Here is a 141,285-nt window from a genome sequence, read left to right as displayed (position 1 = left end):
TAGCAGCTTCCCTGCGGGAGATACTCTCTTTGCCAAAATCGCATTATTAGGCGAAAGTAAGTTACAATTCAGTACCCTTTCCTAAAGATTGCTGTTAGGAGGGAATCTGCAGCTTGCAGTGAAAGCGCTTCCAGAGGGGAGTCTAATGAGGGCAAACATTTGATGGTAGCAGCTTCCCTGCGGGAGATACTCTCTTTGCCAAATCGCATTATTAGGCGAAAGGAAGTTACAATTCAGTACCCTATCCTAAAGCTTGCTGTTAGGAGGGAATCTGCAGCTTGCAGTGAAAGCGCTTCCAGAGGGGAGTCTAATGAGGGCAAACATTTGATGGTAGCAGCTTCCCTGCGGGAGATACTCTCTTTGCCAAAATCGCATTATTAGGCGAAAGTAAGTTACAATTCAGTACCCTATCCTAAAGCTTGCTGTTAGGAGGGAATCTGCAGCTTGCAGTGAAAGCGCTTCCAGAGGGGAGTCTAATGAGGGCAAACATTTGATGGTAGCAGCTTCCCTGCGGGAGAAAGTCTCTTTGCTAAAATCGCATTATTAGGCGAAAGTACGTTACAATTCAGTACCCTTTCCTAAAGATTGCTGTTAGGAGGGAATCTGCAGCTTGCAGTGAAAGCGCTTCCAGAGGGGAGTCTAATGAGGGCAAGCATTTGATGGTAGCAGCTTCCCTGCGGGAGATACTCTTTTTGCAAAATCGCATTATTAGGCGAAAGTAAGTTACAATTCAGTACCCTATCCTAAAGCTTGCTGTTAGGAGGGAATCTGCAGCTTGCAGTGAAAGCGCTTCCAGACGAGAGTCTAATGAGGGCAAATATTTGATGGTAGCAGCTTCCCTGCGGGAGATAGTCTCTTTTCCAAAATCGCATTATTAGGCGAAATAAGTTACAATTCAGTACCCTATCCTAAAGCTTGCTGTTAGGAGGGAATCTGCAGCTTGCAGTGAAAGTGCTTCCAGAGGGGCTTCTAATGAGGGCAAACATTTGATGGTAGCATCTTCCCTGCGGGAGATATTCTCTTTGCCAAATTCTCCTTATTAGCCGCAGTTAAGTTACAATTCAGTACCCTATCCTAAAGCTTGCTGTTAGGATGGAATCTGCAGCTTGCAGTGAAAGCGCTTCCAGAGGGGAGTCTAATGAGGGCAAGCATTTGATGGTAGCAGCTTCCCTGCGGGAGATACTCTTTTTGCAAAATCGCATTATTAGGCGAAAGTAAGTTACAATTCAGTACCCTATCCTAAAGCTTGCTGTTAGGAGGGAATCTGCAGCTTGCAGTGAAAGCGCTTCCAGAGGGGAGTCTAATGAGGGCAAAGATTTGATGGTAGCAGCTTCCCTGCGGGAGATATTCTCTTTGCCAAAATCGCCTTATTAGCCGCAGTTAAGTTACAATTCAGTACCCTATCCTAAAGCTTGCTGTTAGGAGGGAATCTGCAGCTTGCAGTGAAAGTGCTTCCAGAGGGGAGTCTAATGAGGGCAAACATTTGATGGTAGCATCTTCCCTGCGGGAGATATTCTCTTTGCCAAATTCTCCTTATTAGCCGCAGTTAAGTTACAATTCAGTACCCTATCCTAAAGCTTGCTGTTAGGAGGGAATCTGCAACTTGCAGTGAAAGCGCTTCCAGAGGGGAGTCTAATGAGGGCAAACATTTGATGTTAGCATCTTCCCTGCGGGTGATACTCTCTTTGCCAAAATCGCATTATTAGGCGAAAGTAAGTTACAATTCAGTACACTGTCCTACAGCTTGCTGTTAGGAGGGAATCTGCAGCTTGCAGTGAAAGCGCTTCCAGAGGGGAGTCTAATGAGGGCAAACATTTGATGGTAGCAGCTTCCGTGCGGGAGATACTCTCTTTGCCAAAATCGCGTTATTAGGCGAAAGTAAGTTACAATTCAGTACCCTATCCTAAAGCTTGCTGTTAGGAGGGAATCTGCAGCTTGCAGTGAAAGCACTTCCAGAGGGGAGTCTAATGAGGGCAAATATTTGATGGTAGCAGCTTCCCTGCGGGTGATACTCTCTTTGCCAAAATCGCATTATTAGGCGAATGTAAGATACAATTCAGTACCCTATCCTAAAGCTTGCTGTTAGGAGGGAATCTGCAGCTTGCAGTGAAAGCGCTTCCAGAGGGGAGTCTAATGAGGGCAAATATTTGATGGTAGCAGCTTCCCTGCGGGAGATATTCTCTTTGCCATAATCGCCTTATTAGTCGCAGTTAAGTTACAGTTCAGTACCCTATCCTAAAGCTTGCTGTTAGGAGGGAATCTGCAGCTTGCAGTGAAAGCGCTTCCAGAGGGGAGTCTAATGAGGGCAAACATTTGATGGTAGCAGCTTCCCTGCGGGAGATAGTCTCTTTTCCAAAATCGCATTATTAGGCGAAAGTAAGTTACAATTCAGTACCCTATCCTAAAGCTTGCTGTTAGGAGGGAATCTGCAGCTTGCAGTGAAAGCGCTTCCAGAGGGGAGTCTAATGAGGGCAAACATTTGATGGTAGCAGCTTCCCTGCGGGAGATAGTCTCTTTTCCAAAATCGCATTATTAGGCGAAAGTAAGTTACAATTCAGTACCCTATCCTAAAGCTTGCTGTTAGGAGGGAATCTGCAGCTTGCAGTGAAAGCGCTTCCAGAGGGGAGTCTAATGAGGGCAAACATTTGATGGTAGCAGCTTCCCTGCGGGAGAAAGTCTCTTTGCTAAAATCGCATTATTAGGCGAAAGTAAGTTACAATTCAGTACCCTATCCTAAAGCTTGCTGTTAGGAGGGAATCTGCAGCTTGCAGTGAAAGCACTTCCAGAGGGGAGTCTAATGAGGGCAAATATTTGATGGTAGCAGCTTCCCTGCGGTAGATATTCTCTTTGCCAAAATCGCCTTATTAGCCGCAGTTAAGTTACAATTCAGTACACTGTCCTACAGCTTGCTGTTAGGAGGGAATCTGCAGCTTGCAGTGAAAGCGCTTCCAGAGGGGAGTCTAATGAGGGCAAACATTTGATGGTAGCAGCTTCCCTGCGGGAGATACTCTCTTTGCCAAAATCGCATTATTATGCGAAAGTAAGTTACAATTCAGTACCCTATCCTAAAGCTTGCTGTTAGGAGGGAATCTGCAGCTTGCAGTGAAAGCGCTTCCAGAGGGGAGTCTAATGAGGGCAAACATTTGATGGTAGCAGCTTCCCTGCGGGAGATACTCTCTTTGCCAAAATCGCATTATTAGGCGAAAGTAAGTTACAATTCAGTACCCTATCCTAAAGCTTGCTGTTAGGAGGGAATCTGCAGCTTGCAGTGAAAGCGCTTCCAGAGGGGAGTCTAATGAGGGCAAACATTTGATGGTAGCAGCTTCCCTGCGGGAGAAAGTCTCTTTGCTAAAATCGCATTATTAGGCGAAAGTACGTTACAATTCAGTACCCTTTCCTAAAGATTGCTGTTAGGAGGGAATCTGCAGCTTGCAGTGAAAGCGCTTCCAGAGGGGAGTCTAATGAGGGCAAGCATTTTATGGTAGCAGCTTCCCTGCGGGAGATACTCTTTTTGCAAAATCGCATTATTAGGCGAAAGTAAGTTACAATTCAGTACCCTATCCTAAAGCTTGCTGTTAGGAGGGAATCTGCAGCTTGCAGTGAAAGCGCTTCCAGACGAGAGTCTAATGAGGGCAAATATTTGATGGTAGCAGCTTCCCTGCGGGAGATAGTCTCTTTTCCAAAATCGCATTATTAGGCGAAATAAGTTACAATTCAGTACCCTATCCTAAAGCTTGCTGTTAGGAGGGAATCTGCAGCTTGCAGTGAAAGTGCTTCCAGAGGGGATTCTAATGAGGGCAAACATTTGATGGTAGCATCTTCCCTGCGGGAGATATTCTCTTTGCCAAATTCTCCTTATTAGCCGCAGTTAAGTTACAATTCAGTACCCTATCCTAAAGCTTGCTGTTAGGATGGAATCTGCAGCTTGCAGTGAAAGCGCTTCCAGAGGGGAGTCTAATGAGGGCAAGCATTTGATGGTAGCAGCTTCCCTGCGGGAGATACTCTTTTTGCAAAATCGCATTATTAGGCGAAAGTAAGTTACAATTCAGTACCCTATCCTAAAGCTTGCTGTTAGGAGGGAATCTGCAGCTTGCAGTGAAAGCGCTTCCAGAGGGGAGTCTAATGAGGGCAAAGATTTGATGGTAGCAGCTTCCCTGCGGGAGATATTCTCTTTGCCAAAATCGCCTTATTAGCCGCAGTTAAGTTACAATTCAGTACCCTATCCTAAAGCTTGCTGTTAGGAGGGAATCTGCAGCTTGCAGTGAAAGTGCTTCCAGAGGGGAGTCTAATGAGGGCAAACATTTGATGGTAGCATCTTCCCTGCGGGAGATATTCTCTTTGCCAAATTCTCCTTATTAGCCGCAGTTAAGTTACAATTCAGTACCCTATCCTAAAGCTTGCTGTTAGGAGGGAATCTGCAACTTGCAGTGAAAGCGCTTCCAGAGGGGAGTCTAATGAGGGCAAACATTTGATGTTAGCATCTTCCCTGCGGGTGATACTCTCTTTGCCAAAATCGCATTATTAGGCGAAAGTAAGTTACAATTCAGTACACTGTCCTACAGCTTGCTGTTAGGAGGGAATCTGCAGCTTGCAGTGAAAGCGCTTCCAGAGGGGAGTCTAATGAGGGCAAACATTTGATGGTAGCAGCTTCCGTGCGGGAGATACTCTCTTTGCCAAAATCGCGTTATTAGGCGAAAGTAAGTTACAATTCAGTACCCTATCCTAAAGCTTGCTGTTAGGAGGGAATCTGCAGCTTGCAGTGAAAGCACTTCCAGAGGGGAGTCTAATGAGGGCAAATATTTGATGGTAGCAGCTTCCCTGCGGGTGATACTCTCTTTGCCAAAATCGCATTATTAGGCGAATGTAAGATACAATTCAGTACCCTATCCTAAAGCTTGCTGTTAGGAGGGAATCTGCAGCTTGCAGTGAAAGCGCTTCCAGAGGGGAGTCTAATGAGGGCAAATATTTGATGGTAGCAGCTTCCCTGCGGGAGATATTCTCTTTGCCATAATCGCCTTATTAGTCGCAGTTAAGTTACAGTTCAGTACCCTATCCTAAAGCTTGCTGTTAGGAGGGAATCTGCAGCTTGCAGTGAAAGCGCTTCCAGAGGGGAGTCTAATGAGGGCAAACATTTGATGGTAGCAGCTTCCCTGCGGGAGATAGTCTCTTTTCCAAAATCGCATTATTAGGCGAAAGTAAGTTACAATTCAGTACCCTATCCTAAAGCTTGCTGTTAGGAGGGAATCTGCAGCTTGCAGTGAAAGCGCTTCCAGAGGGGAGTCTAATGAGGGCAAACATTTGATGGTAGCAGCTTCCCTGCGGGAGAAAGTCTCTTTGCTAAAATCGCATTATTAGGCGAAAGTACGTTACAATTCAGTACCCTTTCCTAAAGATTGCTGTTAGGAGGGAATCTGCAGCTTGCAGTGAAAGCGCTTCCAGAGGGGAGTATAATGAGGGCAAACATTTGATGGTAGCAGCTTCCCTGTGGGAGATACTCTCTTTGCCAAATCGCATTATTAGGCGAAAGTAAGTTACAATTCAGTACCCTATCCTAAAGCTTGCTGTTAGGAGGGAATCTGCAGCTTGCAGTGAAAGCGCTTCCAGAGGGGAGTCTAATGAGGGCAAACATTTGATGGTAGCAGCTTCCCTGCGGGAGATACTCTCTTTTCCAAAATCGCATTATTAGGCGAAAGTAAGTTACAATTCAGTACCCTATCCTAAAGCTTGCAGTTAGGAGGGAATCTGCAGCTTGCAGTGAAAGCGCTTCCAGAGGGGAGTCTAATGAGGGCAAACATTTGATGGTAGCAGCTTCCCTGCGGGAGATACTCTCTTTGCCAAAATCGCATTATTAGGCGAAAGTAAGATACAATTCAGTACCCTATCCTAAAGCTTGCTGTTAGGAGGGAATCTGCAGCTTGAAGTGAAAGCGCTTCCAGAGGGGAGTCTAATGAGGGCAAATATTTGATGGTAGCAGCTTCCCTGCGGGAGATACTCTCTTTTCCAAAATCGCCTTATTAGCCGCAGTTAAGTTACAATTCAGTACCCTATCCTAAAGCTTGCTGTTAGGAGGGAATCTGCAGCTTTCAGTGAAATCGCTTCCAGAGGGGAGTCTAATGAGGGCAAACATTTGATGGTAGCAGCTTCCCTGCGGGAGATATTCTGTTTGCCATAATCGCCTTATTAGCCGCAGTTAAGTTACAATTCAGTACCCTATCCTAAAGCTTGCTGTTAGGAGGGAATCTGCAGCTTGCAGTGAAAGCGCTTCCAGAGGGGAGTCTAATGAGGGCAAACATTTGATGGTAGCAGCTTCCCTGCGGGTGATACTCTCTTTGCCAAAATCGCATTATTATGCGAAAGTAAGTTACAATTCAGTACCCTAACCTAAAGTTGCTGTTAGGAGGGAATCTGCAGCTTGCAGTGAAAGCGCTTCCAGAGGGGAGTCTAACGAGGGCAAAAATTTGATTGTAGCAGCTTCCCTGCGGGAGATACTCTCTTTGCCAAAATCGCCTTATTAGCCGCAGTTAAGTTACAATTCAGTACCCTTTCCTAAAGATTGCTGTTAGGAGGGAATCTGCAGCTTGCAGTGAAAGCGCTTCCAGAGGGGAGTCTAATGAGGGCAAACATTTGATGGTAGCAGCTTCCCTGCGGGAGATACTCTCTTTGCCAAAATCGCATTATTAGGCGAAAGTAAGTTACAATTCAGTACCCTATCCTAAAGCTTGCTGTTAGGAGGGAATCTGCAGCTTGCAGTGAAAGCACTTCCAGAGGGGAGTCTAATGAGGGCAAATATTTGATGGTAGCAGCTTCCCTGCGGTAGATATTCTCTTTGCCAAAATCGCCTTATTAGCCGCAGTTAAGTTACAATTCAGTACACTGTCCTACAGCTTGCTGTTAGGAGGGAATCTGCAGCTTGCAGTGAAAGCGCTTCCAGAGGGGAGTCTAATGAGGGCAAACATTTGATGGTAGCAGCTTCCCTGCGGGAGATACTCTCTTTGCCAAAATCGCGTTATTAGGCGAAAGTAAGTTACAATTCAGTACCCTATCCTAAAGCTTGCTGTTAGGAGGGAATCTGCAGCTTGCAGTGAAAGCACTTCCAGAGGGGAGTCTAATGAGGGCAAATATTTGATGGTAGCAGCTTCCCTGCGGGTGATACTCTCTTTGCCAAAATCGCATTATTAGGCGAATGTAAGATACAATTCAGTACCCTATCCTAAAGCTTGCTGTTAGGAGGGAATCTGCAGCTTGCAGTGAAAGCGCTTCCAGAGGGGAGTCTAATGAGGGCAAATATTTGATGGTAGCAGCTTCCCTGCGGGAGATATTCTCTTTGCCATAATCGCCTTATTAGTCGCAGTTAAGTTACAGTTCAGTACCCTATCCTAAAGCTTGCTGTTAGGAGGGAATCTGCAGCTTGCAGTGAAAGCGCTTCCAGAGGGGAGTCTAATGAGGGCAAACATTTGATGGTAGCAGCTTCCCTGCGGGAGATAGTCTCTATGCCAAAATCGCATTATTAGGCGAAAGTAAGTTACAATTCAGTACCCTATCCTAAAGCTTGCTGTTAGGAGGGAATCTGCAGCTTGCAGTGAAAGCACTTCCAGAGGGGAGTCTAATGAGGGCAAACATTTGATGGTAGCAGCTTCCCTGCGGGAGAAAGTCTCTTTGCTAAAAACGCATTATTAGGCGAAAGTACGTTACAATTCAGTACCCTTTCCTAAAGATTGCTGTTAGGAGGGAATCTGCAGCTTGCAGTGAAAGCGCTTCCAGAGGGGAGTATAATGAGGGCAAACATTTGATGGTAGCAGCTTCCCTGCGGGAGATACTCTCTTTGCCAAATCGCATTATTAGGCGAAAGTAAGTTACAATTCAGTACCCTATCCTAAAGCTTGCTGTTAGGAGGGAATCTGCAGCTTGCAGTGAAAGCGCTTCCAGAGGGGAGTCTAATGAGGGCAAACATTTGATGGTAGCAGCTTCCCTGCGGGAGATACTCTCTTTGCCAATATCGCATTATTAGGCGAAAGTAAGTTACAATTCAGTACCCTATCCTAAAGCTTGCAGTTAGGAGGGAATCTGCAGCTTGCAGTGAAAGCGCTTCCAGAGGGGAGTCTAATGAGGGCAAACATTTGATGGTAGCAGCTTCCCTGCGGGAGATACTCTCTTTGCCAAAATCGCATTATTAGGCGAAAGTAAGATACAATTCAGTACCCTATCCTAAAGCTTGCTGTTAGGAGGGAATCTGCAGCTTGAAGTGAAAGCGCTTCCAGAGGGGAGTCTAATGAGGGCAAATATTTGATGGTAGCAGCTTCCCTGCGGGAGATACTCTCTTTTCCAAAATCGCCTTATTAGCCGCAGTTAAGTTACAATTCAGTACCCTATCCTAAAGCTTGCTGTTACGAGGGAATCTGCAGCTTGCAGTGAAATCGCTTCCAGAGGGGAGTCTAATGAGGGCAAACATTTGATGGTAGCAGCTTCCCTGCGGGAGATATTCTGTTTGCCATAATCGCCTTATTAGCCGCAGTTAAGTTACAATTCAGTACCCTATCCTAAAGCTTGCTGTTAGGAGGGAATCTGCAGCTTGCAGTCAAAGCGATTCCACAGGGGAGTCTAAGGAGGGCAAACATTTGATGGTAGCAGCTTCCCTGCGGGAGATAATCTCTTTGCCAAAATCGCATTATTAGGCGAAAGTAAGTTACAATTCAGTACCCTATCCTAAAGCTTGCTGTTAGGAGGGAATCTGCAGCTTGAAGTGAATGCACTTCCAGAGGGGAGTCTAACGAGGGCAAACATTTGATGGTAACAGCTTCCCTGCGGGAGATACTCTCTTTCCAAAATCGCATTATTAGGCGAAAGTAAGTTACAATTCAGTACCTTATCCTAAAGCTTGCTGTTAGGAGGGAATCTGAAGCTTGCAGTGAAAGCGCTTCCAGAGGGGAGTGTAATGAGGGAAAACATTTGATGGTAGCAGCTTCCCTGCGGGAGATACTCTCTTTGCCAAAATCGCATTATTAGGCGAAAGTAAGATACAATTCAGTACCCTATCCTAAAGCTTGCTGTTAGGAGGGAATCTGCAGCTTGCAGTGAAAGCGCTTCCAGAGGGGAGTATAATGAGGGCAAACATTTGATGGTAGCAGCTTCCCTGCGGGAGATAGTCTCTTTTCCAAAATAGCATTATTAGGCGAAAGTAAGTTACAATTCAGTACCCTATCCTAAAGCTTGCTGTTAGGAGGGAATCTGCAGCTTGCAGTGAAAGCGCTTCCAGAGGGGAGTCTAATGAGGGCAAACGTTTGATGGTAACAGCTTCCCTGCGGGAGGTAGTCTCTTTGCCATAATCGCATTATTAGGCGAAAGTAAGTTACAATTCAGTACCCTATCCTAAAGCTTGCTGTTAGGAGGGAATATGCTGCTTGCAGTAAAAGCGCTTCCAGAGGGGAGTCTAATGAGGGCAAACATTTGATGGTAGCAGCTTCCCTGCGGGAGATAGTCTCTTTGCCAAAATCGCATTATTAGGCGAAAGTAAGTTACAATTAAGTACCCTATCCTAAAGCTTGCTGTTAGGAGGGAATCTGCAGCTTGCAGTGAAAGCACTTCCAGAGGGGACTCTAATGAGGGTAAACATTTGGTGGCAGCAGCTTCCCTGCGAGTTATAGTCTCTTTGCCAAAATCGCATTATTAGGCGAAAGTAAGTTACAATTCAGTACCCTATCCTAAAGCTTGCTGTTAGGAGGGAATCTGCAGCTTGCAGTGAAAGCGCTTCCAGAGGGGAGTCTAACGAGGGCAAACATTTGATGGTAGCAGCTTCCCTGCGGGAGATACTCTCTTTGCCAAAATCGCATTATTAGGCGAAATTAAGTTACAATTCAGTACCCTATCCTAAAGCTTGCTGTTAGGAGGGAATCTGCAGCTTGCAGTGAAAGCGCTTCCAGAGGGGAGTCTAATGAGGGCAAACATTTGATGGTAACAGCTTCCCTGCGGGAGATAGTCTCTTTGCCAAAATCGCATTATTAGGCGAAAGTAAGTTACAATTCAGGACCCTATCCTAAAGCTTGCTGTTAGGAGGGAATCTGCAGCTTGCAGTGAAAGCGCTTCCAGAGGGGAGTCTAATGAGGGCAATCATTTGATGGTAACAGCTTCCCTGCGGGAGATATTCTCTTTGCCAAAATCGCATTATTAGGCGAAAGTAAGTTACAATTCAGTACCCTATCCTAAAGCTTGCTGTTAGGAGCGAATCTGCAGCTTGCAGTGAAAGCGCTTCCAGAGGGGAGTCTAATGAGGGCAAACATTTGATGGTAGCAGCTTCCCTGCGGGAGATACTCTCTTTGCCAAAATCGCATTATTAGGCGAAAGTAAGTTACAATTCAGTACCCTATCCTAAAGCTTGCTGTTAGGAGGGAATCTGCAGCTTGAAGTGAAAGCGCTTCCAGAGGGGAGTCTAACGAGGGCAAACATTTGATGGTAGCAGCTTCCCTGCGGGAGATACTCTCTTTGCCAAAATCGCATTATTAGGCGAAAGTAAGTTACAATTCAGTATCCTATCCTAAAGCTTGCTGTTAGGAGGGAATCTGCAGCTTGCAGTGAAAGCGCTTCCAGAGGGGAGTCTAACGAGGGCAAACATTTGATGGTAGCAGCTTCCCTGCGGGAGATACTCTCTTTTCCAAAATCGCATTATTAGGCGAAAGTAAGTTACAATTCAGTACCCTATCCTAAAGCTTGCTGTTAGGAGGGAATCTGCAGCTTGCAGTGAAAGCGCTTCCAGAGGGGAGTCTAATGAGGGCAAACATTTGATGGTAGCAGCTTCCCTGCGGGAGATACTCTCTTTGCCATAATCGCCTTATTAGCCGCAGTTAAGTTACAATTCAGTACCCTATCCTAAAGCTTGCTGTTAGGAGGGAATCTGCAGCTTGCAGTGAAAGCGCTTCCAGAGGGGAGTCTAATGAGGGCAAACATTTGATGGTAGCAGCTTCCCTGCGGGAGATACTCTCTTTGCCAAAATCGCATTATTAGGCGAAAGTAAGTTACAATTCAGTACCCTATCCTAAAGATTGCTGTTAGGAGGGAATCTGCAGCTTGCAGTGAAAGCGCTTCCAGAGGGGAGTCTAACGAGGGCAAACATTTGATGGTAGCAGCTTCCCTGCGGGAGATACTCTCTTTGCCAAAATCGCATCATTAGGCGAAAGTAAGTTACAATTCAGTACCCCATCCTAAAGCTTGCTGTTAGGAGGGAATCTCCAGCTTGCAGAGAAAGCGCTTCCAGAGGGGAGTCTAACGAGGGCAAACATTTGATGGTAGAGCCTTCCCTGCGGGAGATACTCTCTTTGCCAAAATCGCATTATTAGGCGAAAGTACGTTACAATTCAGTACCCTATCCTAAAGCTTGCTGTTAGGAGGGAATCTGCAGCTTGCAGTGAAAGCGCTTCCAGAGGGGAGTCTAATGAGGGCAAACATTTGATGGTAGCAGATTCCCTGCGGGAGATACTCTCTTTGCCAAAATCGCATTATTAGGCGAAAGTAAGTTACAATTCAGTACCCTATCCTAAAGCTTGCTGTTAGGAGGGAATCTGCAGCTTGCAGTGAAAGCGCTTCCAGAGGGGAGTCTAATGAGGGCACACATATGATGGTAGCATCTTCCCTGCGGGAGATACTCTCTTTGCCAAAATCGCCCTATTAGCCGCAGTTAAGTTACAATTCAGTACCCTATCCTAAAGCTTGCTGTTAGGAGGGAATCTGCAGCTTGCAGTGAAAGCGCTTCCAGAGGGGAGTCTAATGAGGGCAAACATTTGATGGTAGCAGCTTCCCTGCGGGAGATACTCTCTTTGCCAAAATCGCATTATTAGGCGAAAGTAAGTTACAATTCAGCACCCTATCCTAAAGCTAGCAGTTATGAGGGAATCTGCAGCTTGCAGTGAAAGCGCTTCCAGAGGGGAGTCTAATGAGGGCAAACATTTGATGGTAGCAGCTTCCCTGCGGGAGACACTCTCTTTGCCAAAATCGCATTATTAGGAGAAAGTAAGTTACAATTCAGTACCCTATCCTAAAGCTTGCTGTTAGGAGGGAATCTGCAGCTTGCAGTGAAAGCGCTTCCAGAGGGGAGTCTAATGAGGGCAAACATTTGATGGTAGCAGCTTCCCTGCGGGAGACAATCTCTTTTCCAATTTTGCCTTATTAGCCGCAGTTAAGTTACAATTCAGTACCCTATCCTAAAGCTTGCTGTTAGGAGGGAATCTGCAGCTTGCAGTGAAAGCGCTTCCAGAGGGGAGTCTAATGAGGGCAAACATTTGATGGTAACAGCTTCCCTGCGGGAGATATTCTCTTTGCCAAAATCGCATTATTAGGCGAAAGTAAGTTACAATTCAGGACCCTATCCTAAAGCTTGCTGTTAGGAGGGAATCTGCAGCTTGCAGTGAAAGCGCTTCCAGAGGGGAGTCTAATGAGGGCAATCATTTGATGGTAACAGCTTCCCTGCGGGAGATATTCTCTTTGCCAAAATCGCATTATTAGGCGAAAGTAAGTTACAATTCAGTACCCTATCCTAAAGCTTGCTGTTAGGAGGGAATCTGCAGCTTGCAGTCAAAGCGCTTCCAGAGGGGAGTCTAATGAGGGCAAACATTTGATGGTAGCAGCTTCCCTGCGGGAGATACTCTCTTTGCCAAAATCGCATTATTAGGCGAAATTAAGTTACAATTCAGTACCCTATCCTAAAGCTTGCTGTTAGGAGGGAATCTGCAGCTTGCAGTGAAATCGCTTCCAGAGGGGAGTCTAATGAGGGCAAACATTTGATGGTAGCAGCTTCCCTGCGGGAGATATTCTGTTTGCCATAAACGCCTTATTAGCCGCAGTTAAGTTACAATTCAGTACCCTATCCTAAAGCTTGCTGTTAGGAGGGAATCTGCAGCTTGCAGTGAAAGCGCTTCCAGAGGGGAGTCTAATGAGGGCAAACATTTGATGGTAGCAGCTTCCCTGCGGGAGATACTCTCTTTTCCAAAATCGCATTATTAGGCGAAAGTAAGTTACAATTCAGTACCCTATCCTAAAGCTTGCTGTTAGGAGGGAATCTGCAGCTTGCAGTGAAAGCGCTTCCAGAGGGGAGTCTAATGAGGGCAAACATTTGATGGTAGCAGCTTCCCTGCGGGAGATACTCTCTTTGCCATAATCGCCTTATTAGCCGCAGTTAAGTTACAATTCAGTACCCTATCCTAAAGCTTGCTGTTAGGAGGGAATCTGCAGCTTGCAGTGAAAGCGCTTCCAGAGGGGAGTCTAATGAGGGCAAACATTTGATGGTAGCAGCTTCCCTGCGGGAGATACTCTCTTTTCCAAAATCGCATTATTAGGCGAAAGTAAGTTACAATTCAGTACCCTATCCTAAAGCTTGCTGTTAGGAGGGAATCTGCAGCTTGCAGTGAAAGCGCTTCCAGAGGGGAGTCTAACGAGGGCAAACATTTGATGGTAGCAGCTTCCCTGCGGGAGATACTCTCTTTGCCAAAATAGCATCATTAGGCGAAAGTAAGTTACAATTCAGTACCCCATCCTAAAGCTTGCTGTTAGGAGGGAATCTCCAGCTTGCAGAGAAAGCGCTTCCAGAGGGGAGTCTAACGAGGGCAAACATTTGATGGTAGAGCCTTCCCTGCGGGAGATACTCTCTTTGCCAAAATCGCATTATTAGGCGAAAGTACGTTACAATTCAGTACCTTATCCTAAAGCTTGCTGTTAGGAGGGAATCTGCAGCTTGCAGTCAAAGCGCTTCCAGAGGGGAGTCTAATGAGGGCAAACATTTGATGGTAGCAGATTCCCTGCGGGAGATACTCTCTTTGCCAAAATCGCATTATTAGGCGAAAGTAAGTTACAATTCAGTACAGTGTCCTACAGCTTGCTGTTAGGAGGGAATCTGCAGCTTGCAGTGAAAGCGCTTCCAGAGGGGAGTCTAATGAGGGCAAATATTTGATGGTAGCAGCTTCCCTGCGGGAGATACTCTCTTTGCCAAAATCGCATTATTAGGCGAAAGTAAGTTACAATTCAGTACCCTATCCTAAAGCTTGCTGTTAGGAGGGAATCTGCAGCTTGCAGTGAAAGCGCTTCCAGAGGGGAGTCTAATGAGGGCAAACATTTGATGGTAGCAGCTTCCCTGCGGGAGATACTCTCTTTGACAAAATCGCATTATTAGGCGAAAGTAAGATACAATTCAGTACCCTATCCTAAAGCTTGCTGTTAGGAGGGAATCTGCAGCTTGCAGTGAAAGCGCTTCCAGAGGGGAGTCTAAGGAGGGCAAACATTTGATGGTAGCAGCTTCCCTGCGGGAGATACTCTCTTTGCCAAAATCGCATTATTTGCCGCAGTTAAGATACAATTCAGTACCCTATCCTAAAGCTTGCTGTTAGGAGGGAATCTGCAGCTTGCAGTGAAAGCGCTTCCAGAGGGGAGTCTAATGAGGGCAAACATTTGATGGTAGCAGCTTCCCTGCGGGAGATACTCTCTTTGCCAAAATCGCATTATTAGGCGAAAGTAAGTTACAATTCAGGAACCTAACCTAAAGCTTGCTGTTAGGAGGGAATCTGCAGCTTGCAGTGAAAGCGCTTCCACAGGGTAGTCTAATGAGGGCAAACATTTGATGGTAGCAGCTTCCCTGCGGGAGATACTCTCTTTGCCAAAATCGCATTATTTGCCGCAGTTAAGTTACAATTCAGTACCCTATCCTAAAAATTGCTGTTAGGAGGGAATCTGCAGCTTGCGGTGAAAGCGCTTCCAGAGGAGAGTCTAATGAGGGCAAACATTTGATGGTAGCAGCTTCCCTGCGGGAGATACTCTCTTTGCTAAAATCGCATTATTAGGCGAAAGTAAGTTACAATTCAGTACCCTATCCTAAAGCTTGCTGTTAGGAGGGAATCTGCAGCTTGCAGTCAAAGCGATTCCACAGGGGAGTCTAATGAGGGCAAACATTTGATGGTAGCAGCTTCCCTGCGGGAGATAATCTCTTTGCCAAAATCGCATTATTAGGCGAAAGTAAGTTACAATTCAGTACCCTATCCTAAAGCTTGCTGTTAGGAGGGAATCTGCAGCTTGAAGTGAATGCGCTTCCAGAGGGGAGTCTAACGAGGGCAAACATTTGATGGTAACAGCTTCCCTGCGGGAGATACTCTCTTTCCAAAATCGCATTATTAGGCGAAAGTAAGTTACAATTCAGTACCTTATCCTAAAGCTTGCTGTTAGGAGGGAATCTGAAGCTTGCAGTGAAAGCGCTTCCAGAGGGGAGTGTAATGAGGGAAAACATTTGATGGTAGCAGCTTCCCTGCGGGAGATACTCTCTTTGCCAAAATCGCATTATTAGGCGAAAGTAAGTTACAATTCAGTACCCTATCCTAAAGCTTGCTGTTAGGAGGGAATCTGCAGCTTGCATTGAAAGCGCTTCCAGAGGGGAGTCTAATGAGGGCAAACATTTGATGGTAGCAGCTTCCCTGCGGGAGATACTCTCTTTGCCAAAATCGCATTATTAGGCGAAAGTAAGTTACAATTCAGTACCCTATCCTAAAGCTTGCTGTTAGGAGGGAATCTGCAGCTTGAAGTGAATGCGCTTCCAGAGGGTAGTCTAACGAGGGCAAACATTTGATGGTAACAGCTTCCCTGCGGGAGATACTCTCTTTGCCAAAATCGCATTATTAGGCGAAAGTAAGTTACAATTCAGTACCTTATCCTAAAGCTTGCTGTTAGGAGGGAATCTGCAGCTTGCAGTGAAAGCGCTTCCAGAGGGGAGTGTAATGAGGGCAAACATTTGATGGTAGCAGCTTCCCTGCGGGAGATACTCTCTTTGCCAAAATCGCATTATTAGGCGAAAGTAAGATACAATTCAGTACCCTATCCTAAAGCTTGCTGTTAGGAGGGAATCTGCAGCTTGCAGTGAAAGCGCTTCCAGAGGGGAGTCTAATGAGGGCAAACATTTGATGGTAGCATCTTCCCTGCGGGAGATAGTCTCTTTGCCAAAATCGCCTTATTAGCCGCAGTTAAGATACAATTCAGTACCCTATCCTAAAGCTTGCTGTTAGGAGGGAATCTGCAGCTTGCAGTGAAAGCGCTTCCAGAGGGGAGTCTAATGAGGGCAAACGTTTGATGGTAACAGCTTCCCTGCGGGAGATAGTCTCTTTGCCAAAATCGCATTATTAGGCGAAAGTAAGTTACAATTAAGTACCCTATCCTAAAGCTTGCTGTTAGGAGGGAATCTGCAGCTTGCAGTGAAAGCACTTCCAGAGGGGACTCTAATGAGGGTAAACATTTGGTGGCAGCAGCTTCCCTGTGAGTTATAGTCTCTTTGCCAAAATCGCATTATTAGGCGAAAGTAAGTTACAATTCAGTACCCTATCCTAAAGCTTGCTGTTAGGAGGGAATCTGCAGCTTGCAGTGAAAGCGCTTCCAGAGGGGAGTCTAACGAGGGCAAACATTTGATGGTAGCAGCTTCCCTGCGGGAGATACTCTCTTTGCCAAAATCGCATTATTAGGCGAAATTAAGTTACAATTCAGTACCCTATCCTAAAGCTTGCTGTTAGGAGGGAATCTGCAGCTTGCAGTGAAAGCGCTTCCAGAGGGGAGTCTAATGAGGGCAAACATTTGATGGTAGCAGCTTCCCTGCGGGAGATATTCTCTTTTCCAATTTTGCCTTATTAGCCGCAGTTAAGTTACAATTCAGTACCCTATCCTAAATCTTGCTGTTAGGAGGGAATCTGAAGCTTGCAGTGAAAGCGCTTCCAGAGGGGAGTCTAATGAGGGCAAACATTTGATGGTAACAGCTTCCCTTCGGGAGATATTCTCTTTGCCAAAATCGCATTATTAGGCGAAAGTAAGTTACAATTCAGGACCCTATCCTAAAGCTTGCTGTTAGGAGGGAATCTGCAGCTTGCAGTGAAAGCGCTTCCAGAGGGGAGTCTAATGAGGGCAATCATTTGATGGTAACAGCTTCCCTGCGGGAGATATTCTCTTTGCCAAAATCGCATTATTAGGCGAAAGTAAGTTACAATTCAGTACCCTATCCTAAAGCTTGCTGTTAGGAGGGAATCTGCAGCTTGCAGTGAAAGCGCTTCCAGAGGGGAGTCTAATGAGGGCAAACATTTGATGGTAGCAGCTTCCCTGCGGGAGATACTCTCTTTGCCAAAATCGCATTATTAGGCGAAAGTAAGTTACAATTCAGTACCCTATCCTAAAGCTTGCTGTTAGGAGGGAATCTGCAGCTTGCAGTGAAAGCGCTTCCAGAGGGGAGTCTAACGAGGGCAAACATTTGATGGTAGCAGCTTCCCTGCAGGAGATACTCTCTTTGCCAAAATCGCATTATTAGGCGAAAGTAAGTTACAATTCAGTACCCTATCCTAAAGCTTGCTGTTAGGAGGGAATCTGCAGCTTGCAGTGAAAGCGCTTCCAGAGGGGAGTCTAACGAGGGCAAACATTTGATGGTAGCAGCTTCCCTGCGGGAGATACTCTCTTTTCCAAAATCGCATTATTAGGCGAAAGTAAGTTACAATTCAGTACCCTATCCTAAAGCTTGCTGTTAGGAGGGAATCTGCAGCTTGCAGTGAAAGCGCTTCCAGAGGGGAGTCTAATGAGGGCAAACATTTGATGGTAGCAGCTTCCCTGCGGGAGATACTCTCTTTGACATAATCGCCTTATTAGCCGCAGTTAAGTTACAATTCAGTACCCTATCCTAAAGCTTGCTGTTAGGAGGGAATCTGCAGCTTGCAGTGAAAGCGCTTCCAGAGGGGAGTCTAACGAGGGCAAACATTTGATGGTAGCAGCTTCCCTGCGGGAGATACTCTCTTTGCCAAAATCGCATCATTAGGCGAAAGTAAGTTACAATTCAGTACCCCATCCTAAAGCTTGCTGTTAGGAGGGAATCTCCAGCTTGCAGAGAAAGCGCTTCCAGAGGGGAGTCTAACGAGGGCAAACATTTGATGGTAGCAGCTTCCCTGCGGGAGATACTCTCTTTGCCAAAATCGCATTATTAGGCGAAAGTAAGTTACAATTCAGTACCTTATCCTAAAGCTTGCTGTTAGGAGGGAATCTGCAGCTTGCAGTGAAAGCGCTTCCAGAGGGGAGTCTAATGAGGGCACACATATGATGGTAGCATCTTCCCTGCGGGAGATACTCTCTTTGCCAAAATCGCCCTATTAGCCGCAGTTAAGTTACAATTCAGTACCCTATCCTAAAGCTTGCTGTTAGGAGGGAATCTGCAGCTTGCATTGAAAGCGCTTCCAGAGGGGAGTCTAAGGAGGGCAAACATTTGATGGTAGCAGCTTCCCTGCGGGAGACAATCTCTTTTCCAATTTTGCCTTATTAGCCGCAGTTAAGTTACAATTCAGTACCCTATCCTAAAGCTTGCTGTTAGGAGGGAATCTGAAGCTTGCAGTGAAAGCGCTTCCAGAGGGGAGTCTAATGAGGGCAAACATTTGATGGTAACAGCTTCCCTGCGGGAGATATTCTCTTTGCCAAAATCGCATTATTAGGCGAAAGTAAGTTACAATTCAGTACCCTATCCTAAAGCTTGCTGTTAGGAAGGAATCTGCAGCTTGCAGTCAAAGCGCTTCCAGAGGGGAGTCTAATGAGGGCAAACATTTGATGGTAGCAGCTTCCCTGCGGGAGATACTCTCTTTGCAAAAATCGCATTATTAGGCGAAATTAAGTTACAATTCAGTACCCTATCCTAAAGCTTGCTGTTAGGAGGGAATCTGCAGCTTGCAGTGAAAGCGCTTCCAGAGGGGAGTCTAATGAGGGCAAACATTTGATGGTAGCAGCTTCCCTGCGGGATATAATCTCTTTTCCAATTTTGCCTTATTAGCCGCAGTTAAGTTACAATTCAGTACCCTATCCTAAAGCTTGCTGTTAGGAGGGAATCTGAAGCTTGCAGTGAAAGCGCTTCCAGAGGGGAGTCTAATGAGGGCAAACATTTGATGGTAACAGCTTCCCTGCGGGAGATATTCTCTTTGCCAAAATCGCATTATTAGGCGAAAGTAAGTTACAATTCAGGACCCTACCCTAAAGCTTGCTGTTAGGAGGGAATCTGCAGCTTGCAGTGAAAGCGCTTCCAGAGGGGAGTCTAATGAGGGCAATCATTTGATGGTAACAGCTTCCCTGCGGGAGATATTCTCTTTTCCAAAATCGCATTATTAGGCGAAAGTAAGTTACAATTCAGTACCCTATCCTAAAGCTTGCTGTTAGGAGGGAATCTGCACCTTGCAGTGAAAGTGCTTCCAGAGGGGATTGTAATGAGGGCAAACATTTGATGGTAGCAGCTTCCCTGCGGGAGATACTCTCTTTGCCACAATCGCATTATTAGGCGAAAGTAAGTTACAATTCAGTACCCTATCCTAAAGCTTGCTGTTAGGAGGGAATCTGCAGCTTGCAGTGAAAGCGCTTCCAGAGGGGAGTCTAATGAGGGCAAACATTTGATGGTAGCATCTTCCCTGCGGGATATAATCTCTTTTCCAATTTTGCCTTATTAGCCGCAGTTAAGTTACAATTCAGTACCCTATCCTAAAGCTTGCTGTTAGGAGGGAATCTGCAGCTTGCAGTGAAAGCGCTTCCAGAGGGTAGTCTAATGAGGGCAAACATTTGATGGTAACAGCTTCCCTGCGGGAGATATTCTCTTTGACAAAATCGCATTATTAGGCGCAAGTAAGTTACAATTCAGTACCCTATCATAAACTTGCTGTTAGGAGGGAATCTGCAGCTTGCAGTCAAAGCGGTTCCAGAGGGGAGTCTAATGAGGGCAAACATTTGATGGTAGCAGCTTCCCTGCGGGAGATACTCTCTTTGCAAAAATCGCATTATTAGGCGAAAGTAAGTTACAATTCAGTACCCTATCCTAAAGCTTGCTGTTAGGAGGGAATCTGCAGCTTGCAGTGAAAGCGCTTCCAGAGGGGAGTCTAACGAGGGCAAACATTTGATGGTAGCAGCTTCCCTGCGGGAGATACTCTCTTTGCCAAAATCGCATTATTAGGCGAAAGTAAGATACAATTCAGCACCCTATCCTAAAGCTTGCTGTTAGGAGGGAATCTGCAGCTTGCAGTGAAAGCGCTTCCAGGGGGAGTCTAACGAGGGCAAACATTTGATGGTAGCAGCTTCCCTGCGGGAGATACTCTCTTTGCCAAAATCGCATTATTAGGCGAAAGTAAGTTACAATTCAGTACCCTATCCTAAAGCTTGCTGTTAGGAGGGAATCTGCAGCTTGCATTGAAAGCGCTTCCAGAGGGGAGTCTAACGAGGGCAAACATTTGATGGTAGCAGCTTCCCTGCGGGAGATATTCTCTTTGCCAAAATCGCCTTATTAGCCGCAGTTAAGTTACAATTCAGTACCCTATCCTAAAGCTTGCTGTTAGGAGGGAATCTGCAGCTTGCAGTGAAAGCGCTTCCAGAGGGGAGTCTAATGAGGGCAAACATTTGATGGTAACAGCTTCCCTGCGGGAGATATTCTCTTTGCCAAAATCGCCTTATTAGCCGCAGTTAAGTTACAATTCAGTACTCTATCCTAAATCTTGCTGTTAGGAGGGAATCTGCAGCTTGCAGTGAAAGTGCTTCCAGAGGGGAGTCTAATGAGGGCAAACGTTTCATGGTAGCAGCTTCCCTGCGGGAGATACTCTCTTTTCCAAAATCGCATTATTAGGCGAAAGTAAGTTACAATTCAGTACCCTATCCTAAAGCTTGCTGTTAGGAGGGAATCTGCAGCTTGCAGTGAAAGCGCTTCCAGAGGGGAGTCTAATGAGGGCAAACATTTGATGGTAGCAGCTTCCCTGCGGGAGATACTCTCTTTGCCATAATCGCCTTATTAGCCGCAGTTAAGATACAATTCAGTACCCTATCCTAAAGCTTGCTGTTAGGAGGGAATCTGCAGCTTGCAGTGAAAGCGCTTCCAGAGGGGAGTCTAATGAGGGCAAACATTTGATGGTAGCAGCTTCCCTGCGGGAGATACTGTCTTTGCCAATATCGCCTTATTAGCCGCAGTTAAGTTACAATTCAGTACCCTATCCTAAAGCTTGCTGTTAGGAGGGAATCTGCAGCTTGCAGTGAAAGCGCTTCCAGAGGGGAGTCTAATGAGGGCAAACATTTGATGTTAGCAGCTTCCCTGCGGGAGATACTCTCTTTTCCAAAATCGCATTATTAGGCGAAAGTAAGTTACAATTCAGTACCCTATCCTAAAGCTTGCTGTTAGGAGGGAATCTGCAGCTTGCAGTGAAAGCGCTTCCAGAGGGGAGTCTAACGAGGGCAAACATTTGATGGTAGCAGCTTCCCTGCGGGAGATACTCTCTTTGCCAAAATCGCATCATTAGGCGAAAGTAAGTTACAATTCAGTACCCCATCCTAAAGCTTGCTGTTAGGAGGGAATCTGCAGCTTGCAGAGAAAGCGCTTCCAGAGAGGAGTCTAATGAGGGCACACATTTGATGGTAGCAGCTTCCCTGCGGGAGATACTCTCTTTGCCAAAATCGCATTATTAGGCGAAAGTAAGTTACAATTCAGCACCCTATCCTAAAGCTAGCAGTTATGAGGGAATCTGCAGCTTGCAGTGAAAGCGCTTCCAGAGGGGAGTCTAATGAGGGCAAACATTTGATGGTAGCAGCTTCCCTGCGGGAGATACTCTCTTTGCCAAAATCGCATTATTAGGCGAAAGTAAGTTACAATTCAGTACCCTATCCTAAAGCTTGCTGTTAGGAGGGAATCTGCAGCTTGCAGTGAAAGCGCTTCCAGAGGGGAGTCTAATGAGGGCAAACATTTGATGGTAGCAGCTTCCCTGCGGGAGATAATCTCTTTTCCAATTTTGCCTTATTAGCCGCAGTTAAGTTACAATTCAGTACCCTATCCTAAAGCTTGCTGTTAGGAGGGAATCTGAAGCTTGCAGTGAAAGCGCTTCCAGAGGGGAGTCTAATGAGGGCAAACATTTGATGGTAACAGCTTCCCTGCGGGAGATATTCTCTTTGCCAAAATCGCATTATTAGGCGAAAGTAAGTTACAATTCAGGACCCTATCCTAAAGCTTGCTGTTAGGAGGGAATCTGCAGCTTGCAGTGAAAGCGCTTCCAGAGGGGAGTCTAACGAGGGCAAACACTTGATGGTAGCAGCTTCCCTGCGGGAGATAATCTCTTTTCCAATTTTGCCTTATTAGCCGCAGTTAAGTTACAATTCAGTACCCTATCCTAAAGCTTGCTGTTAGGAGGGAATCTGCAGCTTGCAGTGAAAGCGCTTCCAGAGGGGAGTCTAATGAGGGCAAACGTTTGATGGTAGCAGCTTCCCTGCGGTAGATACTCTCTTTGCCAAAATCGCATTATTAGGCGAAAGTAAGTTACAATTCAGTACCCTATCCTAAAGCTTGCTGTTAGGAGGGAATCTGCAGCTTGCAGTGAAAGCGCTTCCAGAGGGGAGTCTAATGAGGGCAAACATTTGATGGTAGCATCTTCCCTGCGGGAGATACTCTCTTTGCCAAAATCGCATTATTAGGCGAAAGTAAGTTACAATTCATTACCCTATCCTAAAGCTTGCTGTTAGGAGGGAATCTGCAGCTTGCAGTGAAAGCGCTTCCAGAGGGGAGTCTAAGGAGGGCAAACATTTGATGGTAGCAGCTTCCCAGCGGGAGATACTCTCTTTGCCAAAATCGCATTATTAGGCGAAAGTACGTTACAATTCAGTACCCTATCCTAAAGCTTGCTGTTAGGAGGGAATCTGCAGCTTGCATTGAAAGCGCTTCCAGAGGGGAGTCTAATGAGGGCAAACATTTGATGGTAGCAGCTTCCCTGCGGGAGATACTCTCTTTTCCAAAATCGCATTATTAGGCGAAAGTAAGTTACAATTCAGTACCCTATCCTAAAGCTTGCTGTTAGGAGGGAATCTGCAGCTTGCAGTGAAAGCGCTTCCAGAGGGGAGTCTAATGAGGGCAAACATTTGATGGTAGCAGCTTCCCTGCGGGAGATACTCTCTTTGCCAAAATCGCATTATTAGGCGAAAGTAAGTTACAATTCAGTACCCTATCCTAAAGCTTGCTGTTAGGAGGGAATCTGCAGCTTGCAGTGAAAGCGCTTCCAGAGGGGAGTCTAACGAGGGCAAACACTTGATGGTAGCAGCTTCCCTGCGGGAGATACTCACTTTTCCAAAATCGCATTATTAGCCGCAGTTAAGTTACAATTCAGTACCCTATCATAAACTTGCTGTTAGGAGGGAATCTGCAGCTTGCAGTGAAAGTGCTTCAAGAGAGGAATCTAACGAGAGCCAGCATTTGATGGTAGCATCTTCCCTGCGGCGATAATCTGTTTTCCAATTTTGCATAATTAGCCGCAGTTAAGATACAATTCAGTACCCTATCCTAAAGCTTGCTGTTAGGAGGGAATCTGCAGCTTGCAGTGAAAGCGCTTCCAGAGGGGAGTCTAACGAGGGCAAACATTTGATGGTAGCAGCTTCCCTGCGGGACATACTCTCTTTGCCAAAATCGCATTATTAGGCGAAAGTAAGATACAATTCAGGACCCTATCCTAAAGCTTGCTGTTAGGAGGGAATCTGCAGCTTGCAGTGAAAGCGCTTCCAGAGGGGAGTCTAATGAGGGCAAACATTTGATGGTAGCAGCTTCCCTGCGGGAGAAAGTCTCTTTGCTAAAATCGCATTATTAGGCAAAAGTAAGTTACAATTCAGTACCCTTTCCTAAAGCTTGCTGTTAGGAGGGAATCTGCAGCTTGCAGTGAAAGCGCTTCCAGAGGGGAGTCTAATGAGGGCAAACATTTGATGGTAGCAGCTTCCCTGCGGGAGATACTCTCTTTGCCAAAATCGCATTATTAGGCGAAAGTAAGTTACAATTCAGTACCCTATCCTAAAGCTTGCTGTTAGGAGGGAATCTGCAGCTTGCAGTGAAAGCGCTTCCAGAGGGGAGTCTAATGAGGGCAAACATTTGATGGTAGCAGCTTCCCTGCGGGAGAAAGTCTCTTTGCTAATATCGCATTATTAGGCGAAAGTACGTTACAATTCAGTACCCTTTCCTAAAGATTGCTGTTAGGAGGGAATCTGCAGCTTGCAGTGAAAGCGCTTCCTAAGGGGAGTCTAATGAGGGCAAACATTTGATGGTAGCAGCTTCCCTGCTGGAGATATTCTCTTTCCCAAAATCGACTTATTAGCCGCAGATAAGTTGTAATTCAGTACCCTATCCTAAAGCTTGCTGTTAGGAGGGAATCTGCAGCTTGCAGTGAAAGCGCTTCCAGAGGGGAGTCTAATGAGGGCAAAGATTTGATGGTAGCAGCTTCCCTGCGGGAGATACTCTCTTTGCCAAAATCGCATTATTAGGCGAAAGTAAGTTACAATTCAGTACCCTATCCTAAAGCTTGCTGTTAGGAGGGAATCTGCAGCTTGCAGTGAAAGCGCTTCCAGAGGGGAGTCTAATGAGGGCAAACATTTGATGGTAGCAGCTTCCCTGCGGGAGATACTCTCTTTGCCAAAATCGCATTATTAGCCGCAGTTAAGATACAATTCAGTACCCTATCCTAAAGCTTGCTGTTAGGAGGGAATCTGCAGCTTGCAGTGAAAGCGCTTCCAGAGGGGAGTCTAACGAGGGCAAACATTTGATGGTAGCAGCTTCCCTGCGGGAGATAATCTCTTTTCCAATTTTGCCTTATTATCCGCAGTTAAGATACAATTCAGTACCCTATCCTAAAGCTTGCTGTTAGGAGGGAATCTGCAGTTTGCAGTGAAAGCGCTTCCAGAGGGGAGTCTAACGAGGGCAAACATTTGATGGTAGCAGCTTCCCTGCGGGAGATACTCTCTTTGCTAAAATCGCATTATTAGGCGAAAGTAAGTTACAATTCAGGACCCTATCCTAAAGCTTGCTGTTAGGAGGGAATCTGCAGCTTGCAGTGAAAGCGCTTCCAGAGGGGAGTCTAATGAGGGCAAACATTTGATGGTAGCAGCTTCCCTGCGGGAGATAGTCTCTTTGCCAAAATCGCATTATTAGCCGCAGTTAAGTTACAATTCAGTACCCTATCCTAAAGCTTGCTGTTAGGAGGGAATCTGCAGCTTGCAGTGAAAGCGCTTCCAGAGGGGAGTCTAATGAGGGCAAACATTTGATGGTAGCAGCTTCCCTGCGGGAGATATTCTCTTTCCCAAAATCGCCTTATTAGCCGCAGATAAGTTACAATTCAGTACCCTATCCTAAAGCTTGCTGTTAGGAGGGAATCTGCAGCTTGCAGTGAAAGCGCTTCCAGAGGGGAGTCTAATGAGGGCAAACATTTGATGGTAGCAGCTTCCCTGCGGGAGATAATCTCTTTGCCATAATCGCATTATTAGCCGCAGTTAAGATACAATTCAGTACCCTATCCTAAAGCTTGCTGTTAGGAGGGAATCTGCAGCTTGCAGTGAAAGCGCTTCCAGAGGGGAGTCTAACGAGGGCAAACATTTGATGGTAGCAGCTTCCCTGCGGGAGATAATCTCTTTTCGAATTTTGCCTTATTATCCGCAGTTAAGATACAATTCAGTACCCTATCCTAAAGCTTGCTGTTAGGAGGGAATCTGCAGCTTGCAGTGAAAGCGCTTCCAGAGGGGAGTCTAATGAGGGCAAACATTTGATGGTAGCAGCTTCCCTGCGGGAGATATTCTCTTTCCCAAAATCGGCTTATTAGCCGCAGATAAGTTACAATTCAGTACCCTATCCTAAAGCTTGCTGTTAGGAGGGAATCTGCAGCTTGCAGAGAAAGCGCTTCCAGAGGGGAGTCTAATGAGGGGAAACATTTGATGGTAGCAGCTTCCCTGCGGGAGATACTCTCTTTGCTAAAAACGCATTATTAGGCGAAAGTAAGATACAATTCAGTACCCTATCCTAAAGCTTGCTGTTAGGAGGGAATCTGCAGCTTGCAGTGAAAGCGCTTCCAGAGGGGAGTCTAATGAGGGGAAGCATTTGATGGTAGCAGCATTCCTGCGGGAGATACTCTCTTTGCCAAAATCGCATTATTAGGCGAAAGTAAGTTACAATTCAGCACCCTATCCTAAAGCTAGCAGTTATGAGGGAATCTGCAGCTTGCAGTGAAAGCGCTTCCAGAGGGGAGTCTAACGAGGGCAAACACTTGATGGTAGCAGCTTCCCTGCGGGAGATACTCTCTTTTCCAAAATCGCCTTATTAGCCGCAGTTAAGTTACAATTCAGTACCCTATCATAAACTTGCTGTTAGGAGGGAATCTGCAGCTTGCAGTGAAAGCGCTTCCAGAGGGGAGTCTAATGAGGGCAAACATTTGATGGTAGCAGCTTCCCTGTGGGAGATACTCTCTTTGCCAAAATCGCATTATTAGCCGCAGTTAAGTTACAATTCAGTACCCTATCCTAAAGCTTGCTGTTAGGAGGGAATCTGCAGCTTGCAGTGAAAGCGCTTCCAGAGGGGAGTCTAACGAGGGCAAACATTTGATGGTAGCAGCTTCCCTGCGGGAGATAATCACTTTACCAATTTTGCCTTATTATCCGCAGTTAAGATACAATTCAGTACCCTATCCTAAAGCTTGCTGTTAGGAGGGAATCTGCAGCTTGCAGTGAAAGCGCTTCCAGAGGGGAGTCTAACGAGGGCAAACATTTGATGGTAGCAGCTTCCCTGCGGGAGATACTCTCTTTGCTAAAATCGCATTATTAGGCGAAAGTAACATACAATTCAGGACCCTATCCTAAAGCTTGCTGTTAGGAGGGAATCTGCAGCTTGCAGTGAAAGCGCTTCCAGAGGGGAGTCTAATGAGGGCAAACATTTGATGGTAGCAGCTTCCCTGCTGGAGATATTCTCTTTCCCAAAATCGCCTTATTAGCCGCAGATAAGTTACAATTCAGTACCCTATCCTAAAGCTTGCTGTTAGGAGGGAATCTGCAGCTTGCAGTCAAAGCGCTTCCAGAGGGGAGTCTAATGAGGGCAAACATTTGATGGTAGCAGCTTCCCTGCGGGAGATATTCTCTTTCCCAAAATCGGCTTATTAGCCGCAGATAAGTTACAATTCAGTACCCTATCCTAAAGCTTGCTGTTAGGAGGGAATCTGCAGCTTGCAGTGAAAGCGCTTCCAGAGGGGAGTCTAATGAGGGCAAACATTTGATGGTAGCAGCTTCCCTGCGGGAGATACTCTCTTTGCCAAAATCGCATTATTAGGCGAAAGTAAGTTACAATTCAGTACCCTATCCTAAAGCTTGCTGTTAGGAGGGAATCTGCAGCTTGCAGTGAAAGCGCTTCCAGAGGGGAGTCTAATGAGGGGAAGCATTTGATGGTAGCAGCATTCCTGCGGGAGATAGTCTCTTTGCCAAAAACGCATTATTAGGCGAAAGTAAGTTACAATTCAGCACACTATCCTAAAGCTAGCAGTTATGAGGGAATCTGCAGCTTGCAGTGAAAGCGCTTCCAGAGGGGAGTCTAATGAGGGCAAACATTTGATGGTAGCAGCTTCCCTGCGGGAGATAGTCTCTTTGCCAAAATCGCATTATTAGGCGAAAGTAAGATACAATTCAGTACCCTATCCTAAAGCTTGCTGTTAGGAGGGAATCTGCAGCTTGCAGTGAAAGCGCTTCCAGAGGGGAGTCTAATGAGGGCAAACATTTGATGGTAGCAGCTTCCCTGCGGGAGATACTCTCTTTTCCAATATCGCCTTATTAGCCGCAGTTAAGATACAATTCAGTACCCTATCCTAAAGCTTGCTGTTAGGAGGGAATCTGCAGCTTGCAGTGAAAGCACTTCCAGAGGGGAGTCTAATGAGGGGAAGCATTTGATGGTAGCAGCATTCCTGCGGGAGATACTCTCTTTGCCAAAATCGCATTATTAGGCGAAAGTAAGTTACAATTCAGTACCTTATCCTAAAGCTAGCAGTTATGAGGGAATCTGCAGCTTGCAGTGAAAGCGCTTCCAGAGGGGAGTCTAATGAGGGCAAACATTTGATGGTAGCAGCTTCCCTGCGGGAGACACTCTCTTTGCCAAAATCGCATTATTAGGCGAAAGTAAGTTACAATTCAGTACCCTATCCTAAAGCTTGCTGTTAGGAGGGAATCTGCAGCTTGCAGTGAAAGCGCTTCCAGAGGGGAGTCTAATGAGGGCAAACATTTGATGGTAGCAGCTTCCCTGCGGGAGATACTCTCTTTTCCAATATCGCCTTATTAGCCGCAGTTAAGTTACAATTCAGTACCCTATCCTAAAGCTTGCTGTTAGGAGGGAATCTGCAGCTTGCAGTGAAAGCACTTCCAGAGGGGAGTCTAATGAGGGGAAGCATTTGATGGTAGCAGCATTCCTGCGGGAGATACTCTCTTTGCCAAAATCGCATTATTAGGCGAAAGTAAGTTACAATTCAGTACCTTATCCTAAAGCTAGCAGTTATGAGGGAATCTGCAGCTTGCAGTGAAAGCGCTTCCAGAGGGGAGTCTAATGAGGGCAAACATTTGATGGTAGCAGCTTCCCTGCGGGAGACACTCTCTTTGCCAAAATCGCAGTATTAGGCGAAAGTAAGTTACAATTCAGTACCCTATCCTAAAGCTTGCTGTTAGGAGGGAATCTGCAGCTTGCAGTGAAAGCGCTTCCAGAGGGGAGTCTAACGAGGGCAAACATTTGATGGTAGCAGCTTCCCTGCGGGAGATACTCTCTTTGCCAATATCGCATTATTAGCCGCAGTTAAGTTACAATTCAGTACCCTATCATAAACTTGCTGATAGGAGGGAATCTGCAGCTTGCAGTGAAAGCGCTTCCAGAGGGGAGTCTAATGAGGGAAAACATTTGATGTTAGCAGCTTCCCTGCGGGAGATACTCTCTTTGCCAAAATCGCCTTATTAGCCGCAGTTAAGATACAATTCAGTACCCTATGCTAAAGCTTGCTGTTAGGAGGGAATCTGGAGCTTGCAGTGAAAGCGCTTCCAGAGGGGAGTCTAACGACGGCAAACATTTGATGGTAGCAGCTTCCCTGTGGGAGATACTCTCTTTGCCAAAATCGCATTATTAGGCGAAAGTGAGTTACAATTCAGTACCCTATCCTAAAGCTTGCTGTTAGGAGGGAATCTGCAGCTTGCAGTGAAAGCGCTTCCAGAGGGGAGTCTAATGAGGGGAAGCATTTGATGGTAGCAGCTTCCCTGCGGGAGATACTCTCTTTGCCAAAATCGCATTATTAGGCGAAAGTAAGTTACAATTCAGTACACGATCCTAAAGCTTGCTGTTAGGAGGGAATCTGCAGCTTGCAGTGAAAGCGCTTCCAGAGGGGAGTCTAATGAGGGCAAACATTTGATGGTAGCAGCTTCCCTGCGGGAGATACTCTCTTTTCCAATATCGCCTTATTAGCCGCAGTTAGGTTACAATTCAGTACCCTATCCTAAAGATTGCTGTTAGGAGGGAATCTGCAGCTTGCAGAGAAAGCGCTTCCAGAGGGGAGTCTAATGAGGGCAAACATTTGATGGTAGCAGCTTCCCTGCGGGAGATACTCTATTTGCCAAAATCGCATTATTAGGCGAAAGTAAGTTACAATTCAGTACCCTATCCTAAAGCTTGCTGTTAGGAGGGAATCTGCAGCTTGCAGTGAAAGTGCTTCAAGAGAGGAATCGAACGAGAGCCAGCATTTGATGGTAGCAGCTTCCCTGTGGGAGATAGTCTCTTTTACAAAATCGCATTATTAGGCGAAAGTAAGATACAATTCAGTACATTATCCTAAAGCTTGCTGTTAGGAGGGAATCTGCAGCTTGCAGTGAAAGCGCTTCCAGAGGGGAGTCTAACGAGGTGAAACATTTGATGGTAGCAGCTTCCCTGCGGGAGATACTCTCTTTGCCAAAATCGCATTATTAGGCGAAAGTAAGTTACAATTCAGTACCCTATCCTAAAGCTTGCTGTTAGGAGGGAATCTGCAGCTTGCAGTGAAAGCGCTTCCAGAGGGGAGTCTAATGAGGGCAAACATTTGATGGTAGCAGCTTCCCTGTGGGAGATACTCTCTTTGTTAAAAACGCATTTTTAGGCGAAAGTAAGTTACAATTCAGTACCCTATCCTAAAGCTTGCTGTTAGGAGGGAATCTGCAGCTTGCAGTGAAAGCGCTTCCAGAGGGGAGTCTAATGAGGGCAAACATTTGATGGTAGCAGCTTCCCTGCGGGAGATACTCTCTTTGCCAAAATCGCATTATTAGCTGCAGTCATGATACAATTCAGTACCATATCCTAAAGCTTGCTGTTAGGAGGGAATCTGCAGCTTGCAGTGAAAGCGCTTCCAGAGGGGAGTCTAATGAGGGCAAACACTTGATGGTAGCAGCTTCCTTGCGGGAGATACTCTCTTTGCCAAAATCGCATTATTAGGCGAAAGTAAGTTACAATTCAGTACCCTATCCTAAAGCTTGCTGTTAGGAGGGAATCTGCAGCTTGCAGTGAAAGCGCTTCCAGAGAGGAATCTAACGAGAGCCAGCATTTGATGGTAGCAGCTTCCCTGTGGGAGATATTCTCTTTGCCAAAATCGCATTATTAGGCGAAAGTAAGTTACAATTCAGTACCCTATCCTAAAGCTTGCTGTTAGGAGGGAATCTGCAGCTTGCAGTGAAAGCGCTTCCAGAGGGTAGTCTAACGAGGGCAAACATTTGATGGTAGCAGCTTCCCTGCGGGAGATACTCTCTTTGCCAAAATCGCATTATTAGGCGAAAGTAAGTTACAATTCAGTACCCTATCCTAAAGCTTGCTGTTAGGAGGGAATCTGCAGCTTGCAGTGAAAGCGCTTCCAGAGGGGAGTCTAATGAGGGCAAACATTTGATGGTAGCAGCTTCCCTACGGGAGATACTCTCTTTGTTAAAAACGCATTTTTAGGCGAAAGTAAGTTACAATTCAGTACCCTATCCTAAAGCTTGCTGTTAGGAGGGAGTCTGCAGCTTGCAGTGAAAGCGCTTCCAGAGGGGAGTCTAATGAGGGCAAACATTTGATGGTAGCACCTTCCCTGCGGGAGATATTATCTTTGGAAATATCGCATTATTAGGCGAAAGTAAGTTACAATTCAGTACCCTATCCTAAAGCTTGCTGTTAGGAGGGAATCTGCAGCTTGCAGTGAAAGCGCTTCCAGAGGGGAGTCTAACGAGGGCAAACATTTGATGGTAGCAGCTTCCCTGTGGGAGATACTCTCTTTGCTAAAAACGCCTTATTAGGCGAAAGTAAGTTACAATTCAGTACCCTATCCTAAAGCTTGCTGTTAGGAGGGAATCTGCAGCTTGCAGTGAAAGCGCTTCCAGAGGGGAGTCTAATGAGGGAAAACATTTGATGGTAGCAGCTTCCCTGCGGGAGATATTCTCTTTCCCAAAATCGGCTTATTAGCCGCAGATAAGTTACAATTCAGTACCCTATCCTAAAGCTTGCTGTTAGGAGGGAATCTGCAGCTTGCAGTGAAAGCGCTTCCAGAGGGGAGTCTAATGAGGGCAAACATTTGATGGTAGCAGCTTCCCTGCGGGAGATACTCTCTTTGCCAAAATCGCATTATTAGGCGAAAGTAAGTTACAATTCAGTACCCTATCCTAAAGCTTGCTGTTAGGAGGGAATCTGCAGCTTGCAGTGAAAGCGCTTCCAGAGGGGAGTCTAATGAGGGCAAACATTTGATGGTAGCAGCTTCCCTGCGGGAGATAATCTCTTTGCCAAAATCGCATTATTAGCCGCAGTTAAGATACAATTCAGTACCCTATCCTAAAGCTTGCTGTTAGGAGGGAATCTGCAGCTTGCAGTGAAAGCGCTTCCAGAGGGGAGTCTAACGAGGGCAAACATTTGATGGTAGCAGCTTCCCTGCGGGAGATAATCTCTTTTCCAATTTTGCCTTATTATCCTCAGTTAAGATACAATTCAGTACCCTATCCTAAAGCTTGCTGTTAGGAGGGAATCTGCAGCTTGCAGTGAAAGCGCTTCCAGAGGGGAGTCTAATGAGGGCAAACATTTGATGGTAGCAGCTTCCCTGCGGGAGATACTCTCTTTGCCAAAATCGCCTTTTTAGCCGCAGTTAAGTTACAATTCAGTACCCTATCCTAAAGCTTGCTGTTAGGAGGGAATCTGCAGCTTGCAGTGAAAGCGCTTCCAGAGGGGAGTCTAATGAGGGCAAACATTTGATGGTAGCAGCTTCCCTGCGGGAGATACTCTCTTTTCCAATATCGCCTTATTAGCCGCAGTTAAGTTACAATTCAGTACCCTATCCTAAAGCTTGCTGTTAGGAGGGAATCTGCAGCTTGCAGTGAAAGCGCTTCCAGAGGGGAGTCTAATGAGGGCAAACATTTGATGGTAGCAGCTTCCCTGCGGGAGATACTCTCTTTGCTAAAAACGCATTATTAGGCAAAAGTAAGTTACAATTCAGTACCCTATCCTAAAGCTTGCTGTTAGGAGGGAATCTGCAGCTTGCAGAGAAAGCGCTTCCAGAGGGGAGTCTAATGAGGGGAAACATTTGATGGTAGCAGCTTCCCTGCGGGAGATACTCTCTTTGCTAAAAACGCATTATTAGGCGAAAGTAAGATACAATTCAGTACCCTATCCTAAAGCTTGCTGTTAGGAGGGAATCTGCAGCTTGCAGTGAAAGCGCTTCCAGAGGGGAGTCTAATGAGGGGAAGCATTTGATGGTAGCAGCATTCCTGCGGGAGATACTCTCTTTGCCAAAATCGCATTATTAGGCGAAAGTAAGTTACAATTCAGCACCCTATCCTAAAGCTAGCAGTTATGAGGGAATCTGCAGCTTGCAGTGAAAGCGCTTCCAGAGGGGAGTCTAACGAGGGCAAACACTTGATGGTAGCAGCTTCCCTGCGGGAGATACTCTCTTTTCCAAAATCGCCTTCTTAGCCGCAGTTAAGTTACAATTCAGTACCCTATCATAAACTTGCTGTTAGGAGGGAATCTGCAGCTTGCAGTGAAAGCGCTTCCAGAGGGGAGTCTAATGAGGGCAAACATTTGATGGTAGCAGCTTCCCTGTGGGAGATACTCTCTTTGCCAAAATCGCATTATTAGCCGCAGTTAAGTTACAATTCAGTACCCTATCCTAAAGCTTGCTGTTAGGAGGGAATCTGCAGCTTGCAGTGAAAGCGCTTCCAGAGGGGAGTCTAACGAGGGCAAACATTTGATGGTAGCAGCTTCCCTGCGGGAGATAATCACTTTACCAATTTTGCCTTATTATCCGCAGTTAAGATACAATTCAGTACCCTATCCTAAAGCTTGCTGTTAGGAGGGAATCTGCAGCTTGCAGTGAAAGCGCTTCCAGAGGGGAGTCTAACGAGGGCAAACATTTGATGGTAGCAGCTTCCCTGCGGGAGATACTCTCTTTGCTAAAATCGCATTATTAGGCGAAAGTAACATACAATTCAGGACCCTATCCTAAAGCTTGCTGTTAGGAGGGAATCTGCAGCTTGCAGTGAAAGCGCTTCCAGAGGGGAGTCTAATGAGGGCAAACATTTGATGGTAGCAGCTTCCCTGCTGGAGATATTCTCTTTCCCAAAATCGCCTTATTAGCCGCAGATAAGTTACAATTCAGTACCCTATCCTAAAGCTTGCTGTTAGGAGGGAATCTGCAGCTTGCAGTCAAAGCGCTTCCAGAGGGGAGTCTAATGAGGGCAAACATTTGATGGTAGCAGCTTCCCTGCGGGAGATATTCTCTTTCCCAAAATCGGCTTATTAGCCGCAGATAAGTTACAATTCAGTACCCTATCCTAAAGCTTGCTGTTAGGAGGGAATCTGCAGCTTGCAGTGAAAGCGCTTCCAGAGGGGAGTCTAATGAGGGCAAACATTTGATGGTAGCAGCTTCCCTGCGGGAGATACTCTCTTTGCCAAAATCGCATTATTAGGCGAAAGTAAGTTACAATTCAGTACCCTATCCTAAAGCTTGCTGTTAGGAGGGAATCTGCAGCTTGCAGTGAAAGCGCTTCCAGAGGGGAGTCTAATGAGGGCAAACATTTGATGGTAGCAGCTTCCCTGCGGGAGATAATCTCTTTGCCAAAATCGCATTATTAGCCGCAGTTAAGATACAATTCAGTACCCTATCCTAAAGCTTGCTGTTAGGAGGGAATCTGCAGCTTGCAGTGAAAGCGCTTCCAGAGGGGAGTCTAACGAGGGCAAACATTTGATGGTAGCAGCTTCCCTGCGGGAGATAATCTCTTTTCCAATTTTGCCTTATTATCCTCAGTTAAGATACAATTCAGTACCCTATCCTAAAGCTTGCTGTTAGGAGGGAATCTGCGGCTTGCAGTGAAAGCGCTTCCAGAGGGGAGTCTAATGAGGGCAAACATTTGATGGTAGCAGCTTCCCTGCGGGAGATACTCTCTTTGCCAAAATCGCCTTTTTAGCCGCAGTTAAGTTACAATTCAGTACCCTATCCTAAAGCTTGCTGTTAGGAGGGAATCTGCAGCTTGCAGTGAAAGCGCTTCCAGAGGGGAGTCTAATGAGGGCAAACATTTGATGGTAGCAGCTTCCCTGCGGGAGATACTCTCTTTTCCAATATCGCCTTATTAGCCGCAGTTAAGTTACAATTCAGTACCCTATCCTAAAGCTTGCTGTTAGGAGGGAATCTGCAGCTTGCAGTGAAAGCGCTTCCAGAGGGGAGTCTAATGAGGGCAAACATTTGATGGTAGCAGCTTCCCTGCGGGAGATACTCTCTTTGCTAAAAACGCATTATTAGGCAAAAGTAAGTTACAATTCAGTACCCTATCCTAAAGCTTGCTGTTAGGAGGGAATCTGCAGCTTGCAGAGAAAGCGCTTCCAGAGGGGAGTCTAATGAGGGGAAACATTTGATGGTAGCAGCTTCCCTGCGGGAGATACTCTCTTTGCTAAAAACGCATTATTAGGCGAAAGTAAGATACAATTCAGTACCCTATCCTAAAGCTTGCTGTTAGGAGGGAATCTGCAGCTTGCAGTGAAAGCGCTTCCAGAGGGGAGTCTAATGAGGGGAAGCATTTGATGGTAGCAGCATTCCTGCGGGAGATACTCTCTTTGCCAAAATCGCATTATTATGCGAAAGTAAGTTACAATTCAGCACCCTATCCTAAAGCTAGCAGTTATGAGGGAATCTGCAGCTTGCAGTGAAAGCGCTTCCAGAGGGGAGTCTAACGAGGGCAAACACTTGATGGTTAGCAGCTTCCCTGCGGGAGATACTCTCTTTTCCAAAATCGCCTTCTTAGCCGCAGTTAAGTTACAATTCAGTACCCTATCATAAACTTGCTGTTAGGAGGGAATCTGCAGCTTGCAGTGAAAGCGCTTCCAGAGGGGAGTCTAATGAGGGCAAACATTTGATGGTAGCAGCTTCCCTGTGGGAGATACTCTCTTTGCCAAAATCGCATTATTAGCCGCAGTTAAGTTACAATTCAGTACCCTATCCTAAAGCTTGCTGTTAGGAGGGAATCTGCAGCTTGCAGTGAAAGCGCTTCCAGAGGGGAGTCTAACGAGGGCAAACATTTGATGGTAGCAGCTTCCCTGCGGGAGATAATCACTTTACCAATTTTGCCTTATTATCCGCAGTTAAGATACAATTCAGTACCCTATCCTAAAGCTTGCTGTTAGGAGGGAATCTGCAGCTTGCAGTGAAAGCGCTTCCAGAGGGGAGTCTAACGAGGGCAAACATTTGATGGTAGCAGCTTCCCTGCGGGAGATACTCTCTTTGCTAAAATCGCATTATTAGGCGAAAGTAACATACAATTCAGGACCCTATCCTAAAGCTTGCTGTTAGGAGGGAATCTGCAGCTTGCAGTGAAAGCGCTTCCAGAGGGGAGTCTAATGAGGGCAAACATTTGATGGTAGCAGCTTCCCTGCTGGAGATATTCTCTTTCCCAAAATCGCCTTATTAGCCGCAGATAAGTTACAATTCAGTACCCTATCCTAAAGCTTGCTGTTAGGAGGGAATCTGCAGCTTGCAGTCAAAGCGCTTCCAGAGGGGAGTCTAATGAGGGCAAACATTTGATGGTAGCAGCTTCCCTGCGGGAGATATTCTCTTTCCCAAAATCGGCTTATTAGCCGCAGATAAGTTACAATTCAGTACCCTATCCTAAAGCTTGCTGTTAGGAGGGAATCTGCAGCTTGCAGTGAAAGCGCTTCCAGAGGGGAGTCTAATGAGGGCAAACATTTGATGGTAGCAGCTTCCCTGCGGGAGATACTCTCTTTGCCAAAATCGCATTATTAGGCGAAAGTAAGTTACAATTCAGTACCCTATCCTAAAGCTTGCTGTTAGGAGGGAATCTGCAGCTTGCAGTGAAAGCGCTTCCAGAGGGGAGTCTAATGAGGGGAAGCATTTGATGGTAGCAGCATTCCTGCGGGAGATAGTCTCTTTGCCAAAAACGCATTATTAGGCGAAAGTAAGTTACAATTCAGCACACTATCCTAAAGCTAGCAGTTATGAGGGAATCTGCAGCTTGCAGTGAAAGCGCTTCCAGAGGGGAGTCTAATGAGGGCAAACATTTGATGGTAGCAGCTTCCCTGCGGGAGATAGTCTCTTTGCCAAAATCGCATTATTAGGCGAAAGTAAGATACAATTCAGTACCCTATCCTAAAGCTTGCTGTTAGGAGGGAATCTGCAGCTTGCAGTGAAAGCGCTTCCAGAGGGGAGTCTAATGAGGGCAAACATTTGATGGTAGCAGCTTCCCTGCGGGAGATACTCTCTTTTCCAATATCGCCTTATTAGCCGCAGTTAAGTTACAATTCAGTACCCTATCCTAAAGCTTGCTGTTAGGAGGGAATCTGCAGCTTGCAGTGAAAGCACTTCCAGAGGGGAGTCTAATGAGGGGAAGCATTTGATGGTAGCAGCATTCCTGCGGGAGATACTCTCTTTGCCAAAATCGCATTATTAGGCGAAAGTAAGTTACAATTCAGTACCTTATCCTAAAGCTAGCAGTTATGAGGGAATCTGCAGCTTGCAGTGAAAGCGCTTCCAGAGGGGAGTCTAATGAGGGCAAACATTTGATGGTAGCAGCTTCCCTGCGGGAGACACTCTCTTTGCCAAAATCGCATTATTAGGCGAAAGTAAGTTACAATTCAGTACCCTATCCTAAAGCTTGCTGTTAGGAGGGAATCTGCAGCTTGCAGTGAAAGCGCTTCCAGAGGGGAGTCTAATGAGGGCAAACATTTGATGGTAGCAGCTTCCCTGCGGGATATACTCTCTTTGCCAAAATCGCATTATTAGGCGAAAGTAAGATACAATTCAGTACTCTATCCTAAAGCTTGCTGTTAGGAGGGAATCTGCAGCTTGCAGTGAAAGCGCTTCCAGAGGGGAGTCTAATGACGGCAAACATTTGATGGTAGCAGCTTCCCTACGGGAGATACTCTCTTTTCCAATATCGCCTTATTAGCCGCAGTTAAGTTACAATTCAGTACCCTATCCTAAAGCTTGCTGTTAGGAGGGAATCTGCAGCTTGCAGTGAAAGCACTTCCAGAGGGGAGTCTAATGAGGGGAAGCATTTGATGGTAGCAGCATTCCTGCGGGAGATACTCTCTTTGCCAAAATCGCATTATTAGGCGAAAGTAAGTTACAATTCAGTACCTTATCCTAAAGCTAGCAGTTATGAGGGAATCTGCAGCTTGCAGTGAAAGCGCTTCCAGAGGGGAGTCTAATGAGGGCAAACATTTGATGGTAGCAGCTTCCCTGCGGGAGACACTCTCTTTGCCAAAATCGCAGTATTAGGCGAAAGTAAGTTACAATTCAGTACCCTATCCTAAAGCTTGCTGTTAGGAGGGAATCTGCAGCTTGCAGTGAAAGCGCTTCCAGAGGGGAGTCTAACGAGGGCAAACATTTGATGGTAGCAGCTTCCCTGCGGGAGATACTCTCTTTGCCAATATCGCATTATTAGCCGCAGTTAAGTTACAATTCAGTACCCTATCATAAACTTGCTGATAGGAGGGAATCTGCAGCTTGCAGTGAAAGCGCTTCCAGAGGGGAGTCTAATGAGGCAAACATTTGATGTTAGCAGCTTCCCTGCGGGAGATACTCTCTTTGCCAAAATCGCCTTATTAGCCGCAGTTAAGATACAATTCAGTACCCTATGCTAAAGCTTGCTGTTAGGAGGGAATCTGGAGCTTGCAGTGAAAGCGCTTCCAGAGGGGAGTCTAACGACGGCAAACATTTGATGGTAGCAGCTTCCCTGTGGGAGATACTCTCTTTGCCATAATCGCATTATTAGGCGAAAGTGAGTTACAATTCAGTACCCTATCCTAAAGCTTGCTGTTAGGAGGGAATCTGCAGCTTGCAGTGAAAGCGCTTCCAGAGGGGAGTCTAATGAGGGCAAACATTTGATGGTAGCAGCTTCCCTGCGGGAGATACTCTCTTTGCCAAAATCGCATTATTAGGCGAAAGTAAGTTACAATTCAGTACCCTATCCTAAAGCTTGCTGTTAGGAGGGAATCTGCAGCTTGCAGTGAAAGTGCTTCAAGAGAGGAATCGAACGAGAGCCAGCATTTGATGGTAGCAGCTTCCCTGTGGGAGATAGTCTCTTTTACAAAATCGCATTATTAGGCGAAAGTAAGATACAATTCAGTACATTATCCTAAAGCTTGCTGTTAGGAGGGAATCTGCAGCTTGCAGTGAAAGCGCTTCCAGAGGGGAGTCTAACGAGGTGAAACATTTGATGGTAGCAGCTTCCCTGCGGGAGATACTCTCTTTGCCAAAATCGCATTATTAGGCGAAAGTAAGTTACAATTCAGTACCCTATCCTAAAGCTTGCTGTTAGGAGGGAATCTGCAGCTTGCAGTGAAAGCGCTTCCAGAGGGGAGTCTAAGGAGGGCAAACATTTGATGGTAGCAGCTTCCCTGTGGGAGATACTCTCTTTGTTAAAAACGCATTTTTAGGCGAAAGTAAGTTACAATTCAGTACCCTATCCTAAAGCTTGCTGTTAGGAGGGAATCTGCAGCTTGCAGTGAAAGCGCTTCCAGAGGGGAGTCTAATGAGGGCAAACATTTGATGGTAGCAGCTTCCCTGCGGGAGATACTCTCTTTGCCAAAATCGCATTATTAGCTGCAGTCATGATACAATTCAGTACCATATCCTAAAGCTTGCTGTTAGGAGGGAATCTGCAGCTTGCAGTGAAAGCGCTTCCAGAGGGGAGTCTAATGAGGGCAAACACTTGATGGTAGCAGCTTCCCTGTGGGAGATATTCTCTTTGCCAAAATCGCATTATTAGGCGAAAGTAAGTTACAATTCAGTACACTATCCTAAAGCTTGCTGTTAGGAGGGAATCTGCAGCTTGCAGTGAAAGCGCTTCCAGAGGGTAGTCTAACGAGGGCAAACATTTGATGGTAGCAGCTTCCCTGCGGGAGATACTCTCTTTGCCAAAATCGCATTATTAGGCGAAAGTAAGATACAATTCAGTACCCTATCCTAAAGCTTGCTGTTAGGAGGGAATCTGCAGCTTGCAGTGAAAGCGCTTCCAGAGGGGAGTCTAATGAGGGCAAACATTTGATGGTAGCAGCTTCCCTACGGGAGATACTCTCTTTGTTAAAAACGCATTTTTAGGCGAAAGTAAGTTACAATTCAGTACCCTATCCTAAAGCTTGCTGTTAGGAGGGAATCTGCAGCTTGCAGTGAAAGCGCTTCCAGAGGGGAGTCTAATGAGGGCAAACATTTGATGGTAGCAGCTTCCCTGCGGGAGATATTATCTTTGGAAATATCGCATTATTAGGCGAAAGTAAGTTACAATTCAGTACCCTATCCTAAAGCTTGCTGTTAGGAGGGAATCTGCAGCTTGCAGTGAAAGCGCTTCCAGAGGGGAGTCTAACGAGGGCAAACATTTGATGGTAGCAGCTTCCCTGTGGGAGATACTCTCTTTGCTAAAAACGCCTTATTAGGCGAAAGTAAGTTACAATTCAGTACCCTATCCTAAAGCTTGCTGTTAGGAGGGAATCTGCAGCTTGCAGTGAAAGCGCTTCCAGAGGGGAGTCTAATGAGGGAAAACATTTGATGGTAGCAGCTTCCCTGCGGGAGATATTCTCTTTCCCAAAATCGGCTTATTAGCCGCAGATAAGTTACAATTCAGTACCCTATCCTAAAGCTTGCTGTTAGGAGGGAATCTGCAGCTTGCAGTGAAAGCGCTTCCAGAGGGGAGTCTAATGAGGGCAAACATTTGATGGTAGCAGCTTCCCTGCGGGAGATACTCTCTTTGCCAAAATCGCATTATTAGGCGAAAGTAAGTTACAATTCAGTACCCTATCCTAAAGCTTGCTGTTAGGAGGGAATCTGCAGCTTGCAGTGAAAGCGCTTCCAGAGGGGAGTCTAATGAGGGGAAGCATTTGATGGTAGCAGCATTCCTGCGGGAGATAGTCTCTTTGCCAAAAACGCATTATTAGGCGAAAGTAAGTTACAATTCAGCACACTATCCTAAAGCTAGCAGTTATGAGGGAATCTGCAGCTTGCAGTGAAAGCGCTTCCAGAGGGGAGTCTAATGAGGGCAAACATTTGATGGTAGCAGCTTCCCTGCGGGAGACACTCTCTTTGCCAAAATCGCATTATTAGGCGAAAGTAAGATACAATTCAGTACCCTATCCTAAAGCTTGCTGTTAGGAGGGAATCTGCAGCTTGCAGTGAAAGCGCTTCCAGAGGGGAGTCTAATGAGGGCAAACATTTGATGGTAGCAGCTTCCCTGCGGGAGATACTCTCTTTTCCAATATCGCCTTATTAGCCGCAGTTAAGTTACAATTCAGTACCCTATCCTAAAGCTTGCTGTTAGGAGGGAATCTGCAGCTTGCAGTGAAAGCACTTCCAGAGGGGAGTCTAATGAGGGGAAGCATTTGATGGTAGCAGCATTCCTGCGGGAGATACTCTCTTTGCCAAAATCGCATTATTAGGCGAAAGTAAGTTACAATTCAGTACCTTATCCTAAAGCTAGCAGTTATGAGGGAATCTGCAGCTTGCAGTGAAAGCGCTTCCAGAGGGGAGTCTAATGAGGGCAAACATTTGATGGTAGCAGCTACCTTGCGGGAGATACTCTCTTTGCCAAAATCGCATTATTATGCGAAAGTAAGTTACAATTCAGTACCCTATCCTAAAGCTTGCTGTTAGGAGGGAATCTGCAGTTTGCAGTGAAAGTGCTTCAAGAGAGGAATCTAACGAGAGCCAACATTTGATGGTAGCAACTTCCCTGTGGGAGATAGTCTCTTTTACAAAATCACATTATTAGGCGAAAGTAAGTTACAATTCAGTACACTATCCTAAAGCTTGCTGTTAGGAGGGAATCTGCAGCTTGCAGTGAAAGCGCTTCCAGAGGGGAGTCTAACGACGGCAAACATTTGATGGTAGCAGCTTCCCTGTGGGAGATACTCTCTTTGCCATAATCGCATTATTAGGCGAAAGTGAGTTACAATTCAGGACCCTATGCTAAAGCTTGCTGTTAGGAGGGAATCTGCAGCTTGCAGTGAAAGCGCTTCCAGAGGGGAGTCTAATGAGGGCAAGCATTTGATGGTAGCAGCTTCCCTGCGGGAGATACTCTCTTTGCCAAAATCGCATTATTAGGCGAAAGTAAGTTACAATTCAGTACCCTATCCTAAAGCTTGCTGTTAGGAGGGAATCTGCAGCTTGCAGTCAAAGCGCTTCCAGAGGGGAGTCTAATGAGGGCAAACATTTGATGGTAGCAGCTTCCCTGCGGGAGATACTCTCTTTTCCAATATCGCCTTATTAGCCGCAGTTAGGTTACAATTCAGTACCCTATCCTAAAGATTGCTGTTAGGAGGGAATCTGCAGCTTGCAGAGAAAGAGCTTCCAGAGGGGAGTCTAATGAGGGCAAACATTTGATGGTAGCAGCTTCCCTGCGGGAGATACTCTATTTGCCAAAATCGCATTATTAGGCGAAAGTAAGTTACAATTCAGTACCCTATCCTAAAGCTTGCTGTTAGGAGGGAATCTGCAGCTTGCAGTGAAAGTGCTTCAAGAGAGGAATCGAACGAGAGCCAGCATTTGATGGTAGCAGCTTCCCTGTGGGAGATAGTCTCTTTTACATAATCGCATTATTAGGCGAAAGTAAGATACAATTCAGTACATTATCCTAAAGCTTGCTGTTAGGAGGGAATCTGCAGCTTGCAGTGAAAGCGCTTCCAGAGGGGAGTCTAACGAGGTGAAACATTTGATGGTAGCAGCTTCCCTGTGGGAGATACTCTCTTTGTTAAAAACGCATTTTTAGGCGAAAGTAAGTTACAATTCAGTACCCTATCCTAAAGCTTGCTGTTAGGAGGGAATCTGCAGCTTGCAGTGAAAGCGCTTCCAGAGGGGAGTCTAATGAGGGCAAACATTTGATGGTAGCAGCTTCCCTGCGGGAGATACTCTCTTTGCCAAAATCGCATTATTATCTGCAGTCATGATACAATTCAGTACCATATCCTAAAGCTTGCTGTTAGGAGGGAATCTGCAGCTTGCAGTGAAAGCGCTTCCAGAGGGGAGTCTAATGAGGGCAAACACTTGATGGTAGCAGCTTCCTTGCGGGAGATACTCTCTTTGACAAAATCGCATTATTAGGCGAAAGTAAGTTACAATTCAGTACCCTATCCTAAAGCTTGCTGTTAGGAGGGAATCTGCAGCTTGCAGTGAAAGTGCTTCAAGAGAGGAATCTAACGAGAGCCAGCATTTGATGGTAGCAGCTTCCCTGTGGGAGATATTCTCTTTGCCAAAATCGCATTATTAGGCGAAAGTAAGTTACAATTCAGTACCCTATCCTAAAGCTTGCTGTTAGGAGGGAATCTGCAGCTTGCAGTGAAAGCGCTTCCAGAGGGGAGTCTAACGAGGGCAAACATTTGATGGTAGCAGCTTCCCTGTGGGAGATACTCTCTTTGCTAAAAACGCCTTATTAGGCGAAAGTAAGTTACAATTCAGTACCCTATCCTAAAGCTTGCTGTTAGGAGGGAATCTGCAGCTTGCAGTGAAAGCGCTTCCAGAGGGGAGTCTAATGAGGGAAAACATTTGATGGTAGCAGCTTCCCTGCGGGAGATACTCTCTTTGCCAAAATCGCCTTATTAGCCGCAGTTAAGATACAATTCAGTACCCTATGCTAAAGCTTGCTGTTAGGAGGGAATCTGGAGCTTGCAGTGAAAGCGCTTCCAGAGGGGAGTCTAATGAGGGCAAACATTTGATGGTAGCAGCTTCCTTGCGGGAGATACTCTCTTTGCCATAATCGCACTATTAGGCGAAAGTAAGTTACAATTAAGTGCCCTATCCTAAAGCTTGCTGTTAGGAGGGAATTTGCAGCTTGCAGTGAAAGCGCTTCCAGAGGGGAGTCTAATGAGGGGAAGCATTTGATGGTAGCAGCATTCCTGCGGGAGATAATCTCTTTGCCATAATCGCATTATTAGGCGAAAGTGAGTTACAATTCAGTACCCTATCCTAAAGCTTGCTGTTAGGAGGGAATCTGCAGCTTGCAGTGAAAGCGCTTCCAGAGGGGAGTCTAATGAGGGCAAACATTTGATGGTAGCAGCTTCCCTGCGGGAGATACTCTCTTTTCCAATATCGCCTTATTAGCCGCAGTTAGGTTACAATTCAGTACCCTATCCTAAAGCTTGCTGTTAGGAGGGAATCTGCAGCTTGCAGTGAAAGTGCTTCAAGAGAGGAATCTAACGAGAGCCAGCATTTGATGGTAGCAGCTTCCCTGTGGGAGATAGTCTCTTTTACAAAATCGCATTATTAGGCGAAAGTAAGATACAATTCAGTACACTATCCTAAAGCTTGCTGTTAGGAGGGAATCTGCAGCTTGCAGTGAAAGCGCTTCCAGAGGGGAGTCTAACGAGGGCAAACATTTGATGGTAGCAGCTTCCCTGCGGGAGATACTCTCTTTGCCAAAATCGCATTATTAGGCGAAAATAAGTTACAATTCAGTACACTATCCTAAAGCTTGCTGTTAGGAGGGAATCTGCAGCTTGCAGTGAAAGCGCTTCCAGAGGGGAGTCTAATGAGGGCAAACATTTGATGGTAGCAGCTTCCCTGCGGGAGATACTCTCTTTGCCAAAATCGCATTATTAGCTGCATTTAAGATACAATTCAGTACCCTATCCTAAAGCTTGCTGTTAGGAGGGAATCTGCAGCTTGCAGTGAAAGCGTTTCCAGAGGGGAGTCTAATGAGGGCAAACACTTGATGGTAGCAGCTTCCTTGCGGGAGATACTCTCTTTGCCAAAATCGCATTATTAGGCGAAAGTAAGATACAATTCAGTACCCTATCCTAAAGCTTGCTGTTAGGAGGGAATCTGCAGCTTGCAGTGAAAGTGCTTCAAGAGAGGAATCTAACGAGAGCCAGCATTTGATGGTAGCAGCTTCCCTTTGGGAGATACTCTCTTTGCCAAAATCGCATTATTAGGCGAAAGTAAGTTACAATTCAGTACCCTATCATAAACTTGCTGTTAGGAGGGAATCTGCAGCTTACAGTGAAAGCGCTTCCAGAGGGGAGTCTAATGAGGGCAAACATTTGATGGTAGCAGCTTCCCTGCGGGATATACTCTCTTTGCCAAAATCGCATTATTAGGCGAAAGTAAGTTACAATTCAGTACCCTATCCTAAAGCTTGCTGTTAGGAGGGAATCTGCAGCTTGCAGTGAAAGCGCTTCCAGAGGGGAGTCTAAAGAGGGCAAACATTTTATGGTAGCAGCTTCCCTGCGGGAGATACTCTCTTTTCCAATATCGCCTTATAAGCCGCAGTTAAGTTACAATTCAGTACCCTATCCTAAAGCTTGCTGTTAGGAGGGAATCTGCAGCTTGCAGTGAAAGCGCTTCCAGAGGGGAGTCTAATGAGGGCAAACATTTGATGGTAGCAGCTTCCCTGCGGGATATACTCTCTTTTCGAAAACCGCATTATTAGGCGAAAGTAAGTTACAATTCAGTACACTATCCTAAAGCTTGCTGTTAGGAGGGAATCTGCAGCTTGCAGAGAAAGCGCTTCCAGAGGGGATTCTAATGAGGGCAAACATTTGATGGTAGCAGCTTCCCTGCGGGAGATACTCTCTTTGCCAAAATCGCCTTATTAGCCGCAGTTAAGTTACAATTCAGTACCCTATCCTAAAGCTTGCTGTTAGGAGGGAATCTGCAGCTTGCAGTGAAAGCGCTTCCAGAGGGGAGTCTAATGAGGGCAAACATTTGATGGTAGCAGCTTCCCTACGGGAGATACTCTCTTTGTTAAAAACGCATTTTTAGGCGAAAGTAAGTTACAATTCAGTACCCTATCCTAAAGCTTGCTGTTAGGAGGGAGTCTGCAGCTTGCAGTGAAAGCGCTTCCAGAGGGGAGTCTAATGAGGGCAAACATTTGATGGTAGCAGCTTCCCTGCGGGAGATATTATCTTTGGAAATATCGCATTATTAGGCGAAAGTAAGTTACAATTCAGTACCCTATCCTAAAGCTTGCTGTTAGGAGGGAATCTGCAGCTTGCAGTGAAAGCGCTTCCAGAGGGGAGTCTAACGAGGGCAAACATTTGATGGTAGCAGCTTCCCTGTGGGAGATACTCTCTTTGCTAAAAACGCCTTATTAGGCGAAAGTAAGTTACAATTCAGTACCCTATCCTAAAGCTTGCTGTTAGGAGGGAATCTGCAGCTTGCAGTGAAAGCGCTTCCAGAGGGGAGTCTAATGAGGGAAAACATTTGATGGTAGCAGCTTCCCTGCGGGAGATACTCTCTTTGCCAAAATCGCCTTATTAGCCGCAGTTAAGATACAATTCAGTACCCTATGCTAAAGCTTGCTGTTAGGAGGGAATCTGGAGCTTGCAGTGAAAGCGCTTCCAGAGGGGAGTCTAATGAGGGCAAACATTTGATGGTAGCAGCTTCCTTGCGGGAGATACTCTCTTTGCCATAATCGCACTATTAGGCGAAAGTAAGTTACAATTAAGTGCCCTATCCTAAAGCTTGCTGTTAGGAGGGAATTTGCAGCTTGCAGTGAAAGCGCTTCCAGAGGGGAGTCTAACGAGGGAAAACATTTGATGGTAGCAGCTTCCCTGCGGGAGATACTCTCTTTGTTAAAAACGCATTATTAGGCGAAAGTAAGTTACAATTCAGTACCCTATTCTAAAGCTTGCGGTTAGGAGGGAATCTGCAGCTTGCAGTGAAAGCGCTTCCAGAGGGGAGTCTAATGAGGGGAAGCATTTGATGGTAGCAGCATTCCTGCGGGAGATAATCTCTTTGCCATAATCGCATTATTAGGCGAAAGTGAGTTACAATTCAGTACCCTATCCTAAAGCTTGCTGTTAGGAGGGAATCTGCAGCTTGCAGTGAAAGCGCTTCCAGAGGGGAGTCTAATGAGGGGAAGCTTTTGATGGTAGCAGCATTCCTGCGGGAGATACTCTCTTTGCCAAAATCGCATTATTAGGCGTAAGTAAGTTACAATTCAGTACACTATCCTAAAGCTTGCTGTTAGGAGGGAATCTGCAGCTTGCAGTGAAAGCGCTTCCAGAGGGGAGTCTAATGAGGGCAAACATTTGATGGTAGCAGCTTCCCTGCGGGAGATACTCTCTTTTCCAATATCGCCTTATTAGCCGCAGTTAGGTTACAATTCAGTACCCTATCCTAAAGCTTGCTGTTAGGAGGGAATCTGCAGCTTGCAGTGAAAGTGCTTCAAGAGAGGAATCTAACGAGAGCCAGCATTTGATGGTAGCAGCTTCCCTGTGGGAGATAGTCTCTTTTACAAAATCGCATTATTAGGCGAAAGTAAGATACAATTCAGTACACTATCCTAAAGCTTGCTGTTAGGAGGGAATCTGCAGCTTGCAGTGAAAGCGCTTCCAGAGGGGAGTCTAACGAGGGCAAACATTTGATGGTAGCAGCTTCCCTGCGGGAGATACTCTCTTTGCCAAAATCGCATTATTAGGCGAAAATAAGTTACAATTCAGTACACTATCCTAAAGCTTGATGTTAGGAGGGAATCTGCAGCTTGCAGTGAAAGCGCTTCCAGAGGGGAGTCTAATGAGGGCAAACATTTGATGGTAGCAGCTTCCCTGCGGGAGATACTCTCTTTGCCAAAATCGCATTATTAGCTGCATTTAAGATACAATTCAGTACCCTATCCTAAAGCTTGCTGTTAGGAGGGAATCTGCAGCTTGCAGTGAAAGCGTTTCCAGAGGGGAGTCTAATGAGGGCAAACACTTGATGGTAGCAGCTTCCTTGCGGGAGATACTCTCTTTGCCAAAATCGCATTATTAGGCGAAAGTAAGATACAATTCAGTACCCTATCCTAAAGCTTGCTGTTAGGAGGGAATCTGCAGCTTGCAGTGAAAGTGCTTCAAGAGAGGAATCTAACGAGAGCCAGCATTTGATGGTAGCAGCTTCCCTGTGGGTGATACTCTCTTTGCCAAAATCGCATTATTAGGCGAAAGTAAGTTACAATTCAGTACCCTATCATAAACTTGCTGTTAGGAGGGAATCTGCAGCTTACAGTGAAAGCGCTTCCAGAGGGGAGTCTAATGAGGGCAAACATTTGATGGTAGCAGCTTCCCTGCGGGATATACTCTCTTTGCCAAAATCGCATTATTAGGCGAAAGTAAGTTACAATTCAGTACCCTATCCTAAAGCTTGCTGTTAGGAGGGAATCTGCAGCTTGCAGTGAAAGCGCTTCCAGAGGGGAGTCTAAAGAGGGCAAACATTTTATGGTAGCAGCTTCCCTGCGGGAGATACTCTCTTTTCCAATATCGCCTTATAAGCCGCAGTTAAGTTACAATTCAGTACCCTATCCTAAAGCTTGCTGTTAGGAGGGAATCTGCAGCTTGCAGTGAAAGCGCTTCCAGAGGGGAGTCTAATGAGGGCAAACATTTGATGGTAGCAGCTTCCCTGCGGGATATACTCTCTTTTCGAAAACCGCATTATTAGGCGAAAGTAAGTTACAATTCAGTACACTATCCTAAAGCTTGCTGTTAGGAGGGAATCTGCAGCTTGCAGAGAAAGCGCTTCCAGAGGGGATTCTAATGAGGGCAAACATTTGATGGTAGCAGCTTCCCTGCGGGAGATACTCTCTTTGCCAAAATCGCCTTATTAGCCGCAGTTAAGTTACAATTCAGTACCCTATCCTAAAGCTTGCTGTTAGGAGGGAATCTGCAGCTTGCAGTGAAAGCGCTTCCAGAGGGTAGTCTAATGAGGGCAAACATTTGATGGTAGCAGCTTCCCTGCGGGAGATACTCTCTTTGCCAAAATCGCATTATTAGGCGAAAGTAAGTTACAATTCAGTACCCTATCCTAAAGCTTGCTGTTAGGAGGGAATCTGCAGCTTGCAGTGAAAGCGCTTCCAGAGGGGAGTCTAATGAGGGCAAACATTTGATGGTAGCAGCTTCCCTGCGGGAGATATTCTCTTTCCCAAAAGCGCCTTATTAGCCGCAGTTAAGTTACAATTCAGTACCCTATCCTAAAGCTTGCTGTTAGGAGGGAATCTGCAGCTTGCAGTCAAAGTGCTTCCAGAGGGGAGTCTAATGAGGGCAAACATTTGATGGTAGCAGCTTCCCTGTGGGAGATACTCTCTTTGCCAAAATCGCATTATTAGGCGAAAGTAAGTTACAATTCAGTACCCTATCCTAAAGCTTGCTGTTAGGAGGGAATCTGCAGCTTGCAGTGAAAGCGCTTCCAGAGGGGAGTCTAATGAGGGCAAATATTTGATGGTAGCAGCTTCCCTGCGGGAGATACTCTCTTTGCCAAAATCGCATTATTAGGCCAAAGTATGTTACAATTCAGTACCCTATCCTAAAGCTTGCTGTTAGGAGGGAATCTGCAGCTTGCAGTGAAAGTGCTTCCAGAGGGGAGTCTAACGAGGGCAAACATTTGATAGTATCAGCTTCCCTGCAGGAGATACTCTTTTCGAAAATCGCCTATTAGGCGAAAGTAAGTTACAATTCCGTACCCTATCATAAACTTGCTGTTAGGAGGGAATCTGCAGCTTGCAGTGAAAGCGCTTCCAGAGGGGAGTCTAATGAGGGCAAACATTTGATGGTAGCTGACGGAGACCAGCTCACAGGGACGTCTAAGAGAGACTAGACGGACTACTGCTCTGGTGGCAAGTAGCAATTCTTTATTCCTCAACCAGAGTTTTTATACTCTCCTGGGAGAGCTTGTCAGTTTCTACCAAGCTTGAGTGCGCTGTTTACATTACGGCTATTCTTACCGTGAGAATACAAGTTATGTAAGTTCTACAAGTGAGGGACTACGTGTCTGTTCAAGGATTCACACATTCTTCTGTTTGTGCTGGTCTTATCTTAGACCTGCAGGTGCCCTGGAAATATATTTAACTCGGGCCCTGGAATGATGAGAAACTAAGCATGTTGCCAAGAGCCCTGATAGTCCACAACCTCCCTTTCAGGAGGAGCAGCTTTGTTGTTGGCATGATATTCTGTTCCTGACCCTTTCAGGCCAGACAGAATATTGCTCTCCAGGCTCTTGGCTTTCATTATTCTGTCTTTGACCCTTTCAGGCCCCCAGAATGTCTAATAGTTCTCCTCATTCCACCCTTTCTTATTTGTTAAATTGAAAGTGGTATTGGCTTGTCTCTAATATGTTCCAATTTAATTTTTCTCAAATCTACTATTACTTGTCGGAATTGTTTTATGATAAGTCTTAGTACATATGGACAGACAAGTAGTCCCAACAAGATTACAACAGCAATTATTATCAGGCCATAAATCCCTTGTTTGAAAGATTCAAAAGACGGAAAAGCAGATTTTAAAGCATTGACAAAAGTTTCTGTCTGTTCAGCTACAGATAGATCTATCTTATGAGAATTTAACATATCTTGAATATGTTGCCTCAATTCGTCCAGGTCCAAGGAAGTGTTGGCATTATCCCAAATGCCTTGTAAGTGACTTTGGACTTTCTGCCATGAGAATACAGTGCAATTATATTTCACTGGAGTTACACAAATAGTACGATACTTTGCATGGCACAAAAGGGATTCTCGAGTTGCTAAGATCTGCAATTGTCTCCCCATAATATCAACAGTGTCTTTAAGCGAATTTAAACGTAGTTCAATTTTCTCATCCCAATTGATTTGATTTTGGAATGCCTTTGATATGTTTATTGATAGCTCATTGACATACGTGGCTGTTTGAATACTTGTGGTCAAAGAAATGGAGGCTACTGTTGTTACAGTAATAGCAGTAATTAAGGCTGTAATTCCTGCTATTATTAGTCCAATCATTCTCTTATGCCGGTGCATGAGTTGCTGCGTTGCCTTTTCCAATATTTCTGATCCTCTATCCGCATACCAGTTTTGCGATAGATTGACAGGTAAATATACATAATCAGGCTGTTTTACCAATAAAAAAGAATCACTAGTGCTGTTTATGCAATTGGAAATTTGACAGTTGGTACAATTAACTGTATTATTAATAATGGTCAACATTCCACTTAGGAACGCATAAGGTTCTGGAACACAAGCCCGCATATAAAACTGAATGACATTTTGTGTCTCTCCCATTGCCCATACTGATCCTATTTGAGTCCATGTAATATTTAGTTTTTTTGCCTTAACTTTTCCCATGGCGGCAACAGCCTTCCATAAATTAGAATAGAATGTACGATTATTTTTTGTCCATATTCCAGAAACTAAATTTGTTGGCCGCAATTGTTTATTAATTATATTCCAGTCACATAGAGATGTATTTGAACATGTTGTTTCATTAGCGTGACACACTCTCCAAGATGGTGCAAAATCCATCTGTGGAGGAGATAAATTTCGATATGGGGGAATATGCGGAGGGGGTACTCCAGAACCTTTACTTCCATTCGTAAGATTTGGATAATAAAAATCTAAAGCCCAATGAATCCCTGCCGACACATCAGTATCCCAATCATGCTGAACAATCACTTCTTCACACAATAATTCAGTATGATTAGTTTGAAAACACATTGGATTTCCATCTATTTTTCCAGAAAAGTTAAAGTTTGCTGAAAAGGCCATAATATGTTTATCAGAATATTGTCCCATAAATATAGTCCGATTATTGTATACAAGTATGTCCACTGGCTCTTCCCATGTGACTGGATGGATAACAGGAGGATTGGGGACAAAAGCCCAATAGGTTTCTGCCTTACATCTGTGTTGTATCAGCCATAGGGTGCTCAGCAGCATTGCTACCAACCGGATCCTCGTCTCCCAGTCTCTGCTCAACGACAGTCTTTTCATTCGTCTCCGCAGCTTTCCCATTTTTGTTTTTGGCATGTCGGACGCACCGTTCTGGAATCCACCGGGGTGAGGTTTCATCTGTTGGAAAAACACAAACATACCCTCTGCCCCAGATTAGTACCGGATCAGGACCACGTATTTTTCCATCCATTGGATCTTTCCAATATATCTCAGGCTTATTGTTATTTTTATAATCCCAATGTCTGTCAGCAGCAGACTGACCATCTTCATCCAATGTTAAAAAATTTAGAACAAATAAGGCATGTGATAATAAGGAAAATGGGGTATCCTTTATTCCCCATGTCCCCCTTTTTAGTTTATTAATTTGAGTTTTTAGAAGGTGATTGTATTTCTCAACTATACCTTGTCCTTGCGGGTTATACGGAATGCCTATCTTGTGTTGAATAGAAAATTGTTGACAAAAGGTTTTGAATCCTTGACTGATGTAGGCAGGGCCGTTGTCAGTTTTTATCGTTTTCGGAATCCCCATAACACTAAAGCAATGAAGTAAATGTGTACATACGTGCAATAATTTCTCCCCTGACAGAGCAGATGCAACGGAAAAATGTGAAAAAGTATCTATGGTGACATGAACATACGAAAGTTTCCCAAAAGCTGGAATATGAGTAACGTCTATTTGCCATAAATCATTAGGCAACAAGCCTCTAGGGTTAACGCCGTAGTGAGGGGCAGGCAGTAATGGAGCACAAGAGGAGCAATCTTTAACGATCAATCGTGCTTGTTCTCGTGTAATATTACACATTTTTCTTAAGGTACGGGCAGATAAGTGATGTAATTCGTGGAGTTGTTTAGCCTTACATATATTGTATATTTGCGGTTTTGTCAGATCATCAGCTAATTGATTGCCTTGTGCCATAGGACCAGGCAGATTAGAATGACTACGAATGTGCCCCACAAAAACTGGGCAGTCCCTTTGCAGCAACAGGGACTGTATAAGACTTAAATGCTGTTGAATGAAAGTTACCTTAGAATGTATCATTGGTACTGTTTCAAGCATACACAGAGCCTGCACAATATACAAACTATCAGTAATAATGTTCAAAGGTTGCGCATATTTCAGTAATGCCTGGTAAACAGCATATAGTTCAGCCATTTGTGCAGAAACATCCTGTAAAATCCAAACAAAATGATCAGGTGGTGATAATAGTACAGCACGACCATTTGAAGATCCGTCAGTATATACAGTCAAAGCATCCTGTAAAGGTGCTTGTTTTACAATTTTGGGAAAAACAATAGAGTGATATGTTGCAAAACTGAGTAATTTGTTTAATGGGTACTTGTTAGATATTTCTCCTGGAAAATTTGCAAGGGATAAGGCAAAGTCATCCGTCATATTGAGCAACCATGTAATTTGATCAGGTTTATAAGGCAAGATTATTTTTACTGGCTCTTTTCCAAGATAAGTTATACTTAATTTTCGACCTTGTTGCACACACTCTGCAACTTTGTGGGGGTACGATTTTAAGACAACATTCTGACCATGACGGCCATGAATCCAACAGAGGATTCCATCCTGATACAATACTCCTGTAGGGGATAATTTAGTGGGAAGAATAATTAATTCCCAAGGCTTATTTATGTCAGCGTAATTTAATCTCGTATCTGTCATGGCCTTTTCTACTTTTGTCAAGGCTTGAGAGGCTTCCTCAGTGAAGCCACGAGGGGAATTAGGGTCAGGGTTTCCTTCCAATATCTTAAATAAAGGGCTGAGGTCAGAAGTGGTGAGTTTCAGAAACGGCCGTATCCAATTAATGTCACCTAAAAGTTTTTGGAAATCATTCAAGGTTGTCAATTGTTGTACTGAAAGAGCAATTTTCTGTGGTGCAAAATACTTAGGATACAATTGAAATCCTAGGTATTTAAAAGGAAAAGTTCGCTGTATTTTATCTTGGGCTATCTTCAGCCCATTTCGCTCTAATTGTTGTTCCATATGAGAATAGGCTGCTGTCAGTAATTCCACAGATTCAGCAGCCAACAAAATATCATCCATATAGTGAATGCAAATTAATGTTGGAAAACACAATCTAGTTTGTTCAAGACTTTTGTTTACAAATTTCTGACATAAAGTGGGACTATTAGCCATACCTTGAGGTAAAACTTTCCATTGATATCGGTCCATAGGTTCACTGTAATTGACAGAAGGAACGCTGAAAGCAAATCTCTGGCGATCATCGGGATCTAACAATATTGTATAAAAACAGTCCTTTAAATCAATTATTATTTTCTGATAATTTGGTGGTATTGCCATAGGGCTAGGTAGCCCAGGTTGCAGAGCACCCATAGGATGCATGGTCTTATTTACTGCCCGAAGATCTTGCAATAATCTCCATTTACCTGTTTTCTTTTTCACTACAAATACAGGAGAATTCCATGGAGAAGTAGATGGTTCAATAATGCCATGACTGGGTAAATGGATGTCAATACTTTCTGGATAATCTATTAGATCTACTTATAAATTCAAAATATTTGCTATGCAGCACTTAGCATATTCATTTATCATTGTGATATAAATGATTGTTGAGCCTTGGCCTAATAACTGAACACTTCTTTTTCTTCCTTTAGTGATTATCATTATAATCATTTCAATTTTAGTGAATATAGTTTTTGGGGTTAATGTGGCAAAATATCCACTCAATAATTTGTAATGAAGCTTTTGAATTTTCGTCTATTATTGCCTCAATTATCTCTAAAGGTTGTCTGCACTAGGACCCAGCAATTGCTGACGAGCAACAGTGGAATGCAGAGCGTTCTCACAACATTTTCCTAGAAAGATAACACCGTTAACTCCTTTAGACTGCTGGAAAGCTGAAAGAAAAAAAAACTTAGAAAGGAAAGGGAAGGGTGGGAGGGCGGGGGGTGGGGGGGCACTCACACACATACAGCTGCATGTTTTGCTAGGCATTTTAAAACTTTTTTCTTTTACTAGGTATTTTAAAACTTTTCTTTCTGAAGCCTTTCATTCCAAAGATCTCCAGGTAAATCTACCTGTTTGCCGGCTTAGTGGACATTTGAGATTGAAAGGTCCCAGAGATGTATTTTCAAGGTTAATCAAAAACAATTTTTAAGTCTTACAAACGTTTGAAGCGCTTCAAACACACACACGCACACTCACTCATTTCTCAGATAGCCGAATACAGTCATACAATGTTGGTTATTACTATTGGATCCACAATTTTTCCATGTTACGGATGTTTAAATTACACACGGTACTGGGAACATACAACACTTAAATTACGTAGATGCATTATCTAATAAGGCTTATATCGATTGTCTAACAAATATTTCACTTATGGTAATCTTTTGTAGTTTCTGTATTGATAGAATCACGGACTGGTCAGTTGAACCACAGCCTCTGTCTCTTCATGGGGTGCAACTGCTGAAAAAGAAATCAGTTGAATGATTCTAGTGCCCTTTGATATAAAGTCAGAAGGCGTAGGCATTCAAGCTATTACTTGCATCGCTCTCATAAAGTCGGCATCAGTCAATTCTGGTAAAACAAGCAATCTTTGTTAACAGGTGATCATGCAATTAACAATGCACTAAGTCCATCTTTGCATTCTTTTAGGCTGATCGTTTAAGCAACACTTATCTAGCAGTGATATTGTCTGCTTGCTTATCTAGGGTCTCTTGTAGTTTGTCTAGAAAAGTCATGTAATAAATGCCATTTTCTAGATTTCTTTTTTATTACAAATACAGGTATGTTCCAAGGACTATTAAATGGGACTGTATGCCCGTGATCTATTTGCTCTTCCACTAAATTTTGAAATGTACCCAATTTTTCACTCGTTCATGATTCCAGTGTCTATTCCCATTGCATTTAACACATCTCTCCCCCACAAGATTAGTGGAACGTGCACAACTAAGGGTTACACTACATTTCAACATAAGAGGCTGAGTTTATAGGGACTAAGCCAAATGTATTTCAGGGATTCTAATGGACTCAAATCTTTGTGAGTCATGCTCTACAGAGTCAGCTTGGAACACAATTGCTTTGAATAAAATTAAATACACTATTCGGCTATCTGTTGGTATTAATACTAGTGGAAATGGTGTTCATAACACTAGTGGAGACAGCATCCATACTCTTGCTTAAATCGTTCCAGTACAGCCTGCATTAATGACCCCAGGTAAAACAAAGATTCCCAATCGAATTATTGACAATCATTCTAATTACAAGTTAGTAAAGCCACCCCCCAATGGTCCGTTTACGTTCCGTGGTATTGTGTGAAGTGCAGACGATTGCAGCACCACTTCGTTTCGTGGCGGCAGTGGTGGTGGTGAGCGGCTGGAGAGGAGCTCTGTGACCCCGGGGGGGGGGGGGTGGGGGGGGGGGGGAAAGCATCCAGAGACTTAGAACAGGGAAGCAAAGGATACAGTCGTTTAATGGAGGAGCGCGTTTCTCTTACCCACTTTTCATCACCTGTGTCCCCTCTTAAACATTCTTTAACCAGAGACCACAAGGTGAAGGCATCAATAGGGACCTTTTCAGGCCCATGAATAGTATAATAGCTTTGAATCTTTTTTTTTTTTTTTTTTTTTTCTTTTTTTTTTTTTTTTCTTTTTTTCTTTTTTTTTTTTTTTCTTTCTTTCTATTATTCTTCTCTTTTTTTTCCTTTTCTCTTTCTTTCTATTCTTCTCTCTCTCTCTCTTTTCTTTCGTCTGCCTCAAAATCCCTTGTCCTCGCCCTCGATTTCAACTTACCAACCGCGGCTCGTGAAGGCGAGCGACGTCCTGTCCTTTAGCAACCGAGTATCCCGGGTTTCGGCACCAAATGACGGAGACCAGCTCACAGGGACGTCTAAGAGAGACTAGACGGACTACTGCTCTGGTGGCAAGTAGCAATTCTTTATTCCTCAACCAGAGTTTTTATACTCTCCTGGGAGAGCTTGTCAGTTTCTACCAAGCTTGAGTGCGCTGTTTACATTACGGCTATTCTTACCGTGAGAATACAAGTTATGTAAGTTCTACAAGTGAGGGACTACGTGTCTGTTCAAGGATTCACACATTCTTCTGTTTGTGCTGGTCTTATCTTAGACCTGCAGGTGCCCTGGAAATATATTTAACTCGGGCCCTGGAATGATGAGAAACTAAGCATGTTGCCAAGAGCCCTGATAGTCCACAACCTCCCTTTCAGGAGGAGCAGCTTTGTTGTTGGCATGATATTCTGTTCCTGACCCTTTCAGGCCAGACAGAATATTGCTCTCCAGGCTCTTGGCTTTCATTATTCTGTCTTTGACCCTTTCAGGCCCCCAGAATGTCTAATAGTTCTCCTCAGGTAGCAGCTTCCCTGCGGGAGATACTCTCTTTGCCAAAATCGCATTATTAGGCGAAAGTAAGTTACAATTCAGTACCCTATCCTAAAGCTTGCTGTTAGGAGGGAATCTGCAGCTTGCAGTGAAAGCGCTTCCAGAGGGGAGTCTAATGAGGGCAAACATTTGATGGTAGCAGCTTCCCTGCCGGAGATACTCTCTTTGCCATAATCGCCTTATTAGACGCAGTTAAGTTACAATTCAGGACCCTATCCTAAAGCTTGCTGTTAGGAGGGAATCTGCAGCTTGCAGTGAAAGCGCTTCCAGAGGGGAGTCTAAGGAGGGCAAACATTTGATGGTAGCAGCTTCCCTGCGGGAGATACTCTCTTTGCCAAAATCGCATTATTAGGCGAAAGTAAGTTACAATTCAGTACCTTATCCTAAAGCTTGCTGTTAGGAGGGAATCTGAAGCTTGCAGTGAAAGCGCTTCCAGAGGGGAGTCTAATGAGGGCAAACATTTGATGGTAGCAGCTTCCCTGCGGGAGATACTCTCTTTGCCAAAATCGCATTATTAGGCGAAAGTAAGTTACAATTCAGTACCCTATCCTAAAGCTTGCTGTTAGGAGGGAATCTGCAGCTTGCAGTGAAAGCGCTTCCAGAGGGGAGTCTAATGAGGGCAAACATTTGATGGTAGCAGCTGCCCTGCGGGAGATAGTCTCTTTGCCAAAATCGCATTATTAGGCGAAAGTAAGTTACAATTCAGTACCCTATCCTAAAGCTTGCTGTTAGGAGGGAATCTGCAGCTTGCAGTGAAAGCGCTTCCAGAGGGGAGTCTAATGAGGGCAAACATTTGATGGTAGCAGCTTCCCTGCGGGAGATACTCTCTTTGGCAAAATCGCAGTATTAGACGCAGTTAAGTTACAATTCAGTACCCTATGCTAAAGCTTGCTGTTAGGAGGGAATCTGCAGCTTGCAGTGAAAGCGCTTCCAGAGGGGAGTCTAATGAGGGCAAACATTTGATGGTAGCAGCTTCCCTGCGGGAGATATTCTCTTTCCCAAAATCGCCTTATTAGCTGCAGTTAAGTTACAATTCAGGACACTATCCTAAAGCTTGCTGTTAGGAGGGAATCTGCAGCTTGCAGTGAAAGCGCTTCCAGAGGGGATTCTAACGAGGGCAAACATTTGATGGTAGGAGCTTCCCTGCGGGAGATACTCTCTTTGCCAAAATCGCATTATTAGGCGAAAGTAAGTTACAATTCAGTACCCTATCCTAAAGCTTGCTGTTAGGAGGGAATCTGCAGCTTGCAGTGAAAGTGCTTCCAGAGGGGAGTCTAATGAGGGCAAACATTTGATGGTAGCAGCTTCCCTGCGGGAGATAGTCTCTTTGCCAAAATCGCATTATTAGGCGAAAGTAAGTTACAATTCAGTACCCTATCCTAAAGCTTGCTGTTAGGAGGGAATCTGCAGCTTGCAGTGAAAGCGTTTCCAGAGGGGAGTCTAACGAGGGCAAACATTTGATGGTAGCAGCTTCCCTGCGGGAGATACTCTCTTTGCCAAAATCGCATTATTAGGCGAAAGTAAGTTACAATTCCGTACCCTATCATAAACTTGCTGTTAGGAGGGAATCTGCAGCTTGCAGAGAAAGCGCTTCCAGAGGGGATTCTAATGAGGGCAAAGATTTTATGGTAGCAGCTTCCCTGCGGGAGATACTCTCTTTGCCAAAATCGCATTATTAGGCGAAAGTAAGTTACAATTCAGTACCCTATCCTAAAGCTTGCTGTTAGGAGGGAATCTGCAGCTTGCAGTGAAAGCGCTTCCAGAGGGGAGTCTAACGAGGGCAAACATTTGATGGTAGCAGCTTCCCTGCGGGAGATACTCTCTTTGCCAAAATCGCATTATTAGGCGAAAGCAAGTTACAATTCAGTACCCTATCCTAAAGCTTGCTGTTAGGAGGGAATCTGCAGCTTGCAGTGAAAGCGCTTCCAGAGGGGACTCTAATGAGGGCAAACATTTGGTGGTAGCAGCTTCCCTGCGGGAGATACTCTCTTTGCCAAAATCGCATTATTAGGCGAAAGTAAGTTACAATTCAGTACCCTATCCTAAAGCTTGCTGTTAGGAGGGAATCTACAGCTTGCAGTGAAAGCGCTTCCAGAGGGGAGTCTAATGAGGGCAAACATTTTATGGTAGCAGCTTCCCTGCGGGAGATATTCTCTTTGCCATAATCGCCTTATTAGCCGCAGTTAAGTTACAATTCAGTACCCTATCCTAAAGCTTGCTGTTAGGAGGGAATCTGCAGCTTGCAGTGAAAGCGCTTCCAGAGGGGAGTCTAATGAGGGCAAACATTTGATGGTAGCAGCTTCCCTGCGGGAGATATTCTCTTTGCCAAAATCGCCTTTTTAGCTGCAATTAAGTTACAATTCAGTACCCTATCCTAAAGCTTGCTGTTAGGAGGGAATCTGCAGCTTGCAGTGAAAGCGCTTCCAGAGGGGAGTCTAATGAGGGCAAAGATTTGATGGTAGCAGCTTCCCTGCGGGAGATACTCTCTTTGCCAAAATCGCATTATTAGGCGAAAGTAAGTTACAATTCAGTACCCTATCCTAAAGCTTGCTGTTAGGAGGGAATCTGCAGCTTGCAGTGAAAGCGCTTCCAGAGGGGAGTCTAATGAGGGCAAACATTTGATGGTAGCAGCTTCCCTGCGGGAGATAGTCTCTTTGCCAAAATCGCATTATTAGGCGAAAGTAAGTTACAATTCAGTACCCTATCCTAAAGCTTGCTGTTAGGAGGGAATCTGCAGCTTGCAGTGAAAGCGCTTCCAGAGGGGAGTCTAATGAGGGCAAACATTTGATGGTAGCAGCTTCCCTGCGAGTAATAGTCTCTTTGCCAAAATCGCATTATTAGGCGAAAGTAAGTTACAATTCAGTACCCTATCCGAAAGCTTGCTGTTAGGAAGGAATCTGCAGCTTGCAGTGAAAGCGCTTCCAGAGGGGAGTCTAATGAGGGCAAACATTTGATGGTAGCAGCTTCCCTGCGGAGATAGTCTCTTTGCCAAAATCGCCTTATGAGCCGCAGTTAAGTTACAATTCAGTACCCTATCCTAAAGCTTGCTGTTAGGAGGGAATCTGCAGCTTGCAGTGAAAGCGCTTCCAGAGGGGAGTCTAATGAGGGCAAACATTTGATGGTAGCAGCTTCCCTGCGGGAGATATTCTCTTTCCCAAAATCGCCTTATTAGCTGCAGTTAAGTTACAATTCAGGACACTATCCTAAAGCTTGCTGTTAGGAGGGAATCTGCAGCTTGCAGTGAAAGTGCTTCCAGAGGGGAGTCTAATGAGGGCAAACATTTGATGGTAGCAGCTTCCCTGCGGGAGATAGTCTCTTTGCCAAAATCGCATTATTAGGCGAAAGTAAGTTACAATTCAGTACCCTATCCTAAAGCTTGCTGTTAGGAGGGAATCTGCAGCTTGCAGTGAAAGCGTTTCCAGAGGGGAGTCTAACGAGGGCAAACATTTGATGGTAGCAGCTTCCCTGCGGGAGATACTCTCTTTGCCAAAATCGCATTATTAGGCGAAAGTAAGTTACAATTCCGTACCCTATCATAAACTTGCTGTTAGGAGGGAATCTGCAGCTTGCAGAGAAAGCGCTTCCAGAGGGGATTCTAATGAGGGCAAAGATTTTATGGTAGCAGCTTCCCTGCGGGAGATACTCTCTTTGCCAAAATCGCATTATTAGGCGAAAGTAAGTTACAATTCAGTACCCTATCCTAAAGCTTGCTGTTAGGAGGGATTCTGCAGCTTGCAGTGAAAGCGCTTCCAGAGGGGAGTCTAACGAGGGCAAACATTTGATGGTAGCAGCTTCCCTGCGGGAGATACTCTCTTTGCCAAAATCGCATTATTAGGCGAAAGCAAGTTACAATTCAGTACCCTATCCTAAAGCTTGCTGCTAGGAGGGAATCTGCAGCTTGCAGTGAAAGCGCTTCCAGAGGGGACTCTAATGAGGGCAAACATTTGGTGGCAGCAGCTTCCCTGCGAGTTATAGTCTCTTTGCCAAAATCGCATTATTAGGCGAAAGTAAGTTACAATTCAGTACCCTATCCTAAAGCTTGCTGTTAGGAGGGAATCTGCAGCTTGCAGTGAAAGCGCTTCCAGAGGGGAGTCTAACGAGGGCAAACATTTGATGGTAGCAGCTTCCCTGCGGGAGATACTCTCTTTGCCAAAATCGCATTATTAGGCGAAAGTAAGTTACAATTCAGTACCCTATCCTAAAGCTTGCTGTTAGGAGGGAATCTACAGCTTGCAGTGAAAGCGCTTCCAGAGGGGAGTCTAATGAGGGCAAACATTTTATGGTAGCAGCTTCCCTGCGGGAGATATTCTCTTTGCCATAATCGCCTTATTAGCCGCAGTTAAGTTACAATTCAGTACCCTATCCTAAAGCTTGCTGTTAGGAGGGAATCTGCAGCTTGCAGTGAAAGCGCTTCCAGAGGGGAGTCTAATGAGGGCAAACATTTGATGGTAGCAGCTTCCCTGCGGGAGATATTCTCTTTGCCAAAATCGCCTTTTTAGCTGCAATTAAGTTACAATTCAGTACCCTATCCTAAAGCTTGCTGTTAGGAGGGAATCTGCAGCTTGCAGTGAAAGCGCTTCCAGAGGGGAGTCTAATGAGGGCAAAGATTTGATGGTAGCAGCTTCCCTGCGGGAGATACTCTCTTTGCCAAAATCGCATTATTAGGCGAAAGTAAGTTACAATTCAGTACCCTATCCTAAAGCTTGCTGTTAGGAGGGAATCTGCAGCTTGCAGTGAAAGCGCTTCCAGAGGGGAGTCTAATGAGGGCAAAGATTTGATGGTAGCAGCTTCCCTGCGGGAGATAGTCTCTTTGCCAAAATCGCATTATTAGGCGAAAGTAAGTTACAATTCAGTACCCTATCCTAAAGCTTGCTGTTAGGAGGGAATCTGCAGCTTGCAGTGAAAGCGCTTCCAGAGGGGAGTCTAATGAGGGCAAACATTTGATGGTAGCAGCTTCCCTGCGAGTAATAGTCTCTTTGCCAAAATCGCATTATTAGGCGAAAGTAAGTTACAATTCAGTACCCTATCCGAAAGCTTGCTGTTAGGAAGGAATCTGCAGCTTGCAGTGAAAGCGCTTCCAGAGGGGAGTCTAATGAGGGCAAACATTTGATGGTAGCAGCTTCCCTGCGGAGATAGTCTCTTTGCCAAAATCGCCTTATGAGCCGCAGTTAAGTTACAATTCAGTACCCTATCCTAAAGCTTGCTGTTAGGAGGGAATCTGCAGCTTGCAGTGAAAGCGCTTCCAGAGGGGAGTCTAATGAGGGCAAACGTTTGATGGTAGCAGCTTCCCTGCGGGAGACAGTCTCTTTGCCAAAATCGCATTATTAGGCGACAGTAAGATACAATTCAGTACCCTATCCTAAAGCTTGCTGTTAGGAGGGAATCTGCAGCTTGCAGTGAAAGCGCTTCCAGAGGGGAGTCTAATGAGGGCAAACATTTGGTGGCAGCAGCTTCCCTGCGAGTAATAGTCTCTTTGCCAAAATCGCATTATTAGGCGAAAGTAAGTTACAATTCAGTACCCTATCCGAAAGCTTGCTGTTAGGAAGGAATCTGCAGCTTGCAGTGAAAGCGCTTCCAGAGGGGAGTCTAATGAGGGCAAACATTTGATGGTAGCAGCTTCCCTGCGGAGATAGTCTCTTTGCCAAAATCGCCTTATGAGCCGCAGTTAAGTTACAATTCAGTACCCTATCCTAAAGCTTGCTGTTAGGAGGGAATCTGCAGCTTGCAGTGAAAGCGCTTCCAGAGGGGAGTCTAATGAGGGCAAACGTTTGATGGTAACAGCTTCCCTGCGGGAGACAGTCTCTTTGCCAAAATCGCATTATTAGGCGACAGTAAGTTACAATTCAGTACCCTATCCTAAAGCTTGCTGTTAGGAGGGAATCTGCAGCTTGCAGTGAAAGCGCTTCCAGAGGGGAGTCTAACGAGGGCAAACATTTGATGGTAGCAGCTTCCCTGCGGGAGATACTCTCTTTGCCAAAATCTCATTATTAGGCGAAAGTAAGTTACAATTCAGTACCCTATGCTAAAGCTTGCTGTTAGGAGGGAATCTGCAGCTTGCAGTGAAAGCGCTTCCAGAGGGGAGTCTAATGAGGGCAAATATTTGATGGTAGCAGCTTCCCTGCGGGAGATATTCTCTTTGCCAAATTCGCATTATTAGCTGCAGTTAAGATACAATTCAGTACACTATCCTAAAGCTTGCTGTTAGGAGGGAATCTGCAGCTTGCAGTGAAAGCGCTTCCAGAGGGGAGTCTAATGAGGGCAAACATTTGGTGGCAGCAGTTTCCCTGCGAGTTATAGTCTCTTTGCCAAAATCGCATTATTAGGCGAATGTAAGTTACAATTCAGTACCCTATCCTAAAGCTTGCTGTTAGGAGGGAATCTGCAGCTTGCAGTGAATGCGCTTCCAGAGGGGAGTCTAACGAGGGCAAACATTTGATGGTAGCAGCTTCCCTGCGGGAGATACTCTCTTTGCCAAAATCGCATTATTAGGCGAAAGTAAGTTACAATTCAGTACCCTATCCTAAAGCTTGCTGTTAGGAGGGAATCTACAGCTTGCAGTGAAAGCGCTTCCAGAGGGGAGTCTAATGAGGGCAAACATTTAATTGTAGCAGCTTCCCTGCGGGAGATATTCTCTTTGCCAAAATCGCCTTATTAGCCGCAGTAAAGTTACAATTCAGTACCCTATCCTAAAGCTTGCTGTTAGGAGGGAATCTGCAGCTTGCAGTGAAAGCGCTTCCAGAGGGGACTCTAATGAGGGCAAACATTTGGTGGCAGCAGCTTCCCTGCGAGTTATAGTCTCTTTGCCAAAATCGCATTATTAGGCGAAAGTAAGTTACAATTCAGTACCCTATCCTAAAGCTTGCTGTTAGGAGGGAATCTGCAGCTTGCAGTGAAAGCGCTTCCAGAGGGGAGTCTAACGAGGGCAAACATTTGATGGTAGCAGCTTCCCTGCGGGAGATAATCTCTTTTCCAATTTTGACTTATTAGCCGCAGTTAAGTTACAATTCAGTACCCTATCCTAAAGCTTGCTGTTAGGAGGGAATCTGCAGCTTGCAGTGAAAGCGCTTCCAGAGGGGAGTCTAATGAGGGCAAACGTTTGATGGTAACAGCTTCCCTGCGGGAGACAGTCTCTTTGCAAATATCGCATTATTAGGCGACAGAAAGATACAATTCAGAACCCTATCCTAAAGCTTGCTGTTAGGAGGGAATCTGCAGCTTGCAGTGAAAGCGCTTCCAGAGGGGAGTCTAATGAGGGCAAACATTTTGTGGCAGCAGCTTCCCTGCGAGTTATAGTCTCTTTGCCAAAATCGCATTATTAGGCGAAAGTAAGATACAATTCAGTACCCTATCCTAAAGCTTGCTGTTAGGAGGGAATCTGCAGCTTGCAGTGAAAGCGCTTCCAGAGGGGAGTCTAATGAGGGCAAACATTTGATGGTAGCAGCTTCCCTGCGGGAGATAATCTCTTTGCCAAAATAGCATTATTAGGCGAAATTAAGTTATAATTCAGTACCCTATCCTAAAGCTTGCTGTTAGGAGGGAATCTGCAGCTTGCAGTGAAAGCGCTTCCAGAGGGGAGTCTAACGAGGGCAAATATTTGATGGTAGCAGCTTCCCTGCGGGAGATACTCTCTTTGCCAAAATCGCATTATTAGGCGAAAGTAAGTTACAATTCAGTACCCTATCCTAAAGCTTGCTGTTAGGAGGGAATCTGCAGCTTGCAGTGAAAGCGCTTCCAGAAGGGAGTCTAATGAGGGCAAACATTTGATGGTAACAGCTTCCCTGCGGGAGATATTCTCTTTGCTAAAATCGCCTTATTAGCCGCACTTAAGTTACAATTCAGTACCCTATCCTAAAGCTTGCTGTTAGGAGGGAATCTGCAGCTTGCAGTGAAAGCGCTTCCAGAGGGGAGTCTAATGAGGGCAAACATTTGATGGTAGCAGCTTCCCTGCCGGAGATATTCTCTTTGCCAAAATCGCATTATTAGGCGAAAGTAAGTTACAATTCAGTACCCTATCCTAAAGCTTGCTGTTAGGAAGGAATCTGAAGCTTGCAGTGAAAGCGCTTCCAGAGGGGAGTCTAATGAGGGCAAATATTTGACGGTAGCAGCTTCCCTGCGGGACATAGTCTCTTTGCCAAAATCGCCTTATTAGCCGCAGTTAAGTTACAATTCAGTACCCTATCCTAAAGCTTGCTGTTAGGAGGGAATCTGCAGCTTGCAGTGAAAGCGCTTCCAGAGGGGAGTCTAATGAGGGCAAACATTTAGAGGCAGCAGCTTCCCTGCGAGTTATAGTCTCTTTGCCAAAATCGCATTATTAGGCGAAAGTAAGTTACAATTCAGTACCCTATCCTAAAGCTTGCTGTTAGGAGGGAATCTGCAGCTTGCAGTGAAAGCGCTTCCAGAGGGGAGTCTAATGAGGGCAAACATTTGATGGTAGCAGCTTCCCTGCGGGATATACTCTCTTTGCCAAAATCGCATTATTAGGCGAAAGTAAGATACAATTCAGTACTCTATCCTAAAGCTTGCTGTTAGGAGGGAATCTGCAGCTTGCAGTGAAAGCGCTTCCAGAGGGGAGTCTAATGACGGCAAACATTTGATGGTAGCAGCTTCCCTACGGGAGATACTCTCTTTTCCAATATCGCCTTATTAGCCGCAGTTAAGTTACAATTCAGTACCCTATCCTAAAGCTTGCTGTTAGGAGGGAATCTGCAGCTTGCAGTGAAAGCGCTTCCAGAGGGGAGTCTAATGAGGGCAAACATTTGATGATAGCAGCTTCCCTGCCGGAGATACTCTCTTTGCCAAAATCGAATTATTAGGCGAAAGTAAGTTACAATTCAGTACCCTATCCTAAAGCTTGCTGTTAGGAGGGAATCTGCAGCTTGCAGTGAAAGCGCTTCCAGAGGGGAGTCTAATGAGGGCAAACATTTGATGGTAGCAGCTTCCCTGCGCGAGATTCTCTCTTTTCCAAAATCGCATTATTAGGCGAAAGTAAGTTACAATTCAGTACCCTATCCTAAAGCTTGCTGTTAGGAGGGAATCTGCAGCTTGCAGTGAAAGCGCTTCCAGAGGGGAGTGTAATGAGGGCAAACATTTGATGGTAGCAGCTTCCCTGCGGGAGATAGTCTCTTTGCCAAAATCGCATTATTAGGCGAAAGTAAGTTACAATTCAGTACCCTATCCTAAAGCTTGCTGTTAGGAAGGAATCTGCAGCTTGCAGTGAAAGCGCTTCTAGAGGGGAGTCTAATGAGGGCAAACATTTGATGGTAGCAGCTTCCCTGCGGGAGATAGTGTCTTTGCCAAAATCGCATTATTAGGCGAAAGTAAGTTACAATTCAGTACCCTATCCTAAAGCTTGCTGTTAGGAGGGAATCTGCAGCTTGCAGTGAAAGCGCTTCCAGAGGGGAGTCTAACGAGGGCAAACATTTGATGGTAGCAGCTTCCCTGCGGGAGATACTCTCTTTGCCAATATCGCTTTATTAGGCGAAAGTAAGATACAATTCAGTACACTATCCTAAAGCTTGCTGTTAGGAGGGAATCTGCAGCTTGCAGTGAAAGCGCTTCCAGAAGGGAGTCTAATGAGGGCAAACATTTGTTGGTAGCAGCTTCCCTGCGGGAGATACTGTCTTTGCTAAAAACGCATTATTAGGCAAAAGTAAGTTACAATTCAGTACCCTATCCTAAAGCTTGCTGTTAGGAGGGAATCTGCAGCTTGCAGTGAAAGCGCTTCCAGAAGGGAGTCTAATGAGGGGAAACATTTGATGGTAGCAGCTTCCCTGCGGGAGATACTCTCTTTGCTAAAAACGCATTATTATGCGAAAGTAAGATACAATTCAGTACCCTATCCTAAAGCTTGCTGTTAGGAGGGAATCTGCAGCTTGCAGTGAAAGCGCTTCCAGAGGGGAGTCTAATGAGGGGAAGCATTTGATGGTAGCAGCATTCCTGCGGGAGATACTCTCTTTCCCAAAATCGCATTATTAGGCGAAAGTAAGTTACAATTCAGCACCCTATCCTAAAGCTAGCAGTTATGAGGGAATCTGCAGCTTGCCGTGAAAGCGCTTCCAGAGGGGAGTCTAATGAGGGCAAACATTTGATTGTAGCAGCTTCCCTGCGGGAGACACTCTCTTTGCCAAAATCGCATTATTAGGCGAAAGTAAGTTACAATTCAGTACCCTATCCTAAAGCTTGCTGTTAGGAGGGAATCTGCAGCTTGCAGTGAAAGCGCTTCCAGAGGGGAGTCTAACGAGGGCAAACACTTGATGGTAGCAGCTTCCCTGCGGGAGATACTCTCTTTGATAAAATCGCATTATTAGGCGAAAGTAAGTTACAATTCAGTACCCTATCCTAAAGCTTGCTGTTAGGAGGGAATCTGCAGCTTGCAGTGAAAGTGCTTCAAGAGAGGAATCTAACGAGAGCCAGCATTTGATGGTAGCAGCTTCCCTGCGGGAGATAATCTGTTTTCCAATTTTGCATAATTAGCCGCAGTTAAGATACAATTCAGTACCCTATCCTAAAGCTTGCTGTTAGGAGGGAATCTGCAGCTTGCAGTGAAAGCGCTTCCAGAGGGTAGTCTAACGAGGGCAAACATTTGATGGTAGCAGCTTCCCTGCGGGACATACTCTCTTTGCCAAAATCGCATTATTAGGCGAAAGTAAGATACAATTCAGGACCCTATCCTAAAGCTTGCTGTTAGGAGGGAATCTGCAGCTTGCAGTGAAAGCGCTTCCAGAGGGGAGTCTAATGAGGGCAAACATTTGATGGTAGCAGCTTCCCTGCGGGAGATACTCTCTTTGCCAAAATCGCATTATTAGGCGAAAGTAAGTTACAATTCAGTACCCTATCCTAAAGCTTGCTGTTAGGAGGGAATCTGCAGCTTGCAGTGAAAGCGCTTCCAGAGGGGAGTCTAATGAGGGCAAACATTTGATGGTAGCAGCTTCCCTGCGGGAGATACTCTCTTTTCCAATATCGCCTTATTAGCCGCAGTTAAGTTACAATTCAGTACCCTATCCTAAAGCTTGCTGTTAGGAGGGAATCTGCAGCTTGCAGTGAAAGCGCTTCCAGAGGGGAGTCTAATGAGGGGAAGCATTTGATGGTAGCAGCATTCCTGCGGGAGACACTCTCTTTGCCAAAATCGCATTATTAGGCGAAAGTAAGTTACAATTCAGTACCCTATCCTAAAGCTAGCAGTTATGAGGGAATCTGCAGCTTGCAGTGAAAGCGCTTCCAGAGGGGAGTCTAATGAGGGCAAACATTTGATGGTAGCAGCTTCCCTGCGGGAGACACTCTCTTTGCCAAAATCGAAGTATTAGGCGAAAGTAAGTTACAATTCAGTACCCTATCCTAAAGCTTGCTGTTAGGAGGGAATCTGCAGCTTGCAGTGAAAGCGCTTCCAGAGGGGAGTCTAACGAGGGCAAACATTTGATGGTAGCAGCTTCCCTGCGGGAGATACTCTCTTTTCCAAAATCGCATTATTAGCCGCAGTTAAGTTACAATTCAGTACCCTATCATAAACTTGCTGTTAGGAGGGAATCTGCAGCTTGCAGTGAAAGCGCTTCCAGAGGGGAGTCTAATGAGGGAAAACATTTGATGTTAGCAGCTTCCCAGCGGGAGATACTCTCTTTGCCGAAATCGCCTTATTAGCCGCAGTTAAGATACAATTCAGTACCCTATGCTAAAGCTTGCTGTTAGGAGGGAATCTGGAGCTTGCAGTGAAAGCGCTTCCAGAGGGGAGTCTAATGAGGGCAAACATTTGATGGTAGCAGCTTCCCTGCGGGAGATACTCTCTTTGCCAAAATCGCATTATTAGGCGAAAGTAAGTTACAATTCAGTACCCTATCCTAAAGCTTGCTGTTAGGAGGGAATCTGCAGCTTGCAGTGAAAGCGCTTCCAGAGGGGAGTCTAATGAGGGCCAACACTTGATGGTAGCAGCTTCTTTGCGGGAGATACTCTCTTTGCCAAAATCGCATTATTATGCTAAAGTAAGTTACAATTCAGTACCCTATCCTAAAGCTTGCTGTTAGGAGGGAATCTGCAGCTTGCAGTGAAAGCGCTTCCATAGGGGAGTCTAACGAGGGCAAACGTTTGATGGTAACAGCTTCCCTGTGGGAGATACTCTCTTTGCCATAATCGCATTATTAGGCGAAAGTGAGTTACAATTCAGTACCCTATCCTAAAGCTTGCTGTATAGGAGGGAATCTGCAGCTTGCAGTGAAAGCGCTTCCAGAGGGGAGTCTAATGAGGGGAAGCATTTGATGGTAGCAGCATTCCTGCGGGAGATACTCTCTTTGCCAAAATCGCATTATTAGGCGTAAGTAAGTTTCAATTCAGTACACTATCCTAAAGCTTGCTGTTAAGAGGGAATCTGCAGCTTGCAGTGAAAGCGCTTCCAGAGGGGAGTCTAATGAGGGCAAACATTTGATGGTAGCAGCTTCCCTGCGGGAGATACTGTCTTTTCCAATATCGCCTTATTAGCCGCAGTTAGGTTACAATTCAGTACCCTATCCTAAAGATTGCTGTTAGGAGGGAATCTGCAGCTTGCAGAGAAAGCGCTTCCAGAGGGGAGTCTAATGAGGGCAAACATTTGATGGTAGCAGCTTCCCTGCGGGAGATAATCTATTTGCCAAAATCGCATTATTAGGCGAAAGTAAGTTACAATTCAGTACCCTATTCTAAAGCTTGCTGTTAGGAGGGAATCTGCAGCTTGCAGTGAAAGCGCTTCCAGAGGGGAGTCTAACGAGGGCAAACATTTGATGGTAGCAGCTTCCCTGCGGGAGATACTCTCTTTGTTAAAAACGCATTATTAGGCGAAAGTAAGTTACAATTCAGTACCCTATTCTAAAGCTTGCTGTTAGGAGGGAATCTGCAGCTTGCAGTGAAAGCGCTTCCAGAGGGGTGTCTAATGAGGGGAAGCATTTGATGGTAGCAGCATTCCTGCGGGAGATAATCTCTTTGCCAAAATCGCATTATTAGGCGAAAGTAAGTTACAATTCAGTACCCTATCCTAAAGCTTGCTGTTAGGAGGGAATCTGCAGCTTGCAGTGAAAGCGCTTCCAGAGGGGAGTCTAACGAGGGCAAACATTTGATGGTAGCAGCTTCCCTGCGGGAGATACTCTCTTTTCCAAAATCGCATTATTAGCCGCAGTTAAGTTACAATTCAGTACCCTATCATAAACTTGCTGTTAGGAGGGAATCTGCAGCTTGCAGTGAAAGTGCTTCCAGAGGGGAGTCTAATGAGGGAAAACATTTGATGGTAGCAGCTTCCCTGCGGGAGATACTCTCTTTGCCAAAATCGCCTTATTAGCCGCAGTTAAGATACAATTCAGTACCCTATGCTAAAGCTTGCTGTTAGGAGGGAATCTGCAGCTTGCAGTGAAAGCGCTTCCAGAGGGGAGTCTAATGAGGGCAAACATTTGATGGTAGCAGCTTCCCTGCGGGAGATACTCTCTTTGCCAAAATCGCATTATTAGGCGAAAGTAAGTTACAATTCAGTACACTATCCTAAAGCTTGCTGTTAGGAGGGAATCTGCAGCTTGCAGTCAAAGCGCTTCCAGAGGGGAGTCTAATGAGGGCCAACACTTGATGGTAGCAGCTTCCTTGCGGGAGATAATCTCTTTGCCAAAATCGCATTATTATGCAAAGGTAAGATACAATTCAGTACCCTATCCTAAAGCTTGCTGTTAGGAGGGAATCTGCAGCTTGCAGTGAAAGTGCTTCAAGAGAGGAATCTAACGAGAGCATACATTTGATGGTAGCAGCTTCCCTGTGGGAGATACTCTCTTTGGTATAAACGCGTTATTAGGCGAAAGTAAGTTACAATTCAGTACACTATCCTAAAGCTTGCTGTTAGGAGGGAATCTGCAGCTTGCAGTGAAAGCGCTTCCAGAGGGGAGTCTAATGAGGGGAAGCATTTGATGGTAGCAGCATTCCTGCGGGAGATACTCTCTTTGCCAAAATCGCATTATTAGGCGTAAGTAAGTTACAATTCAGTACCCTATCCTAAAGCTTGCTGTTAGGAGGGAATCTGCAGCTTGCAGTGAAAGCGCTTCCAGAGGGGAGTCTAATGAGGGCAAACATTTGATGGTAGCAGCTTCCCTGCGGGAGATACTCTCCTTTCCAATATCGCCTTATTAGCCGCAGTTAGGTTACAATTCAGTACCCTATCATAAACTTGCTGTTAGGAGGGAATCTGCAGCTTGCAGTGAAAGCGCTTCCAGAGGGGAGTCTAATGAGGGCAAACATTTGATGGTAGCAGCTTCCCTGCGGGAGATACTCTCTTTGCCAAAATCGCATTATTAGGCGAAAGTAAGTTACAATTCAGTACCCTATCCTAAAGCTTGCTGTTAGGAGGGAATCTGCAGCTTGCAGTGAAAGCGCTTCCAGAGGGGAGTCTAACGAGGGCAAACATTTGATGGTAGCAGCTTCCCTGTGGGAGATACTCTCTTTGCTAAAAACGCCTTATTAGGCGAAAGTAAGTTACAATTCAGGACCCTATCCTAAAGCTTGCTGTTAGGAGGGAATCTGCAGCTTGCAGTGAAAGCGCTTCCACAGGGGAGTCTAACGAGGGAAAACATTTGATGGTAGCAGCTTCCCTGCGGGAGATACTCTCTTTGTTAAAAACGCATTATTAGGCGAAAGTAAGATACAATTCAGTACCCTATTCTAAAGCTTGCTGTTAGGAGGGAATCTGCAGCTTGCAGTGAAAGCGCTTCCAGAGGGGAGTCTAATGAGGGGAAGCATTTGATGGTAGCAGCATTCCTGCGCGAGATAATCTCTTTGCCAAAATCGCATTATTAGGCGAAAGTAAGTTACAATTCAGCACCCTATCCTAAAGCTAGCAGTTATGAGGGAATCTGCAGCTTGCAGAGAAAGCGCTTCCAGAGGGGAGTCTAATGAGGGCAAACATTTGATGGTAGCAGCTTCCCTGCGGGAGACACTCTCTTTGCCAAAATCGCATTATTAGGCGAAAGTAAGTTACAATTCAGTACCCTATCCTAAAGCTTGCTGTTAGGAGGGAATCTGCAGCTTGCAGTGAAAGCGCTTCCAGAGGGGAGTCTAACGAGGGCAAACATTTGATGATAGCAGCTTCCCTGCGGGAGATACTCTCTTTTCCAAAATCGCATTATTAGCCGCAGTTAAGTTACAATTCAGTACCCTATCATAAACTTGCTGTTAGGAGGGAATCTGCAGCTTGGAGTGAAAGCGCTTCCAGAGGGAAGTCTAATGAGGGCAAACATTTGATGGTAGCAGCTTCCCTGCGGGAGATACTGTCTTTGTCAAAATCGCATTATTAGTCGAAAGTAAGTTACAATTCAGTACACTATCCTAAAGCTTGCTGTTAGGAGGGAATCTGCAGCTTGCAGTCAAAGCGCTTCCAGAGGGGAGTCTAATGAGGGCAAACACTTGATGGTAGCAGCTTCCTTGCGGGAGATACTCTCTTTGCCAAAATCTCATTATTATGCGAAAGTAAGTTACAATTCAGTACCCTATCCTAAAGCTTGCTGTTAGGAGGGAATCTGCAGCTTGCAGTGAAAGTGCTTCAAGAGAGGAATCTAACGAGAGCCAACATTTGATGGTAGCAGCTTTCCTGTGGGAGATAGTCTCTTTTACAAAATCGCATTATTAGGCGAAAGTAAGTTACAATTCAGTACACTATCCTAAAGCTTGCTGTTAGGAGGGAATCTGCAGCTTGCAGTGAAAGCGCTTCCAGAGGGGAGTCTAACGAGGGCAAACATTTGATGGTAGCAGCTTCCCTGTGGGAGATACTCTCTTTGATATAAACGCCTTATTAGGCGAAAGTAAGATACAATTCAGTACCCTATCCTAAAGCTTGCTGTTAGGAGGGAATCTGCAGCTTGCAGTGAAAGCGCTTCCAGAGGGGAGTCTAATGAGGGGAAGCATTTGATGGTAGCAGCATTCCTGCGGGAGATACTCTCTTTGCCAAAATCGCATTATTAGGCGTAAGTAAGTTACAATTCAGTACACTATCCTAAAGCTTGCTGTTAGGAGGGCATCTGCAGCTTGCAGTGAAAGCGCTTCCAGAGGGGAGTCTAATGAGGGCAAACATTTGATGGTAGCAGCTTCCCTGCGGGAGATACTCTCTTTTCCAATATCGCATTATTAGCCGCAGTTAGGTTACAATTCAGTACCCTATCCTAAAGATTGCTGTTAGGAGGGAATCTGCAGCTTGCAGAGAAAGCGCTTCCAGAGGGGAGTCTAATGAGGGCAAACATTTGATGGTAGCAGCTTCCCTGCGGGAGATACTGTCTTTGCCATAATCGCATTATTAGGCGAAAGTAAGTTACAATTCAGTACCCTATCCTAAAGCTTGCTGTTAGGAGGGAATCTGCAGCTTGCAGTGAAAGTGCTTCAAGAGAGGAATCTAACGAGAGCCAGCATTTGATGGTAGCAGCTTCCCTGTGGGAGATAGTCTCTTTTACATAATCGCAATATTAGGCGAAAGTAAGATACAATTCAGTACCCTATCCTAAAGCTTGCTGTTAGGAGGGAATCTGCAGCTTGCAGTGAAAGCGCTTCCAGAGGGGAGTCTAACGAGGGCAAACATTTGATGGTAGCAGCTTCCCTGCGGGAGATACTCTCTTTGCCAAAATCGCATTATTAGGCGAAAATAAGTTACAATTCAGTACCCTATCCTAAAGCTTGCTGTTAGGAGGGAATCTGCAGCTTGCAGTGAAAGTGCTTCAAGAGAGGAATCTAACGAGAGCCAGCATTTGATGGTAGCAGCTTCCCTGTGGGAGATAGTCTCTTTTACAAAATCGCAATATTAGGCGAAAGTAAGATACAATTCAGTACACTATCATAAAGCTTGCTGTTAGGAGGGAATCTGCAGCTTGCAGTGAAAGCGCTTCCAGAGGGGAGTCTAATGAGGGAGAACATTTGATGGTAGCAGCTTCCCTGCGGGAGATATTCTCTTTGCCAAAATCGCTTTATTAGCCGCAGTTAAGATACAATTCAGTACACTATGCTAAAGCTTGCTGTTAGGAGGGAATCTGCAGCTTGCAGTGAAAGCGCTTCCAGAGGGGAGTCTAACGAGGGCAAACATTTGATGGTAGCAGCTTCCCTGCGGGAGATACTCTCTTTGCCAAAATCTTATTATTAGTCGAAAGTAAGTTACAATTCAGTACCCTATCCTAAAGCTTGCTGTTAGGAGGGAATCTGCAGCTTGCAGTGAAAGCGCTTCCAGAGGGGAGTCTAATGAGGGCAAACATTTGATGGTAGCAGCTTCCCTGCGGGAGATACTCTCTTTGCCAAAATCGCATTATTAGGCGAAAGTAAGTTACAATTCAGTACCCTATCCTAAAGCTTGCTGTTAGGAGGGAATCTGCAGCTTGCAGTGAAAGCACTTCCAGAGGGGAGTCTAATGAGGGCAAACATTTGATGGTAGCAGCTTCCCTGCGGGAGATACTCTCTTTGCCAAAATCGCCTTATTAGCCGCAGTTAAGTTACAATTCAGTACCCTATCCTAAAGCTTGCTGTTAGGAGGGAATCTGCAGCTTGCAGTGAAAGCGCTTCCAGAGGGGAGTCTAACGAGGGCAAACATTTGATGGTAGCAGCTTCCCTGTGGGAGATACTCTCTTTGCTAAAAAAGCCTTATTATGCGAAAGTAAGTTACAATTCAGAACCTTATCCTAAAGCTTGCTGTTAGGAGGGAATCTGCAGCTTGCAGTGAAAGCGCTTCCAGAGGGTAGTCTAACGAGGGCAAACATTTGATGGTAGCAGCTTTCCTGCGGGAGATAGTCTTTTTTCCAAAATCGCATTATTAGGCGAAAGTAAGTTACAATTCAGCACCCTATCCTAAAGCTAGCTGTTATGAGGGAATCTGCAGCTTGCAGTGAAAGCGCTTCCAGAGGGGAGTCTAACGAGGGCAAACATTTGATGGTAGCAGCTTCCCTGCGGGAGATACTCTCTTTTCCAAAATCGCATTATTAGCCGCAGTTAAGTTACAATTCAGTACCCTATCATAAACTTGCTGTTAGGAGGGAATCTGCAGCTTGCAGTGAAAGTGCTTCCAGAGGGGAGTCTAATGAGGGAAAACATTTGATGGTAGCAGCTTCCCTGCGGGAGATACTCTCTTTGCCAAAATCGCCTTATTAGCCGCAGTTAAGATACAATTCAGTACCCTATGCTAAAGCTTGCTGTTAGGAGGGAATCTGCAGCTTGCAGTGAAAGCGCTTCCAGAGGGGAGTCTAATGAGGGCAAACATTTGATGGTAGCAGCTTCCCTGCGGGAGATACTCTCTTTGCCAAAATCGCATTATTAGGCGAAAGTAAGTTACAATTCAGTACACTATCCTAAAGCTTGCTGTTAGGAGGGAATCTGCAGCTTGCAGTCAAAGCGCTTCCAGAGGGGAGTCTAATGAGGGCCAACACTTGATGGTAGCAGCTTCCTTGCGGGAGATAATCTCTTTGCCAAAATCGCATTATTATGCAAAGGTAAGATACAATTCAGTACCCTATCCTAAAGCTTGCTGTTAGGAGGGAATCTGCAGCTTGCAGTGAAAGTGCTTCAAGAGAGGAATCTAACGAGAGCATACATTTGATGGTAGCAGGTTCCCTGTGGGAGATACTCTCTTTGGTATAAACGCGTTATTAGGCGAAAGTAAGTTACAATTCAGTACACTATCCTAAAGCTTGCTGTTAGGAGGGAATCTGCAGCTTGCAGTGAAAGCGCTTCCAGAGGGGAGTCTAATGAGGGGAAGCATTTGATGGTAGCAGCATTCCTGCGGGAGATACTCTCTTTGCCAAAATCGCATTATTAGGCGTAAGTAAGTTACAATTCAGTACCCTATCCTAAAGCTTGCTGTTAGGAGGGAATCTGCAGCTTGCAGTGAAAGCGCTTCCAGAGGGGAGTCTAATGAGGGCAAACATTTGATGGTAGCAGCTTCCCTGCGGGAGATACTCTCCTTTCCAATATCGCCTTATTAGCCGCAGTTAGGTTACAATTCAGTACCCTATCATAAACTTGCTGTTAGGAGGGAATCTGCAGCTTGCAGTGAAAGCGCTTCCAGAGGGGAGTCTAATGAGGGCAAACATTTGATGGTAGCAGCTTCCCTGCGGGAGATACTCTCTTTGCCAAAATCGCATTATTAGGCGAAAGTAAGTTACAATTCAGTACCCTATCCTAAAGCTTGCTGTTAGGAGGGAATCTGCAGCTTGCAGTGAAAGCGCTTCCAGAGGGGAGTCTAACGAGGGCAAACATTTGATGGTAGCAGCTTCCCTGTGGGAGATACTCTCTTTGCTAAAAACGCCTTATTAGGCGAAAGTAAGTTACAATTCAGGACCCTATCCTAAAGCTTGCTGTTAGGAGGGAATCTGCAGCTTGCAGTGAAAGCGCTTCCACAGGGGAGTCTAACGAGGGAAAACATTTGATGGTAGCAGCTTCCCTGCGGGAGATACTCTCTTTGTTAAAAACGCATTATTAGGCGAAAGTAAGATACAATTCAGTACCCTATTCTAAAGCTTGCTGTTAGGAGGGAATCTGCAGCTTGCAGTGAAAGCGCTTCCAGAGGGGAGTCTAATGAGGGGAAGCATTTGATGGTAGCAGCATTCCTGCGCGAGATAATCTCTTTGCCAAAATCGCATTATTAGGCGAAAGTAAGTTACAATTCAGCACCCTATCCTAAAGCTAGCAGTTATGAGGGAATCTGCAGCTTGCAGAGAAAGCGCTTCCAGAGGGGAGTCTAATGAGGGCAAACATTTGATGGTAGCAGCTTCCCTGCGGGAGACACTCTCTTTGCCAAAATCGCATTATTAGGCGAAAGTAAGTTACAATTCAGTACCCTATCCTAAAGCTTGCTGTTAGGAGGGAATCTGCAGCTTGCAGTGAAAGCGCTTCCAGAGGGGAGTCTAACGAGGGCAAACATTTGATGATAGCAGCTTCCCTGCGGGAGATACTCTCTTTTCCAAAATCGCATTATTAGCCGCAGTTAAGTTACAATTCAGTACCCTATCATAAACTTGCTGTTAGGAGGGAATCTGCAGCTTGGAGTGAAAGCGCTTCCAGAGGGAAGTCTAATGAGGGCAAACATTTGATGGTAGCAGCTTCCCTGCGGGAGATACTGTCTTTGTCAAAATCGCATTATTAGTCGAAAGTAAGTTACAATTCAGTACACTATCCTAAAGCTTGCTGTTAGGAGGGAATCTGCAGCTTGCAGTCAAAGCGCTTCCAGAGGGGAGTCTAATGAGGGCAAACACTTGATGGTAGCAGCTTCCTTGCGGGAGATACTCTCTTTGCCAAAATCTCATTATTATGCGAAAGTAAGTTACAATTCAGTACCCTATCCTAAAGCTTGCTGTTAGGAGGGAATCTGCAGCTTGCAGTGAAAGTGCTTCAAGAGAGGAATCTAACGAGAGCCAACATTTGATGGTAGCAGCTTTCCTGTGGGAGATAGTCTCTTTTACAAAATCGCATTATTAGGCGAAAGTAAGTTACAATTCAGTACACTATCCTAAAGCTTGCTGTTAGGAGGGAATCTGCAGCTTGCAGTGAAAGCGCTTCCAGAGGGGAGTCTAACGAGGGCAAACATTTGATGGTAGCAGCTTCCCTGTGGGAGATACTCTCTTTGATATAAACGCCTTATTAGGCGAAAGTAAGATACAATTCAGTACCCTATCCTAAAGCTTGCTGTTAGGAGGGAATCTGCAGCTTGCAGTGAAAGCGCTTCCAGAGGGGAGTCTAATGAGGGGAAGCATTAGATGGTAGCAGCATTCCTGCGGGAGATACTCTCTTTGCCAAAATCGCATTATTAGGCGTAAGTAAGTTACAATTCAGTACACTATCCTAAAGCTTGCTGTTAGGAGGGCATCTGCAGCTTGCAGTGAAAGCGCTTCCAGAGGGGAGTCTAATGAGGGCAAACATTTGATGGTAGCAGCTTCCCTGCGGGAGATACTCTCTTTTCCAATATCGCATTATTAGCCGCAGTTAGGTTACAATTCAGTACCCTATCCTAAAGATTGCTGTTAGGAGGGAATCTGCAGCTTGCAGAGAAAGCGCTTCCAGAGGGGAGTCTAATGAGGGCAAACATTTGATGGTAGCAGCTTCCCTGCGGGAGATACTGTCTTTGCCATAATCGCATTATTAGGCGAAAGTAAGTTACAATTCAGTACCCTATCCTAAAGCTTGCTGTTAGGAGGGAATCTGCAGCTTGCAGTGAAAGTGCTTCAAGAGAGGAATCTAACGAGAGCCAGCATTTGATGGTAGCAGCTTCCCTGTGGGAGATAGTCTCTTTTACATAATCGCAATATTAGGCGAAAGTAAGATACAATTCAGTACCCTATCCTAAAGCTTGCTGTTAGGAGGGAATCTGCAGCTTGCAGTGAAAGCGCTTCCAGAGGGGAGTCTAACGAGGGCAAACATTTGATGGTAGCAGCTTCCCTGCGGGAGATACTCTCTTTGCCAAAATCGCATTATTAGGCGAAAATAAGTTACAATTCAGTACCCTATCCTAAAGCTTGCTGTTAGGAGGGAATCTGCAGCTTGCAGTGAAAGTGCTTCAAGAGAGGAATCTAACGAGAGCCAGCATTTGATGGTAGCAGCTTCCCTGTGGGAGATAGTCTCTTTTACAAAATCGCAATATTAGGCGAAAGTAAGATACAATTCAGTACACTATCATAAAGCTTGCTGTTAGGAGGGAATCTGCAGCTTGCAGTGAAAGCGCTTCCAGAGGGGAGTCTAACGAGGGCAAACATTTGATGGTAGCAGCTTCCCTGCGGGAGATACTCTCTTTGCCAAAATCGCATTATTAGCTGCATTTAAGATACAATTCAGTACCCTATCCTAAAGCTTGCTGTTAGGAGGGAATCTGCAGCTTGCAGTGAAAGCGCTTCCAGAGGGGAGTCTAATGAGGGAGAACATTTGATGGTAGCAGCTTCCCTGCGGGAGATATTCTCTTTGCCAAAATCGCTTTATTAGCCGCAGTTAAGATACAATTCAGTACACTATGCTAAAGCTTGCTGTTAGGAGGGAATCTGCAGCTTGCAGTGAAAGCGCTTCCAGAGGGGAGTCTAACGAGGGCAAACATTTGATGGTAGCAGCTTCCCTGCGGGAGATACTCTCTTTGCCAAAATCTTATTATTAGTCGAAAGTAAGTTACAATTCAGTACCCTATCCTAAAGCTTGCTGTTAGGAGGGAATCTGCAGCTTGCAGTGAAAGCGCTTCCAGAGGGGAGTCTAATGAGGGCAAACATTTGATGGTAGCAGCTTCCCTGCGGGAGATACTCTCTTTGCCAAAATCGCATTATTAGGCGAAAGTAAGTTACAATTCAGTACCCTATCCTAAAGCTTGCTGTTAGGAGGGAATCTGCAGCTTGCAGTGAAAGCACTTCCAGAGGGGAGTCTAATGAGGGCAAACATTTGATGGTAGCAGCTTCCCTGCGGGAGATACTCTCTTTGCCAAAATCGCCTTATTAGCCGCAGTTAAGTTACAATTCAGTACCCTATCCTAAAGCTTGCTGTTAGGAGGGAATCTGCAGCTTGCAGTGAAAGCGCTTCCAGAGGGGAGTCTAACGAGGGCAAACATTTGATGGTAGCAGCTTCCCTGTGGGAGATACTCTCTTTGCTAAAAAAGCCTTATTATGCGAAAGTAAGTTACAATTCAGAACCTTATCCTAAAGCTTGCTGTTAGGAGGGAATCTGCAGCTTGCAGTGAAAGCGCTTCCAGAGGGTAGTCTAACGAGGGCAAACATTTGATGGTAGCAGCTTTCCTGCGGGAGATAGTCTTTTTTCCAAAATCGCATTATTAGGCGAAAGTAAGTTACAATTCAGCACCCTATCCTAAAGCTAGCTGTTATGAGGGAATCTGCAGCTTGCAGTGAAAGCGCTTCCAGAGGGGAGTCTAACGAGGGCAAACATTTGATGGTAGCAGCTTCCCTGTGGGAGATACTCTCTTTGCTAAAAACGCCTTATTAGGCGAAAGTAAGTTACAATTCAGTACCCTATTCTAAAGCTTGCTGTTAGGAGGGAATCTGCAGCTTGCAGTGAAAGCGCTTCCAGAGGGGAGTCTAACGAGGGCAAACATTTGATGGTAGCAGCTTCCCTGCGGGAGATAGTCTCTTTGCCAAAATCGCATTATTAGCCGCAGTTAAGTTACAATTCAGTTCCCTATCCTAAAGCTTGCTGTTAGGAGGGAATCTGCAGCTTGCAGTGAACGCGCTTCCAGAGGGGAGTCTAATGAGGGCAAACATTTGATGGTAGCAGCTTCCCTGCGGGAGATACTCTCTTTGCCAAAATCGCATTATTAGGCGAAAGTAAGTTACAATTCAGTACCCTATCCTAAAGCTTGCTGTTAGGAGGGAATCTGCAGCTTGCAGTGAAAGCGCTTCCAGAGGGGAGTCTAATGAGGGAAAGCATTTGATGGTAGCAGCTTTCCTGCGGGAGATACTCTCTTTGACAAAATCGCCTTATTAGCCGCAGTTAAGATACAATTCAGTACCCTATCCTAAAGCTTGCTGTTAGGAGGGAATCTGCAGCTTGCAGAGAAAGCGCTTCCAGAGGGGAGTCTAACGAGGGCAAAGATTTGATGGTAGCAGCTTCCCTGCGGGAGATAGTCTCTTTGCCAAAATCGCATTATTAGGCGAAAGTAAGTTACAATTCAGTACCCTATCCTAAAGCTTGCTGTTAGGAGGGAATCTGCAGCTTGCAGAGAAAGCGCTTCCAGAGGGGAGTCTAATGAGGGCAAACATTTGATGGTAGCAGCTTCCCTGCGGGAGATACTCTCTTTTCCAATATCGCCTTATTAGCTGCAGTTAGGTTACAATTCAGTACCCTATCCTAAAGCTTGCTGTTAGGAGGGAATCTGCAGCTTGCAGTGAAAGCGCTTCCAGAGGGGAGTCTAACGAGGGCAAACATTTGATGGTAGCAGCTTCCCTGCGGGAGATACTCTCTTTGCCAAAATCGCATTATTAGCCGCAGTTAAGATACAATTCAGTACCCTATGCTAAAGCTTGCTGTTAGGAGGGAATCTGCAGCTTGCAGTGAAAGCGCTTCCAGAGGGGAGTCTAACGAGGGCAAACATTTGATGGTAGCAGCTTCCCTGCGGGAGATACTCTCTTTTCAAAATCTTATTATTAGTCGAAAGTAAGTTACAATTCAGTACCCTATCCTAAAGCTTGCTGTTAGGAGGGAATCTGCAGCTTGCAGTGAAAGCGCTTCCAGAGGGGAGTCTAATGAGGGCAAACATTTGATGGTAGCAGCTTCCCTGCGGGAGATACTCTCTTTTCCAAAATCGCATTATTAGGCGAAAGTAAGTTACAATTCAGTACCCTATCCTAAAGCTTGCTGTTAGGAGGGAATCTGCAGCTTGCAGTGAAAGCACTTCCAGAGGGGAGTCTAATGAGGGGAAGCATTTGATGGTAGCAGCATTCCTGCGGGAGATACTCTCTTTGCCAAAATCGCATTATTAGCCGCAGTTAAGTTACAATTCAGTACCCTATCCTAAAGCTTGCTGTTAGGAGGGAATCTGCAGCTTGCAGTGAAAGCGCTTCCAGAGGGGAGTCTAACGAGGGCAAACATTTGATGGTAGCAGCTTCCCTGCGGGAGATACTCTCTTTTCCATAATCGCATTATTAGCCGCAGTTAAGTTACAATTCAGTACCCTATCATAAACTTGCTGTTAGGAGGGAATCTGAAGCTTGCAGTGAAAGCGCTTCCAGAGGGGAGTCTAATGAGGGCAAACATTTGATGGTAGCAGCTTCCCTGCGGGAGATACTGTCTTTGTCAAAATCGCATTATTAGTCGAAAGTAAGTTACAATTCAGTACACTATCCTAAAGCTTGCTGTTAGGAGGGAATCTGCAGCTTGCAGTCAAAGCGCTTCCAGAGGGGAGTCTAATGAGGGCAAACACTTGATGGTAGCAGGTTCCTTGCGGGAGATACTCTCTTTGCCATAATCTCATTATTATGCGAAAGTAAGTTACAATTCAGTACCCTATCCTAAAGCTTGCTGTTAGGAGGGAATCTGCAGCTTGCAGTGAAAGTGCTTCAAGAGAGGAATCTAACGAGAGCCAACATTTGATGGTAGCAGCTTCCCTGTGGGAGATAGTCTCTTTTACAAAATCGCCTTATTAGGCGAAAGTAAGTTACAATTCAGTACACTATCCTAAAGCTTGCTGTTAGGAGGGAATCTGCAGCTTGCAGTGAAAGCGCTTCCAGAGGGGAGTCTAACGAGGGCAAACATTTGATGGTAGCAGCTTCCCTGTGGGAGATACTCTCTTTGATATAAACGCCATATTAGGCGAAAGTAAGTTACAATTCAGTACCCTATCCTAAAGCTTGCTGTTAGGAGGGAATCTGCAGCTTGCAGTGAAAGCGCTTCCAGAGGGGAGTCTAATGAGGGCAAACATTTGATGGTAGCAGCTTCCCTGCGGGAGATACTCTCTTTGCCAAAATCGCATTATTAGCTGCATTTAAGATACAATTCAGTACCCTATCCTAAAGCTTGCTGTTAGGAGGGAATCTGCAGCTTGCAGTGAAAGCGCTTCCAGAGGGGAGTCTAATGAGGGCAAACATTTGATGGTAGCAGCTTCCCTGCGGGAGATACTCTCTTTTCCAAAATCGCACTATTAGGCGAAAGTAAGTTACAATTCAGTACCCTATCCTAAAGCTTGCTGTTAGGAGGGAATCTGCAGCTTGCAGTGAAAGCGCTTCCAGAGGGGAGTCTAACGAGGGCAAACATTTGATGGTAGCAGCTTCCCTGCGGGAGATACTCTCTTTGCCAAAATCGCATTATTAGGCGAAAGTAAGTTACAATTCAGTACCTTATCCTAAAGCTTGCTGTTAGGAAGGAATCTGCAGCTTGCAGTGAAAGCGCTTCCAGAGGGGAGTCTAATGAGGGCAAACATTTGATGGTAGCAGCTTCCCTGCGGGAGATAGTCTCTTTGCCATAATCGCCTTATTAGCCGCAGTTAAGTTACAATTCAGTACCCTATCCTAAAGCTTGCTGTTAGGAGGGAATCTGCAGCTTGCAGTGAAAGCGCTTCCAGAGGAGAGTCTAATGAGGGCAAATATTTGATGGTAGCAGCTTCCCTGCGGGAGATAGTCTCTTTGCCAAAATCGCATTATTAGGCGAAAGTAAGTTACAATTCAGTACCCTATCCTAAAGCTTGCTGTTAGGAGGGAATCTGCAGCTTCCAGTGAAAGCGCTTCCAGAGGGGAGTCTAATGAGGGCAAACATTTGATGGTAGCAGCTTCCCTGCGGGAGATACTCTCTTTGCAAAAATCGCATTATTATCCGCAGTTAAGTTACAATTCAGTACCCTATCCTAAAGCTTGCTGTTAGGAGGGAATCTGCAGCTTGCAGTGAAAGCGCTTCCAGAGGGGAGTCTAATGAGGGCAAACATTTGATGGTAGCAGCTTCCCTGCGGGAGATATTCTCTTTGCCAAAATCGCTTTATTAGACGAAAGTAAGATACAATTCAGTACCCTATCCTAAAGCTTGCTGTTAGGAGGGAATCTGCAGCTTGCAGTGAAAGCGCTTCCACAGGGTAGTCTAATGAGGGCAAACATTTGATGGTAGCAGCTTCACTGCGGGAGATACTCTCTTTTCCAAAATCGCACTATTAGGCGAAAGTAAGTTACAATTCAGTACCCTATCCTAAAGCTTGCTGTTAGGAGGGAATCTGCAGCTTGCAGTGAAAGCGCTTCCAGAGGGGAGTCTAACGAGGGCAAACATTTGATGGTAGCAGCTTCCCTGCGGGAGATACTCTCTTTGCCAAAATCGCATTATTAGGCGAAAGTAAGTTACAATTCAGTACCCTATCCTAAAGCTTGCTGTTAGGAGGGAATCTGCAGCTTGCAGTGAAAGCGCTTCCAGAGGGGAGTCTAATGAGGGCAAATATTTGATGGTAGCAGCTTCCCTGCGGGAGATATTCTCTTTGCCATAATCGCCTTATTAGCCGCAGTTAAGTTACAATTCAGTACCCTATCCTAAAGCTTGCTGTTAGGAGGGAATCTGCAGCTTGCAGTGAAAGCGCTTCCAGAGGGGAGTCTAATGAGGGCAAACATTTGATGGTAGCAGCTTCCCTGCGGGAGATATTCTCTTTGCCAAAATCGCTTTATTAGACGAAAGTAAGATACAATTCAGTACCCTATCCTAAAGCTTGCTGTTAGGAGGGAATCTGCAGCTTGCAGTGAAAGCGCTTCCAGAGGGGAGTCTAACGAGGGCAAACATTTGATGGTAGCAGCTTCCCTGTGGGAGATACTCTCTTTGATATAAACGCCATATTAGGCGAAAGTAAGTTACAATTCAGTACCCTATCCTAAAGCTTGCTGTTAGGAGGGAATCTGCAGCTTGCAGTGAAAGCGCTTCCATAGGGGAGTCTAACGAGGGCAAACGTTTGATGGTAACAGCTTCCCTGCGGGAGATACTCTCTTTGCCATAATCGCATTATTAGGCGAAAGTGAGTTACAATTCAGTACCCTATCCTAAAGCTTGCTGTTAGGAGGGAATCTGCAGCTTGCAGTGAAAGCGCTTCCAGAGGGGAGTCTAATGAGGGGAAGCATTTGATGGTAGCAGCATTCCTGCGGGAGATACTCTCTTTGCCAAAATCGCATTATTAGGCGTAAGTAAGTTACAATTCAGTACACTATCCTAAAGCTTGCTGTTAGGAGGGCATCTGCAGCTTGCAGTGAAAGCGCTTCCAGAGGGGAGTCTAATGAGGGCAAACATTTGATGGTAGCAGCTTCCCTGCGGGAGATACTCTCTTTTCCAATATCGCCTTATTAGCCGCAGTTAGGTTACAATTCAGTACCCTATCCTAAAGATTGCTGTTAGGAGGGAATCTGCAGCTTGCAGAGAAAGCGCTTCCAGAGGGGAGTCTAATGAGGGCAAACATTTGATGGTAGCAGCTTCCCTGCGGGAGATACTGTCTTTGCCATAATCGCATTATTAGGCGAAAGTAAGTTACAATTCAGTACCCCATCCTAAAGCTTGCTGTTAGGAGGGAATCTGCAGCTTGCAGTGAAAGTGCTTCAAGAGAGGAATCTAACGAGAGCCAGCATTTGATGGTAGCAGCTTCCCTGTGGGAGATAGTCTCTTTTACAAAATCGCATTATTAGGCGAAAGTAAGATACAATTCAGTACACTATCATAAAGCTTGCTGTTAGGAGGGAATCTGCAGCTTGCAGTGAAAGCGCTTCCAGAGGGGAGTCTAACGAGGCCAAACATTTGATGGTAGCAGCTTCCCTGCGGGAGATACTCTCTTTGCCAAAATCGCATTATTAGCTGCATTTAAGATACAATTCAGTACCCTATCCTAAAGCTTGCTGTTAGGAGGGAATCTGCAGCTTGCAGTGAAAGCGCTTCCAGAGGGGAGTCTAATGAGGGCAAACATTTGATGGTAGCAGCTTCCCTGCGGGAGATACTCTCTTTTCCAAAATCGCACTATTAGGCGAAAGTAAGTTACAATTCAGTACCCTATCCTAAAGCTTGCTGTTAGGAGGGAATCTGCAGCTTGCAGTGAAAGCGCTTCCAGAGGGGAGTCTAACGAGGGCAAACATTTGATGGTAGCAGCTTCCCTGCGGGAGATACTCTCTTTGCCAAAATCGCATTATTAGGCGAAAGTAAGTTACAATTCAGTACCTTATCCTAAAGCTTGCTGTTAGGAAGGAATCTGCAGCTTGCAGTGAAAGCGCTTCCAGAGGGGAGTCTAATGAGGGCAAACATTTGATGGTAGCAGCTTCCCTGCGGGAGATAGTCTCTTTGCCATAATCGCCTTATTAGCCGCAGTTAAGTTACAATTCAGTACCCTATCCTAAAGCTTGCTGTTAGGAGGGAATCTGCAGCTTGCAGTGAAAGCGCTTCCAGAGGAGAGTCTAATGAGGGCAAATATTTGATGGTAGCAGCTTCCCTGCGGGAGATAGTCTCTTTGCCAAAATCGCATTATTAGGCGAAAGTAAGTTACAATTCAGTACCCTATCCTAAAGCTTGCTGTTAGGAGGGAATCTGCAGCTTCCAGTGAAAGCGCTTCCAGAGGGGAGTCTAATGAGGGCAAACATTTGATGGTAGCAGCTTCCCTGCGGGAGATACTCTCTTTGCAAAAATCGCATTATTATCCGCAGTTAAGTTACAATTCAGTACCCTATCCTAAAGCTTGCTGTTAGGAGGGAATCTGCAGCTTGCAGTGAAAGCGCTTCCAGAGGGGAGTCTAATGAGGGCAAACATTTGATGGTAGCAGCTTCCCTGCGGGAGATATTCTCTTTGCCAAAATCGCTTTATTAGACGAAAGTAAGATACAATTCAGTACCCTATCCTAAAGCTTGCTGTTAGGAGGGAATCTGCAGCTTGCAGTGAAAGCGCTTCCACAGGGTAGTCTAATGAGGGCAAACATTTGATGGTAGCAGCTTCCCTGCGGGAGATACTCTCTTTTCCAAAATCGCATTATTAGGCGAAAGTAAGTTACAATTCAGTACCCTATCCTAAAGCTTGCTGTTAGGAGGGAATCTGCAGCTTGCAGTGAAAGCGCTTCCAGAGGGGAGTCTAACGAGGGCAAACATTTGATGGTAGCAGCTTCCCTGTGGGAGATACTCTCTTTGCTAAAAAAGCCTTATTAGGCGAAAGTAAGTTACAATTCAGTACCTTATCCTAAAGCTTGCTGTTAGGAGGGAATCTGCAGCTTGCAGTGAAAGCGCTTCCAGAGGGGAGTCTAACGAGGGCAAACATTTGATGGTAGCAGCTTTCCTGTGGGAGATACTCTCTTTGCTAAAAACGCCTTATTAGGCGAAAGTAAGTTACAATTCAGAACCCTATTCTAAAGCTTGCTGTTAGGAGGGAATCTGCAGCTTGCAGTGAAAGCGCTTCCAGAGGGGAGTCTAACGAGGGCAAACATTTGATGGTAGCAGCTTCCCTGCGGGAGATAGTCTCTTTGCCAAAATCGCATTATTAGCCGCAGTTAAGTTACAATTCAGTACCCTATCCTAAAGCTTGCTGTTAGGAGGGAATCTGCAGCTTGCAGTGAACGCGCTTCCAGAGGGGAGTCTAACGAGGGCAAACATTTGATGGTAGCAGCTTCCCTGCGGGAGATACTGTCTTTGCCATAATCGCATTATTAGGCGAAAGTAAGTTACAATTCAGTACCCTATCCTAAAGCTTGCTGTTAGGAGGGAATCTGCAGCTTGCAGTGAAAGTGCTTCAAGAGAGGAATCTAACGAGAGCCAGCATTTGATGGTAGAAGCTTCCCTGTGGGAGATAGTCTCTTTTACAAAATCGCATTATTAGGCGAAAGTAAGATACAATTCAGTACACTATCCTAAAGCTTGCTGTTAGGAGGGAATCTGCAGCTTGCAGTGAAAGCGCTTCCAGAGGGGAGTCTAACGAGGGCAAACATTTGATGGTAGCAGCTTCCCTGCGGGAGATACTCTCTTTGCCAAAATCGCATTATTAGGCGAAAATAAGTTACAATTCAGTACCCTATCCTAAAGCTTGCTGTTAGGAGGGAATCTGCAGATTGCAGTGAAAGCACTTCCAGAGGGGAGTCTAATGAGGGCAAACATTTGATGGTAGCAGCTTCCCTGCGGGAGATACTCTCTTTGCCAAAATCGCATTATTAGCTGCATTTAAGATACAATTCAGTACCCTATCCTAAAGCTTGCTGTTAGGAGGGAATCTGCAGCTTGCAGTGAAAGCGCTTCCAGAGGGGAGTCTAATGAGGGCAAACACTTGATGGTAGCAGCTTCCTTGCGGGAGATACTCTCTTTGCCAAAATCGCATTATTAGGCGAAAGTAAGTTACAATTCAGTACCCTATCCTAAAGCTTGCTGTTAGGAGGGAATCTGCAGCTTGCAGTGAAAGTGCTTCAAGAGAGGAATCTAACGAGAGCCAGCATTTGATGGTAGCAGCTTCCCTGTGGGAGATACTCTCTTTGCCAAAATCGCATTATTAGGCGAAAGTAAGTTACAATTCAGTACCCTATCCTAAAGCTTGCTGTTAGGAGGGAATCTGCAGCTTGCAGTGAAAGCGCTTCCAGAGGGGAGTCTAACGAGGGCAAACATTTGATGGTAGCAGCTTCCCTGTGGGAGATACTCTCTTTGCTAAAAACGCCTTATTAGGCGAAAGTAAGTTACAATTCAGCACCCTATCCTAAAGCTTGCTGTTAGGAGGGAATCTGCAGCTTGCAGTGAAAGCGCTTCCAGAGGGGAGTCTAATGAGGGCAAACATTTGATGGTAGCAGCTTCCCTGTGGGAGATACTCTCTTTGCTAAAAACGCCTTATTAGGCGAAAGTAAGTTACAATTCAGTACCCTATCCTAAAGCTTGCTGTTAGGAGGGAATCTGCAGCTTGCAGTGAAAGCGCTTCCAGAGGGGAGTCTAATGAGGGCAAACATTTGATGGTAGCAGCTTTCCTGCGGGAGACAGTCTCTTTTCCATAATCGCATTATTAGGCGAAAGTAAGTTACAATTCAGTACCCTATCCTAAAGCTTGCTGTTAGGAGGGAATCTGCAGCTTGCAGTGAAAGCGCTTCCAGAGGGGAGTCTAACGAGGGCAAACATTTGATGGTAGCAGCTTCCCTGCGGGAGATACTCTATTTGCCAAAATCGCATTATTAGGCGAAAGTAAGTTACAATTCAGTACCCTATCCTAAAGCTTGCTGTTAGGAGGGAATCTGCAGCTTGCAGTGAAAGCGCTTCCAGAGGGGAGTCTAATGAGGGAAAACATTTGATGGTAGCAGCTTCCCTGCGGGAGATACTCTCTTTGCCAAAATCGCCTTATGAGCCGCAGTTAAGTTACAATTCAGTACCCTATGCTAAAGCTTGCTGTTAGGAGGGAATCTGCAGCTTGCAGTGAAAGCGCTTCCAGAGGGGAGTCTAACGAGGGCAAACATTTGATGGTAGCAGCTTCCCTGCGGGAGATACTCTCTTTTCCAAAATCTTATTATTAGTCGAAAGTAAGTTACAATTCAGTACCCTATCCTAAAGCTTGCTGTTAGGAGGGAATCTGCAGCTTGCAGTGAAAGCGCTTCCAGAGGGGAGTCTAATGAGGGCAAACATTTGATGGTAGCAGCTTCCCTGCGGGAGATACTCTCTTTGCCAAAATCGCATTATTAGGCGAAAGTAAGTTACAATTCAGTACCCTATCCTAAAGCTTGCTGTTAGGAGGGAATCTGCAGCTTGCAGTGAAAGCGCTTCCAGAGGGGAGTCTAATGAGGGCAAACACTTGATGGTAGCAGCTTCCTTGCGGGAGATACTCTCTTTGCCAAAATCGCATTATTAGGCGAAAGTAAGATACAATTCAGTACCCTATCCTAAAGCTTGCTGTTAGGAGGGAATCTGCAGCTTGCAGTGAAAGTGCTTCAAGAGAGGAATCTAACGAGAGCCAGCATTTGATGGTAGCAGCTTCCCTGTGGGAGATACTCTCTTTGCCAAAATCGCATTATTAGGCGAAAGTAAGTTACAATTCAGTACCCTATCCTAAAGCTTGCTGTTAGGAGGGAATCTGCAGCTTGCAGTGAAAGCGCTTCCAGAGGGGAGTCTAACGAGGGCAAACATTTGATGGTAGCAGCTTCCCTGTGGGAGATACTCTCTTTGCTAAAAACGCCTTATTAGGCGAAAGTAAGTTACAATTCAGCACCCTATCCTAAAGCTTGCTGTTAGGAGGGAATCTGCAGCTTGCAGTGAAAGCGCTTCCAGAGGGGAGTCTAACGAGGGCAAACATTTGATGGTAGCAGCTTCCCTGTGGGAGATACTCTCTTTGCTAAAAACGCCTTATTAGGCGAAAGTAAGTTACAATTCAGTACCCTATCCTAAAGCTTGCTGTTAGGAGGGAATCTGCAGCTTGCAGTGAAAGCGCTTCCAGAGGGGAGTCTAACGAGGGCAAACATTTGATGGTAGCAGCTTCCCTGCGGGAGATACTCTCTTTGCAAAAATCGCATTATTATCCGCAGTTAAGTTACAATTCAGTACCCTATCCTAAAGCTTGCTGTTAGGAGGGAATCTGCAGCTTGCAGTGAAAGCGCTTCCAGAGGGGAGTCTAATGAGGGCAAACATTTGATGGTAGCAGCTTCCCTGCGGGAGATATTCTCTTTGCCAAAATCGCTTTATTAGACGAAAGTAAGATACAATTCAGTACCCTATCCTAAAGCTTGCTGTTAGGAGGGAATCTGCAGCTTGCAGTGAAAGCGCTTCCACAGGGTAGTCTAATGAGGGCAAACATTTGATGGTAGCAGCTTCACTGCGGGAGATACTCTCTTTTCCAAAATCGCACTATTAGGCGAAAGTAAGTTACAATTCAGTACCCTATCCTAAAGCTTGCTGTTAGGAGGGAATCTGCAGCTTGCAGTGAAAGCGCTTCCAGAGGGGAGTCTAACGAGGGCAAACATTTGATGGTAGCAGCTTCCCTGCGGGAGATACTCTCTTTGCCAAAATCGCATTATTAGGCGAAAGTAAGTTACAATTCAGTACCCTATCCTAAAGCTTGCTGTTAGGAGGGAATCTGCAGCTTGCAGTGAAAGCGCTTCCAGAGGGGAGTCTAATGAGGGCAAATATTTGATGGTAGCAGCTTCCCTGCGGGAGATATTCTCTTTGCCATAATCGCCTTATTAGCCGCAGTTAAGTTACAATTCAGTACCCTATCCTAAAGCTTGCTGTTAGGAGGGAATCTGCAGCTTGCAGTGAAAGCGCTTCCAGAGGGGAGTCTAATGAGGGCAAACATTTGATGGTAGCAGCTTCCCTGCGGGAGATATTCTCTTTGCCAAAATCGCTTTATTAGACGAAAGTAAGATACAATTCAGTACCCTATCCTAAAGCTTGCTGTTAGGAGGGAATCTGCAGCTTGCAGTGAAAGTGCTTCAAGAGAGGAATCTAACGAGAGCCAACATTTGATGGTAGCAGCTTCCCTGTGGGAGATAGTCTCTTTTACAAAATCGCCTTATTAGGCGAAAGTAAGTTACAATTCAGTACACTATCCTAAAGCTTGCTGTTAGGAGGGAATCTGCAGCTTGCAGTGAAAGCGCTTCCAGAGGGGAGTCTAACGAGGGCAAACATTTGATGGTAGCAGCTTCCCTGTGGGAGATACTCTCTTTGCTAAAAACGCCTTATTAAGCGAAAGTAAGTTACAATTCAGTACCCTATTCTAAAGCTTGCTGTTAGGAGGGAATCTGCAGCTTGCAGTGAAAGCGCTTCCAGAGGGGAGTCTAACGAGGGCAAACATTTGATGGTAGCAGCTTCCCTGCGGGAGATACTCTATTTGCCAAAATCGCATTATTAGGCGAAAGTAAGTTACAATTCAGTACCCTATCCTAAAGCTTGCTGTTAGGAGGGAATCTGCAGCTTGCAGTGAACGCGCTTCCAGAGGGGAGTCTAATGAGGTCAAACATTTGATGGTAGCAGCTTCCCTGCGGGAGATACTCTCTTTGCCAAAATCGCATTATTAGGCGAAAGTAAGTTACAATTCAGGACCCTATCCTAAAGCTTGCTGTTAGGAGGGAATCTGCAGATTGCAGTGAAAGCGCTTCCAGAGGGGAGTCTAATGAGGGCAAACATTTGATGGTAGCAGCTTCCCTGCGGGAGATAGTCTCTTTTCCAAAATCGCATTATTAGGCGAAAGTAAGTTACAATTCAGTACCCTATCCTAAAGCTTGCTGTTAGGAGGGAATCTGCAGCTTGCAGTGAAAGCGCTTCCAGAGGGGAGTCTAATGAGGGAAAGCATTTGATGGTAGCAGCTTCCCTGCGGGAGATACTCTCTTTGACAAAATCGCCTTATTAGCCGCATTTAAGATACAATTCAGTACCCTATCCTAAAGCTTGCTGTTAGGAGGGAATCTGCAGCTTGCAGAGAAATCGCTTCCAGAGGGGAGTCTAACGAGGGCAAAGATTTGATGGTAGCAGCTTCCCTGCGGGAGATAGTCTCTTTGCCAAAATCGCATTGTTAGGCGAAAGGAAGTTACAATTCAGTACCCTATCCTAAAGCTTGCTGTTAGGAGGGAATCTGCAGCTTGCACTGAAAGCGCTTCCAGAGGGGAGTCTAATGAGGGCAAACATTTGATGGTAGCAGCTTCCCTGCGGGAGATACTCTCTTTGCCAAAATCGCATTATTAGGCGAAAGTAAGTTACAATTCAGTACCCTATCCTAAAGCTTGCTGTTAGGAGGGAATCTGCAGCTTGCAGTGAAAGCGCTTCCAGAGGGGAGTCTAATGAGGGCAAACATTTGATGGTAGCAGCTTTCCTGTGGGAGATAGTCTCTTTTCCAAAATCGCTTTATTAGGCGAAAGTAAGTTACAAATCAGTACCCTGTCCTAAAGCTTGCTGTTAGGAGGGAATCTGCAGCTTGCAGTGAAAGCGCTTCCAGAGGGGAGTCTAATGAGGGCAAACATTTGATGGTAGCAGCTTCCCTGCGGGAGATAGTCTCTTTTCCAAAATCGCATTATTAGGCGAAAGTAAGTTACAATTCAGTACCCTATTCTAAAGCTTGCTGTTAGGAGGGAATCTGCAGCTTGCAGAGAAAGCGCTTCAAGAGGGGAGTCTAACGAGGGCAAACATTTGATGGTAGCAGCTTCCCTGCGGGAAGCAAGCTCCAGATTCCCTCCTAACAGCAAGCTGTAGGATAGGGTACTGAATTGTATCTTACTTTCGCCTAAAAATGCGATTTTGGAAAAGAGAGTATCTCCCGCACGGAAGCTTCTACCATGAAGCATTTGCCCTCATTAGACTCCCCTCTGGAAGTGCATTCACTGCAAGCTGCAGATTCTCTCCTAACAGAAAGCTTTAGGATAGTGTACTGAAGTGTAACTTACTTTCGCCTAATAATGCGATTTTGGCAAAGAGAGTATCTCCCGCAGGGAAGCTGCTACCATCAAATGATTGCCCTCGTTAGACTCATCTCTGGAAGCGCTTTCCCTGTAAGGTGCAGATTCCCTCCTAACAGCAAGCTGTAGGACAGTGTACTGAATTGTAACTTTAATGCGGCTAATAATGCGATTATGGAAAAGAGAGTATCTCCCGCAGGGAACTGCTACCATCAAATGTTTGCCCTCGTTAGACTCCCCTCTGGAAGTGTTTTCACTGGAAGCTGCAGATTCCCTCCTAACAGCAAGCTTTACGATAGGGTACTGAATTGTATCTTACTTTCGCCTAATAATGCTATTTTGTAAAGGAGAGTATCTCCCGCAGGGAAGCTGCTACCATCAAGTGTTTGCCCTCATTAGACTCCCCTCTGGAAGCGCTTTCACTGCAAGCTGCAGATTCCCTCCTAACAGCAAGCTTTAGGATAGGGTACTGAATTGTAACTTACTTTCGCCTAATAATGCGATTTTGGCAAAGAGAGTATCTCCCGCAGGGAAGCTGCTACCATCAAGTGTTTGCCCTCATTAGACTCCCCTCTGGAAGCGCTTTCAGTGCAAGCTGCAGATTCCCTCCTAACAGCAAGCTGTAGGATAGGGTACTTAATTGTAACGTACTTTCGCCTAATAATGCGGTTTTGTAAAAGAGAGTATTTCCCGCAGGGAAGCAGGTACCATCAAATGTTTGCCCTCATTAGACTCCCCTCTGGAAGCGCTTTCACTGCAAGCTGCAGATTCCCTCCTAACAGCAAGCTTTAGGATAGTGTACTGAATTGTACCTTAACTGCGGCTTAGAATGCGATTTTGGAAAAGAGAGTATCTCCCGCAGGGAAGCTGCTACCATCAAATGTTTGCCCTCGTTAGACTCATCTCTGGAAGCTCTTTCACTGCAAGGTGCAGATTCCCTCCTAACAGCAAGCTTTAGGATAGGGTACTGAATGGTAACTTACTTTCGCCTAATAATGCGATTTTGGCAAAGAGACTATCTCCCGCAGGGAAGCTGCTACCATCAAATGTTTGCCCTCGTTAGACTCCCCTCTGGAATCGCTTTCACTGCAAGCCACATATTCGCTCTTAACAGCAAGCTTTAGGATAGGGTACTGAATTGTAACTTACTTTCGCCTAATAATGCGATTTTGGCAAAGAGAGTATCTCCCGCAGGGAAGCTGCTACCATCAAATGTTTGCCCTCATTAGACTCCCCTCTGGAAGCGCTTTCACTGCAAGCTGCAGATTCCCTCCTAACAGCAAGCTTTACGATAGGGTACTGAATTGTATCTTAAATGCGGCTAATAATGCGATTTTGGAAAATAGAATGTCTCCCGCAGGGAAGCTGCTACCATCAAGTGTTTGCCCTCTTTAGACTTCCCTCTGGAAGCGCTTTGACTGCAAGCTGCAGATTCCCCTGGTGGAGCTTGAGGCCATTCCCTCTTGTCCTGTCCCCTGTCACTTGGGAGAAATGGCCATCATCCTCCTCTCTACAATCTCCTTTCAGGTAATTGTAGAGAGCAATGATGTCTCCCCTCAGCCTCCTTTTCTCCAGACTAAACAACCCCAGTCCTCTCAGCTGTTTCTCATAAGGCCATGTGTGTACATAAAAAAGCGCTGACTTTTTTGAGAGGAACTAGGAGCACTACAGACAGACAGAGGATTATAAAAAGGGGAGGGACTAGCACAAAGATTCAGAAACAGCAAGAGGAGCAAAGGGGAGTATCAACAGAATGAGGAACGCAAATTGGTAGAAAGATGGAAAAGGAGAAAAAAAGTATGGACAGAGAACTGATACTGAAGACTGGGGGAAAAAAGAGAGAGAAAAGAGCACAGAAAAATTAAAGAGTAGGGGTATAGGGATACCTGGGAACAGTAATTGTAACAGCACGATAAATGAAAGGAACAAAAAAGTCCAGGTCTAAAATGTTCGTTACCTAGTTCCATCACTGTCACAACTAGCAATGTTGCAGTGACAGCACGCATACTGTTATTTCTTGTAAGGATGCTTTCAGACACATAGTAGTGTTGTTCTAGCTGAGAATGTAAGGCAGAGTTAATAAAACACAGCTGCTCCCCAGGCACTCTTTATACCTGTGAGGGCTTCACCACACCCCAGTCACAGGTGGTGGGTGGGAAGGGCCAGGGGGTATATAAGCTACAGGCCTTGCCTCTGGAGGTCATTTAGGTTGTGGTTTATCCTTGAGATTAGAGTTCTGCTGCTGTTTCAATTCATTATATATTTTAGGCTAGTTGGGTAAGTGGTGTTTTTTGGCTTTTTTTTTTGATTTTTTTTTTTTTCTGATCCTCTAAAGAAGCAGAGGCATCTGTTGGAGGAGGTATGAGCTTTGGAAGAGTCCAGGCAAAGCAGCACATACAGCTGTAACTATGGGGCTTTTTTGTCAGTAATTTTTGATTGGGTGTTGGAGGGGGCAAGATGTTTTAATGGTTTGTTTTCCTTCTTTGTTTTTTTTCTGGGTGCTTTGCCTGGAGTTTTTAGTTATGGGATGATTTGTTGTTGTTCCTCATTCTGTGTGGCATGATGTATTGGCCCTAGGGGCTCTGCAGTTTGTAATGGGCATCTTGTGGGTGATAATAACCTGGAATGAGCCTTGTTGGCCTGTGGTAGGAAGTTGAGTCTGTGGGTTGGTGGAAGATAGAAGGGGCCAGGGGAGCCTTGGGAAGGGCTCAGGAGCCCAGCTCCCAAGGAACAGCAACACAGAAGGGTCAGGGGGGTTAAAATATAGGGCAGGTTCTGTTAAGAAGGAGCAGGGTTCCTTCTCTGATACTTCAGGGGTAGAAAAGGGCTTTAATGGTTTGGGGAAAGGGAGATGGGTTCATCAGTCTTTCTTGGGTCAGTTTGGTGGTCAGATGCAAGTGCCATTCAGGTGTCTGTTGTTCTAGTCTCTCTGTAGCCAACGAGGTAACGATGAGGTTGAGACACAAGTTGAAAAGCATTAGTTACCCTAAGAAATGTAATCTCTAGGGCTGTGAGATCTCTGCTCCCTTATACTTTCTACTTATTGTGTTCCTCAACCAACTTCTTTGCATCCATCCTGTCTCCATCCATCTGAATGTCCAGAGAAGAGTACTGTAGCTGGTGAGGGGGCTGGTGAATAAGCCTTATGAGGAGTGGCTGAGAGGGCTGGGGGTGTTTAGCCTGGAGAAGAGGAGGCTGAGGGGAGACCTCATTGCTGAAAGGAGGTTGTGGAGATAAGGAAGCTGGCCACCTCTCCAAAGTGACAGGGGACAGGACAAGAGGGAATAGCCTCAAGCTCTGCCAGGGAAGGTTCAGGCTGTACATCAGGAAAAAATATTTCACTGAAAGGGTTATTAGGGATGGGCAAAGGCTGCCCAAGGAGGTGGTAGAGTCACCTTCCCTGGAGGTGTTTAAAGGACGGGTGGCCGAAGTGCTGAGGGACGTGGTTTAGTGATTGATAGGAATGGTTGGACTCAATGATCCAATGGGTCTTTTCCAACCGGGTGATCCTATGAATATCAGACACCTTACTACTTAAACATATGGACTCACTGCCTATCTACAGTGCAGGATTCTGCCGCTTGTTTCGCTTGCATTTCTCAGGGAAGAGATTGGATATTGTTTTGGCTCGTAACAGTTAGCAGCTGAGCAACTCTTTTTCATCTGGTCTGTGGGCACACAAGCCTCCCTTATTTAGTAGAGTTTTGGATTTTTCCTGAACTTACCAGTGAGGTTTGCTTTGTTATTGCTTACAGCGGTTTTTACCTTGTCCCTGTTATCCATTGTGTTTTTTTACGGTCATTGAGTTTCCAATTTAGGTCTTAGAGCAGTCAAATCCCACTGTTGCGAGTTTTTTATTGGCTGACTGCCTCTGTAATTCCAGTCTCCATTGCTGTGTGGTGAGTGTCCTGTGTTTTTATGTCTTCTGTGTTAATAATCTTTACTGGGTTTTGATAAGAATATTCTTTTTCAAGTTCTTCTTGTTTACTCCTGTGACTAAAGTCTGGTAACTTCCTAGAATTAGGATCTCCATGGCTCATCTTTCTTTTGTCCTGGGTATCACCACTACTGGTCCTACAACTTAAGTGGTGAGGAGGAGAGGAGAAGTAAGCAGACAGCAGAGAATTTTGGGGTGCCGGTGAGGTAGTCAGGCTTTTTCTCATCATTGTGGGGCTGATGGTGAGGAGGAAGTTGAGTATGTCTAGAAGAGCAAAGTATTATTTGGCAACATAGTATTTACTTTTGGTTTGGCAGGCACTGTGTGGGCCACCTTGGGAATGGGAAGAGCATTTGAGATGAGCTGGGTAGTAGGGAGAAGGAGCATGGGGCAGACTTCTCACAGGTGTGAGTAATTCTCTTAATTTAATTACCCTGGGTGATAACAGCTGCAGCATCTGACATAAGAACTGCTGTGGAGCAAGTGAGTGGAAGAACATGGCAGTTAGGCAGAGCAAGTTGTCATGTAAGGTGCTGACATTGATCAGTGCAATGCTGGCTGTTGGCACTATTTTAGTTTTCTCATTGGTTTTCTTACAGATGGCCAAGTGGAACCTGGCAACTGTAGGATCATCCCAGGGAGCTGATGCTCTTGGAGTTTTTTCTGCTGAGGAAGCCTCCTGGTGGTCTGAAAGCTAAGTTGAGGGACGGGGGCAAGGGTGGGGTGTGACAGAGGGGAGAAGGCTGGGGATGGCAGGGTGGAGTTTTAAAAGTAGCCTAGGGGAGAGGGCTGTGCAGGAAATGTCCCCTTTGGGCATGGAGAGCTGGAGGGTGTTACTTCTCAGCCCAAAGCTAGCATGTTCCAGGTAGGGCCGTTCCAGCTTGTGTGTGCTGTGTGCTTTATATTCTGTTTCTCTTTCATGTTTCTTAAGCCTTGATGTCCCCTTTGCTTTAAAGGAATGCAGCATATGACTTGAGCAGCATCTCGAGGGTCTTGAATGCCTGTACTCATGGGTACAATACCAATTAGGCACTGTTCTTCTTGCATCATAACCTAAGTGTGGATTGGCTTCACATTTTCAAAGTTTCTAGTCAGCCATCTTTTCCTGTGACCTTGCAGACTGTGTTGGTGGCCACAATTGCTAGTCTTGTATTTTCAAGGATCCCTGTAGGCCTAAGACTTCTTCCACGCATCTTGTGTCTTTAGACATTTAAAAGGTGATCCTCTCACGTACATCATCCCAGTCTTGGCCACATACCATTGTAATGAGGGATCCTTTACAGCATGCCGGACATGCCTCGAGCACCATATCTAGGGTCCTGAATGCTTGTACCCATCAATGCACTGTCGATTGGGCACTGCTTTTCTTGCATCGTGCTCCTAAAGCCGGGATCGTTCTCGTGTTTTGGCACTGTGTTTTTCTCCTTGTTTTCCTTGCAGATGCTGAAGAGGAACCCAGTGACTGCAGGATTATTTCTGTTAGCTGATGTGATTTGAGCTGCTTTGGCCAAGGACAGCTTCATTCGTGGCCCTCTGAAAGCTAAGTTGAGGGACCAGATTTGGGAAGCGGGAGGCGGGTTGGGGATAGCAGGGAGGGGTTTTGAAGGTAGCCTAGGCTGTGCAGGGAGAGTCCTCTTTGGGCAGGTGAAGGCAGAGGGGCGTACTTCTCAGCCCAAACCCTGCATGGGCAGGGCAGTTCCAGCCTGTATCTGTTGTTATCTAGTTTGTGTAGTCACTGTGCTGTGTCTGAAATTTTCTGCAGGTCTTGATGTCCTCTTTTGTACTCGAGGCATGCCGGATGTGCCTTGGGCACCATGTCTAGGGTCCCAAATGCTCGTACTGATCAAAGCAGTGTCGATGGGGCACTGCTTTTCTTTCTTCACATTTTTAAAGCGTGGATCGCTCTTGTGTTTTGGAAGCATCCGGTCAGTTGTCTTCTGCTGCAGCCTTGCAGCCGGCCTTATTATCCAGGATAGTTAGTCTTCCGTTTTGTTGGATCCCTGTTCTGGGACTTGTTCCATCCATCCTCTGCATCTTTAGGACTTTAAAAGGGTTTCTTGCCCGTTCATCTTGCCAGTTGCAGCCACATCTCTTTGGAACCATCTTTGCTTTTCCAGGGCTACCGTAGGTTCTTCCTCAGAGCCCTGTCCATTGCCTTGCCCATTGGCAAGCGTGGTCCAAGAGTCCTCCATGTTGCTGCAAATCTTCTTTTGTCCTCGGTTCACGACATCGGTCTTGTGTGTTAGTGTTCCGTGTGTATTTGTGTCCAGTTCAAGCTGCTCTGCCTGGTGCATGGAGGAGGTGATAAGAGTCAGCCAAGGTATAGCGGCCCGGTTCTTATCTTAATGTTTTAATGTGACTACACCATGCAGTCTAGGGGCATCCATTACTTTGGAGAGCTAGCAGCCCTAAGTGTGGTAGTTTCTGCTAGTCTCTGAAACCATGGAGGGGATGCAGAGAAGTACTGTAGGGAAGCTGCTATGATCAAATTCTGGCTTTTGTTAGAGTCTTCTCTGGAAGCGCCTTCACTGCAAGCTGCAGAAGAATGTCTAACAGAATGGTTTAGTATAGGGTACTGAATTGTGACTTACTTTCGCCTAATAAGGCGATTTGGGAAAAGAGAGTGTCTCCCGCAGGGAAGATGCTAGCATGGAATGCTGCTGTTTCTGAATGTCTTCTCTTAGAGTGCTTTCAGTGCAAAGCAAGGCTTGTAGAATGTTCAGTCTCGGCTTGTGTACAGTAACATCAGAATGGCGGTTAAAGTGTCACTTTGAAATTTCATACCGTTCAGCACAAGGACTGCGGGGAATCTGCTACAATCAAATGCTGGCTCTCAGTAGAGTCTTCTCCGGAAGTGCTTTCACTTCAAGCTGGTTAAGCTCGACTAACAGAACGTTTAATACAAGGTACTGAGTTGAGACTGAACTGCACCTCCACCCCGTGCGGCCCTGCTCTTACCCCGTGCGGCCCTGCTCTTACCCCGTGCGGCCCTGCTCTTACCCCGTGCGGCCCTGCTCTTACCCCTGTCCGGTATTTTCCGCACTTGCCCGGCCCGACTTGGGCCCCTCCCGGCCCGACTTGGGCCCTTGTCCCGTATTCTCCGCCCTTGTCCGCCCCTCTGTGCCCTTGTCCCGTGTTCTCCGCCCTTGTCCGCCCCTCTGTGGCCTTGTCCCGTATTATCCGCACTTGTCCGGTATTTTCCGCACTTGCCCGGCCCGACTTGGGCCCTTGTCCCGTGTCTCCGCCCTTGTCCGCCCCTCTGTGGCCTTGTCCTGTGTTCTCTGCCCTTGTCCGCCCCTCTGTGGCCTTGTCCCGTATTATCCGCACTTGTCCGGTATTTTCCGCACTTGCCCGCCCCGACTTGGGCCCCTCCCGGCCCGACTTGGGCCCTTGTCCCGTGTTCTCCGCCCTTGTCCGCCCCTCTGTGCCCTTGTCCCGTGTTCTCCGCCCTTGTCCGCCAATCTGTGGCCTTGTCCCATGTTCTCCGCCATTGTCCACCACTCTGTGGCCTTGTCCCGTGTTCTCCGCCATTGTCCGCCACTCTGTGGCCTTGTACCGTGTTCTCCACACTTGTCCGACCCTCTTTCCCCTTGTCCGCCCCTCTGTGGCCTTGTCCCGTATTATCCGCACTTGTCCGCCCCTCTGGGCCCGTGTCCGACCCTCTGGGCCCGTGTCCGACCCTCTGGGCCCGTGTCCGACCCTCTGTGGCCTTGTCCCGTATTATCCGCACTTGTCCGCCCCTCTGGGCCCGTGTCTGCCCGTCTGGGCCCTTGTCCCGTATTCTCCAAACTTGTCCGCCCCTCTGGGCTCGTGTCCGCCCGTCTGGGCCCTTGTCCCGTATTCTCCAAACTTGTCCGCCCCTCTGGGCCCGTGTCCCGTATTCTCTGGGCCCGTGTCCCGTATTCTCTGGGCCCGTGTCCCGTATTCTCCTAACTTGTCCGCCCCTCTGGGCCCGTGTCCCGTATTCTCCTAACTTGTCCGCCCCTCTGGGCCCTTGTCCGCCCCTCTGGGCCCTTGTCCGCCCCTCTGGGCCCTTGTCCGCCCCTCTGGGCCCTTGTCCGCCCCTCTGGGCCCTTGTCCCGTATTCTCCGAAATTGTCTGCCAATCTGGGCCCTTGTCCGCCCCTCTGTGCCCTTGTCCCGTACTCTCCGAACTTGTCCGCCCCTCTTTGCCCTGGTCGGGCCCTCTTTGCCCTTGTCCGCCCCTATTTGCACTTTTCCGCCCGTCTTCGCCCTTTTTCGGTATTCCCCGCACTTGTCCGCCCGTGTTTGCCCTTTTCCGGTATTCCCCGCACTTCTCTGCCCGTCTTTGCCCTGGTCCGCCCGTCTTTGCCCTGGTCCGCCCGTCTTTGCCCTGGTCCGCCCGTCTTTGCCCTGGTCCGCCCGTCTTTGCCCTTGTCCGGTATTCTCCGCACTTGTCTGCCCGGCTTTGCCCTTGTCCAGTATTCTCCGCAATTGTCCGGTATTCTCCGCACTTGTCCGCCCGGCTTTGCCCTTGTCCGCCCGGCTTTGCCCTTGTCCGCCCGGCTTTGCCCTTGTCCGCCCGGCTTTGCCCTTGTCCGGTATTCTCCGCACTTGTCCGCCCGTCTTTGCCCTTGTCCGCCCGTCCTTGCCCTTGTCCGGTATTCTCCGCACTTGTCCGGTATTCTCCGCACTTGTCCGGTATTCTCCGCACTTGTCCGCGCCTCTTTGCCCTTGTCCGCCCGTCTTTGCCCTTGTCCGGTATTCTCCGCACTTGTCCGCCCGGCTTTGCCCTTCTCCGCCCGGCTTTGCCCTTGTCCGGTATACTCCGCACTTGTCCGGTATACTCCGCACTTGTACGGTATTCTCCGCACTTGTCCGCCCGGCTTTGCCCTTGTCCGCCCGGCTTTGCCCTTGTCCGCCCGGCTTTGCCCTTGTCCGCCCGGCTTTGCCCTTGTCCGCCCGGCTTTGCCCTTGTCCGCCCGGCTTTGCCCTTGTCCGCCCCTCTTTGCCCTTGTCCGCCCCTCTTTGCCCTTGTCCGCCCCTCTTTGCCCTTGTCCGCCCCTTTCGCAATTTTCCGCCCCTCTTTGCCCTTGTCCGCCCCTCTTTGCCATTGTCCCATATTCTCTCTCTTTGCCAAAATCGCATTATTAGGCGAAAGTAAGTTACAATTCAGTACCCTATCCTAAAGCTTGCTGTTAGGAGGGAATCTGCAGCTTGCAGTTAAAGCGCTTCCAGAGGGGAGTCTAATGAGGGCAAACATTTGATGGTAGCAGCTTCCCTGCAGGAGATACTCTCTTTGCCAAAATCGCATTATTAGGCGAAAGTAAGTTGCAATTCAGTACCCTATCCTAAAGCTTGCTGTTAGGAGGGAATCTGCAGCTTGCAGTGAAAGCGCTTCCAGAGGGGAGTCTAATGAGGGCAAACATTTGATGGTAGCAGCTTCCCTGCGGGAGATACTCTCTTTGCCAAAATCGCATTATTAGGCGAAAGTAAGTTACAATTCAGGACCCTATCCTAAAGCTTGCTGTTAGGTAGGAATCTGCAGCTTGCAGTGAAAGCGCTTCCAGAGGGGAGTCTAATGAGGGCAAATATTTGATGGTAGCAGCTTCCCTGCGGGAGATATTCTCTTTGCAATAATCACCTTATTAGCCGCAGTTAAGTTACAATTCAGTACCCTATCCTAAAGCTTGCTGTTAGGAGGGAATCTGCAGCTTGCAGTCAAAGCGCTTCCAGAGGGGAGTCTAATGAGGGCAAACATTTGATGGTAGAGCCTTCCCTGCGGGAGATACTCTCTTTGCCAAAATCGCAGTATTAGGCGAAAGTAAGATACAATTAAGTACCCTATCCTAAAGCTTGCTGTTAGGAGGGAATCTGCAGCTTGCAGTGAAAGCGCTTCCAGAGGGGAGTCTAATGAGGGCAAACATTTGATGGTAGCAGCTTCCCTGCGGGAGATATTCTCTTTGCCAAAATCGCCTTTTTAGCTGCAATTAAGTTACAATTCAGTACCCTATCCTAAAGCTTGCTGTTAGGAGGGAATCTGCAGCTTGCAGTGAAAGCGCTTCCAGAGGGGAGTCTAATGAGGGCAAACATTTGATGGTAGCAGCTTCCCTGCGGGAGATAGTCTCTTTGCCAAAATCGCCTTATTAGCCGCAGTTAAGATACAGTTCAGTACCCTATCCTAAAGCTTGCTGTTAGGAGGGAATCTGCAGCTTGCAGTGAAAGCGCTTCCAGAGGGGAGTCTAATGAGGGCAAACATTTGATGGTAGCAGCTTCCCTGCGGGAGATATTCTCTTTGCCAAAATCGCATTATTAGGCGAAAGTAAGTTACAATTCAGTACCCTATCCTAAAGCTTGCTGTTAGGAGGGAATCTGCAGCTTGCAGTGAAAGCGCTTCCAGAGGGGAATCTAATGAGGGCAAATATTTGATGGTAGCATCTTCCCTGCGGGAGATAATCTCTTTGCCATATCGCCTTATTGGCCGCAGTTAAGTTACAATTCGGTACCTTATCCTAAAGCTTGCTGTTAGGAGGGAATCTGCAGCTTGCAGTGAAAGCTCTTCCAGAGGGGAGTCTAATGAGGGCAAACATTTGATGGTAGCAGCTTCCCTGCGGGAGATACTCTCTTTGCCAAAATCGCATTATTAGGCGAAAGTAAGTTACAATTCAGTACCCTATCCTAAAGCTTGCTGTTAGGAGGGAATCTGCAGCTTGCAGTGAAAGCGCTTCCAGAGGGGAGTCAAATGAGGGCAAACATTTGATGGTAGCAGCTTCCCTGCGGGAGATACTCTCTTTGCCAAAATCGCATTATTAGGCGAAAGTAAGTTACAATTCAGTACCCTATCCTAAAGCTTGCTGTTAGGAGGGAATCTGCAGCTTGCAGTGAAAGCGCTTCCAGAGGGGAGTCTAATGTGGGCAAACATTTGATGGTAGCAGCTTCCCTGCGGGAGATACTCTCTTTGCCAAAATCGCATTATTAGGCGAAAGTAAGATACAATTCAGTACCCTATCCTAAAGCTTGCTGTTAGGAGGGAATCTGCAGCTTGCAGTGAAAGCGCTTCCAGAGGGGAGTCTAATGAGGGCAAACATGTGATGGTAGCAGCTTCCCTGCGGGAGATACTCTCTTTGCCAAAATCGCATTATTAGGCGAAAGTAAGTTACAATTCAGTACCCTATCCTAAAGCTTGCTGTTAGGAGGGAATCTGCAGCTTGCAGTGAAAGCGCTTCCAGAGGGGAGTCTAATGAGGGCAAACATGTGATGGTAGCAGCTTCCCTGCGGGAGATACTCTCTTTGCCAAAATCGCCTTATTAGCCGCAGTGAAGTTACAATTCAGTACCCTATCCTAAAGCTTGCTGTTAGGAGGGAATCTGCAGCTTGCAGTGAAAGCGCTTCCAGAGGGGAGTCTAATGAGGGCAAACATTTGATGGTAACAGCTTCCCCGCGGGAGATAGTCTCTTTGCCAAAATCGCCTTATTAGCCGCAGTTAAGTTACAATTCAGTACACTATCCTAAAGCTTGCTGTTAGGAGGGAATCTGCAGCTTGCAGTGAAAGCGCTTCCAGAGGGGAGTCTAATGAGGGCAAACATTTGATGGTAGCAGCTTCCCTGCGGGAGATACTCTCTTTGACAAAATCGCATTATTAGGCGAAAGTAAGTTACAATTCAGTACCCTATCCTAAAGCTTTCTGGTAGGAGGGAATCTGCAGCTTGAAGAGAATGCGCTTCCAGAGGGTAGTCTAATGAGGGCAAACATTTGATGGTAGCAGCTTCCCTGCGGAAGATACTCTCTTTGCCAAAATCGCATTATTAGGCGAAAGTAAGTTACAATTCAGTACCCTATCCTAAAGCTTGCTGTGGGGAGGGAATCTGCAGCTTGCAGTGAAAGTGCTTCCAGAGGGTAGTCTAACGAGGGCAAACATTTGATGGTAGCAGCTTCCCTGCGGGAGATACTCTCTTTGCCAAAATCGCATTATTAGGCGAAAGTAAGATACAATTCAGTACCCTATCCTAAAGCTTGCTGTTAGGAGGGAATCTGCAGCTTGCGGTGAAAGCGCTTCCAGAGGGGAGTCTAATGAGGGCAAACATTTGATGGTAACAGCTTCCCTGCGGGAGATATTCTCTTTGCCAAAATCGCCTTATTAGACGCACTTAAGTTACAATTCAGTACAGTGTCCTACAGCTTGCTGTTAGGAGGGTATATGCAGCTTGCAGTGAAAGCGCTTCCAGAGGGGAGTCTAATGAGGGCAAACATTTGATGGTAGCAGCTTCCCTGCGGGAGATACTCTCCTTGCCAAAATCGCATTTTTAGGCGAAAGTAAGATACAATTCAGTACCCTATCCTAAAGCTTGCTGTTAGGAGGGAATCTGCAGCTTGCAGTGAAAGCGCTTCCAGAGGGGAGTCTAATGTGGGCAAACATTTGATGGTAGTAGCTTCCCTGCCGGAGATACTCTCTTTGCCAAAATCGCATTATTAGGCGAAAGTAAGATACAATTCAGTACCCTATCCTAAAGCTTGCTGTTAGGAGGGAATCTGCAGTTTGCAGTGAAAGCGCTTCCAGAGTGGAGTCTAATGAGGGCAAACATTTGATGGTAGCAGCTTCCCTGCGGGAGATACTCTCTTTGCCAAAATCGCATTATTAGGCGAAAGTAAGTTACAATTCAGTACCCTATCCTAAAGCTTGCTGGTAGGAGGGAATCTGCAGCTTGAAGGGAATGCGCTTCCAGAGGGGAGTCTAATGAGGGCAAACATTTCATGGTAGCAGCTTCCCTGCGGGAGATACTCTCTTTGCCAAAATCGCTTTATTAGGCGAAAGTAAGTTACAATTCAGTACCCTATCCTAAAACTTGCTTTTAGGTGGGAATCTGCAGCTTGCAGTGAAAGCGCTTCCAGAGGGGAGTCTAATGAGGGTAAATATTTGATGGTAGCAGCTTCCCTGCGGGAGGTAGTCTCTTGGCCAAAATCGCATTATTAGGCGAAAGTAAGTTACAATTCAGTACCCTATCCTAAAGCTTGCTGTTAGGAGGGAATCTGCAGCTTGCAGTGAAAGCGCTTCCAGAGGGGAGTCTAATGAGGGCAAATATTTGACGGTAGCAGCTTCCCTGCGGGAGATACTGTCTTTGCCAAAATCGCATTATTAGGCGAAAGTAAGTTACAATTCAGTACCCTATCCTAAAGCTTGCTGTTAGGAGGGAATCCGCAGCTTGCAGTGAAAGCGCTTCCAGAGGGGAGTCTAATGAGGGCAAACATTTGATGGTAGCAGCTTCCCTGCGGGAGATACTCTCTTTGACAAAATCGCATTATTAGGCGAAAGTAAGTTACAATTCAGTACCCTATCCTAAAGCTTGCTGTTAGGAGGGAATCTGCAGCTTGCAGTGAAAGCACTTCCAGAGGGGAGTCTAATGAGGGCAAACATTTGATGGTAGCAGCTTCCCTGCGGGAGATACTCTCTTTGACAAAATCGCTTTATTAGGCGAAAGTAAGTTACAATTCAGTACCCTATCCTAAAGCTTGCTGTTAGGAGGGAATCTGCAGCTTGCAGTGAAAGCGCTTCCAGAGGGGAGTCTAATGAGGGCAAACATTTGATGGTAGCAGCTTCCCTGCGGGAGATATTCTCTTTGCCAAAATCGCCTTATTAGCCGCAGTTAAGTTACAATTCAGTACCCTATCCTAAATCTTTCTGTTAGGAGGGAATCTGCAGCTTGCAGTGAAAGCGCTTCCAGAGGGGAGTCTAATGAGGGCAAACATTTGATGGTAGCAGCTTCCCTGCGGGAGATATTCTCTTTCCCAAAAGCGCCTTATTAGCCGCAGTTAAGTTACAATTCAGTACCCTCTCATAAAGCTTGCTGTTAGGAGGGGATCTGCAGCTTGCAGTGAAAGCGCTTCCAGAGGGGAGTCTAATGAGGGCAAACATTTGATGGTAGCAGCTTCCCTGCGGGAGATATTCTCATTGCCATAATCGCCTTATTAGCCGCAGTTAAGTTACAATTCAGTACCCTATCCTAAAGCTTGCTGTTAGGAGGGAATCTGCAGCTTGCAGTGAAAGCGCTTCCAGAGGGGAGTCTAATGAGGGCAAACATGTGATGGTAGCAGCTTCCCTGCGGGAGATACTCTCTTTGCCAAAATCGCATTATTAGGCGAAAGTAAGTTACAATTCAGTACCCTATCCTAAAGCTTGCTGTTAGGAGGGAATCTGCAGCTTGCAGTGAAAGCGCTTCCAGAGGGGAGTCTAATGAGGGCAAACATGTGATGGTAGCAGCTTCCCTGCGGGAGATACTCTCTTTGCCAAAATCGCATTATTAGGCGAAAGTAAGTTACAATTCAGTACCCTATCCTAAAGCTTGCTGTTAGGAGGGAATCTGCAGCTTGCAGTGAAAGCGCTTCCAGAGGGGAGTCTAATGAGGGCAAACATTTGATGGTAACAGCTTCCCCGCGGGAGATAGTCTCTTTGCCAAAATCGCCTTATTAGCCGCAGTTAAGTTACAATTCAGTACACTATCCTAAAGCTTGCTGTTAGGAGGGAATCTGCAGCTTGCAGTGAAAGCGCTTCCAGAGGGGAGTCTAATGAGGGCAAACATTTGATGGTAGCAGCTTCCCTGCGGGAGATATTCTCATTGCCATAATCGCCTTATTAGACGCACTTAAGTTACAATTCAGTACCCTATCCTAAAGCTTGCTGTTAGGAGGGTATCTGCAGCTTGCAGTGAAAGCGCTTCCAGAGGGGAGTCTAATGAGGGCAAACATTTGATGGTAGCAGCTTCCCTGCGGGAGATACTCTCCTTGCCAAAATCGCATTTTTAGGCGAAAGTAAGATACAATTCAGTACCCTATCCTAAAGCTTGCTGTTAGGAGGGAATCTGCAGCTTGCAGTGAAAGCGCTTCCAGAGGGGAGTCTAATGTGGGCAAACATTTGATGGTAGTAGCTTCCCTGCCGGAGATACTCTCTTTGCCAAAATCGCATTATTAGGCGAAAGTAAGATACAATTCAGGACCCTATCCTAAAGCTTGCTGTTAGGAGGGAATCTGCAGCTTGCAGTGAAAGCGCTTCCAGAGTGGAGTCTAATGAGGGCAAACATTTGATGGTAGCAGCTTCCCTGCGGGAGATACTCTCTTTGCAAAAATCGCATTATTAGGCGAAAGTAAGTTACAATTCAGTACCCTATCCTAAAGCTTGCTGGTAGGAGGGAATCTGCAGCTTGAAGGGAATGCGCTTCCAGAGGGGAGTCTAATGAGGGCAAACATTTCATGGTAGCAGCTTCCCTGCGGGAGATACTCTCTTTGCCAAAATCGCTTTATTAGGCGAAAGTAAGTTACAATTCAGTACCCTATCCTAAAACTTGCTTTTAGGTGGGAATCTGCAGCTTGCAGTGAAAGCGCTTCCAGAGGGGAGTCTAATGAGGGCAAATATTTGACGGTAGCAGCTTCCCTGCGGGAGATACTCTCTTTGCCAAAATCGCATTATTAGGCGAAAGTAAGTTACAATTCAGTACCCTATCCTAAAGCTTGCTGTTAGGAGGGAATCTGCAGCTTGCAGTGAAAGCACTTCCAGAGGGAAGTCTAATGAGGGCAAACATTTGATGGTAGCAGCTTCCCTGCGGGAGATACTCTCTTTGCCAAAATCGCCTTATTAGCCCCAGTTAAGTTACAATTCAGTACCCTATCCTAAAGCTTGCTGTTAGGAGGGAATCTGCAGCTTGCAGTGAAAGCGCTTCCAGAGGGGAGTCTAATGAGGGCAAACATTTGATGGTAGCAGCTTCCCTGCGGGAGATAGTCTCCTTGCCATAATCGCATTATTAGGCGAAAGTAAGTTACAATTCAGAACCCTTTCCTAAAGCTTGCTGTTAGGAGGGAATCCGCAGCTTGCAGTGAAAGCGCTTCCAGAGGGGAGTCTAATGAGGGCAAACATTTGATGGTAGCAGCTTCCCTGCGCGAGATACTCTCTTTGCCAAAATCGCATTATTAGGCGAAAGTAAGTTACAATTCAGTACCTTGTCCTAAAGCTTGCTGTTAGGAGGGAATCTGCAGCTTGCAGTGAAAGCACTTCCAGAGGGGAGTCTAATGAGGGCAAACATTTGATGGTAGCAGCTTCCCTGCGGGAGATACTCTCTTTGACAAAATCGCTTTATTAGGCGAAAGTAAGTTACAATTCAGTACCCTATCCTAAAGCTTGCTGTTAGGAGGGAATCTGCAGCTTGCAGTGAAAGCGCTTCCAGAGGGGAGTCTAATGAGGGCAAACATTTGATGGTAGCAGCTTCCCTGCGGGAGATATTCTCTTTGCCAAAATCGCCTTATTAGCCGCAGTTAAGTTACAATTCAGTACCCTATCCTAAATCTTGCTGTTAGGAGGGAATCTGCAGCTTGCAGTCAAAGCGCTTCCAGAGGGGAGTCTAATGAGGGCAAACATTTGATGGTAGCAGCTTCCCTGCGGGAGATATTCTCTTTCCCAAAAGCGCCTTATTAGCCGCAGTTAAGTTACAATTCAGTACCCTCTCATAAAGCTTGCTGTTAGGAGGGGATCTGCAGCTTGCAGTGAAAGCGCTTCCAGAGGGGAGTCTAATGAGGGCAAACATTTGATGGTAGCAGCTTCCCTGCGGGAGATATTCTCATTGCCATAATCGCCTTATTAGCCGCAGTTAAGTTACAATTCAGTACCCTATGCTAAAGCTTGCTGTTAGGAGGGAATCTGCAGCTTGCAGTGAAAGCGCTTCCAGAGGGGAGTCTAATGAGGGAAAACATTTGATGGTAGCAGCTTCCCTGCGGGAGATAGTCTCCTTGCCATAATCGCATTATTAGGCGAAAGTAAGTTACAATTCAGTACCCTATCCTAAAGCTTGCTGTTAGGAGGGAATCTGGAGCTTGCAGTGAAAGCGCTTCCAGAGGGGAGTCTAATGAGGGTAAACATTTGATGGTAGTAGCTTCCCTGCGAGATATACTCTCATTGCCAATATCGCCTTATTAGGCGAAAGTAAGTTACAATTCAGTACCCTATCCTAAAGCTTGCTGTTAGGAGGGAATCTGCAGCTTGCAGTGAAAGCGCTTCCAGAGGGGAGTCTAATGTGGGCAAACATTTGATGGTAGCAGCTTCCCTGCGGGAGATACTCTCTTTGCCAAAATCGCATTATTAGGCGAAAGTAAGTTACAATTCAGTACCCTATCCTAAAGCTTGCTGTTAGGAGGGAATCTGCAGCTTGCAGTGAAAGCGCTTCCAGAGGGGAGTCTAATGAGGGCAAACATTTGATGGTAGCAGCTTCCCTGCGGGAGACAGTCTCTTTTCCAAAATCGCATTATTAGGCGAAAGTAAGATACAATTCAGTACCCTATCCTAAAGCTTGCTGTTAGGAGGGAATCTGCAGCTTGCAGTGAAAGCGCTTCCAGAGGGGAGTCTAATGAGGGCAAACATTTGATGGTAGCAGCTTCCCTGCGGGAGATACTCTCTTTGGCAATATCGCATTATTATTCGAAAGTAAGTTACAATTCAGTACCCTATCCTAAAGCTTGCTGTTAGGAGGGAATCTGCAGCTTGCAGTGAAAGCGCTTCCAGAGGGGAGTCTAATGAGGGCAAATATTTGATGGTAGCAGCTTCCCTGCGGGAGATATTCTCTTTGCCAAAATCGCCTTATTAGCCGCAGTTAAGTTACAATTCAGTACCCTATCCTAAAGCTTGCTGTTAGGAGGGAATCTGAAGCTTGCAGTGAAAGCGCTTCCAGAGGGGAGTCTAACGAGGGCAAACATTTGATGGTAGCAGCTTCCCTGCGGGAGATACTCTCTTTGCCAAAATCGCATTATTATCCGCATTTAAGATACAATTAAGTACCCTATCCTAAAGCTTGCTGTTAGGAGGGAATCTGCAGCTTGCAGTGAAAGCGCTTCCAGAGGGGACTCTAATGAGGGCAAACATTTGATGGTAGCAGCTTCCCTGCGGGAGATATTCTCTTTGCCAAAATCGCATTATTAGGCGAAAGTAAGTTACAATTCAGTACCCTATCCTAAAGCTTGCTGTTAGGAGGGAATCTGCAGCTTGCAGTGAAAGCGCTTCCAGAGGGGAGTCTAATGAGGGCAAATATTTGATGGTAGCATCTTCCCTGCGGGAGATATTCTCTTTGCCACAATCGCCTCATTAGCCGCAGTTAAGTTACAATTCAGTACCCTATCCTAAAGCTTGCTGGTAGGAGGGAATCTACAGCTTGCAGTGAAAGCGCTTCCAGAGGGGAGTCTAACGAGGGCAAACATTTGATGGTAGCAGCTTCCCTGCGGGAGATACTCTCTTTGCCAAAATCGCATTATTAGGCGAAAGTAAGATACAATTCAGGACCCTATCCTAAAGCTTGCTGTTAGGAGGGAATCTGCAGCTTGCAGTGAAAGCGCTTCCAGAGGGGAGTCTAATGAGGGCAAATATTTGATGGTAGCAGCTTCCCTGCGGGAGATAGTCTCTTTTCCAAAATCGCATTATTAGGCGAAAGTAAGTTACCATTCTGTACCCTATCCTAAAGCTTGCTGTTAGGAGGGAATCTGCAGCTTGCAGTGAAAGCGCTTCCAGAGGGGAGTCTAATGAGGGCAAATATTTGATGGTAGCAGCTTCCCTGCGGGAGATACTCTCTTTGCCAAAATCGCCTTATTAGCCGCAGTTTAGTTACAATTCAGTACCCTATCCTAAAGCTTGCTGTTAGGAGGGAATCTGCAGCTTGCAGTGAAAGCGCTTCCAGAGGGGAGTGTAATGAGGGCAAACATTTGATGGTAGCAGCTTCCCTGCGGGAGATACTCTCTTTGCCAAAATCGCTTTATTAGGCGAAAGTAAGTTACAATTCAGTACCCTATCCTAAAGCTTGCTGTTAGGAGGGAATCTGCAGCTTGCAGTGAAAGCGCTTCCAGAGGGGAGTCTAATGAGGGCAAACATTTGATGGTAGCATCTTCCCTGCGGGAGATATTCTCTTTGCCAAATTCTCCTTATTAGCCGCAGTTTAGATACAATTCAGTACCCTATCCTAAAGCTTGCTGTTTGGAGGGAATCTGCAGCTTGCAGTGAAAGCGCTTCCAGAGGGGAGTCTAATGAGGGCAAACATTTGATGGTAGCAGCTTCCCTGCGGGAGATACTCTCTTTGCCAAAATCGCATTATTAGCCACAGTTAAGTTACAATTCAGTACACTATCCTAAAGCTTGCTGTTAGGAAGGAATCTGCAGCTTGCAGTGAAAGCGCTTCCAGAGGGGAGTCTAATGAGGGCAAACATTTGATGTTAGCAGCTTCCCTGCGGGTGATACTCTCTTTGCCAAAATCGCATTATTATGCGAAAGTAAGTTACAATTCAGTACCCTATCCTAAAGCTTGCTGTTAGGAGGGAATCTGCAGCTTGCAGTGAAAGCGCTTCCAGAGGGGAGTCTAATGAGGGCAAACATTTGATGGTAGCAGCTTCCCTGTGGGAGATACTCTCTTTGCAAAAATCGCACTTTTAGGCGAAAGTAAGTTTCAATTCAGTACCCTATCCTAAAGCTTGCTGTTAGGAGGGAATCTGCAGCTTGCAGTGAAAGCACTTCCAGAGGGGAGTCTAATGAGGGCAAGCATTTGATGGTAGCAGCTTCCGTGCAGGAGATACTCCCCTTGCCAAAATCGCATTATTAGGCGAAAGAAAGATACAATTCAGTACCCTATCCTAAAGCTTGCTGTTAGGAGGGAATCTGCAGCTTGCAGTGAAAGCGCTTCCAGAGGGGAGTCTAATGAGGGCAAACATTTGATGGTAGCAGCTTCCCTGCGGGAGATATTCTCTTTGCCAAAATCGCCTTATTAGCCGCTGTTAAGATACAATTCAGTACCCTATCCTAAAGCTTGCTGTTAGGAGGGAATCTGCAGCTTGCAGTGAAAGCGCTTCCAGAGGGGAGTCTAATGAGGGCAAACATTTGATGGTAGCAGCTTCCCTGCGGGAGATACTCTCTTTGCCAAAATCGCATTATTAGGCGAAAGTAAGTTACAATTCAGGACCCTATCCTAAAGCTTGCTGTTAGGAGGGAATCTGCAGCTTGCAGTGAAAGCGCTTCCAGAGGGGAGTCTAACGCGGGCAAACATTTGATGGTAGCAGCTTCCCTGCGGGAGATAGTCTCTTTGCCAAAATCGCATTATTAGGCGAAAGTAAGTTACAATTCAGTACCCTATCGTAAAGCTTGCTGTTAGGAGGGAATCTGCAGCTTGCAGTGAAAGCGCTTCCAGAGGGGAGTCTACTGAGGGCAAACATTTGATGGTAGCAGCTTCCCTGCGGGAGAAAGTCTCTTTGCTATAGTCGCATTATTAGGCGAAAGTACGTTACAATTGAGTACCCTTTCCTAAAGATTGCTGTTAGGAGGGAATCTGCAGCTTGCAGTGAAAGCGCTTCCAGAGGGGAGTCTAATGAGGGCAAGCATTTGATGGTAGCAGCTTCCCTGCGGGAGATATTCTCTTTGCCAAAATCGCCTTATTAGCCGCAGTTAAGTTACAATTCAGTACCCTATCCTAAAGCTTGCTGTTAGGAGGGAATCTGCAGCTTGCAGTGAAAGCGCTTCCAGAGGGGAGTCTAATGAGGGCAAACATTTGATGGTAGCAGCTTCCCTGCGGGAGATATTCTCATTGCCAAATCGCCTTATTAGCCGCAGTTAAGATACAATTCAGTACCCTATCCTAAAGCTTGCTGTTAGGAGGGAATCTGCAGCTTGCAGTGAAAGCGCTTCCAGAGGGGAGTCTAATGAGGGCAAACATTTGATGGTAGCAGCTTCCCTGCGGGAGATATTCTCTTTGCCAAAATCGCCTTATTAGCCGCAGTTAAGTTACAATTCAGTACCCTATCCTAAAGCTTGCTGTTAGGAGGGAATCTGCAGCTTGCAGTAAAAGCGCTTCCAGAGGGGAGTCTAATGAGGGCAAACATTTGATGGTAGCAGCTTCCCTGCGGGAGATATTCTCTTTCCCAAAAGCGCCTTATTAGCCGCAGTTAAGTTACAATTCAGTACCCTATCCTAAAGCTTGCTGTTAGGAGGGAATCTGCAGCTTGCAGTGAAAGCGCTTCCAGAGGGGAGTCTAATGAGGGCAAACATTTGATGGTAGCAGCTTCCCTGCGGGAGATACTCTCTTTGCCAAAATCGCATTATTAGGCGAAAGTAAGTTACAATTCAGTACCCTATCCTAAAGCTTGCTGTTAGGAGGGAATCTGCAGCTTGCAGTGAAAGCGCTTCCAGAGGGGAGTCTAACGAGGGCAAACATTTGATGGTAGCAGCTTCCCTGCGGGAGATACTCTCTTTGCCAAAATCGCATTATTAGGCGAAAGTAAGTTACAATTCAGTACCCTATCCTAAAGCTTGCTGTTAGGAGGGAATCTGCAGCTTGCAGTGAAAGCGCTTCCAGAGGGGAGTCTAATGAGGGCAAACATTTGATGGTAGCAGATTCCCTGCGGGAGATACTCTCTTTGCCAAAATCGCATTATTAGGCGAAAGTAAGTTACAATTCAGTACCCTAACCTAAAGTTGCTGTTAGGAGGGAATCTGCAGCTTGCAGAGAAAGCGCTTCCAGAGGGGAGTCTAACGAGGGCAAACATTTGATGGTAGCAGCTTCCCTGCGGGAGATACTCTCTTTGCCAAAATCGCATTATTAGGCGAAAGTAGGTTACCATTCAGTACCCTATCCTAAAGCTTGCTGTTAGGAGGGAATCTGCAGCTTGCAGTGAAAGCGCTTCCAGAGGGGAGTCTAATGAGGGCAAACGTTTGATGGTAACAGCTTCCCTGCGGGAGATATTCTCTTTGCCAAAATCGCCTTATTAGGCGAAAGTAAGTTACCATTCAGTACCCTATCCTAAAGCTTGCTGTTAGGAGGGAATCTGCAGCTTGCAGTGAAAGCGCTTCCAGAGGGGAGTCTAATGAGGGCAAACATTTGATGCTAGCAGCTTCCATGCGGGAGATACTCTCTTTGCCAAAATCGCATTATTAGGCGAAAGTAAGTTACAATTCAGTACCCTAACCTAAAGTTGCTGTTAGGAGGGAATCTGCAGCTTGCAGTGAAAGCGCTTCCAGAGGGGAGTCTAACGAGGGCAAGCATTTGATGGTAGCAGCTTCCGTGCAGGAGATACTCCCCTTGCCAAAATCGCATTATTAGGCGAAAGTAAGATACAATTCAGTACCCTATCCTAAAGCTTGCTGTTAGGAGGGAATCTGCAGCTTGCAGTGAAAGCGCTTCCAGAGGGGAGTCTAATGAGGGCAAACATTTGATGGTAGCAGCTTCCCTGCGGGAGATAGTCTCTTTGCCAAAATCGCATTATTAGGCGAAAGTAAGATACAATTCAGGACCCTATCCTAAAGCTTGCTGTTAGGAGGGAATCTGCAGCTTGCAGTGAAAGCGCTTCCAGAGGGGAGTCTAACGCGGGCAAACATTTGATGGTAGCAGCTTCCCTGCGGGAGATAGTCTCTTTGCCAAAATCGCATTATTAGGCGAAAGTAAGTTACAATTCAGTACCCTATCCTAAAGCTTGCTGTTAGGAGGGAATCTGCAGCTTGCAGTGAAAGCGCTTCCAGAGGGGAGTCTACTGAGGGCAAACATTTGATGGTAGCAGCTTCCCTGCGGGAGAAAGTCTCTTTGCTATAGTCGCATTATTAGGCGAAAGTACGTTACAATTGAGTACCCTTTCCTAAAGATTGCTGTTAGGAGGGAATCTGCAGCTTGCAGTGAAAGCGCTTCCAGAGGGGAGTCTAATGAGGGCAAGCATTTGATGGTAGCAGCTTCCCTGCGGGAGATATTCTCTTTGCCAAAATCGCCTTATTAGCCGCAGTTAAGTTACAATTCAGTACCCTATCCTAAAGCTTGCTGTTAGGAGGGAATCTGCAGCTTGCAGTGAAAGCGCTTCCAGAGGGGAGTCTAATGAGGGCAAACATTTGATGGTAGCAGCTTCCCTGCGGGAGATATTCTCATTGCCAAATCGCCTTATTAGCCGCAGTTAAGATACAATTCAGTACCCTATCCTAAAGCTTGCTGTTAGGAGGGAATCTGCAGCTTGCAGTGAAAGCGCTTCCAGAGGGGAGTCTAATGAGGGCAAACATTTGATGGTAACAGCTTCCCCGCGGGAGATAGTCTCTTTGCCAAAATCGCCTTATTAGACGCAGTTAAGTTACAATTCAGTACAGTGTCCTACAGCTTGCTGTTAGGAGGGAATCTGCAGCTTGCAGTGAAAGCGCTTCCAGAGGGGAGTCTAATGAGGGCAAACATTTGATGGTAGCAGCTTCCCTGCGGGAGATATTCTCTTTGCCAAAATCACCTTATTAGCCGCAGTTAAGTTACAATTCAGTACCCTATCCTAAAGCTTGCTGTTAGGAGGGAATCTGCAGCTTGCAGTCAAAGCGCTTCCAGAGGGGAGTCTAATGAGGGCAAACATTTGATGGTAGCAGCTTCCCTGCGGGAGATATTCTCTTTCCCAAAAGCGCCTTATTAGCCGCAGTTAAGTTACAATTCAGTACCCTATCCTAAAGCTTGCTGTTAGGAGGGAATCTGCAGCTTGCAGTGAAAGCGCTTCCAGAGGGGAGTCTAATGAGGGCAAACATTTGATGGTAGCAGCTTCCCTGCGGGAGATACTCTCTTTGCCAAAATCGCATTATTAGGCGAAAGTAAGTTACAATTCAGTACCCTAACCTAAAGTTGCTGTTAGGAGGGAATCTGCAGCTTGCAGAGAAAGCGCTTCCAGAGGGGAGTCTAACGAGGGCAAACATTTGATGGTAGCAGCTTCCCTGCGGGAGATACTCTCTTTGCCAAAATCGCATTATTAGGCGAAAGTAGGTTACCATTCAGTACCCTATCCTAAAGCTTGCTGTTAGGAGGGAATCTGCAGCTTGCAGTGAAAGCGCTTCCAGAGGGGAGTCTAATGAGGGCAAACGTTTGATGGTAACAGCTTCCCTGCGGGAGATATTCTCTTTGCCAAAATCACCTTATTAGGCGAAAGTAAGTTACCATTCAGTACCCTATCCTAAAGCTTGCTGTTAGGAGGGAATCTGCAGCTTGCAGTGAAAGCGCTTCCAGAGGGGAGTCTAATGAGGGCAAACATTTGATGGTAGCAGCTTCCATGCGGGAGATACTCTCTTTGCCAAAATCGCATTATTAGGCGAAAGTAAGTTACAATTCAGTACCCTAAACTAAAGTTGCTGTTAGGAGGGAATCTGCAGCTTGCAGTGAAAGCGCTTCCAGAGGGGAGTCTAATGAGGGCAAAAATTTGATGGTAGCAGCTTCCCTGCGGGAGATTCTCTCTGCCTAAATCGCCTTATTAGCCGCAGTTAAGTTACAATTCAGTACCCTATCCTAAAGCTTGCTGTTAGGAAGGAATCTGCAGCTTGCAGTGAAAGCGCTTCCAGAGGGGAGTCTAATGAGGGCAAACATTTGATGTTAGCAGCTTCCCTGCGGGTGATACTCTCTTTGCCAAAATCGCATTATTATGCGAAAGTAAGTTACAATTCAGTACCCTATCCTAAAGCTTGCTGTTAGGAGGGAATCTGCAGCTTGCAGTGAAAGCGCTTCCAGAGGGGAGTCTAATGAGGGCAAACATTTGATGGTAGCAGCTTCCCTGCGGGAGATACTCTCTTTGCCAAAATCGCATTATTAGGCGAAAGTAAGTTACAATTCAGTACCCTATCCTAAAGCTTGCTGTTAGGAGGGAATCTGCAGCTTGCAGTGAAAGCGCTTCCAGAGGGGAGTCTAATGAGGGCAAGCATTTGATGGTAGCAGCTTCCCTGCAGGAGATACTCTCCTTGCCAAAATCGCATTATTAGGCGAAAGTAAGTTACAATTCAGTACCCTATCCTAAAGCTTGCTGTTAGGAGGGAATCTGCAGCTTGCAGTGAAAGCGCTTCCAGAGGGGAGTCTAATGAGGGCAAGCATTTGATGGTAGCAGCTTCCCTGCGGGAGATATTCTCTTTGCCAAAATCGCCTTATTAGCCGCAGTTAAGTTACAATTCAGTACCCTATCCTAAAGCTTGCTGTTAGGAGGGAATCTGCAGCTTGCAGTGAAAGCGCTTCCAGAGGGGAGTCTAATGAGGGCAAACATTTGATGGTAGCAGCTTCCCTGCCGGAGATAGTCTCTTTGCCAAAATCGCATTATTAGGCGAAAGTAAGTTACAATTCAGTACCTTATCCTAAAGCTTGCTGTTAGGAGGGAATCTGCAGCTTGCAGTGAAAGCGCTTCCAGAGGGGAGTCTAATGAAGGCAAACATTTGATGGTAGCAGCTTCCCTGCGGGAGATAGTCTCTTTGCCAAAATCGCATTATTAGGCGAAAGTAAGTTACAATTCAGTTCCCTATCCTAAAGCTTGCTGTTAGGAGGGAATCTGCAGCTTACAGTGAAAGCGCTTCCAGAGGGGAGTCTAATGAGGGCAAAGATTTGATGGTAGCAGCTTCCCTGCGGGAGATACTCTCTTTGCCAAAATCGCATTATTAGGCGAAAGTAAGTTACAATTCAGTACCCTAAACTAAAGTTGCTGTTAGGAGGGAATCTGCAGCTTGCAGTGAAAGCGCTTCCAGAGGGGAGTCTAACGAGGGCAAAAATTTGATGGTAGCAGCTTCCCTGCGGAAGATTCTCTCTGCCTAAATCGCCTTATTAGCCGCAGTTAAGTTACAATTCAGTACCCTATCCTAAAGCTTGCTGTTAGGAAGGAATCTGCAGCTTGCAGTGAAAGCGCTTCCAGAGGGGAGTCTAATGAGGGCAAACATTTGATGTTAGCAGCTTCCCTGCGGGTGATACTCTCTTTGCCAAAATCGCATTATTATGCGAAAGTAAGTTACAATTCAGTACCCTATCCTAAAGCTTGCTGTTAGGAGGGAATCTGCAGCTTGCAGTGAAAGCGCTTCCAGAGGGGAGTCTAATGAGGGCAAACATTTGATGGTAGCAGCTTCCCTGCGGGAGATACTCTCTTTGCCAAAATCGCATTATTAGGCGAAAGTAAGTTACAATTCAGTACCCTATCCTAAAGCTTGCTGTTAGGAGGGAATCTGCAGCTTGCAGTGAAAGCGCTTCCAGAGGGGAGTCTAATGAGGGCAAGCATTTGATGGTAGCAGCTTCCCTGCAGGAGATACTCTCCTTGCCAAAATCGCATTATTAGGCGAAAGTAAGTTACAATTCAGTACCCTATCCTAAAGCTTGCTGTTAGGAGGGAATCTGCAGCTTGCAGTGAAAGCGCTTCCAGAGGGGAGTCTAATGAGGGCAAGCATTTGATGGTAGCAGCTTCCCTGCGGGAGATATTCTCTTTGCCAAAATCGCCTTATTAGCCGCTGTTAAGTTACAATTCAGTACCCTATCCTAAAGCTTGCTGTTAGGAGGGAATCTGCAGCTTGCAGTGAAAGCGCTTCCAGAGGGGAGTCTAATGAGGGCAAACATTTGATGGTAGCAGCTTCCCTGCGGGAGATAGTCTCTTTGCCAAAATCGCATTATTAGGCGAAAGTAAGTTACAATTCAGTACCCTATCCTAAAGCTTGCTGTTAGGAGGGAATCTGCAGCTTGCAGTGAAAGCGCTTCCAGAGGGGAGTCTAATGAGGGCAAACATTTGATGGTAGCAGCTTCCCTGCGGGAGATACTCTCTTTGCCAAAATCGCATTATTAGGCGAAAGTAAGTTACAATTCAGTTCCCTATCCTAAAGCTTGCTGTTAGGAGGGAATCTGCAGCTTGCAGTGAAAGCGCTTCCAGAGGGGAGTCTAATGAGGGCAAAGATTTGATGGTAGCAGCTTCCCTGCGGGAGATACTCTCTTTGCCAAAATCGCATTATTAGGCGAAAGTAAGATACAATTCAGTACCCTATCCTAAAGCTTGCTGTTAGGAGGGAATCTGCAGCTTGCAGTGAAAGCGCTTCCAGAGGGGAGTCTAACGAGGGCAAATATTTGATGGTAGCAGCTTCCCTGCAGGAGAAATTCTCTTTGCCATAATCGCCTTATTAGCCGCAGTTAAGATACAATTAACTACCCTATCCTAAAGCTTGCTGTTAGGAGGGAATCTGCAGCTTGCAGTGAAAGCGCTTCCAGAGGGGAGTCTAACGAGGGCAAACATTTGATGGTAGCAGCTTCCCTGCGGGAGATAGTCTCTTTGCCAAAATCGCATTATTAGGCGAAAGTAAGTTACAATTCAGTACCCTATCCTAAAGCTTGCTGTTAGGAGGGAATCTGCAGCTTGAAGTGAATACGCTTCCAGAGGGGAGTCTAACGAGGGCAAACATTTGATGGTAGCAGCTTCCCTGCGGGAGATACTCTCTTTGCCATAATCGCCTTATAAGCCGCAGTTAAGTTACAATTCAGTACCCTATCCTAAAGCTTGCTGTTAGGAGGGAATCTGCAGCTTGAAGTGAATGCGCTTCCAGAGGGTAGCCTAACGAGGGCAAACATTTGATGGTAACAGCTTCCCTGCGGGAGATACTCTCTTTTCCAAAATCGCATTATTAGGCGAAAGTAAGTTACAATTCAGTACCCTATCCTAAAGCTTGCTGTTAGGAGGGAATCTGCAGCTTGCAGTGAAAGCGCTTCCAGAGGAGAGTCTAATGAGGGCAAATATTTGATGGTAGCAGCTTTCCTGCGGGAGATACTCTCTTTGCCAAAATCGCATTATTAGGGGAAAGTAAGTATACAATTCAGGACCCTATCCTAAAGCTTGCTGTTAGGAGGGAATCTGCAGCTTGCAGTGAAAGCGCATCCAGAGGGGAGTCTAATGAGGGCAAACATTTGATGGTAGCAGCTTCCCTGCGGGAGATACTCTCTTTGCCAAAATCGCATTATTAGGCGAAAGTAAGTTACAATTCAGGACCCTATCCTAAAGCTTGCTGTTAGGAGGGAATCTGCAGCTTGCAGTGAAAGCGCTTCCAGAGGGGAGTCTAATGAGGGCAAACATTTGATGGTAGCAGCTTCCCTGCGGGAGATAGTCTCTTTTCCAAAATCGCATTATTAGGCGAAAGTAAGTTACAATTCAGTACCCTATCCTAAAGCTTGCTGTTAGGAAGGAATTTGCAGCTTGAAGTGAATGCGCTTCCAGAGGGTAGTCTAACGAGGGCAAACATTTGATGGTAACAGCTTCCCTGCGGGAGATACTCTCTTTTCCATAATCGCATTATTAGGCGAAAGTAAGTTACAATTCAGGACCCTATCCTAAAGCTTGCTGTTAGGAGGGAATCTGCAGCTTGCAGTGAAAGCGCTTCCAGAGGGGAGTCTAATGAGGGCAAACGTTTGATGGTAACAGCTTCCCTGCGGGAGATACTCTCTTTGCCAAAATCGCATTATTAGGCAAAAGTAAGTTACAATTCAGGACCCTATCCTAAAGCTTGCTGTTAGGAGGGAATCTGCAGCTTGCAGTGAAAGCGCTTCCAGAGGGGAGTCTAACGAGGGCAAACATTTGATGGTAGCAGCTTCCCTGCGGGAGATACTCTCTTTGCCAAAATCGCATTATTAGGCGAAAGTAAGTTACAATTCAGGACCCTATCCTAAAGCTTGCTGTTAGGTGGGAATCTGCAGCTTGCAGTGAAAGCGCTTCCAGAGGGGAGTCTAATGAGGGCAAACATTTGATGGTAGCAGCTTCCCTGCAGGAGATACTCTCTTTTCCAAAATCGCATTATTAGGCGAAAGTAAGTTACAATTCAGTACCCTATCCTAAAGCTTGCTGTTAGGAAGGAATCTGCAGCTTGAAGTGAAAGCGCTTCCAGAGGGGAGTCTAATGAGGGCAAACATTTGATGGTAACAGCTTCCCTGCGGGAGATATTCTCATTGCCAAATCGCCTTATTAGCCGCAGTTAAGATACAATTCAGTACCCTATCCTAAAGCTTGCTGTTAGGAGGGAATCTGCAGCTTGCAGTGAAAGCGCTTCCAGAGGGGAGTCTAATGAGGGCAAACATTTGATGGTAACAGCTTCCCCGCGGGAGATAGTCTCTTTGCCAAAATCGCCTTATTAGACGCAGTTAAGTTACAATTCAGTACAGTGTCCTACAGCTTGCTGTTAGGAGGGAATCTGCAGCTTGCAGTCAAAGCGCTTCCAGAGGGGAGTCTAATGAGGGCAAACATTTGATGGTAGCAGCTTCCCTGCGGGAGATATTCTCTTTGCCAAAATCGCCTTATTAGCCGCAGTTAAGTTACAATTCAGTACCCTATCCTAAAGCTTGCTGTTAGGAGGGAATCTGCAGCTTGCAGTCAAAGCGCTTCCAGAGGGGAGTCTAATGAGGGCAAACATTTGATGGTAGCAGCTTCCCTGCGGGAGATATTCTCTTTCCCAAAAGCGCCTTCTTAGCCGCAGTTAAGTTACAATTCAGTACCCTATCCTAAAGCTTGCTGTTAGGAGGGAATCTGCAGCTTGCAGTGAAAGCGCTTCCAGAGGGGAGTCTAATGAGGGCAAACATTTGATGGTAGCAGCTTCCCTGCGGGAGATACTCTCTTTGCCAAAATCGCATTATTAGGCGAAAGTAAGTTACAATTCAGTACCCTATCCTAAAGCTTGCTGTTAGGAGGGAATCTGCAGCTTGCAGTGAAAGCGCTTCCAGAGGGGAGTCTAACGAGGGCAAACATTTGATGGTAGCAGCTTCCCTGCGGGAGATACTCTCTTTGCCAAAATCGCATTATTAGGCGAAAGTAAGTTACAATTCAGTACCCTATCCTAAAGCTTGCTGTTAGGAGGGAATCTGCAGCTTGCAGTGAAAGCGCTTCCAGAGGGGAGTCTAATGAGGGCAAACATTTGATGGTAGCAGCTTCCCTGCGGGAGATACTCTCTTTGCCAATATCGCATTATTAGGCGAAAGTAAGTTACAATTCAGTACCCTAACCTAAAGTTGCTGTTAGGAGGGAATCTGCAGCTTGCAGAGAAAGCGCTTCCAGAGGGGAGTCTAACGAGGGCAAACATTTGATGCTAGCAGCTTCCATGCGGGAGATACTCTCTTTGCCAAAATCGCATTATTAGGCGAAAGTAAGTTACAATTCAGTACCCTAACCTAAAGTTGCTGTTAGGAGGGAATCTGCAGCTTGCAGTGAAAGCGCTTCCAGAGGGGAGTCTAATGAGGGCAAGCATTTGATGGTAGCAGCTTCCCTGCGGGAGATAGTCTCTTTGCCAAAATCGCATTATTAGGCGAAAGTAAGTTACAATTCAGGACCCTATCCTAAAGCTTGCTGTTAGGAGGGAATCTGCAGCTTGCAGTGAAAGCGCTTCCAGAGGGGAGTCTAATGAGGGCAAACATTTGATGGTAGCAGCTTCCCTGCGGGAGATATTCTCTTTGCCAAAATCGCCTTATTAGCCGCAGTTAAGTTACAATTCAGTACCCTATCCTAAAGCTTGCTGTTAGGAGGGAATCTGCAGCTTGCAGTCAAAGCGCTTCCAGAGGGGAGTCTAATGAGGGCAAACATTTGATGGTAGCAGCTTCCCTGCGGGAGATATTCTCTTTCCCAAAAGCGCCTTATTAGCCGCAGTTAAGTTACAATTCAGTACCCTATCCTAAAGCTTGCTGTTAGGAGGGAATCTGCAGCTTGCAGTGAAAGCGCTTCCAGAGGGGAGTCTGAGGGCAAACATTTGATGGTAGCAGCTTCCCTGCGGGAGATACTCTCTTTGCCAAAATCGCATTATTAGGCGAAAGTAAGTTACAATTCAGTACCCTATCCTAAAGCTTGCTGTTAGGAGGGAATCTGCAGCTTGCAGTGAAAGCGCTTCCAGAGGGGAGTCTAATGAGGGCAAACATTTGATGGTAGCAGCTTCCCTGCGGGAGATATTCTCTTTCCCAAAAGCGCCTTATTAGCCGCAGTTAAGATACAGTTCAGTACCCTATCCTAAAGCTTGCTGTTAGGAGGGAATCTGCAGCTTGCGGTGAAAGCGCTTCCAGAGGGGAGTCTAACGAGGGCAAACATTTGATGGTAGCAGCTTCCCTGCGGGAGATACTCTCTTTGCCAAAATCGCCTTATTAGGCGAAAGTAAGTTACCATTCAGTACCCTATCCTAAAGCTTGCTGTTAGGAGGGAATCTGCAGCTTGCAGTGAAAGCGCTTCCAGAGGGGAGTCTAATGAGGGCAAACATTTGATGGTAGCAGCTTTCATGCGGGAGATACTCTCTTTGCCAAAATCGCATTATAATGCGAAAGTAAGTTACAATTCAGTACCCTAACCTAAAGTTGCTGTTAGGAGGGAATCTGCAGCTTGCAGTGAAAGCGCTTCCAGAGGGGAGTCTAATGAGGGCAAAAATTTGATGGTAGCAGCTTCCCTGCGGGAGATTCTCTCTGCCTAAATCGCCTTATTAGCCGCAGTTAAGTTACAATTCAGTACCCTATCCTAAAGCTTGCTGTTAGGAAGGAATCTGCAGCTTGAAGTGAAAGCGCTTCCAGAGGGGAGTCTAATGAGGGCAAACATTTGATGGTAACAGCTTCCCTGCGGGAGATATTCTCTTTGCCATAATCGCCTTATTAGCCGCAGTTAAGTTACAATTCAGTACCCTATCCTAAAGCTTGCTGTTAGGAGGGAATCTGCAGCTTGAAGTGAATGCGCTTCCAGAGGGTAGTCTAACGAGGGCAAACATTTGATGGTAACAGCTTCCCTGCGGGAGATACTCTCTTTGCCAAAATCGCATTATTAGGCGAAAGTAAGATACAATTCAGTACCCTATCCTAAAGCTTGCTGTTAGGAGGGAATCTGCAGCTTGCAGTGAAAGCGCTTCCAGAGGAGAGTCTAATGAGGGCAAATATTTGATGGTAGCAGCTTTCCTGCGGGAGATACTCTCTTTGCCAAAATCGCATTATTAGGGGAAAGTAAGTTACAATTCAGGACCCTATCCTAAAGCTTGCTGTTAGGAGGGAATCTGCAGCTTGCAGTGAAAGCGCTTCCAGAGGGGAGTCTAATGAGGGCAAACATTTGATGGTAGCAGCTTCCCTGCGGGAGATACTCTCTTTGCCAAAATCGCATTATTAGGCGAAAGTAAGTTACAATTCAGGACCCTATCCTAAAGCTTGCTGTTAGGAGGGAATCTGCAGCTTGCAGTGAAAGCGCTTCCACAGGGTAGTCTAATGAGGGCAAACATTTGATGGTAGCAGCTTCCCTGCGGGAGATAGTCTCTTTTCCAAAATCGCTTTATTAGGCGAAAGTAAGTTACAATTCAGTACCCTATCCTAAAGCTTGCTGTTAGGAAGGAATTTGCAGCTTGAAGTGAATGCGCTTCCAGAGGGTAGTCTAACGAGGGCAAACATTTGATGGTAACAGCTTCCCTGCGGGAGATAGTCTCTTTGCCAAAATCGCATTATTAGGCAAAAGTAAGTTACAATTCAGGACCCTATCCTAAAGCTTGCTGTTAGGAGGGAATCTGCAGCTTGCAGTGAAAGCGCTTCCAGAGGGGAGTCTAATGAGGGCAAACGTTTGATGGTAACAGCTTCCCTGCGGGAGATACTCTCTTTGCCAAAATCGCATTATTAGGCGAAAGTAAGTTACAATTCAGGACCCTATCCTAAAGCTTGCTGTTAGGAGGGAATCTGCAGCTTGCAGTGAAAGCGCTTCCAGAGGGGAGTCTAACGAGGGCAAACATTTGATGGTAGCAGCTTCCCTGCGGGAGATACTCTCTTTGCCAAAATCGCATTATTAGGCGAAAGTAAGTTACAATTCAGGACCCTATCCTAAAGCTTGCTGTTAGGAGGGAATCTGCAGCTTGAAGTGAATGCGCTTCCAGAGGGTAGTCTAACGAGGGCAAACATTTGATGGTAGCAGCTTCCCTGCGGGAGATATTCTCATTGCCAAAATCGCCTTATAAGCCGCAGTTAAGTTACAATTCAGTACCCTATCCTAAAGCTTGCTGTTAGGAGGGAATCTGCAGCTTGAAGTGAAAGCGCTTCCAGAGGGGAGTCTAATGAGGGCAAACATTTGATGGTAACAGCTTCCCTGCGGGAGATATTCTCTTTGCCATAATCGCCTTATTAGCCGCAGTTAAGTTACAATTCAGTACCCTATCCTAAAGCTTGCTGTTAGGAGGGAATCTGCAGCTTGCAGTGAAAGCGCTTCCAGAGGGGAGTCTAATGAGGGCAAACATTTGATGGTAGCAGCTTCCCTGCGGGAGATACTCTCTTTGCCAAAATCGCATTATTAGGCGAAAGTAAGTTACAATTCAGTACCCTATCCTAAAGCTTGCTGTTAGGAGAGAATCTGCAGCTTGCAGTGAAAGCGCTTCCACAGGGTAGTCTAATGAGGGCAAACATTTGATGGTAGCAGCTTCCCTGCGGGAGATACTCTCTTTTCCAAAATCGCATTATTAGGCGAAAGTAAGTTACAATTCAGGACCCTATCCTAAAGCTTGCTGTTAGGAGGGAATCTGCAGCTTGCAGTGAAAGTGCTTCCAGAGGGTAGTCTAACGAGGGCAAACATTTGATGGTAGCAGCTTCCCTGCGGGAGATACTCTCTTTGCCATAATCGCCTTATAAGCCGCAGTTAAGTTACAATTCAGTACCCTATCCTAAAGCTTGCTGTTAGGAGGGAAACTGCAGCTTGAAGTGAATGCGCTTCCAGAGGGTAGTCTAACGAGGGCAAACATTTGATGGTAACAGCTTCCCTGCGGGAGATAGTCTCTTTTCCAAAATCGCATTATTAGGCGAAAGTAAGTTACAATTCAGTACCCTATCCTAAAGCTTGCTGTTAGGAGGGAATCTGCAGCTTGCAGTGAAAGCGCTTCCAGAGGGGAGTCTAATGAGGGCAAACATTTGATGGTAGCAGCTTCCCTGCGGGAGATACTCTCTTTGCCAAAATCGCATTATTAGGCGAAAGTAAGTTACAATTCAGTACCCTATCCTAAAGCTTGCTGTTAGGAGGGAATCTGCAGCTTGCAGTGAAAGCGCTTCCAGAGGGGAGTCTAATGAGGGCAAACATTTGATGGTAGCAGCTTCCCTGCGGGAGATAGTCTCTTTGCCAAAATCGCATTATTATCCGCAGTTACGTTACAATTCAGTACACTATCCTAAAGCTTGCTGTTAGGAGGGAATCTGCAGCTTGCAGTGAAAGCGCTTCCAGAGGGGAGTCTAATGAGGGCAAACGTTTGATGGTAACAGCTTCCCTGCGGGAGACAGTCTCTTTGCCAAAATCGCATTATTAGGCGACAGTAAGTTACAACTCAGTACCCTATCCTAAAGCTTGCTGTTAGGAGGGAATCTGCAGCTTGCAGTGAAAGCGCTTCCAGAGGGGAGTCTAATGAGGGCAAACATTTGGTGGCAGCAGCTTCCCTGCGAGTTATAGTCTCTTTGCCAAAATCGCATTATTAGGCGAAAGTAAGTTACAATTCAGTACCCTATCCTAAAGCTTGCTGTTAGGAGGGAATCTGCAGCTTGCAGTGAAAGCGCTTCCAGAGGGGAGTCTAATGAGGGCAAAGATTTGATGGTAGCAGCTTCCCTGCGGGAGATACTCTCTTTGCCAAAATCGCATTACTAGGCGAAAGTAAGATACAATTCAGTACCCTATACTAAAGCTTGCTGTTAGGAGGGAATCTGCAGCTTGCAGTGAAAGCGCTTCCAGAGGGGAGTCTAATGAGGGCAAACATTTGATGGTAGCAGCTTCCCTGCAGGAGATAGTCTCTTTTCCAAAATGGCATTATTAGGCGAAAGTAAGTTACAATTCAGTACCCTATCCTAAAGCTTGCTGTTAGGAGGGAATCTGCAGCTTGAAGTGAATGCGCTTCCAGAGGGGAGTCTAACGAGGGCAAACGTTTGATGGTAACAGCTTCCCTGCGGGAGACAGTCTCTTTGCCAAAATCGCATTATTAGGCGACAGTAAGATACAATTCAGTACCCTATCCTAAAGCTTGCTGTTAGGAGGGAATCTGCAGCTTGCAGTGAAAGCGCTTCCAGAGGGGAGTCTAATGAGGGCAAAAATTTGATTGTAGCAGCTTCCCTGCGGGAGATAGTCTCTTTGCCAAAATCGCATTATTAGGCGAAAGTAAGTTACAATTCAGTACCCTATCCTAAAGCTTGCTGTTAGGAGGGAATCTGAAGCTTGCAGTGAAAGCGCTTCCAGAGGGGAGTCTAACGAGGGCAAACATTTGATGGTAGCAGCTTCCCTGCGGGAGATACTCTCTTTGCCAAAATCGCATTATTAGGCGAAAGTAAGTTACAATTCAGTACCCTATCCTAAAGCTTGCTGTTAGGAAGGAATCTGCAGCTTGCAGTGAAAGCGCTTCCAGAGGGGAGTCTAATGAGGGCAAACATTTGATGGTAGCAGCTTCCCTGCGGGAGATACTCTCTTTGCCAAAATCCCATTATTAGGCGAAAGTAAGTTACAATTCAGTACCCTATCCTAAAGCTTGCTGTTAGGAGGGAATCTGCAGCTTGCAGTGAAAGCGCTTCCAGAGGGGAGTCTAACGAGGGCAAACATTTGATGGTAGCAGCTTCCCTGCGGGAGATACTCTCTTTGCCAAAATCGCATTATTAGGCGAAAGTAAGTTACAATTCAGTACACTATCCTAAAGCTTGCTGTTAGGAGGGAATCTACAGCTTGCAGTGAAAGCGCTTCCAGAGGGGAGTCTAATGAGGGCAAACATTTTATGGTAGCAGCTTCCCTGCGGGAGATACTCTCTTTGCCAAAATCGCATTATTAGGCGAAAGTAAGATACAATTCAGTACCCTATCCTAAAGCTTGCTGTTAGGAGGGAATCTGCAGCTTGAAGTGAAAGCGCTTCCAGAGGGGAGTCTAATGAGGGCAAATATTTGATGGTAGCAGCTTCCCTGCGGGAGATACTCTCTTTGCCAAAATCGCATTATTAGGCGAAAGTAAGTTACAATTCAGTACCCTATCCTAAAGCTTGCTGTAAGGAAGGAATCTGCAGCTTGCAGTGAAAGCGCTTCCAGAGGGGAGTCTAATGAGGGCAAACATTTGATGGTAGCAGCTTCCCTGCGGGAGATAGTCTCTTTGCCAAAATCTCATTACTAGCCGAAAGTAAGTTACAATTCAGTACCCTATCCTAAAGCTTGCTGTTAGGAGGGAATCTGCAGCTTGCAGTGAAAGCGCTTCCAGAGGGGAGTCTAATGAGGGCAAATATTTGATGGTAGCAGCTTCCCTGCGGGAGATATTCTCTTTGCCAAAATCTCATTACTAGGCGAAAGTAAGATACAATTCAGTACCCTATCCTAAAGCTTGCTGTTAGGAGGGCATCTGCAGCTTGCAGTGAAAGCGCTTCCAGAGGGGAGTCTAATGAGGGCAAACATTTGATGGTAGCAGCTTCCCTGCGGGAGATACTCTCTTTGCCAAAATCGCATTATTAGGCGAAAGTAAGTTACAATTCAGTACCCTATCCTAAAGCTTGCTGTTAGGAGGGAATCTGCAGCTTGCAGTGAAAGCGCTTCCACAGGGTAGTCTAATGAGGGCAAACATTTGATGGTAGCAGCTTCCCTGCGGGAGATACTCTCTTTGCCAAAATCGCATTATTAGGCGAAAGTAAGTTACAATTCAGTACCCTATCCTAAAGCTTGCTGTTAGGAGGGAATCTGCAGCTTGAAGTGAATGCGCTTCCAGATGGTAGTCTAACGAGGGCAAACATTTTATGGTAGCAGCTTCCCTGCGGGAGATACTCTCTTTGCCATAATCGCCTTATAAGCCGCAGTTAAGTTACAATTCAGTGCACTATCCTAAAGCTTGCTGTTAGGAGGGAATCTGCAGCTTGCAGTGAAAGCGCTTCCAGAGGGGAGTCTAATGAGGGCAAAGATTTGATGGTAGCAGCTTCCCTGCGGGAGATACTCTCTTTGCCAAAATCGCATTATTAGGCGAAAGTAAATTACAATTCAGGACCCTATCCTAAAGCTTGCTGTTAGGAGGGAATCTGTAGCTTGCAGTGAAAGCGCTTCTAGAGGGGAGTCTAATGAGGGCAAACATTTGATGGTAGCAGCTTCCCTGCGGGAGATACTCTCTTTGCCAAAATCGCCTTATTATCCGCAGTTAAGATACAATTCAGTACCCTATCCTAAAGCTTGCTGTTAGGAGGGAATCTGCAGCTTGCAGTGAAAGCGCTTGTAGAGGGGAGTCTAATGAGGGCAAACGTTTGATGGTAACAGCTTCCCTGCGGGAGATACTCTCTTTGACAAAATCGCATTATTAGCCTCAGTTAAGTTACAATTCAGTACCCTATCCTAAAGCTTGCTGTTAGGAGGGAATCTGCAGCTTGCAGTGAAAGCGCTTCCAGAGGGGAGTCTAACGAGGGCAAACATTTGATGGTAGCAGCTTCCCTGCGGGAGATACTCTCTTTGCCAAAATCGCATTATTAGGCGAAAGTAAGTTACAATTCAGTACACTATCCTAAAGCTTGCTGTTAGGAGGGAATCTACAGCTTGCAGTGAAAGCGCTTCCAGAGGGGAGTCTAATGAGGGCAAACATTTTATGGTAGCAGCTTCCCTGCGGGAGATATTCTCTTTGCCAAAATCGCCTTATTAGCCGCAGTTAAGTTACAATTCAGTACCCTATCCTAAAGCTTGCTGTTAGGAGGGAATCTGCAGCTTGCAGTGAAAGCGCTTCCAGAGGGGAGTCTAATGAGGGCAAACATTTGATGGTAGCAGCTTCCCTGCGGGAGATATTCTCTTTGCCAAAATCGCATTATTAGGCGAAAGTAAGTTACAATTCAGTACCCTATCCTAAAGCTTGCTGTTAGGAGGGAATCTGCAGCTTGCAGTGAAAGCGCTTCCAGAGGGCAGTCTAACGAGGGCAAACGTTTGATGGTAACAGCTTCCCTGCGGGAGACAGTCTCTTTGCAAAAATCGCATTATTAGGCGACAGAAAGGTACAATTCAGTACCCTATCCAAAGGTTGCTGTTAGGAGGGAATCTGCAGCTTGCAGTGAAAGCGCTTCCAGAAGGGAGTCTAATGAGGGCAAACGTTTGATGGTAACAGCTTCCCTGCGTGAGATACTCTCTTTGCCAAAATCGCATTATTAGGCGAAAGTAAGTTACAATTCAGTACCCTATCCTAAATCTTGCTGTTAGGAGGGAATCTGCAGCTTGCAGTGAAAGCACTTCCAGAGGGGAGTCTAATGAGGGCAAACATTGGGTGGCAGCAGCTTCCCTGCGAGTTATAGTCTCTTTGCCAAAATCGCATTATTAGGCGAAAGTAAGTTACAATTCAGTACCCTATCCTAAAGCTTGCTGTTAGGAGGGAATCTGCAGCTTGCAGTGAAAGCGCTTCCAGAGGGGAGTCTAATGAGGGCAAACATTTGATGGTAGCATCTTCCCTGCGGGAGATACTCTCTTTGCCAAAATCGCATTATTAGCCTCAGTTAAGTTACAATTCAGTACCCTATCCTAAAGCTTGCTGTTAGGAAGGAATCTGCAGCTTGCAGTGAAAGCGCTTCCAGAGGGGAGTCTAACGAGGGCAAACATTTGGTGGCAGCAGCTTCCCTGCGAGTTATAGTCTCTTTGCCAAAATCGCATTATTAGGCGAAAGTAAGTTACAATTCAGTACACTATCCTAAAGCTTGCTGTTAGGAAGGAATCTGCAGCTTGCAGTGAAAGCGCTTCCAGAGGGGAGTCTAATGAGGGCAAACATTTGATGGTAGCAGCTTCCCTGCGGGAGATACTCTCTTTGCCAAAATCGTCTTATGAGCCGCAGTTAAGTTACAATTCAGTACCCTATGCTAAAGCTTGCTGTTAGGAGGGAATCTGCAGCTTGCAGTGAAAACGCTTCCAGAGGGGAGTCTAATGAGGGCAAACATTTGATGGTAGCAGCTTCCCTGCGGGAGACAGTCTCTTTCCAAAAATCGCATTATTAGGCGACAGAAAGATACAATTCAGTACACTATCCTAAAGCTTGCTGTTAGGAGGGAATCTGCAGCTTGCAGTGAAAGCGCTTCCAGAGGGGAGTCTAATGAGGGCAAACATTTGGTGGCAGCAGCTTCCCTGCGAGTTATAGTCTCTTTGCCAAAATCGCATTATTAGGCGAAAGTAAGTTACAATTCAGTACCCTATCCTAAAGCTTGCTGTTAGGAGGGAATCTGCAGATTGCAGTGAAAGCGCTTCCAGAGGGGAGTCTAATGAGGGCAAACATTTGATGGTAGCAGCTTCCCTGCGGGAGATAGTCTCTTTTCCAATATCGCCTTATTAGCCGCAGTTATGTTACAATTCAGTACCCTATCCTAAAGCTTGCTGTTAGGAGGGAATCTGCAGCTTGCAGTGAAAGCGCTTCCAGAGGGGAGTCTAATGAGGGCAAACATTTGATGGTAGCAGCTTCCCTGCGGGAGATACTCTCTTTGCCAAAATCGCATTATTATGCGAAAGTAAGTTACAATTCAGTACCCTATCCTAAATCTTGCTGTTAGGAGGGAATCTGCAGCTTGCAGTGAAAGCGCTTCCAGAGTGGAGTCAAATGAGGGCAAACATTTGATGGTAGCAGCTTCCCTGCGGGAGATAGTCTCTTTGCGAAAATCGGCTTATTATCCGCAGTGAAGTTACAATTCAGTACCCTATCCTAAAGCTTGCTGTTAGGAGGGAATCTGCAGCTTGCAGTGAAAGCGCTTCCAGAGGGGAGTCTAATGAGGGCAAACTTTTGATGGTAACAGCTTCCCTGCGGGAGATACTCTCTTTGCCAAAATCGCATTATTAGGCGAAAGTAAGTTACAATTCAGTACCCTATCCTAAAGCTTGCTGTTAGGAGGGAATCTGCAGCTTGCAGTGAAAGTGCTTCCAGAGGGGAGTCTAATGAGGGCAAACATTTGATGGTAGCAGCTTCCCTGATGGAGATAGTCTCTTTGCGAAAATCGGCTTATTAGCCGCAGTGAAGTTACAATTCAGTACCCTATCCTAAAGCTTGCTGTTAGGAGGGAATCTGCAGCTTGCAGTGAAAGCGCTTCCAGAGGGGAGTCTAATGAGGGCAAACTTTTGATGGTAGCAGCTTCCCTGCGGGAGATACTCTCTTTGCCAAAATCGCATTATTAGGCGAAAGTAGGTTACAATTCAGTTCCCTATTCTAAAGCTTGCTGTTAGGAAGGAATCTGCAGCTTGCAGTGAAAGCGCTTCCAGAGGGGAGTCTAATGAGGGCAAACATTTGATGGTAGCAGCTTCCCTGAGGGAGATAGTCTCTTTGCCAAAATCGCATTATTAGGCGAAAGTAAGATACAATTCAGTACCCAATCCTAAAGCTTGCTGTTAGGAAGGAACCTGCAGCTTGCAGTGAAAGCGCTTCCAGAGGGGAGTCTAATGAGGGCAAACATTTGATGGTAGCAGCTTCCCTGCGGGAGATAGTCTCTTTGCCATAATCGCATTATTAGCCGCAGTTAAGTTACAATTCAGTACCCTATCCTAAAGCTTGCTGTTAGGAGGGAATCTGCAGCTTGCAGTGAAAGCGCTTCCAGAGGGGAGTCTAATGAGGGAAAACATTTGATGGTAGCAGCTTCCCTGCGGGAGATATTCTCTTTGCCAAAATCGCATTATTAGGCGAAAGTAAGATACAATTCAGTACCCTATCCTAAAGCTTGCTGTTAGGAAGGAATCTGCAGCTTGCAGTGAAAGCGCTTCCAGAGGGGAGTCTAATGAGGGCAAACATTTGATGGTAGCAGCTTCCCTGCGGGAGACAGTCTCTTTGCCAAAATCGCATTATTAGGCGAAAGTAAGTTACAATTCAGTACCCTATCCTAAAGCTTGCTGTTAGGAGGGAATCTGCAGCTTGCAGTGAAAGCGCTTCCAGAGGGGAGTCTAATGAGGGCAAACATTTGGTGGCAGCAGCTTCCTGAGAGTTATAGTCTCTTTGCCAAAATCGCATTATTAGGCGAAACTAAGTTACAATTCAGTACCCTATCCTAAAGCTTGCTGTTAGGAGGGAATCTGCAGCTTGCAGTGAAAACGCTTCCAGAGGGGAGTCTAATGAGGGCAAACGTTTGATGGTAACAGCTTCCCTGCGGGAGACAGTCTCTTTGCAAAATCGCATTATTAGGCGACAGAAAGATACAATTCAGTACCCTATCCAAAGGTTGCTGTTAGGAGGGAATCTGCAGCTTGCAGTGAAAGCGCTTCCAGAGGGGAGTCTAATGAGGGCAAACATTTGATGGTAGCAGCTTCCCTGCGGGAGACAGTCTCTTTGCCAAAATCGCATTATTAGGCGAAAGTAAGTTACAATTCAGTACCCTATCCTAAAGCTTGCTGTTAGGAGGGAATCTGCAGCTTGCAGTGAAAGCGCTTCCAGAGGGGAGTCTAATGAGGGCAAACATTTGATGGTAGCAGCTTCCCTGCGGGAGATACTCTCTTTGCCAAAATCGCATTATTAGCCGCTGTTAAGTTACAATTCAGTACCCTATCCTAAAGCTTGCTGTTACGAGGGAATCTGCAGCTTGCAGTGAAAGCGCTTCCAGAAGGGAGTCTAATGAGGGCAAACGTTTGATGGTAACAGCTTCCCTGCAGGAGATACTCTCTTTCCAAAAATCGCATTATTAGGCGACAGAAAGATACAATTCAGTACACTATCCTAAAGCTTGCTGTTAGGAGGGAATCTGCAGCTTGCAGTGAAAGCGCTTCCAGAGGGGAGTCTAATGAGGGCAAACATTTGGTGGCAGTAGCTTCCCTGCGAGTTTTAGTCTCTTTGCCAAAATCGCATTATTAGGCGAAAGTAAGTTACAATTCAGTACCCTATCCTAACGCTTGCTGTTAGGAGGGAATCTGCAGCTTGCAGTGAAAGCGCTTCCAGAGGGGAGTCTAATGAGGGCAAACATTTGGTGGCAGTAGCTTCCCTGCGAGTTTTAGTCTCTTTGCCAAAATCGCATTATTAGGCGAAAGTAAGTTACAATTCAGTACCCTATCCTAAAGCTTGCTGTTAGGAGGGAATCTGCAGCTTGCAGTGAAAGCGCTTCCAGAGGGGAGTCTAATGAGGGCAAACTTTTGATGGTAGCAGCTTCCCTGCGGGAGATACTCTCTTTGCCAAAATCGCATTATTAGGCGAAAGTAAGTTACAATTCAGTACCCTATCCTAAAGCTTGCTGTTAGGAAGGAATCTGCAGCTTGCAGTGAAAGCGCTTCCAGAGGGGAGTCTAATGAGGGCAAACATTTGATGGTAGCAGCTTCCCTGCGGGAGATACTCTCTTTGCCAAAATCGCATTATTAGCCTCAGTTAAGTTACAATTCAGTACCCTATCCTAAAGCTTGCTGTTAGGAGGGAATCTGCTGCTTGCAGTGAAAGCGCTTCCAGAGGGGAGTCTAATGAGGGCAAACATTTTATGGTAGCAGCTTCCCTGCGGGAGATACTCTCTTTGCCAAAATCGCCTTATTAGCCGCAGTTAAGTTACAATTCAGTACCCTATCCTAAAGCTTGCTGTTAGGAGGGAATCTGCAGCTTGCAGTGAAAGCGCTTCCAGAGGGGAGTGTAATGAGGGCAAACATTTGATGGTAGCAGCTTCCCTGTGGGAGATACTCTCTTTGCCAAAATCGCATTACTAGGCGAAAGTAAGTTTCAATTCAGTACCCTATCCTAAAGCTTGCTGTTAGGAAGGAATCTGCAGCTTGCAGTGAAAGCGCTTCCAGAGGGGAGTCTAATGAGGGCAAACATTGGGTGGCAGCAGCTTCCCTGCGAGTTATAGTCTCTTTGCCAATATCGCATTATTAGGCGAAAGTAAGTTACAATTCAGTACCCTATCCTAAAGCTTGCTGTTAGGAAGGAATCTGCAGCTTGCAGTGAAAGCGCTTCCAGAGGGGAGTCTAATGAGGGCAAAGATTTGATGGTAGCAGCTTCCCTGCGGGAGATACTCTCTTTGCCAAAATCGCATTATTAGGCGAAAGTAAGTTACAATTCAGTACCCTATCCTAAAGCTTGCTGTTAGGAGGGAATCTGCAGCTTGCAGTGAAAGCGCTTCCAGAGGGGAGTCTAATGAGGGCAAACATTTGATGGTAGCAGCTTCCCTGCGGGAGATACTCTCTTTGCCAAAATCGCATTATTAGCCTCAGTTAAGTTACAATTCAGTACCCTATCCTAAAGCTTGCTGTTAGGAGGGAATCTGCAGCTTGCAGTGAAAGCGCTTCCAGAGGGGAGTCTAATGAGGGCAAACATTTGATGGTAGCAGCTTCCCTGCGGGAGATATTCTCTTTGCCAAAATCGCTTTATTAGACGAAAGTAAGATACAATTCAGTACCCTATCCTAAAGCTTGCTGTTAGGAAGGAATCGGCAGCTTGCAGTGAAAGCGCTTCCAGAGGGGAGTCTAATGAGGGCAAACATTTGATGGTAGCAGCTTCCCTGCGGGAGACAGTCTCTTTGCCAAAATCGCATTATTAAGCTACAGTAAGTTACAATTCAGTACCCTATCCTAAAGCTTGCTGTTAGGAGGGAATCTGCAGCTTGCAGTGAAAGCGCTTCCAGAGGGGAGTCTAATGAGGGCAAACATTTGGTGGCAGCAGCTTCCTGAGAGTTATAGTCTCTTTGCCAAAATCGCATTATTAGGCGAAAGTAAGTTACAATTCAGTACCCTATCCTAAAGCTTGCTGTTAGGAGGGAATCTGCAGCTTGCAGTGAAAACGCTTCCAGAGGGGAGTCTAATGAGGGCAAACGTTTGATGGTAACAGCTTCCCTGCGGGAGACAGTCTCTTTGCAAAAATCGCATTATTAGGCGAAAGTAAGTTACAATTCAGTACCCTATCCAAAGGTTGCTGTTAGGAGGGAATCTGCAGCTTGCAGTGAAAGCGCTTCCAGAGGGGAGTCTAATGAGGGCAAACATTTGATGGTAGCAGCTTCCCTGCGGGAGATACTCTCTTTGCCAAAATCGCATTATTAGCCGCTGTTAAGTTACAATTCAGTACCCTATCCTAAAGCTTGCTGTTAGGAGGGAATCTGCAGCTTGCAGTGAAAGCGCTTCCAGAAGGGAGTCTAATGAGGGCAAACGTTTGATGGTAACAGCTTCCCTGCGGGAGACAGTCTCTTTGCAAAAATCGCATTATTAGGCGACAGAAAGATACAATTCAGTACACTATCCTAAAGCTTGCTGTTAGGAGGGAATCTGCAGCTTGCAGTGAAAGCGCTTCCAGAGGGGAGTCTAATGAGGGCAAACTTTTGATGGTAACAGCTTCCCTGCGGGAGATACTCTCTTTGCCAAAATCGCTTTATTAGGCGAAAGTAAGTTACAATTCAGTACCCTATCCTAAAGCTTGCTGTTAGGAGGGAATCTGCAGCTTGCAGTGAAAGCGCTTCCAGAGGGGAGTCTAATGAGGGCAAACATTTGATGGTAGCAGCTTCCCTGCGGGAGATAGTCTCTTTGCGAAAATCGGCTTATTAGCCGCAGTGAAGTTACAATTCAGTACCCTATCCTAAAGCTTGCTGTTAGGAGGGAATCTGCAGCTTGCAGTGAAAGCGCTTCCAGAGGGGAGTCTAATGAGGGCAAACTTTTGATGGTAGCAGCTTCCCTGCGGGAGATACTCTCTTTGCCAAAATCGCATTATTAGCCGCAGTTAAGTTACAATTCAGTACCCTATCCTAAAGCTTGCTGTTAGGAGGGAATCTGCAGCTTGCAGTGAAAGCGCTTCCAGAGGGGAGTCTAATGAGGGCAAACATTTGATGGTAGCAGCTTCCCTGCGGGAGATACTCTCTTTGCCAAAATCGCTTTATTAGGCGAAAGTAAGATACAATTCAGTACCCTATCCTAAAGCTTGCTGTTAGGAGGGAATCTGCAGCTTGCAGTGAAAGCGCTTCCAGAGGGGAGTCTAATGAGGGCAAACATTTTATGGTAGCAGCTTCCCTGCGGGAGATACTCTCTTTGCCAAAATCGCCTTATTAGCCGCAGTTAAGTTACAATTCAGTACCCTATCCTAAAGCTTGCTGTTAGGAGGGAATCTGCAGCTTGCAGTGAAAGCGCTTCCAGAGGGGAGTGTAATGAGGGCAAACATTTGATGGTAGCAGCTTCCCTGCGGGAGATAGTCTCTTTGCCAAAATCGCATTATTAGGCGAAAGTAAGTTACAATTCAGTACCCTATCCTAAAGCTTGCTGTTAGGAGGGAATCTGCAGCTTGCAGTGAAAGCGCTTCCAGAGGGGAGTCTAATGAGGGCAAACATTTGATGGTAGCAGCTTCCCTGCCGGAGATAGTCTCTTTGCCAAAATCGCATTATTAGGCGAAAGTAAGTTACAATTCAGTACCCTATCCTAAAGCTTGCTGTTAGGAGGGAATCTGCAGCTTGCAGTGAAAGCGCTTCCAGAGGGGAGTCTAATGAGGGCAAACATTTGATGGTAGCAGCTTCCCTGCGGGAGATACTCTCTTTGCCAAAATCGCATTATTAGCCTCAGTTAAGTTACAATTCAGTACCCTATCCTAAAGCTTGCTGTTAGGAGGGAATCTGCAGCTTGCAGTGAAAGCGCTTCCAGAGGGGAGTCTAATGAGGGCAAACATTTGATGGTAGCAGCTTCCCTGCGGGAGATACTCTCTTTGCCAATATCGCATTATTAGGCGAAAGTAAGTTACAATTCAGTACCCTATCCTAAAGCTTGCTGTTAGGAGGGAATCTGCAGCTTGCAGTGAAAGCGCTTCCAGAGGGGAGTCTAACGAGGGCAAACATTTGATGGTTGCAGCTTCCCTGCGCGAGATACTCTCTTTGCCAAAATCGTATTATTAGGCGAAAGTAAGTTACAATTTAGTACCCTATCCTAAAGCTTGCTGTTAGGAGGGAATCTGCAGCTTGCAGTGAAAGCGCTTCCAGAGGGGAGTCTAATGAGGGCAAACATTTGATGGTAGCAGCTTCCCTGCGGGAGATACTCTCTTTGCAAAAATCGCATTATTATCCGCAGTTAAGTTACAATTCAGTACCCTATCCTAAAGCTTGCTGTTAGGAGGGAATCTGCAGCTTGCAGTGAAAGCGCTTCCAGAGGGGAGTCTAACGAGGGCAAACATTTGATGGTAGCAGCTTCCCTGCGAGAGATACTCTCTTTGCAAAAATCGAATTATTAGGCGAAAGTAAGTTACAATTCAGTACCCTATCCTAAAGCTTGCTGTTATGAAGGAACCTGCAGCTTGCAGTGAAAGCGCTTCCAGAGGGTAGTCTAATGAGGGCAAACATTTGATTGTAGCAGCTTCCCTGCGGGAGATACTCTCTTTGCCAAAATCGCATTATTAGGTGAAAGTAAGTTACAATTCAGTACCCTATCCTAAAGCTTGCTGTTAGGAGGGAATCTGCAGCTTGCAGTGAAAGCGCTTCCAGAGGGGAGTCTAATGAGGACAAACATTTGATGGTAGCAGCTTCCCTGCGGGAGATACTCTCTTTGCCAAAATCGGCTTACTAGCCGCAGTGAAGTTACAATTCAGTACCCTATCCTAAAGCTTGCTGTTAGGAGGGAATCTGCAGCTTGCAGTGAAAGCGCTTCCAGAGGGGAGTCTAATGAGGGCAAACATTTGATGGTAGCAGCTTCCCTGCGGGAGATACTCTCTTTGCCAAAATCGCCTTATTAGCCGCAGTTAAGTTACAATTCAGTACTCTATCCTAAAGCTTGCTGTTAGGAGGGAATCTGCAGCTTGCAGTGAAAGCGCTTCCAGAGGGGAGTCTAATGAGGGCAAACATTTGATGGTAGCAGCTTCCCTGCGGGAGATACTCTTTTTGCCAAAATCGCCTTATTAGACGAAAGTAAGTTACAATTCAGTACCCTATCCTAAAGCTTCCTGTTAGGAGGGAATCTGCAGCTTCCAGTGAAATCGCTTCCAGAGGGGAGTCTAATGAGGGCAAACATTTGATGGTAGCAGCTTCCCTGCGGGAGATACTCTCTTTGCCAAAATCGCATTATTAGGCTAAAGTAAGTTACAATTCAGTACCCTATCCTTAAGCTTGCTGTTAGGAGGGAATCTGCAGCTTGCAGTGAAAGTGCTTCCAGAGGGGAGTCTAACGAGGGCAAACATTTGATGGTAGCAGCTTCCCTGCGAGAGATACTCTCTTTGCAAAAATCGAATTATTAGGCGAAAGTAAGTTACAATTCAGTACCCTATCCTAAAGCTTGCTGTTATGAAGGAACCTGCAGCTTGCAGTGAAAGCGCTTCCAGAGGGGAGTCTAATGAGGGCAAACATTTGATGGTAGCAGCTTCCCTGCGGGAGATAATCTCTTTGCCAAAATCGCCTTATTAGCCGCAGTTAAGTTACAATTCAGTACCCTATCCTAAAGCTTGCTGTTAGGAGGGAATCTGCAGCTTGCAGTGAAAGCGCTTCCAGAGGGGAGTCTAATGAGGGCAAACGTTTGATGGTAACAGCTTCCCTGCGGGAGATAGTCTCTTTGCCAAAATCGCATTATTAGGCGAAAGTAAGATACAATTCAGTACCCTATCCTAAAGCTTGCTGTTAGGAGGGAATCTGCAGCTTGCAGTGAAAGCGCTTCCAGAGGGGAGTCTAACGAGGGCAAACATTTGATGGTAGCAGCTTCCCTGCGGGAGATACTCTCTTTGCCAAAATCGCATTATTAGGCGAAAGTAAGTTACAATTCAGTACCCTATCCTAAAGCTTGCTGTTAGGAGGGAATCTGCAGCTTGCAGTGAAAGCGCTTCCAGAGGGGAGTCTAACGAGGGCAAACATTTGATGGTAGCAGCTTCCCTGCGGGAGATAGTCTCTTTGCCAAAATCGCATTATTAGGCGAAAGTAAGTTACAATTCAGTACCCTATCCTAAAGCTTGCTGTTAGGAGGGAATCTGCAGCTTGCAGTGAAAGCGCTTCCAGAGGGGAGTCTAATGAGGGCAAACATTTGATGGTAGCAGCTTCCCTGCGGGAGATATTCTCTTTGCCAAAATCGCTTTATTAGACGAAAGTAAGATACAATTCAGTACCCTATCCTAAAGCTTGCTGTTAGGAGGGAATCTGCAGCTTGCAGTGAAAGCGCTTCCACAGGGTAGTCTAATGAGGGCAAACATTTGATGGTAGCAGCTTCCCTGCGGGAGATACTCTCTTTTCCAAAATCGCACTATTAGGCGAAAGTAAGATACAATTCAGTACCCTATCCTAAAGCTTGCTGTTAGGAGGGAATCTGCAGCTTGCAGTGAAAGCGCTTCCAGAGGGGAGTCTAATGAGGGCAAATATTTGATGGTAGCAGCTTCCCTGCGGGAGATATTCTCTTTGCCATAATCGCCTTATTAGCCGCAGTTAAGTTACAATTCAGTACCCTATCCTAAAGCTTGCTGTTAGGAGGGAATCTGCAGCTTGCAGTGAAAGCGCTTCCAGAGGGGAGTCTAATGAGGGCAAGCATTTGATGGTAGCAGCTTCCCTGCCGGAGATAGTCTCTTTGCCAAAATCGCATTATTAGGCGAAAGTAAGATACAATTCAGTACCCTATCCTAAAGCTTGCTGTTAGGAGGGAATCTGCAGCTTGCAGTGAAAGCGCTTCCAGAGGGGAGTCTAACGAGGGCAAACATTTGATGGTAGCAGCTTCCCTGCGGGAGATACTCTCTTTTCCAAAATCGCATTATTAGGCGAAAGTAAATTACAATTCAGTACCCTATCCTAAAGCTTGCTGTTAGGAGGGAATCTGCAGCTTGCAGTGAAAGCGCTTCCAGAGGGGAGTCTAACGAGGGCAAACATTTGATGGTAGCAGCTTCCCTGCGGGAGATACTCTCTTTGCCAAAATCGCATTATTAGGCGAAAGTAAGTTACAATTCAGTACCCTATCCTAAAGCTTGCTGTTAGGAGGGAATCTGCAGCTTGCAGTGAAAGCGCTTCCAGAGGGGAGTCTAATGAGGGCAAACATTGGGTGGCAGCAGCTTCCCTGCGAGTTATAGTCTCTTTGCCAAAATCGCATTACTAGGCGAAAGTAAGTTACAATTCAGTACCCTATCCTAAAGCTTGCTGTTAGGAGGGAATCTGCAGCTTGCAGTGAAAGCGCTTCCAGAGGGGAGTCTAATGAGGGCAAACATTGGGTGGCAGCAGCTTCCCTGCGAGTTATAGTCTCTTTGCCAAAATCGCATTATTAGGCGAAAGTAAGTTACAATTCAGTACCCTATCCTAAAGCTTGCTGTTAGGAGGGAATCTGCAGCTTGCAGTGAAAGCGCTTCCAGAGGGGAGTCTAATGAGGGCAAACATTTGATGGTAGCAGCTTCCCTGCGGGAGATACTCTCTTTGCCAAAATCGCATTATTAGGCGAAAGTAAGTTACAATTCAGTACCCTATCCTAAAGCTTGCTGTTAGGAGGGAATCTGCAGCTTGCAGTGAAAGCGCTTCCAGAGGGGAGTCTAATGAGGGCAAACATTTGATGGTAGCAGCTTCCCTGCGGGAGATACTCTCTTTGCCAAAATCGCATTATTAGGCGAAAGTAAGTTACAATTCAGTACCCTATCCTAAAGCTTGCTGTTAGGAGGGAATCTGCAGCTTGCAGTGAAAGCGCTTCCAGAGGGGAGTCTAATGAGGGCAAACATTTGATGGTAGCAGCTTCCCTGCGGGAGATACTCTCTTTGCCAATATCGCATTATTAGGCGAAAGTAAGTTACAATTCAGTACCCTATCCTAAAGCTTGCTGTTAGGAGGGAATC

At 46.0% G+C, this 141,285-nt stretch overlaps 1 protein-coding gene across 1 annotated transcript; it reads right to left on the bottom strand.

Moving 5' to 3' along the window:
• Window positions 1-50,869: 50,869 nt before the first annotated feature.
• KRBA2 (KRAB-A domain containing 2) lies at window positions 50,870-53,290 on the bottom strand. The gene has a single exon (XM_069882326.1). It carries the CDS (start codon window positions 53,273-53,275, stop codon window positions 50,870-50,872), a length of 2,406 nt encoding a protein of 801 aa, XP_069738427.1. The 5' UTR covers window positions 53,276-53,290.
• Window positions 53,291-141,285: the final 87,995 nt, after the last annotated feature.

Source organism: Phaenicophaeus curvirostris, unplaced genomic scaffold (genome assembly GCF_032191515.1).
Source record: "Phaenicophaeus curvirostris isolate KB17595 unplaced genomic scaffold, BPBGC_Pcur_1.0 scaffold_117, whole genome shotgun sequence".
Lineage (NCBI taxonomy): Eukaryota > Metazoa > Chordata > Aves > Cuculiformes > Cuculidae > Phaenicophaeus > Phaenicophaeus curvirostris.
This window is presented reverse-complemented; position numbering and strand designations above follow the sequence as displayed.

What these genes read in the sequence shown, in the direction of transcription:
- KRBA2 (XM_069882326.1), bottom strand. Translation starts at nt 53,275, where the DNA reads ATGCATCCTATGGGTGCTCTGCAACCTGGGCTACCTAGCCCTATGGCA.